Source organism: Leptodactylus fuscus, chromosome 6 (assembly GCF_031893055.1).
Source record: "Leptodactylus fuscus isolate aLepFus1 chromosome 6, aLepFus1.hap2, whole genome shotgun sequence".
Lineage (NCBI taxonomy): Eukaryota > Metazoa > Chordata > Amphibia > Anura > Leptodactylidae > Leptodactylus > Leptodactylus fuscus.
In genome coordinates, this window is record NC_134270.1 from 88,590,258 (window position 1) to 88,734,436 (window position 144,179).

A 144,179-nucleotide genomic window follows, 5' to 3' on the forward strand; every position below is an offset into this window, starting at 1 on the left:
GACAATACAAGTGCTTTTTCCTTTTGATGCTAATCTCCTTTTCCCCCCCTTTTCTTGCAGCTCATCAAACAACTCCGCAAAGAGCCACCGCACCGCACCCGTCGTGCACATGACCGCTCTTTTCAAAAAAGTAAGTATGGGGTAGAAAATGGTTGCATTTTCTTTGAATTGTATTGTCTTTTTCTTGCATTTTTTTTAACCCCTTCTTTACTGGCAGCTGACAATTCAAGTGCTTTTCCCTTTTGATGCTAATCTCCTCCCCCCCCCCCCCTTTTCTTGCAGCTCATCAAACAACTGGTCTGAATACCTCAACTCCCTCTCTATCAGCTTGGAAGTCTGGTCCATTCCTTCCAAATGTAAGTTTGGCATAATAATTGATTGTATTGTATGTGCTTCTCTGATGTTTAACCCCTTCTTCTAACCCCCTGTATTAGTACAGCGGATGTTAGGTGTTGGCGGCTGCCATATGCAACCAGTGTCAACTGTTTCATACAGTAGACACCAAAAGGTTAATGCCCCTATGCAGTGCTCACACCGATCAGGGGCATTAAACCCGTGCAAGCACTGCATTCCATCCACTGTTTTGTTTTGTTTTTACTGACTGAAATGTATACTAAAAAATGGTAGTAAATTTAATTTTTTTTTTCTTACATTTTCAGAAACCACATACAACAAAATGGCTCCACCCATGGAGTATTACAAGATGGACCTGGATGTCCACAAGCTGATAGAGAGTGTAAGTAGATTCTACTGATGTAGAACAAATGTGCACGGTGCACTGTTTCCACTACAATGTACTGTGCTAATTTGTTCAACAAAGCGGTTGACTTATGTATGATATCTCCTTTTAAACACCCCTATCTACCTTTTTTTTGTTTGTTTTTTGTCTTCCTTTATTTTATAAAAACAAGTGTTTTAAATTTGGTTTGTTTTTTTTAAATTTAACATTCTTTAGAGATTTTTCATTTTGCTCAATGTTATTTTTTGCGGGGGGGTGGGGGGGGGGTGGGTGACTTTGAATGGTTTTTCAGCATTTATTTTTATTTTTTTTATTTTCTTTTAATTTTTCTTTACAGTAATTCATGTTAAAAATCGCAATTTTAATTAGAACGATTTTCTTATGTTTTTCTTTTTTTTCTTTCCCTATGCAGGTTGAAGCGCATCCAAATCTTTATGAAAAGAAAGATCCGTTGTATTCAGACCGGCACGCCAGGGACGCCTCCTGGATTACGGTTTGCCAGGCGCTGTATCCGGACTGGGCTACCCTGTCCAGAGAGATGAAAGATCGGATTGGTGAGTAAATAAATGAAATTTGCTAGGAAATTTGTGTTCTGAAAGTTTTTAGTTGGAATTGCTTTTATTAAACGTGTTTTTCTTTTTCTTTTCTTTTTTTTTTCATACAGAAAGGGATGTTAGGAAGCGGTGGAAGAATGTGAGGGACCGATTCCAGAAGGACATCAAGAAGGTTGAGAAAAGTGGGGCCTCTCCCTCAAAAAAAAGAAAAATTGCCTTTGAGGATTTGTAATAAAAATGTTATTTTTTTTACGAAAAAAAATTGTCATGTTTTTTTTTTAAGGGGGGAATTAACTTTCAAGAGGACCTTTGACCCTCTGGGACACATGCAGCACACTTCTAGGAAGCAGACCGTGCGCTGAATTCAGATGTGCCCGGTCTGCTTCCTAGAGGTGTAACCGCTTGTGTCCCAGAGGGTCAAAGGAGGTGCACCCAGTGTTCAAAGGTCCTCTTCATATAAAGAGGACCTTTGACCCTCTGGGACACATGCAGCACACTTCTAGGAAGCAGACTGTGCACTGAATTCAGATGTGCCCGGTCTGCTTCCTAGAGGTGTAACCGCTTGTGTCCCAGAGGGTCAAAGGAGGTGCACCCAGTGAGGAAAGGTCCTCTTCATATAAAGAGGACCTTTGGCCCTCTGAGACACATGCGGTTTACACCAATACCTAATAAAAAAAATACACTGACACAGATATATAACAATTTTTTTTTATTTTTAAACAATTTTAAATGTTGAAAAATCAATATTAAATTTATATTTTTTCAAGTAACTTTTTTTTTTTTTTTTTTTGGGGGGGGGGAAACTTGATTTAAAAGATAAAAAAAAGGGGGTGGGGGTAAATACAATTGAGGAAAAAAAAAAAAAGGCCACCACGATGAGGAAGGTCTTCAGTCCCAGTCAGGCTGCTCATCACTGAGGCTGAGAAAACTGCCAAGGCACGGCACCTTCGGGACTCATGAAATAGTCAGCGAAGGAATCTTTCAGCCGTACAGCTGCGTCAGCTGCCCGACCGTGGCCAATTGGGTCGCTCAAAGCTGCCTGTGGCTCTACTACAATGTTCGGGCTTTCGTACTCCCGAACATAGTTGTGAAGCACAAAGACAGCTTTGACGACCACATCCACGGTGTCGGGAGCCAACTGCATTGCAGAGGTGAGGACCCTCCACTTACTAGTCATGATCCCGAAGGTGCACTCCACGAAGCGTCGTGCCCGGCTCAGCCTCATGTTGAAGACCCTCTTCCGGGCATCCAGTCTCCTCCGTGGGAAAGGACGCAGCAGGTTCTCTTTCAGTGGAAATGCCTCATCCCCTACCATGACGAAGGAGACTGAATGCGTGGCACCCGGAAGTGGTCTTGGTGGAGGTAGAGTCACCTGATCTACCAGAACTCTGCGACCCGAAACTGATGACAGTAGCGCCCGGGAGTCCCCAGTACTACCATAGGCACCGACTTCGATGGCAATAAAACGGTATGTGGCATCAGCAACCGCCATCAGGACCACTGAAAAGCACTTCTTGTATTTGAAGTAGTGATCCTGAGTGCGGTGGCTTCTGCACACGTATATGCTTCCCATCGACAGCACCTATGCAGTTGGGGAAATTGGCCACAGACTGAAAGCCTGCTGCTGCCTGCAACCAAATCTCCTGGGTCGGACTGGGCATCACTATGGGTTGCAAGTGCTGCCAGATCAGATGGCATGTGCACCTCACAATTCCAGATAGGGTTGTTTTTCCACCCAGAATTGGAGGTGCAGGGATGCAAAACTCTCCCCTGTTGCGAGAAACCTAGAAAAAAAAAGAGAAAAAAAAAAATTAGCGCACAATAAAATAAAATCATTACTCTACACTCTACTGCTATTTACTAGTACTTCCTATTGTGACATTCCATTATGCATGATAATGGGTTCGGACCCTATTTTATGTCTACACATCAGCATCCCTCTATACTACTCTATATGGATTCCCTCTAAATTACAACAAAAAAAATAGAGTGAACATAAAAACAGTAAAAACAGAAAGGTACACATTTGATAACTTACCGCAACGTGATGAGCAGCCTTTCCGTGGGACTGATGGCCTCCCTCATGGTGGTGTCCTGATGTAAAAGGTGGGGTGTGAGGAGCCGTAGCATCCTGTCAAAGGTGGCAGTGGTCATTCTTATGAAGTTTTGAAATTTTTCTGGGCATCTGTAAAAAAAATTACCATCGTGTACACAGTACATAATATACATACATATATAATGTACTAGCCTATACATACGGATTCTACTATCCTATACATTAGAGATGAGCGAACACTAAAATGTTCGAGGTTCGAAATTCGAATCGAACAGCCGCTCACTGTTCGTGTGTTCGAACGGGTTTCGAACCTCATTATAGTCTATGGGGAACATATACTCGTTAAGGGGGAAACCCAAATCCGTGTCTGGAGGGTCACCAAGTCCACTATGACACCCCAGGAAATGATGCCAACACCTCTGGAATGACACTGGGACAGCAGGGGAAGCATGTCTGGGGGCATCTAACACACCAAAGACCCTCTATTACCCCAACATCACAGCCTAACAACTACACACTTTACACATTCCAAAAAACCTCTATCAAAGTGGGAAAATACCTGGAAACCTTCTTTACTCCCCAAATGGATAGACACAAACCCCAATTTAAGCTCAACAAACAGTAACAACCACCCCTTTAAATCACGTTCCCCATGACAACCACGGATGGAATAGACAATGGGAAATCCAAAAGCCCTCACCCTTAACTGTCATTTTGAGTGTGTGTGTGTGTGTCTGTGTGTGTCTGTGTGTGTGATGTGGTAAGACCTTCCAAAATTCACTTTTCTAGCCCTTAACATGAGCCCTTCCAAACAAAGTTACAGGACCTTAAGCTGAGCTACCAGCAGAGATTGAGGCCCTTGGCATGAGTAGAGCCTTGCACCAGCAGTGTTTTTGGCACTTAGGGTGAGTTGAGCCTTGTACCAGCGTGTGTCCCTTAACATCAGGCGGGCCCTAAGTTCTGCGCTTTGCACAAAAGTTCCACATTAACTAGGCTGAATGGTACAAAGATTAGTAGGCCCGAGAACCAGGAACAGGTCTTGCAATGGCTGTCGGATAACGTTTAAAGCACATTGTCCACCAGCCAGTCAGCCTCTACCTCCTCTTACCCAACAGTCTTGTCCTCCTTCCACCCAAAATTCCCAATCTTCCCAGAACAATAACCCCAACTGTCCCTGCTCCCCAGAGCTGTTCTCCCTTCCTTTGACTGTACCGCAACCTGCCCCTCCATTTCGCGATTCCACGGACCTAACAGTCGAGTATCTGTGTCCAGATGCTCAAACACTAGAGTCTCCTCCATCTCTGGTCGATTTGGTGGCGGATGACCAGCAACCCACCCTCATCGACGACGATGAGATGCAGTTGACATGCGCATTGTGCAGGAAGAGGAGGCGAGACAGGAGTTGGAAGAGGAGGTGGTGGACGACGAGGACACCGACCCCACCTGGACAAGGCGGATGTCAAGCTGGGAAAGTAGTGTGGATGTTGAGGCAGGTGCAGCACCAAAAAGGGTAGCTAGAGGCAGAGGTCAACAGCTTCACCGAAGCCAGGCCAGACCCGGAATGTCCGAAGATGTTCCCTTTTGTACCCAGCCCAGAAAAACTCCCCCATCGAGGGCACGTTTCTCGAAGGTGTAGAGTTTTTTCAAGGAATGCGCCGAGGACAGATATAGTGTCGTCTACACAATTTGCCTCTCGAAATCGAGTAGGGGCCCTGAGAAGAGCAACCTGTCCACCACTTCAATGCACCGTCATTTGGAATCCAAGCACTGGAATCAGTGGCAGGCAGCAACGGCAGGACAAACGTCGCCCGCCATTCATGCCACTGCCTCTGCTCACAGTGCTGGCGATGCACTCCAGAGGACGAGCCAGGACATCACTTCATCTGCCTCCGCCACTTTGTTGACTTCTCCCTCATCCTCCCTTGTTTCTGTCTTATCTCCTTCTCCTGCACCATCAAAGGCACCATCAGGCGCTTCTTTACAACAACCCACCATCTCTCAGACATTGGAGCGCCGGCAGAAATACACCGCTAACCACCCACCCACGCAAGCCTAGAACACCAACATCGCTAAACTGCTGGCCCAGGAGATGTTGGCGTTCCGGCTTGTTGAAACTCCCGCCTTCCCGAACCTGATGGCAACCGTGGCACCTCACTATGCCGTCCCTAGCCGTCACAACTTCTCCTGGTGTGGCGTCCCCGCCTTGCACCAGCACGTGTCACTCAACATCAGGTGGGCCCTTAGTTCCGCGCTTTGCTGCAAGGTCCACTTGACCACCGACACTTGGACAAGCGCATGTGGTCAGGGATGCTGCTTATCTTTAAGGACAGGCAGGGTGAATGTGGTGGAGTCTGGTCCCGGGGTGCAAACTGAGGTACCCTATCTCCTCTCCCAGGCCAAAATTCATGGCAGGAGTAGACTGAAACCCTACGACGCTGCAACCTCCACCCCAGCTACTAGCGGCAAACGCTAAAACACTGGTGTGGGGAGACGTCAGCAGGCCGTGCTGAAGCTCATCAGCTTGGGGGACAGACAGCACAGTGCCTCCGAGGTCAGGGATGCCATCCTGGCTGAGATGGCTTTTTTTTCCCTGCTACACCTGGGGGCTGGCATTTTTACGCCTGTGATAATGGCTGGAACCTGGTAGCGGCTCTGGAGCTTGCCAGCCTCCAACACGTTCCATGTTTGGCCCACGTCTAACCTAGTGGTGCAACGTTTTTTTGAAAACATACCCAAATGTACCGAAGCTACTGTTGAAAATGCGGCGCTTGTGCGCCCACTTTTGCAAGTGTACAGGAGTCGCTGCTAGCCTAAAAACACTCTAGCAAGGCCTACATCTGTCCAAACACAGGCTGTTGTCCGTCATTCACACACGCTGAAACCCTACAATACCATATCTTGAGCAGGGTGTGTGAGCTGCACAGACCTTTGATGGAGTTCCATCTACAAAACCCAAGGGTTCCTCAAAGTCAGCTCCCAAAGTTTCTGCACCATGAGTTTCCAGGGGTGGCAGAGTTATGGCTAGGGGCAGAGGCATGGATAGGGATGATGTCTAGGGGCAAAAGCAGTGTGGATGTGGAGGCAAGCTAAGCAGCAAAAACTGGGGGTACAAGCTAAGGCATGGACTGGGGTGATGTCTAGGGGCAAAAGCAGTGTGGATGTGGAGGCAAGCTAAGCAGCAAAAACTGGGGGTACAAGCTAAGGCATGGACTGGGGTGATGTCTAGGGGCAAAAGCAGTGTGGATGTGGAGGCAAGCTAAGCAGGGAAAAAGGTGGCTAGAGGCAAAGGGATGTCTAGAGGCAGAAGACAGCTGCATGACAGAAGCTAGACCTGAGCCAGCAAGGCCCAAGATGCCCTCTTTTCTAGATTCCTTAGAAAAATTCCCCCATCGAGGCCACGTTCCTCGCTGGGGGAGATAATTTCTAAATGTATAGGTCGAGGACAAACTGAGTGTGGTTTACACACTTTGCAATACGACTCCCCATCTCCCAGGCCTTTCATTCCAGGCTAAAGTACAGCACAACCCACCCACATGCCCAAGGCTTCAACGGCCTCATCTCAAAAATTCTGGCCCAGGAGATGTTGGAGTCCCGGCTTGTGGACACTCTGCCCTTTTTGGGCTTGCTGGCTACTGCGCCACCTCACTGTGCTGTCCACACCAGCACTTTTCCCCAAACATGAGGCGGTCCCTAAGTTCAGCGCTTTGCCCAAAAGTTCCACGTGACCAGCTATGAATGGACAAGTGCATGTGGACAGGGACGCTAACTTTTAATCTTGGCACAGTGGTTGAATGTACTTGAGGCATGGACCGGGTTGCAAAATGTGGTAGACTGACTTGTCTCCCCACACAACATTCCTGGGAGGAGGGCTGAAACACCACCCTCCTCCTCCGCTGTTAGATTGACCCCAGCTACGAGCTGGAAACGCTGCAACACTGGTGTGGGGAGACGTCAGCAGGCCGGGCTGAAGCTCATCAGCTTGGGGGACGGACAGCACACTGCCTCTGAGGTCAGGGATGCCATCCTGGATGAGATGGCAATTTGTTTATCCCCGCTGCCCCTGGGGGCAGGCTTTTTTGTCTTGTTGGAGGGCTCTGGAGCTTGCCAGCCTCCAACACGTTCCATGCCTGGCCCACGTGTTCAATCTAGTGGTGCAACGATTTTTTAAAAACATACCCCAAATTAGCAGAGATAAGGGTGAAAGTGGGGCACTTGGACACCCACTTTCCCAAGTCTACAGTACCTGGAGCTAGCCGCAATACACTCCAGCAAGGCCTACATCTGCCTGAAGCACCTACTGTTGTGCGAGGTCACCACACGCTCAAACCCTAGATACCGTATGTTGAGCAGGGTGTGTGAGCAGCAGAGACCTTTGATGGAGTACCAGCTACAAAACCCAAGGGTTCCTCAGAGTCAGCTCCCTCACTTTCTGCACCATGAGTTTCCATGGGTGGCAGAGTTATGGCTAGAGGCACAGGCATGGATAGGGGTAATGTGTAGGGGCAAAAGCAGTGTGGATGTGGAGGCAAGCTAAGCATAAAAAACTGGGGGTAAAAGCAGAGGCATAAACTGGGGTGATGTTTAGGGGCTAAAGCAGTGTAGATGTGGAGGGAAGCTAATTCAACAAAAAAAACAGGGTAGAAGCAAAGGCATAAACTGGGGTGATGTTTAGGGGCTAAAGCAGTGTAGATGTGGAGGGAAGCTAATTCAACAAAAAAAACAGGGTAGAAGCAAAGGCATAAACTGGGGTGATGTTTAGGGGCTAAAGCAGTGTAGATGTGGAGGGAAGCTAATTCAACAAAAACAGTGGGTAGAAGCAAAGGCATGCAAAACTCTACCCTGTTGGAAGACTTATTCCTAGGTCTGGAACACGTTAATGGCCCCCCCCCTGGACAAATTACTGCCACTCAGGGGCCTAGTGTCACCAGGAGGGACAAGTATAGGCGCATGTTGTGGGACTACCTGGATGACACCAGCTCTGTCCTCTCCAATCCCTCTGTGCTCTACTGCCTACACTTATTTTCTCATCTTTTTTTCTGCACTGCACATCTCTTGCCTACTTCCTTTGGGATCTTAGAAGTGGTGGTCCACTTCCAAAGGTGGTAATTTCAGTGCTGGAGTTGTCAATAGACAGTGTAACGGGAGTAGCTGAGGTATCACTGTCTTAACCACTTTTTGGCACAAAATTAACTTCCAAAGCCAAGTATGGTGCAAGTAAATGATGCAAGGACACCTACACACCTATCTCTGACACATTGGGGAGTTCACCCTCATGCGCCCTTTTGGCCTGCACCATCATGCACCTCTTCCCAGCCACTCCACATCTCCCAAGCTTTTCATTGTAGGCAGAAATACAACACAACCAACCCCCATGCCCAAGCCTTTAACAGCCTCATCGATAAACTGCTGGCCCTGGAGATGTTGGTGTTTGTTTATGCTTCTGGATACCCAGGCCTTCCGTCAGCAGATGGCAGCTGGGGCACCTCCCTATGCTGGGCCTAGCCGTTACTACTTCTCTTGGTGTGCTGTCCCTGCCTTGCGCCTGCATGTGTCCCATAACATCAGTCGGGCCCAGAGCTCTGCGCTTTGCTGCAAGGTCCACTTGACCACCGACACATGGACAAGCGCCTGTGGTCAGGGATGCTGCAGTGCTTATCTTTAATGACAGGCAAGGTGAATGTGGTGGAGTCTGGTCCCCGGGTGCAAACTGGGGTGGCCTATCTCCTCTCCCAGGCCAAAATTCATGGCAGGAGTAGACTGAAACCCTACGATGCTGCAACCTCCACCCCAGCTACTAGCGGCAAACGCTGTAACACTGGTGTGGGGAGATGTCAGCAGGCCGTGCTGAAACTGATCAGCTTGGGGGACAGACAGCACAGTGCCTCCGAGGTCAGGGATGCCATCCTGGCTGAGATGGCATTTTTTTTTCCCCGCTACACCTGGGGCCTGGCATTTTTGCGCCTGTGATAATGGCTGGAACCTGGTAGCAGATCTGGAGCTTGCCAGACTTAAACACGGTCCACGCATGGCCCACGTTTTTCAACTTGTTGGTGCCATGTTTCTTTGAAACCTACACCATTGTGCATGATATACAGGTCAAAGTGGGGCCATTTTCGTAAGTGAGAACTAGCCTCTGCTAGGCAGAAAACATTCAGAGCACACTCCTCTCATCTTCGCACCGTTGGCTGGCGGAGGAAGACGAGGGGGTTGGAGTGGCATCTGATGTCCCTGTCCCACACGAGGCTAGAGGGTGCACTTCAGTGCATCCCATTGCTTCACCACAAATGGTGTGAAGGGGAGTGGAAAATGGAGGAAATGGAGAGTGACCCTTACAGTTGGGGCCAGCAAAGGCATGCCAAGTAACACACTGGCACACATGGCTGACTTCATCTTGGGTTGCTTTTCAACACATATTTCACATCATGAAGAACAAATAATACTGGATTTTTACAAGCCTCGAACCCCGGTCTAGGTGTAATGTCTGTTCCTTTCTTATATTAGGGGAGAGGGAAACAAAATTACTTCAGTGATACGTTTAGCGTACATAGACTGACTATTAATGTGTATCCCACTTAGTGTTGTTAGGGTTACACACCGTCACAACCTGGCTAAAGCTTCTATAGCTGTTAATAAAGTCAACATAACTTTACGGTATCCAAAAAGGGCAGCTGGTACCGACAGAGAGCAAGACAAATGTCAACCAAAGCTGTGAGCTCTGAACACCCACAGTGACTTTGGCATCATCAGCATTATAAGTGAGCGGGTGGTAATAAATAACTTGGCAGTGCCTAAAACCCAAAAAGCTTATACAACTATATTTACATTAAGATACACAAATGACACTTTTTAGTAGCATGTCATGAGACAAGCTAATAAGATCTTCCTTTGTGAAGTGCTATTTGAAAGTTAAACGCTGCCTTTATTTTAATTCTGGAGAAGGTGCAGACATTAGATTTAGAACATGTTGTCTTCATTGTCCAAATCCTCTATATAGGTAATGTGTTTTTCGGGCCGAGCTGTCTGGGAACGAGCTGGTGCAGCACTGACAACCTGGGTGAATATGGCAAGAGCTTGAGATGTAGGGTGAATGAATCTCCAAATTATTTGGGGAATTTCCACTCAGAAACTGGCACTATATACCAGTAGCAAAAATTGTGGGTGCACGTAACCCCAATATATTCTTTGAATTCCCAGTCAGACAATGGCACTATATGGCAGTAGCAAGAAATGAGGGTATTTGTAACCCCAATATATTCTTTGAATTCCCAGTCAGACAATGGCACTATATGGCAGTAGCAAGAAATGAGGGTATTTGTAACCCCAATATATTCTTTGAATTCCCAGTCAGACAATGGCACTATATGGCAGTAGCAAGAAATGAGGGTATTTGTAACCCCAATATATTCTTTGAATTCCCAGTCAGACAATGGAACTATATGGCAGTAGCAAGAAATGAGGGTATTTGTAACCCCAATATATTCTTTGAATTCCCAGTCAGACAATGGCACTATATGGAAGTAGCAAGAAATGAGGGTATTTGTAAACCCAATACATTCTTTGAATTCCCAGTCAGAAACTGGCACTATATGGCAGTAGCAAGAAATGAGGGTATTTGTAACCCCAATATATTCTTTGAATTCCCAGTCAGACAATGGCACTATATGGCAGTAGCAAGAAATGAGGGTATTTGTAAACCCAATATATTCTTTGAATTCCCAGTCAGAAACTGGCACTATATGGCAGTAGCAAGAAATGAGGGTATTTGTAACCCCAATATATTCTTGGAATTCCCAGTCAGACAATGGCACTATATGGCAGTAGCAAGAAATGAGGGTATTTGTAACCCCAATATATTCTTTGAATTCCCAGTCAGACAATGGCACTATATGGCAGTAGCAAAAATAGTGGGTGTATATAGCCCCAATTCTATTGCTAGGGGACTTGCAGGGTATTTCTGAGGTGAAGGTGGGGGGACACACCGTTGGAACGGGGATTTGGGGTGTATATATGGGGTATACGGGAATACACTGTCAGGGTATTCCATTCAGGATCCTGGGAAAGCTGGGTTGCGGCGATTGAGCCCGTCAGTGCCACGTTACACTGACAAGCTTCTCCCTGGAATTGAAGTTATATGTAAGCCCAATATATTCTTTGAATTCCCAGTCAGACAATGGCACTATATGGCAGTAGCAAAAATAGTGGGTGTATATAGCCCCAATTCTATTGCTAGGGGACTTGCAGGGTATTTCTGAGGTGAAGGTGGGGGGGGGCACACCGTTGGAACGGGGATTTGGGGTGTATATATGGGGTATACGGGAATACACTGTCAGTGTATTCCATTCAGGATCCTGGGAAAGCTGGGTTGCGGCGATTGAGCCCGTCAGTGCCACGTTACACTGACAAGCTTCTCCCTGGAATTTAGCTCTTATAAGAGCTGTTGGTTGTCTTCTCCTTCCTATCCTAGCCTGTCCCTGCCTACCCAGAATCTAAGCCCTAGCTAACTGGACGGAAACCTCCGTCCCCGTTGAATTGCAAGCTCAGAATGACGCGAACCTGGGCGGCGCTGTTCTTTTAAATTAGAGGTCACATGTTTTCGGCAGCCAATGAGTTTTGCCTACTTTTTTCAACGTCACCGGTGTCGTAGTTCCTGTCCCACCTACCCTGCGCTGTTATTGGAGCAAAAAAGGCGCCAGGGAAGGTGGGAGGGGAATCGAGTAATGGCGCACTTTACCACGCGGTGTTCGATTCGATTCGAACATGCCGAACAGCCTAATATCCGATCGAACATGAGTTCGATAGAACACTGTTCGCTCATCTCTACTATACATACATAATATGCTAGCCTATACATACGGATTTAAGTTACTATCCTATACATACATATATATGATACAAGACTATACATACATATATAATATACTAGGCTATACATACGGATTAATATACTACCCTATACATATATATTATACTAGACTATACATACATATATAATATACTAGACTATATACACATACATACATATATAATATACTACTCTATATTTCATTACATTAAAAAACACTAAAAACATAAAAAAAAAGTAACTTACTGTCTGAGCTCGTGATAAAAATGTCCCAAATGTCCCCTCTCTGGCCGTAATGTATTTATGGGGTGGACCCACATTCTTTTCCGCCTTGGTCTTTGGCGTTCCTCGTCATCCTGTCAAAATTGAAAAGAACATTTTAGTACAGTACTGCTTTTTTTTTTATTTAAAAATAAAATGTATTTGTGAACTTACCTCACGTTGTTCTCGCCTTCGCCTGGCCATGCCCACCGCCACTGCGAATAGCCGTAGCCTGCGCTGGCTATTGTCTTCTTCCGTTCTTTTTTTTTTGTTTTGTTTTTTTGGCTTTTGCCTGGAGTTTCCCTCGGTGTTCTCCACAGGGAAAATGGCGCCTAGAGCAAAAAGGGGAGGGATTTCACCATGCCCAGTGTGCTGGCTATTAAAAAATGGGCTGGAGAAAAAAAACGCTAGCGAAAACAGCGGCAAAAACCGCGACGCGTTTTTGTGAAAAACCGCGTCAAAAACTGCGCGGAATGCAAAAAACCGCGTCGAAAAAACCCGCCGCGTTTTGTTTTTTGTTTTTTTAAATGTAGATTGTGAGCACCACATAGAGCTCACAATGCACATTTTTCCTTATCAGTATGTCTTTTTTGGAATATGGGATGGAAATCCATGCAAACATGCGGAGAACATACAAACTCCTTGCAGATGGTTTTTTGTCCTTGGTGGGATTTGAGCACCAGGACTCCAGCGCTGCAAGGCTGCAGTGCTAACCACTGAGCCACCGTGTGGCCCCCTTCTTGCTGCAGTTTTTAACCTCACACAAATAAGCTAGGAGGTTTTCACGTGTGAACTGACGCTTACAGCGGATGCCGGGTCTGTAAAAATAATGGCGGCCACTCTACTTCAGCGTGGTCGCCATAGCAACCAGATCTCCGCATCTCGGCTGTAACGGCGGATGTCGGGGAGGGTTTTTAGATACCTCATGGAGTGCTTGGTGGGTTTGGGGTGCTGGGGAAGGGAAAGGAGGGCTTTTTGATGTCTGTCTGGCCCTTCCTTGTGCCAATATCAGTACCAAAGAACTCTGTGTGCACCAAACCTAAGAGTTTTCTCCACTAGAAGTACCAGAAGCAATGACAGCAAAAATTTTACTTTTTATTATGAAAACGATTTGTCTCTCAATATTGGTCTGAAAGTGGCAAACTCCTTGGAATAAGGAAGCTAAGAAGAGGAAGAAAGTTTCTCTGTTACATGCACATGACCATAAAAGCCCATTAAAAACAGATTAAACTGGCAGTTTTTAACATCCATCAACATGTCACTTATTTTGCATCAGTTTCCTGTGTTTTTATCGTCCATTTTGTATAATTTTTTCATCTGTTTTTAACTGTCAGTTAAAAAAATGAATGAACTTCATTGGTCTGTTTTTTTGTTGTTTTTTTGGCCCAACCCACTCATCTGTTTTTACTTGTCATCACATGGATGCAATTTCGTTTTGATGGACATTAAAAAGAGACACAATGAAACAGATGTATGATGGACGGCATTACAATATATGATCTGATATGCTGTATGCCTGGAGAAAATATTTGCAGATCATAGCTGGTATACATTTCCCTCGTCATTTCTGGCATAAATGATGATAGATATGTTGGATGGCGATGGCCCTGCCCATGCTCGTCCTTGTCAATCTTCCCTTTTGGGAAAGTGGCGAAGGCAGCACAAAAAAGTGATAATTTGCTTATCCAAAATTCATATTTAAACAAAAAATTGCAACTTTTTATGTCTTTTTTTGTCAGAAAACTAGTGTGCAAGTCAGGACAAAACTGCCCCATTGACTTGTACTGGTCAGTCTGTGAAAATGGGCAAAAAATAGGACATGTCCTTTTTTTCTAAACGGTCTGTTAAAATGGTTCTTTAAAAAAAAAAAAATTATGTCTCCACTGGCGTCCATTGTTCTAGAAACATATTTGTTTTTCACTGTTGTGTGTATGAAACCTAATATTTCTTTCTAAAATGCTTACTCTCTACCTTGTAATGTATTCTGATCGTTTTTTGTTTTTTTTTTTAAATCCAGAAGGACATACAGTACCAGAAAGCAGACCTCCTCGGGTCTATTGTACAAGGAGTTATATGGTGAAACTGAATAAACACAACAAAATAAAATTGATTGGTCTTTGAAAATAAGCTGCAATATTTCATTATATGTGATTTTTAGAGATGAGCGAACAGTGTTCTATCGAACACATGTTCGATCGGATATCACGCTGTTCGCCATGTTCGAATCGAATCAAACACCGCGTGGTAAAGTGCGTGAAAACTCGATTCCCCTCCCACCTTCCCTGGCGCCTTTTTTGCACCAATAACAGCGCAGGGGAGGTGGGACAGGAAGTACGACAACAGGGATATTGAAAAAAATATTAAAATCCCATTGGCTGCCGAAAACATGTGACCTCTGATTCAGAAGAACAGCGGCGGCCATCTTTGAGTCCGAGAGAGCTTGCACTTCGACAGGGATCGAGGTCTCCGTCCATTTAGATATGGATTAGATTCTGGTAGGCAGGGATAGGATAGGAGAGGAGAAGAAAACCAACAGCTCTTTTAAGCGCTAAATTCCAGGGAGAAGCTTGTCAGTGTAACGTGGCATTGACGGGCTCAATCTGCGCAACCCAGCTTTCCACAGTGTTGAGGATCCTGAATGGAATACACTGAAAGTGTATTCCCATATACCCTATATACCCCCGATCCACGTTCCAACAGTGTGCACCCCCACTCCACCCCAGAATCTAACTTGAATACACTGTAATTCCCCTAACAATAGAATTGGGGCTACATACACCCTCAATTCTTGCTATTGCCATATAGTGCCAGTTTCTGACTGGTAATTCAAAAAAGATATAGGGGCCTGCATACCACCCTCAATTCTTGCTATTGCCATATAGTGCCAGGGTCTGACTGGGAATTCAAAGAATATATTGGGGCTACATACATCCTCAATTCTTGCTATTGGCATATAGTGCCAGGGTATGACTGGGAATTCAAAGAATATATTGGGGCTACATACACCCTCAATTCTTGCTATTGGCATATAGTGCCAGGGTCTGACTGGGAATTGAAAAAATATGTTTGGGCTACATACACCCTCAATTCTTGCTACTGCCATATAGTTCCAGGGTCTGACTGGGAATTGAAAAAATATATTGGGGCTTTCATGCCACCCTCAATTCTTGCTATTGGCATATAGTGCCAGGGTCTGACTGGGAATTCAAAGAATATATTGGGGCTACATACACCCTCAATTCTTGCTACTGCCATATAGTGCCAGGGTCTGACTGGGAATTGAAAAAATATATTGGGGCTTTCATGCCACCCTCAAGTCTTGCTATTGCCATATAGTGCCAGGGTCTCACTGGGAATTCAAAGAATATATTGGGGCTACATACACCCTCAATTCTTGCTACTGCCATATAGTGCCATGGTCTGACTGGGAATTCAAAGAATATATTGGGGCTACATACACCCTCAATTCTTGCTACTGCCATATAGTGCCAGGGTCTGACTGGGAATTGAAAAAATATATTGGGGCTACATATACCCTCAATTCTTGCTACTGCCATATAGTGCCAGGGTCTGACTGGGAATTGAAAAAATATATTGGGGCTTTCATGCCACCCTCAAGTCTTGCTATTGCCATATACTGCCAGGGTCTGACTGGGAATTCAAAGAATATATTGGGGCTACATACAACCTCAATTCTTGCTATTGGTATATAGTGCCAGGGTCTGACTGGAAATTGAAAAAATATATTGGGGCTTTCATGCCACCCTCAAGTCTTGCTATTGCCATATAGTGCCAGGGTCTGACTGGGAATTCAAATAATATATTGGGGCTACATACACCCTCAATTCTTGCTACTGCCATATAGTGCCAGGGTCTGACTGGGAATTGTAAAAAATATATTGGGGCTTTCATGTCACCCTCATGTCTTGCTATTGCCATATACTGCCAGGGTCTGACTGGGAATTCAAAGAATATATTGGGGCTACATACACCCTCAATTCTTACTACTGCCGTATAGTTCCAGGGTCTGACTGGGAATTTAAAGAATATATTGGGGCTACATACACCCTCAATTCTTGCTACTGCCATATAGTTCCAGGGTCTGACTGGGAATTCAAATAATATATTGGGGCTACATACACCCTCAATTCTTGCTACTGCCATATAGTTCCAGGGTCTGACTGGGAATTCAAATAATATATTGGGGCTACATACACCCTCAATTCTTGCTACTGCCATATAGTGCCAGGGTCTGACTGGGAATTGAAAAAATATATTGGGGCTACATATACCCTCAATTCTTGCTACTGCCATATAGTGCCAGGGTCTGACTGGGAATTGAAAAAATATATTGGGGCTTTCATGCCACCCTCAAGTCTTGCTATTGCCATATACTGCCAGGGTCTGACTGGGAATTCAAAGAATATATTGGGGCTACATACACCCTCAATTCTTGCTATTGGTACATAGTGCCAGGGTCTGACTGGAAATTGAAAAAATATATTGGGGCTTTCATGCCACCCTCAAGTCTTGCTATTGCCATATAGTGCCAGGGTCTGACTGGGAATTCAAATAATATATTGGGGCTACATACACCCTCAATTCTTGCTACTGCCATATAGTGCCAGGGTCTGACTGGGAATTGTAAAAAATATATTGGGGCTTTCATGTCACCCTCAAGTCTTGCTATTGCCATATACTGCCAGGGTCTGACTGGGAATTCAAAGAATATATTGGGGCTACATACACCCTCAATTCTTGCTACTGCCATATAGTTCCAGGGTCTGACTGGGAATTCAAATAATATATTGGGGCTACATACACCCTCAATTCTTGCTACTGCCATATAGTGCCAGGGTCTGACTGGGAATTGTAAAAAATATACTGGGGCTTTCATGTCACCCTCAAGTCTTGCTATTGCCATATACTGCCAGGGTCTGACTGGGAATTCAAAGAATATATTGGGGCTACATACACCCTCAATTCTTGCTACTGCCCTATAGTGCCAGGGTCTGACTGGGAATTCAAAGAATATACTGGGGCTACATACACCCTAAATTCTTGCTATTGGCATATAGTGCCAGTTTCTGACTGGTAATTCCCCAAATAATTTGGGGATACATTCACCCTACATCTCAGGCTCTTGCCATATTCACCCAGGTTGTCAGTGCTGCACCAGCTCGTTCCCAGACAGCTCGGCCCAAAAAACCCATTACCTACTACTGTAGGATTCTGAGGATTGTAGGATACTAGGATACTGTAGGATACTGTAGGATACTAGAGGATTCTGACAATGAAGACAACATGTTCTAAATCTAATCTGTCTGCACCTTCTCCTTAATTAAAATGAAGGCAGCTATTAACTTTCAAATAGCACTGCACAAAGGAAGATCTTATTAGCTTGTCTCATGACATGCTCCTAAAAAGTGTCATTTGTGTATCTTAATGTAAATATAGTTGTAAGCTTGTTGGGTTTTAGGCACTGCCAAGTTATTCATTACCACCCGCTCCCTTATAATGATGACGCCAAAGTCACTCTGGGTGTTCAGAGCTCACAGCTTTTATTGACATTTGTCTTGCTCTCTGTCAGTACCAGATGTCTTTTTGGATACTGTAAAGTTATGTTGACTTTATTAACAGCTATAGAAGCTTTAGCCAGGTTGTGACGGTGTGTAACCCCAACAACGCTAAGTGGGATACACATTAATAGTCAGTCTATGTACGCTAAATGCATCACTTTAGCATTTTTTTTTCCTCTCCCCTAATATAACAAAGGAACAAACATTAGACCTATACTGGGGTTCGAGGCTTGCAAAAATCCAGTATTATTTGCTTTCTATGATGTAAAGTATGCGTTTGACTCTTGAAAAGCAACCAGACATCAAGTCAGCCATGTGTGCCAGTGTGTTACTTGGCATGCCTTTGCTGGCCCCAACTGTAAGGGTCACTCTCCATTTCCCACTCCCCTTCACACCATCTGTGGTGAAGCAATGGGATGCACTGAAGTGCACCCTCTAGCCTCGTGTGGGACAGGGACATCAGATGCCACTCCATCCCCCTCGTCTTCCTCCGCCAGCCAACGGTGCGAAGATGAGAGGAGTGTGCTCTGAATGTTTTCTGCCTAGCAGAGGCTAGTTCTCACTTACGAAAATGGCCCCACTTTGACCTGTATATCAGGCACAATGGTGTAGGTTTCAAAGAAACATAGCACCAACAAGTTGAAAACGTGGGCCATGTGTGGACCATGTTTGAGTCTGGCAAGCTCCAGATGTGCTACCAGGTTCCGGCCATTATCACAGGCGCCAAAATGCCAGGCCCCAGGTGTAGCAGGGGAAAAAACATTGCCATCTCAGCCAGGATGGCATCCCTGACCTCGGAGGCACTGTGCTGTCTGTCCCCCAAGCTGATGAGCTTCAGCACGTCCTGCTGACATCTCCCCACGCCAGTGTTTTAGCGTTTGCCGCTAGTAGCTGGGGTGGAGGTTGCAGCGTAGTAGGGTTTCAGTCTACTCCTGCCATGAATTTTGGCCTGGGAGAGGAGATAGGCCACCCCAGTTTGCACCCCGGGCCCAGACTCCACTACATTCACCCTGCCTGTCATTAAAGATAAGCAGCATCCCTGACCACAGGCACTTGTCCATGTGTCGATGGTCAAGTGGACCTTGCAGCAAAGCGCGGAGCTCTGTGCCCGACTGATGTTATGGGACACATGCAGGTGCAAGGCAGGGACAGCACACCAAGAGAAGTAGTAACTGTTAGGCCCAGCATAGAGAGGTGCCACAGCTTCCATCTGCTGACGGAAGGCCTAGGTATCCAGAAGCCTAAACGCCAACATCTAAAGGGCCAGCAGTTTTTCGATGAGGCTGTTAAAGGCTTGGGCATGTGGGTGGGTTGTGCTGTACTTCTGCCTACAATGAAAAGCCTGGGAGATGTGGAGTGGCTGGGAAGAGGCGCATGATGGTGCAGGCCAAAAGGGCGCATGAGCGTGAACTCCCCAATGTATCAGAGACAGATGTGTAGGTGTCCTTGCATCATATCCTTGCACCGTACTTGGCTTTGGACTTTAATTTTGTGCCAAAAAGTGGTTAAGACAGCGATCCCTCAGCTAATCCTGTTACACTGTCCATTGACAACTCCAGCACTGAAGTTACCATGCATGTAAGTGGTACACATTTTTGCCATGCTGGATGCTATGGTCACTTAATGCAGCTCCAGGGTTCTCTTACAGCACATTGCCAAGGGAACTCATATGTGTTTTTCAGCACTGAGGCCACATCCTCTGAGATCCCAAGGGAACTTGACAGGAGTTGTGTATTGCCGAAAAAGTTATGAGAAAATAAGTGTAGGGCACAGAGGGATCGGAGAGGACAGAGCTGGGGTCGGCCAGGTAGTCCCACAACATGCGCCTATACTTGTCCCTCCTGGTGACAGTAGGCCCCTGAGTGGCGGTAATTTGTCCAGGGGGGCCATTAACGTGTCCCACACCTAGGAATAAGTCTTCCAACAGGCTAGAGTTTTGCAAGCCTTCGCCTCTGCCCATTGTTTTTGCTGCTTAGCTTCCCTCCACATCTACACTGCTTTCGCCCCTACCCTACACATCACCCCAGTTTATGCCTCTGCTTTTACCCAGCTTTTTTGTAGATTTAGCTTCCCTCAACATCTACACTGCTTTCGCCCCTAAACATCACCCCAGTTTATGCCTCAGCTTCTACCCAGGTTTTTTGTTGATTTAGCTTCCCTCCACATCTACACTGCTTTAGCCCCTAGACATCACCCCTGTCCATGTGGGGTCGGTGGCCTCGTCATCCACCAACTCCTCTTCCAATTGTGCACTGTCCCCTTACTGCAAACCGCACATAGCCACACCTTGCCCTGATGGCAACTGTGTCTCATCCTCACTGAGGTCCAGAAACATCGGTGGCGGGTCCACAACCCCAAAATTGGAAGGAAATGGCGGATGCTGCACTATTTCTAACACCTGTTCCTGGTGCTCGGGCCTGGTCTGTGTTGTACCCTGCACCCTGCTTAACGCAGCTGCCATATCCGGAGTTGTGAGCGCATGCTAATGTTTTGTGTCCAGTGCAATGGATGGGATAGGATTTCACATAAGTCTGCCACCCATGGCCACTCATGGTTGAGCAACTGAGGGAGCTGACTTTGACGAACCCAAGGGTTTTGGAGTTGGAACTCCATCAAAGGTCTGTGCTGCTCACACACTCTGCTCAACAGATGATATGTTTAGTTCCAGCAGTGTGGAGACGTCGCACAACAGCCGTTGTTCGGGCAGATACAGGCGTTGTAGGAGTGCATAGAGGCTAGCAGTGGCTACTATAGACTTTCAAAACTATCCGCACAAGCGCCGCACTTTCACCAGTAGCTCAGGAACATTGGGGTACTTTTTTAAAAAGCAGCACTGAGTTAAAAACGTGTCCAAGGCATGGAACATGTTGCAGGCTGCCAAGCTACAGAACCAATCCCAGGTTACGGCCATTATCACACCTGACAACATGCCTGGGCCCAGGTGCAGTGGCAAAAACCACACTCAGTTTGTCCTCGACCTATACATTAACAAATTATCTCCCCCATCGAGGAACATGGCCTCGATGGGGGAATTTTTCTAAGGAGGCTAGAAAAGACAGCATCTTGGGCCTTGCTGGCTCAGGCCTGGCTGGCTCAGGCCTAGCTTCTGTCATGCAGCTGTCTAGTGACTCTGGACATGCCTCTGCCTCTAGCCACCTTTTTCCCTGCTTAGCTTGCCTCCACATCCACACTGCTTTTGTCCCTAGACATCACCCCAGCCCATGCCTCAGCTTGTATCCCCAGTTTTTGCTGCTTAGCTTCTCTCCACATCAACAATGCTTTCGCCCCTAAACATCACCCCAGTTTATGCCTCAGCTTCTACCCAGGTTTTTTGCTGCTTAGCTTGCCTCCACATCCACACTGCTTTCGCCCCTAGACATCACCCCTATCCATGCCTCTGCCTCTAGCCATAACTCTGCCACCCATGGAAACTCATGATGCAGAAACTGAGGGAGCTGACTTTGAGGAACCCTTGGGTTTTGTAGATGGAACTCCATCAAAGGTCTCTGCTGCTCACACACCCTGCTCAACATATGGTATCTAGGGTTTGAGTGTGTGGTGACCTCGCACAACAGTAGGTGCTTCAGGCAGATGTAGGCCTTGCTGGATTGTATTGTGGCTATCTCCAGGTACTGTAGACTTGGGAAAGTGGGTGTCCAAGTGCCGCACTTTCAACCTTAGCTCCGCTAATTTTGGGTATGATTTTAAAAATCGTTGCACCACTACATTGAACACGTGGGCCAGGCATGGAACGTGTTGGAGGCTGGCAAGCTCCAGAGCCCTCCAACAAGACAAAAAAGCCTGGCCCCTGGGGCAGCAGGGAAAAACAAATTGCCATCTCATCCAGGATGGCATCCCTGACCTCAGAGGCAGTGTGCTGTCTGTCCCCCAAACTGATGAGCTTCAGCACGGCCTGCTGACGTCTCCCCACACCAGTGTTGCAGCGTTTCCAGCTCATAGCTGGGGTCCACTTGATGGTGGAGGAGGAGGAGGGTGGTGTTTCAGCCCTCCTCCCAGGAATGTTGTGTGGGGAGTCAAGTCAGTCCACATTTTGCGACCCGGTCCCCACCTCAAGTACATTCAACCACTGTGCCAAGATTGAAAGGTAGCATCCCTGTCCGCATGCACTTGTCCATGCGTAGCTGGTCACGTGGAACTTTTGGGCTAAGCGCTGAACTTAGGGACCGCCTCATGTTTGGGGAAAAGTGCTGGCGTGGACAGCACAGTGAGGTGGCGCAGTAGCCAGCAGGCCCAAAAAAGGCCATCTTGGGCCTTGCTGGCTCAGGCCTAGCTTCTGTTATGCAGCTGTCCTGTGACTATGGACATGCCTCTGACTCTAGCCACCTTTTTTCCTGCTTAGCTTGCCTCCACATCCACACTGCTTTTACCCCTAGACATCACCCCAGTCCATGCCTCTGCTTGTACCCCCAATTTTTGCTGCTTAGCTTGCCTCCACATCCACACTGCTTTTGCCCCTAGATATCACCCCAGTCCATGCCTATGCTTGTATCCCCAGTTTTTGCTGCTTAGCTTGCCTCCACATCCACACTGCTTTTGCCCCTAGACATCACCCCTATCCATGCCTCTGCCTCTAGCCATAACTCTGCCACCCCTGGAAACTTATGGTGCAGAAACTGAGGGAGCTGACTTTGAGGAACCCTTGGGTTTTGTAGATGGAACTCCATCAAAGGTCTGTGCAGCTCACACACTCTGGTCAAGATATGGTATTGTAGGGTTTCAGCGTGTGTGGACGACGGACAACAGCCGGTGTTCAGGCAGATGTAGGCATTGCTGGAGTGTTTTGAGGCTAGCAGCGGCTCCTTTACACTTGCAAAAGTGGGTGCACAAGCGCCGCATTTTCACCAGTAGCTCCTGTACATTTGGGTATGTTTTCAAAAAACGTTGCACCACTAAGTTAGACATGGGCCAAGCATGGAATGTGTTGGAGGCTGGCAAGCTCCAGAGCCGCTACCAGGTTCCTGCCGTTATCACACATGACAAAAATGCCTGGCCCCAGGTGCAGCAGGGAAAAGCCATCTCAGCCAGGATGGCATCCCTGACCTCGGAGGCAGTGTGCTGTCTGTCCCCCAAGCTGATGAGCTTTATTGCGGCCTGCTGATGTCTCCCCACACCAGTAGTTGGGGTCGATTCAAGGGCGGAGGAGGAGGAGGAGGGTGGTGTTTCAGCACTCCTGCCAGGAATATTGGGCGGAGAGACAAGGCAGGCTGCCACAGTTTGCGACCTGGTCCCAGCCTCAACTACATTCAGCCAGTGTGCCATGATTGAGATGTAGCGTCCCTGGCCGCATGCACTTGTCCACGCGTCGGTGGTCAAGTGGAACTTTTGTGCAAAGTGCAGAACTTAGGGCCCACCTGATGTTACGGGACACACGCTGGTGCAAGGCTCAACTCACCCTAAGGGCCAAAAACACTGCTGGTGAATTTTGTTCAGTTCAAAAGGACTCTGTGTTTACATTTGGCTCAGTCGCAGCTCCAGGACATGCCTTTGAGGGCAAGGTTTCCTTTAGTGGCTCCATCTCAGCAGGATGATGATGGTGAAGCTTGGTTAAATCTGGTGTCAGAAGGGAAAGTGGTTTCTGATCTACATCTAAAGTACTGGAGCATGTTGTTTGGACAATTAACACCTGATCAGAACCCTGTATAGGTAATGTAGAGTCCGAAATTAGAGGACCATTACCGGTAGTTGTGGTTGCAGCCAATTCTCCCCCTTTGCGGTCCTCTAAATCAAAGTTACCCCCAGGACTTGATGCCAAAATGTTATCAATTTGACAGTCAAAATGAAGGTCAATGTCTGGGTCCTCAGTCCAATCCACTGCATCAATCCAACACAATGAGAGTGATGGTTCCGGAACCACTGTTTTAGGGGCAAAGAGTTTTAAAGGGGCTAACACTCTGCTGGTGCAAGGCTTTACTCACTCCAAGGGCCAAAAACACTGCTGGTGCAGGGCTCTACTCACTCCAAGGGCCAAAAGCACTGTATTTTGAAGGCTTTACTCACTCCAAGGGCCAAAAACACTGCTGGTACAAGGCTCTACTCATGCCAAGGGCCTCAATCTCTGCTGGTAGCTCAGCTTAAGGTCCTGTAACTTTGTTGGAAGGGCTCATGTTAAGGGCTAGAAAAGTGAATTTTGGAAGGTCTTACCACATCACACACACACACACACACTCAAAATGACAGTTAAGGGTGAGGGCTTTTGGATTTCCCATTGTCTATTCCATCCGTGGTTGTCATGGGGAACGTGATTTAAAGGGGTGGTTGTTACTGTTTGTTGAGCTTAAATTGGGGTTTGTGTCCATCCATTTGGGGAGTAAAGAAGGTTTCCAGGTATTTTCCCACTTTGATAGAGGTTTTTTTGAATGTGGAAAGTGTGTAGTTGTTAGGCTGTGATGTTGGGGTAATAGAGGGTCTTTGGTGTGTTAGATGCCCCCAGGCATGCTTCCCCTGCTGTCCCAGTTGCATTCCAGAGGTGTTGGCATCATTTCCTGTGGTGTCATAGTGGACTTGGTGACCCTCCAGAGACGGATTTGGGTTTCCCCCTTAACGAGTATATGTTCCCCATAGACTATAATGGGGTTCGAAACCCGTTCGAACACTCGAACAGTGAGTGGCTGTTCGAATCGGATTTCAAACCTCGAACATTTTAGTGTTCGCTCATCTCTAGTGATTTTCCCTTGGATTCTTTTCTATGGTTTTTAGCATAAACAAAATTGTGAAAAGCAAAAAGGAAGACAAGACAATAAATTTTGCTCCCAGTAGATCACCATTTTTAATTGTTGATCATTGAGAGTAAAACAATGCTGTCATTTTTTCTGAGGCTATTCATAAAATGTAAACAACATGGTAATCAGTTCTTTTTTTAAAAAAAAAAATAAATAAATATTTAAATATAAAAAGTGACATAAATAGAAAAATTATTCTAGTTCATATTGACTTAAAACAATTAAATAATATTAAGTAAAATAAATAAATAAATATCATTATTAATAGATCAGAGACATCAGTGTACCATGCACAAAAAAGTATACAGAGTCCTTATGTACTTGTTTCATAAACCAGGCACAATAGGTGAAGATCAGGAAATGTCACTTTCGGTTTAAGGCTAAGGCCCCGTGTTGCAGAATAGCTGCTTTATGTTGCAGATTTTACTGCGGTTTATTGAGCCATAGTAAGGAGTGGATTGAACAGAATGGAGAAGCATCAATGGTTTCTAGGCATTTCCTATTTCTTCTGTAACCAGTACTAGGTTTGGCTAAAAGAAAAACCCATAGCAAAATATGCAACATTGGGCCTTTCTTGAAATTGCAATTATACTGTTACTGGAGAAAACCTTTAACCTGGGATTGTTGTCTACAATTTGCTTTTCATCAGAACTACAACACGTGTAGTGTAATCCAAAAAGAGGTGGAAGTGGTGAAAGATAGCATGACCAGTTTGCACTACACCCCACTGGGTGGTTGTGTTAGGAAGCTGTGGCAAAGGTGGATCACTAACTCGTGCTATATTCATCTTTGTCATCTGAAACAAATAATAATAGAAAAAGTTCATATAAATGAGTGTATGTACAGTGAATGTACAGTATGTATTGATGTATTACAGCGTACAAGTTAGGGCTAGTTCACATGGAGTTAACACGCGCATTCTGGCACGTATACACGTGTCAGAGTGTGAGCGTTCAAAACAGATCACATTCATTTCAATGTGTCGTTACAGGCGTATAACACGCATAATTTTGCGGCCGTAAAATTACGCGCATTATACACCCGTAACAACACATTGAAATTAATGTGATCTGTTTTTAACGCTAACACTCTGACACGTGTATACGTGCCAGAATGCGCACGCCTTAACTCCGTGTGAACTAGCCCTTAAAATACAGGTCACAGAAAATGAGATCAAATTTAATTGCAAAGAAGGTCTTGAGGGACCTTTCAGACAATGTTTGAAGTGATTGATTGCAGACAACTCACTATGCTTCATAGCAGAAATACAAATATACAAAATACTGAGGACTATCCACTGAAGTCTACCATTCATGGAGAGGGTGGACACTCAGTACCAGTCACATAACTGCAGTTAGTGCACCAAACTAGCGTACATCCTATGAGTCATATCCATATTATTTTTATTATTGTTTATTTATATAGCACCATTAATTCCATGGTGCTTTACATTTGAGGGTGACATACAATACACAGAATATACAGTCCAATCATATTAATGTGACCACTGCCTACTTTTGACGTCGATGTTAAATAACCAATCGCAGAAGGCACATGTCATCAGCTATCTGGTTGCACTCATCATTGTGGAAGGCACGATGGATCAATACAAGTATGCATCTATCCTTGCAGACCATGTTCACCCCTACATGCAAATTGTTTTTCCTCAGGATGATGGCATCTACCAGCAGGACAATGTGATGTGTCATAAAGCTTGCAGTGTACGTGCATGGTTCAAGGAGCACCAGGATGAGTTTACCATAATTCCTTGGCCAGCAATTTCCCCAGACTTTAACCCAATCAAAAATCTGTGGGACCACCTCAATTGGGTTGTTCGCGCCGTGGATCCTCAATCGCAGAGCCCACGGCACTGGAATCGGAATGGCTCAACATCCCAGTGAACATCATCACGATATCCCCTCTCTTCCTACACGTCTCGCAGTGGTCCACTCTGCAAAAGGTGGTTATTCTGGATTTTTACAGGTTGTCACATTAATGTGACTGGACTGTGTATTAAGTCAGAGAGGTCAGAACCTCTAAATGGTGACCCTCCATTATCCCCAAACTCAGAGCCCACATCCATTGTCCTCATTGTCTTGCAAGGCTGTGTTTGCACAATCCTTTTGTAAATTAGTGCCTTCTGCATACTGTGAGGCTTGATTTGCACTGTGCTGTTTTGCTGAAGAACTGCCTGCAGTTTTTTATTTCAGTAATGAGAAATATATGCAGCTGACCATACATCTCATGCTGCGGTCACACTACTATTAGCTTACCGTTTGGGGACTTTGTCCCATATTCCGCTTAAAGATGACCTCTCATGACCTCATAAAAGTACGGTTTTATTTACTGCTAAAAATCTGACAATATGCTGATTTCTGCGAACTGTCGACTTTCTTGGTATGTGCTCCAGTGGTGGAGATAACAGGTTTGGCACCAAAATCTCTCTACTGTCAGAAGTGTGTTCCTCATAGCACAGTGTGATTGCCGACCTGTAAGAAACGCCCCCCTGACAGTTCTCGTCCATAGACTTGTATTGGAGGGGGAGTGTTCCTCATAACTCAGCATCATTGCTGGGTGGTAAGGAATGCCCCCTCTGACAGTACAATACTATGTTATAGTATAGTCAGAGGGAGCATTTCACCTACTGGGACAGCCGACAGTCAGATTTCTAGCGGTATATTAAACCGCACTTTCATGAGGACATGAAAGGTCCTCTTTAAAATATGCAAAGAGAAAAGTTCTGCAAGCAGGAATTTGCTCTCCTCCGATTTTGTGTGGAAACCCAGTGGACCCCATTATAGTCTATGGGACCCATGGATTTTCTGCAGGGTAGCTTATTAAATCAGAACGCTAGTGTAAATCTAGCATCAGCTGTATTTTGACGACTGTAAACCTGAGGTTTTCAATTTAATATCCCTTAGCATACAGATGAAATGCATAAGTAACATGTTCTACGCTTTACTGCAATTAAAAACTGAATACAGTTCTTCAGCAAAAAGAGCACCTTATAGACATAGACTAAAGAGTAGAACATTTTAATCTAAAAATTAATGACATTAAATTGAAAACCTGTGGTTTACTGGCATAGTAAAAATATGCTACTCAGTTTAAATAGATAGCAAAATTCTTACGCCTGGTTCACATCTGCATTTGGCAAATCCATTTGAAATCAGTATTTAACATCTTCAAAAACTGATTTCAAATTGTCCAGATGAAAACCCATTGACTTTGTCTCCGTACTGAAAACAAGGATTCCAGATGGACAGCAAGCAATCCGTTATGTTTTAACATTGAGGTCTATGGAAAACGGATTACATACTGATTACATACTTTGGGCAGGTTCACACCTGCGCCCGGTCTTTGCTTTGTGGGTATTCATGTTCTGCCCAAGAAGCTGGACAGTAGACGGAAACCCGGCAGTCAGTGTCCGCCTGTGAGAGTCTTCTGGTCTCTATGGCAAAACCGTTTGTTTGTTTTTTAAACACTAATTCCTGCATGTCCGACTTTGTGTCTGGTTAAAAAAAAGGTTTTTGCCACAGAGAGGCACAAGACGTTCATGGGCGTTCACGGGCGGACACTTTGCAAATCCATTCAAGTGAATGGGGTTGAAAACTGACTGCCGGTTACCGTCTCCTGTCCAGTTTCTTGAGCAGAAAATCTACAAAGCGGAGACCGGGCACAGGTGTGAACCCGTCCTGACAGCAATCAATTTGTGTTCATTTTGCACGTGCTCAGAATGAAGAAGGGGGAATTAAAAGAAAAACTGATTGGTCAAAACTGATTACATACGGATTACATACTGACACAGTTTTCGTCCGGACAGTTTGGCAAATCCATTTGAAATCAGTATTTTACATCTTCAAAAACTGATTTCAAACGTAGATGTGAACCAGGCCTTAATTAGAATAAACTGACTTGCACAGACAATCGCTTTAAAGAGGTTGTGGTGCAACTCCTGTTGCAGTGGGCCTCTAGAATCAATTCCAGTGGTTGGCCCTAGACATTTCAGTATAAGGCTGCCTTCACACGGAGTAACGCCAGGCTTGTAAAAATCCTTATTCACAGCCGTACACGCGAGCGCTGCGGAAGGCTCTCGTAAAGCCGGCGTTACGAGTGCTCCCATTGAAGTGAATAGGAAGTGTTCGGGAGCCTTCCGCATTGCTCACATGTACGGCTGTGAATGAGGATTTTTACAAGTCCAGCGTTACTCCGTGTGAAGGCAGCCTAAGACTGCACAAATATGTCAAATATTACATACTAATGTAATATTTGATACATTTGTGCAGTGCCATATTGGGATGTCTAGGACCAACCAGTAGAATTGATTCTAGGGGCCCACTGCCACAGGGGTTGCACCACAACCTCTTGTCTGGTTGTGGGATGTCTAGGGCCAACTTCTTGTCTGAGACTAATTTTTTTTTCATGGTAATAAAAAAAATAATATTATGATTATCTATTACTAACATAATATTGATATAAAACGTGATTGCCTGGTGGCTTAAGAAGCCAGACTGACTTCAATCAGCTAATTGCATGGCTAGCTTCATGAGACAATCACCCAAAGATGGAACATATATAATATAATATGTAATGCACAGTGGTAGATTACAATTACTATTATAAAGAAATAAAAACTGCTAAAATGGATCTGCATATATTTTTTAAATTTGTTGCCATCTACATACCAATAAGTCAATTTTTTTAACCAGCTTGTCAATACGATTATGGATGCTAGTAAATTCGTGATCTAGGGGACGGACAATATGAGCAGATTTCTTCAGCCAGTCAAAATGCTTCTGATATATAAACAATTCTGAGCTGAGCTTTGTTAAACCAGCTGGAATCTATAATAAAACAAAGAAATTTTGCTTCAAACAAAATCATATAACAAGTCACTATCATAATCATATAAAAATGTTATCTGTGCAAATTTATAAACATATATTAATTTTAAAGGGAGATTTCAAAGTTGGGAAAAAAATTTTCAATTGCAGCCTACCTGACTGATCAGTGAATATTCAATCATTAAATTTTTAAACAATTATCAGTTCTTTTGTGAATATAACCAAGTGTGTAGCCCACGAGTTTTCCATTGCTTTGTTCTATTACAACATTTGTAAGGGCCTGCTCTATAAATAAAGGGAACATTGGAAGACAGAATGAGAATACCCTTAGGTTCCATTCCATTCCAATGGGTTAAAAAGCCTCCCATTGATTTCAATGTGAAGCGCGCATGAGCCGGCACACATTGATGTGAAAGTGATCTGTTTTGAGCGCTCACACTCTGACACGTGTATACATGTTTGAATGCGTGGCACGTAACTCCATGGAAACGGAGCCTTAGGTTGCATTGGAACACCCTTAAAGCTGCACACCCAGTGGATAAAGCCATAGGGATGCCTGGAAATGTCTATAGCTGGATATTAATATGGGCTGTTGCTGCATATGCTATAATTATATGTAGCTTAAAGAGGACCTTTCATCAGATTGGGCACAGGCAGTTCTATATACTGCTGGAAAACCAACAGTGCGCTGAATTCAGTGCACTATCGGCTTTCCCGATCTGTGACCCAGGTAAAGCACTATCGGTCCCGGTACCATAGCGCTTTACAGTCAGAAGGGCGTTCCTGACAGTCTGTCAGGTACGTTCTTCTCTACAGCAGCGCCTATCGCACTGTACTGTGAGACTGCGGAGGAACGCCCCTTCCCCTCCTGATTGTACTTGTCTATGGACGAGCACTGTGAGCAGAGGGAGGGAGGCGTTCCTCCCCGCTCACACAGCACAGCGCGATAGGCGCTGCTGTGGAGAAGGACGTACCTGACAGACTCAGGAACGCCCTTCTGACTGTAAAGCGCTACGGTACCGGGACTGAAATCAGCGCTCTGTCGGCTTTTCAGCAGTATATAGAACTGTCTGTGCCCAATCTGATGAAAGGTCCTGTTTAAAATAATCAGTGGTTCACTTATTTAGAAGCAAAATGACTGCAAAATGACTGCTAGGAGCTGGATATTTCACAAAACGAATTCTAACAAGATATCCAATCATCACAATTAGAGGGATTAAGGAGTTATTCCACTTTTTACACATATTACCTACCATAGGATAGGGAACAAGTAATCCTAACAATTGGACCCCCAGCAATCATGATAATGGGGTCCACAAGTCTGCCTGAGTGCCCTATATAAATAATAATAATGCATTTTATTTATATAGCGCCAACATATTCCGTATTCTGTAGGGTTAAAGTACAGACAAAATTGAACAGTAGTGTCATCTCAAAAACTGACAAGGCTTCTTCACTGTAAGGATTGTGAATCTGTGAATTAGCCTACCCCAGGAGCTGGTTACAGCAGTCACATTTAAAAAAGAATTATATTTAGGGTTGAGCCGATCTTGACTTTTCAGGATCGATTTTAAAATCCGATTTCCGATCATTTTTCATTCGAACCCCATCTCGATCCCAATGCAAGTCAATGGGATTTTTTTATTAATCGGAGATTGGATTTTAAAAGCAATCCTATTCACTATACAGCATGGAATATAACAATTGTTAGAATCCACACTGTGTAGTGAATTGATAAAGTAGCCAGAGGATTTTTTTTAATCCTCTGCCTACTTAGTCCCCCCTGATGTCCACTTACCTCCAGAGATGGCTGGTCCGGTGCCCGGTGCCTTCTTCTTTGCCTCGCTGCCGCTCCACGCTTCTCTTCTCCCTTCACTGCCCCCTCCCTGCCAGGTTAGGAGAGTGTGGGCGGGTTAGGAGAGTGTGGGCGGGTACTGGGAGGGGAGACGTCACGTCTCCCCACCCTGTACACGCCCACACTCTAAGCCACAAGCCCCGCCTACCTAGCGCTTTAAACATTAACCTGGGACCCGGGGCAGCGAGGCAAGAAGAAGGAGGGCACCAGAGCAGCCATGTCTAGAGGTAAGTAGCTGCTAGAGATGTTTAGTTTAGCCTCCCATTCAAATGAATGGAGGCAGCCGGCGCACAGGGGGTTAAGACTCTGTGTCGGCTGCTTCCATTCATTCCTATGGAACTGCAGCGGAGCCTTCACACTGAGTATACAGCGTATACTCAGTGTGAAGGCTAAGCAAAGCATTGTGGGAAAAAAACACCGATCTCGATCCCACATAAAAAGATCAAACCTAATTATATTCCTTTTTAGAGCAAAATAACATTAATGGACATATGACTTTTTTCAACTATACTATGTAACTATATACATGCACAATGCTCCATTCAACAAAATTGCATACAACTTATTTGTACTTTTCCTCACTGCCCACCACTATTGATTCATTTGAGAGTTGCTGCAGGCAACAGAACCTTGAGTGATTGAATGAGGAAAGAATGGTCCCTTGTAGGGTACATCTGATATAACGTTCCAATTTTAATGAATTTCAGCCTGTATACAAAATAGTTTAAAGTCCACTATGTCAGGACTCTGGGTACCCACTTTTTTTGTGTGTGTGTGGTTTTTTTTATATTAAATTACAATTTTTGGTCTGATTGGGTCTGAGTGTGATTGGGCGAAAAATCTGTTAATTCTGTGTAGCCTCACTCTGACTTCTACTAAATAGTATGGAAAAAAAAAAACCTCACACTTGGGTTGCTGTGACATGAAGTATCCTTGCTACAATGCTGTCTGGGCCAGCTGCTTTCCCTGGCTGGATTTTTTACAGCTCTTCTCTAATGTCCAAAGTGGTTAACTCCATTGCCTGTAACAGACTGCTTTGGTGGTGATCTGGGCCAAAATCTGTTGACGTGGTTCAGCCATACCTCCCAACAGTCCCGGATTCTGCAAGACATTCCCAGATTAGGAGTCCTGTCCCACAGTCCCGTTTGGCAGGAGATATGTCCCAGTTTCAACTCATCTGCGTCCTATGGATGCAGATGAGTTGATGTTAGGACACTGTGGCAGATGCGGCCAGGGGTCGGGACGCAGCCTGTTCCTCTGTTGTGGCACCGTAACACACTGTCATTCCCTCCTTGTCACTGGTATACGGTCATACTTCTGTTTGTCTTGCAGTGGAGTAACTGCAGCCAGGTGGGCGTGGTTGGCTGCCTGACTGACAGGGGTGTCGACCAGTGAGCACCCGGCTTGGGCAGCTGCTTGGGACCACCCTTTTCCTATTTAATGAGGCAGGTGACTCAGCCTGTTGCCCTAGCCTCAACTCAGAATCATTACTTGTTACACTGTGTGTGGTGCTGTGGCTCTGTGTGTGAACCAGCACTGTTCGATGATTTGTCTATGTCTTATATGTTTGTGGAAGTGGGTCTCCCTTCCAAAATATAGGTTGCTCTTAGCCCTATCATTTGTAGGGATAGGCCATGGGTAGGTTCCTGGTTGTGCTGCAACAATAGGTAGCTGTAGTGGGTGTGCCCCAGTAAAGTAACTGGGAGCACACGGTCTTGCTTCTGTTTGTCTTGCAGTGGAGTAATTGCAAGACTTTTGTATTCATTTGCGGTTGCTCTGTCCTGCAGAGATCTTATCTGTTAAGTTCTCTGTTTACCCAGATGGTGTTGTAGCCCAGCAGTGACATTAACTGCCTTGTTGACACCAGAGTAGCTCTGCGGCTCAGAGCCCAGTTGGGCTCCACAGGATATTATTGTTTAGTTTTATTTAAAAGTATCCTGCTATTCATAATAGTTGAATACACAGGCGAGTAAAGCAGGAGCTGTCACAGCTCAGCTCCTGCTTTATCGCTGTGATCTGGCTCCTGGATGTGCAGGCGCAATGTGATTACATCACTCACATCACGCCTACAATTCTATGAGTGAGAGTGCAGAGATAGCTGCGGGGGAGCGAGGGAAAGGTGAGTATCAGTGTTTTGTTGTAAACATTAAGGGGAACATAATGAAGGGGCCCATGAAACTAGGGGCAGATGAGGGGGGAGGGGAACAATATGAAATTTGGGCAGAGATGGAGGGGGCGAAATTAAACTGGGGGCAGAGATGGAGGGGGGGCATGAAACTGGAGCAATGGAGGGGGACATGAAACTGAGGGCAGGTGAAGGGGGTATATGAAACTAGGGGAGAGATGGAGGGGGGGACATGAATTGTACGGGTGACTGTAGGAGGATTATACTGGGTGGGGGCACGTGAAAAATAAAAGAGAATGGGCAAGGTCAACACAAAAGTGGCCAGAGCTAAATTTGCCACGGCACGCTGTGCGCACTGCTCATTTTGTCTCTCTTTCTGTTATTCTAAAGTTGGGAGGTATGGTTCAGCTTATTAGTGTATACTACTACTGCTCTCCTCATGCTTGCATTAAACTCCAAGATCTGTTTCAGTCCTAACTAGATAGCCTGCATAATGTTGTTTTGAGGGCCGAATGATATTGCACGCCCCACTTTTCAGTTTTTTATTTCTTAAATAAGTTTAAAATATCCAATAAATTGTGTGCCACTTGTTGATTCTTCCCCACAAACTTAAAATTTTATATCCTTATGTTTGAAGCCTGAAATGTGGCAAAAGGTTGAAAAGTTCAAGGGGGCCAAATACTTTCACAAGGCACTGTATATATTAGAACACCCCCCCCCCCCCCCCCCCAAGTTACATAGTTTTCAAAACTACACCTCTCAAATAATTCCAAACAGCATGTGGGAAGTCTGTTAACCCTTTAAGCATTTCACAGGGATTAAAACAGTATGGACATTTGAGTTAGATATTTAATTTTTTTTCACTAATACAGTACATTCATTTAGCCCTAAAATTAACCCATTCTTAAAGGATTAAAGGAGAAAATGCATCACACAGTTTGTTATGCAATTTCTCCAGAGCATAGAAATACCCCACATGTGGGTGTAAATTGATGTTTGGGCACACAGCAGCGAACGGAAGGGAAGCAGTAACAATGGGCGTATTTGCAGATTTTGCTGGATTAGTTTTCAGGTGCCATACCTCATTTGCAGAGCCCCTAGAGTACCAATACAATGGAAATCCGTGAAAAGTTACTACATTTTGGAAACTACACCCCTGACAGAAGTTATCAAAGGGTATAGTGAGCATTTTGACCCATAGATGTTTCACAGATTTTACTACATTGGGATGTGAAAGTTAAAAATTACTAAAACATCACTTTATTCTCAAAGTTTGCATTTTCCCAAGGGCTTAAAGGAGAAAAAGCACCACACTTTTTGTTAAAAAATTGCCACTGACCAAGACAATACCACATATTTGGTTTTAATCTATTGTATGGGAAAATGGACTTCAAATGGAAAGAGAGCTATTTGGCTTTTAAAGGGCAGATTTTGTTGGAATAGTTTTCAGGTACCATGTCGCATTTGTAGAGCACCTAAACTATCAATACAATAGAAGCCCCCAAAAGTTACCCCATTTTGGAAACTAAACCCTCATAGAACATAGGGATAGTGAACATTTCGACCCTACAGTCATTTCACAAATTTTATTAATGTTGGGACCGTCAGTTTAGCCCCAAATTTTCCATATTAACAATAGGATAAAAAAGAAAAATCTCCACAAATTTTGTTACACAATTTCTCCTGAACACGGGAATAGCCCTCATGTGGTTGCAAATTCTGTTGAGTACATGGTGGGGCTCAGAATAGAGAACTAATATCTGGTTTTTGAAGGGCAGATTTTGCTGAAATAGTTTTCAGGTGCCATGTCACATTTGCAGAGACCCTAAAGTACCAATACAATGGAAACCCCCCAAAATTGACCTCATTTCGGAAACAACACCCCTTAAGGAATTAATTAAGGGGTAATATGAGCATGTTCACCCTACAGCTTTTTCACAGATTCTATTCGCATTTGGATGTAAAAATTAAAAATTACTTTTTTTCCCAATAAACTGTCCTTAAAGTACCATATTTTTAATTTTTACAAGGGGTTAAAGAAGAAAAAACAACAGTTTGTTACACAATTTCTTCTGAACACAGAAATGACCCAAATGTGATCGTAAACTGCTGTATGGTTACATGGTGAGGCTCAGAATGGAAAGAGCTGAAAATTTTGCTAGAATAGTTTTCAGGTGCCATGTTGCATTTGTAGAGCCCCTAAAGTACCAGTACAATGGAAGCCCCCCAAATGTGACCCCATTTTATAAATTACACCCCTGAAGGAATTCTTCAATGGGTATAATCACTTTGAGCCTAAGGGTGTTTCCCAAAAATGAACATACAAATTGAAAATGTGTCCCTTTGTCCCTGCTGTCCCTCTCCCTGCTCCTCCTTACTTCTGGTGATATACAGTATCTCCTAATCCTGGACCTTCCCAGCAACTCCCCACTGTCAACCTTTTTCCCACACCTGGCGTTAACGCACAGAACTCCCGATATCACAAACCAATCTCACGCTCTCCTCCCCCTCCCCCTGTCCTCTCCGCTGCACTATGGAATGCCCGCTCCGTATGTAATAAACTTGCCTACATACACGACCTTTTCATTAAAAATGAATTTACATTTCTCGGTCTCACAGAAACATGGCTGACCCCCTCAGACACAGTCTCCCCCACCGCCCTCTCCTATGGAGGTCTGCAATTCTCACATACTCCCCGGCCCAACAATAAACCTGGTGGAGGTGTAGGCATCCTCCTGTCAGACAAGTGCTTATTCACCCCTATCCAAGCAATACCTGCCCTCACCCTCCCCTCCTTTGAAGTGCACGCTGTTCATATCTACTCGCCCTCCAACCTCCAACTGGCTGTCATATATCGACTGCCAGGACCTACCGCTGCTTTCATCGACCACTTCACCACCTGGCTCACACACTTCCTAGCCACAGACACCCCCACCATCATCATGGGTGACTTCAACATCCCCATTAACACAGACCACCCTCCTGCCTCCAGCCTCCTGTCCCTCACTGCCTCCTTTGGTCTCTCCCAATGGTCTTCCTCAACCACCCATATAAAGGGGCACACGCTAGACCTCATATTCACCCGCCTCTGCTCCATATTCAGCCTCTCTAACTCTCCATCCATGCTCTCTGACCACAACCTGCTGACATTCTCTGCCCTCTCCTCTCCAATAGACACCCCAACCTCTAAACCAACACGCCCCCGCAGGAACCTCAACCGCCTTGACACCTGCATGCTCTCAGACTCTCTCCTACCACTCGCTGACATCTCCTCACTCCAGGACACAGATGCCGCTGCTGCCTTCTACAATACCACCATCACCCCATCCCTTGATTCTGTGGCCCCCTACACAAACATGAAAGCCTGACTGATCAGTAGACAACCCTGGCACACCGACCTGACTAAAAAACTGAGATGTGCCTCGCGGGTTGCAGAACACATCTGGAAGAAAAGCCACTCCCAGGAAGACTTCCTCAGTTACAAAAAGGCAGTTCTCACATTTAAGGACGCACTCACCTCCGCAAAGCAGGTCTACTTCACCACACTCATATCTGCACTCTCTCACAACCCCAAACAGGTACTCACCACCTTCAACTCCCTCCTCCTGCCCCCCCTCCGACATCACTTATCTCAGCTGACGACTTTGCCTCCTACTTCAAAACTAGAATTGAAACCATCAGAGATAGTCTTTCCCTACACCCCTGACAACCCCTCTATCCAACTACCTGCTGCTCCTCATCCCTGACCTGTTTCCCCACTATCACTGATGAAAAACTCTCCTCCCTAATCTCCAAATCCCACCTCACCTCCTGCGGGCTTGACCTGATCCAGTCACATCTCATCCCCAAACTCAGTGAAGTCAGTACTCCGGCCCTAACTCTTCAACCTATCCCTAGCCATTGGATCCTTCCCCTCTGCCTTCAAACATGCCACTGTCACTCCTATACTTAAGAAACCGTCCCTCGACCCGTCCTCTCCAGCCAACTATTGTCCTATCTCACTGCTCCCGTTCGCCTCAATACTTGAGCCACACGTCCACTCAGAACTCTCCTCCTATCTCTCGTCTAACCTGCTCTTTGACAGACTTCAGTCAGGCTTCAGACCCCGGTACTCCACTGAAACTGCCCTAACAAAAGTCACCAATGACCCTCTAACTGCCAAAACCAAGCGTTATTACTCTGTCCTCCTCCTCCTTGACCTCTCCTCTGCCTTTGACACAGTTGACCACTCCCTCTTGTTAGAAATTCTCTCATCCCTTGGTATCTCAGACCTGGCCCTTTCCTGGATTTCCTCATACCTCACTGACCGCACATTCAGTGTCTCCCATTCGCACACCACCTCCTCACCTCGTCCGCTCTCTGTAGGTGTCCCCCAAGGCTCCGTCCTAGGACCCCTCCAGTTCTCCATCTACACCCTTGGCCTAGGCCAACTCATAGAATCTCATGGTTTTCAATACCATTGCAATGCCAATGACACCCAAATATACATCTCTTGACCAGACATTACCTCCCTGCTGGCCAGAGTTCCAGATTGCTTAGTGGCCGTAGCCTCCTCCCGCTTTCTCAAACTCAACATGGAGAAAACGGAGTTCATCATTTTCACTCCACCCAATGTGGCCCCTCCACCTGACCCATCTATCAAAGTTAACAGAACCAAAATTACCCCTGTCTCACAGGCCCGATATCTTAGGGTAACCCTGGACTCGGAGCTATCCTTCAAGTCACACGTTCAAACCCTCAACACCTCCTGCCGCCTCCAGCTCAAAAACATCCATCAAATCCGCTCCTTCCTCACCCCTGAAACTACCAAGATGCTTGTCCAAGCCCTCATAATCTCCCGCTTAGACTACTGCAACACCCCTCTCCATGCAAACACCCTCATCCCCCTCCAGTCCACCTTAAACTGTGCTGCTCGTTTAATTCACCTCTCCCCCCGATCTTCATCGGCTGCTCCCCTCTGCCAGTCCCTCCACCCGTTACCTATAGCCCAGTGAATTGAGTTCAAGCTACTAACGCTAACATACAAAGCCATCCACAACCTGTCCCCTCCATATATCTCTGACCTAATCTCCCGCTACCTGCCCACACGCAACCTCAGATCCTCCAATGACCTCCTACTCCGCTCTTCTCTCATCCGCTCCTCACACAACCGCCTCCAAGATTTCTCCCATGCATCTCCCATACACTGGAACTCCCTACTAAGACACATAAGACTGATCCCCACAATCACAGGATTCAAGAAGGCCCTGAAGACTCACCTATTCAGGAAGACCTACAACCTCCAATAACACTACCACCACACCACCATCTATACAGTCTCCCCCTCTCCTTCTGTCTCTCCCCCTTCCCCCATAGATTGTAAGCCCTCGCGCGCAGGGCCCTCTACCCCACCGTGCCAGTCGGTCACTGTTAGTATTATATCTACCTGTATATTCTGTGTATTATATGTAAAACCCCAAATGTAAAGCACCATGGAATTAATGGTGCTATATAAATAAATAATAATAATAATAATAATAATAATAATAATAATAATAATAATAAATTGACTCTTCTTTTTCAAGAAATATGACATTTCAGTGCCCAATATGTTCTACCCACTTTGTGTCATGCAATCTTAAAATATTAAGTGGGCTATCCTGGGTTCAAAAAAAGTTATACATGTGTGTGTAAAAAGTGCTGATTTTGGTTTTTTGAGCACAGTTTGGTTTTTGGACGTCATGCCACTTTTGCAGAGTCCCTGAATTAGCAGTAAAGAAGAATCCTCAGATATGTGACACCATTTTGGAAAGTTAGACCCCCTCAAAGAATTCATCAAGTGGGGTAATAGGCATTTTTAACCCTTCAGAAAGGAAAAATGAAAATAGCAAATTTTTTCAGAGACACATAATTTCAGTGCTCGATATGTTGTACCTGTCATATACCAGAGGCACAAAAACTGCTAAGTGGGTATTCCAGGCACAATAGCATTTGGAGCATTCCTCTCTGATACAAGCCAGGAACAACATATAATGCACTAAAATGACGTATTCCTGGAAAAATTGTCATTTACTCCCATCACCATCATCTGCATTTTAATTTCTGGATAATACATTAATGCAACACTTGGGGGTTAAAAATGCTCATTGTTCCCGGATTAATACCTTCAGGGGTGTAGTTTCCAAAATGGTCATGTATCATTTGTCAGGGCATTCCATTTTACTGGCATTTCAGGGCACTGCAAAAGTATCATGACATCCAAAAAACAAAGCATCTAAATCTGTGCTCCAAAAACCAAAGAGTGCTACTTCCCTTCTGTGCCTGGCTGTGCTCAAACAGCAGTATATACCCACATATGGCAAGTATGTTATTCTGGGTACACCAGTGTCATACATGTGGGCATAAACTGCAGTTTGCTGATATGAAGGAGCGCTATGTAACTTTTGGAGTGCAAATTTAGATGTTTGGTATCTGGACACCATGTCATGTTTGCAGAGCCTCTAAGATACCAGTAAAGTGGAATCCCCTAAAGAGTGACCCCACTTTGAAATTTGCACTATTCAAAGAATGTATCAAGGGGTGTAGTAAGCATTAGTACCCCAGACGTGAATGCACAGTGGATGGTGAAAGGTGATTATGTAAGCTGCGCAGAGTACATTGGTAACACCAAATTCCCTACTATATCTCCAGTATCTCCTATGATTGGGGGGGGGGTGTCACCCTGGGGGTTTCTTTTCCCTTGTAAGCTCTAAATCAGGGGTGTACCCTGATATATGCGCGCACAGCTAATAGATTCCTTTCCTGCTGCAGCCAGCTGTGTTCATTAATCCAAATCATTAGATTTGGCGATGTTTAGGGTTTTTGTCTTCACATTATGGCAATGTAGGCAAATGAAGGCTTGTTGTGTGTGGGATGAGATGTGTTTTGTAATGACACCATTTTTTGGTGCCAATAACTTATTGACTACATTTTTTTATTAACTGTTTCTTAGTGGATTGAAAAAAAAAAAAAAAAAACGCAATTCTGCCATAGCTTTTTACCTTATTTTTTTGCCATGGAGTGTACCGCATAACTAATGTGCTACCTTTATTCTGTGGGTTGGTATGATTACAGCGATACCTCATTTATATTATTTTTTTAATGTATTGCTAATTCTGCAGAACAAAAACCTATTTCAGGAAAGAAATCTATTTTTGAATCGCAATTTTCTGAGATGTGTAACATTGTTATTTTTTGGTTGACAGGGTTGCTTGAGGGTATATTTTTGTAAGGACACCCTTGCTTTTCATTAGTACTGTTTTGGGGTACATATGACTTTTTGATCACTTTTTAAAGCATTTTTTGTAAGATAAAATGGGAAAAAAAAACATTCATTTCCAGTGGGTTTTTTTACGTTTTTTTTTTCTAAAGTTCACCATGCAGATTTAAAGGGGCTCTATCATTGGGAAAAAATCATTTTTAGCTAAGCACATTCTTTCATAGCCTTTAGAAAGGATCTTCCACACATACCTTTTGTATGTAAATTGCCTCAGTAGTCTTTGAATAAGTCAGTTTTCATTCATCTGCTAATTAGCCTTCTCTATGCACCGGAAGTGTCTGTGTCTGCTAGCAGGGAGAGGAGTAGGGTTGAGCGATCGGGATCGGAAAAGATGGGATCCCGATCAGCGATCGAGTAAATTTCACGATCTGGTTCCGATCCCGCCTAAAAAAAAGATTGGAAACGGAATTCCAATCCCAATTACTCAACCTTACCTGCACAGAACTACTGCCGCTCCCAGGAGCTCCTGGCCGTTGTTCTCTGTCTTCTCCTCTGTTTCCCCACCCTGTACCCGCCCACACTCTCCTAAGCCAAAACAAGCCCCACCTTCTCCCAGCATTTGTAACACTAGCCTAGGGAGGCGGGGGCGCGTATGGCGCTCTGCCAGCATGTGAATGACAGAGGAGAAGACAGAGAACAATGGCCGGGAGCTCCAGGAGTGGCAGCGGCTCTGTGCAGGTAACTGGACAGAAGGAGGGACTAAGTAGCCAACAGATTTTTTTATTCACTACACAGCATGGAGTCCAAAACTGAAGCCTTCAATTTTTGGACTCCACTCTTTGTAGTGAATAGGATCGTTTTTAAAATCCGATTTTTCGATCAAAAAATCCCATTGACTTGCATTAGGATCAGGTTCGGATGGTAAATGATCGGAAATCGGATTTTTAAAACGATCCTGAAATCTCAAGAACAGCTCAACCCTAGAGATGAGTCATCAGCACAGCAGCCTCTGCTGTGCATACATATAGAGAATAGTAGCGAGGAGTGCACAGTGAGATTCCTGTGCACACTGGAGGCTAATTAGCATGTGAATAAAAACGGATGTATTCAAAGATTACTGAGGCAGCATCCGAGTTAAAACCGAGTTAAAACCCGGGATAGGAGCGCAACTCTGACTAGGGGTTAAATGAGTGGTTGTGCTCAGATAGTCCAGGCAGCATTGGCTGGTGATGTACAATTATGTCCATTTCTGCAAAGCACCAGGCGCCCATGACATAATAGTATGTCACATGTCACTAAGGCGTAAAAGGGCAAGTGTTGTTTTAAGTTATCTGAAAGAATATATCTTCGTACTGTATTAGCCAGTGGATATGAAATGTAAAGATTGAGAGTCCTCAGTAGGTAATACCTTTTTTAATGGCTAACAAAAAATGATAACAGATTGCAAGCTTTCGGGACTGCTAGGTCCCTTCATCAGGCATGGTATAAAACAATATCTGAAGGCAAGCCAATTAAAAAAAGGTATCAAGTACTGAGGACTCTCAATTTTTACATTTAACTTATCTGATCATAGTTGAGATTTACAGTCTCAGATAGACCAAGTACATGACGATCTTTATCATATTACACAAGAGGATGGTAAATAATGGAATTGGTTATTCTCTTGGTTGCCATATTTTGGATATTTACGTTATATTTTAGGAATAATTTTTGCTATAATTTTGTGTATGTATTGTGTTGCTGTATACTATGTATTCCTTCATTATTATCTTTGTGCTTTTCATCTACTTCAGTGGTTCTCAACCTTGTTTGAGGTACCGAACCCACCAGTTTCATATTCACATACACCGAACCCTTTTTTAACCCCTTCCCGCCAATGGCATTTTTTGATTTTCGTTTTTCGTTTTTGACTCCCCTCCTTCTAAACCCCATAACTTTTTTATTTCTCCGCTCCCAGAGCCATATGAGGCCTTAATTTTTGCGGGACAATTTTTTCTTCATGATGCCACCATTAATTATTCTATATAATGTACTGGGAAGCAGGAAAAAAATTCAGAATGGGGTGGATTTGAAGAAAAAATGCATTTCTGCGACTTTCTTACGGGCTTTGGTTTTACGGCGTTCACTGTGCAGCCAAAATGACATGTCCCCTGTATTCTGTGTTTCGGTATGGTTCCAGGGATACCAAATTTATATGGTTTTATTTACATTTTGACCCCTAAAAAAAATTCCAAAACGGTGTTAGAAATTTTTTTTACTAAAAGTCGCCATATTCCGACGGCCGTAACTTTTTTATACATAGGTGTACGGGGATGCATAGGGCGTCTTTTTTTGCGGAGCCGGGTGTACTTTTTAGTTCTACCATTTTCGGGAAATGTTATTGCTTTGATCACTTTTTATTCAAATTTTTATCAGAATTAAAACAGTGAAAAAACGGCGGTTTGGCACTTTTGACTATTTTTCCTGCTACGGCGTTTACCGAACAGGAAAAATATTTTTATAGATTTGTAGAGCGGGCGATTTCGGACGCGGGGATACCTAACATGTATATGTTTCACAGTTTTTAACTACTTTTATATTTGTTCTAGGGAAAGGGGGGTGATTTGAACTTTTAATACTTTTTTATATTTTTTTTTACTTTTTTTTTTATTTTATTTTTTTGCATTTATTAGACCCCCTAGGGGTGTTGAACCCCAGGGGGTCTGATCACTAATGCAATGCATTACAATGCTAATGCATTGCAATGCATTGCAAAAAATCATCATCTCTTTTGCAGGCTGTATACACCAGCCTGCAAAAGAGAGAATTTGCAGACTGGCTGGGAGCCCTTAACAAGGCTCCCGGCTGTCATGGCAACGGGGGGTCGGCCCTGGAGCATGCTCCAGGAGCCGGCGATCCCTGCCAAAATGGCGGCGCCCATGCGCCGCCGGGAAGATGGCGCCTCCGGCGCCTTTGACAGCAGCGCCGGAGGGGTTAATGCCTCCGATCGGTTCGGGGACCGATCGGAGGCATTAGAGCCGGTTGTCTACTGCTTAAAGCAGTAGACACCCGGCGGCTATGACGGCCGCCCGGCTCCCGGGCGGTCGCCATAGTTACAGACCCGACACGCGCCGTACTATTACGGCGCATGTCGGGAAGGGGTTAATGACAAATCAAATATGATTTAGTTCAAATTCAAGACATAGGTATATGTTTTTTTTACTGGTACTCAAAATGAACCGTGCATAGGGCCTAAGGTTCGATCGAACCCTGGTTAAGAACCACTCCTCTACTTAGATTATTTCCCCATATCTATAGTGTATGGCTTCAAATAGCCAAGAGTGGATTATAGTGCTAGTAAGACTGACTGGCTATTTGAAGTACATAATAGTCTACATTTTGTATCTTAAGCTGAATTTTTCATTCAGTATGAACTCTGTTATTCAACAAAATTACAAAGGCTTGCATACCTTTGATATCTTAGTTATTTTGTTTATTTCACAAATTTACATGAATGATAGGGGCCACACGGTGGCTCAGTGGTTAGCACTGCAGCCTTGCAGCACTGGAGTCCTGGTGTTCAAGGGCAAAAAAACCATCTGCAAGGAGTTTGTATGTTATCCCCGTGTTTACATGGATTTCCATCCCATATTCCAAAAAAGACATACTGATAGGGAAAAATGTACATTGTGAGATCTGTATGGGGACCACAATCTACATAAAAAAATAAATAAATAAATTTATATGAATGAATGTCTAGTTTGTGTGACGTTATGGAGGATTATGTAGATAATCTGTTTTCCCTTAGTCCTAACAGCAGCACAAGCTTTCCCTCCCTAAAAATTGTGTATTACATTACTTGTTAAAAAAAAAAAAACACAGAAGGGGGAGGGCTCTAGGCCTTCTTATAGGGTGCTAGGCTGCATTTTATTATGCTAATTAAAAATTCCGCCTGTTCTATTAGCACACAGGGGCAGAAAATACGCTGTATCCTCCATTCCCTTACGTCCCCAACAGCAGCACAACATACGGGGATTTGACAAGTAATACCCCTAGGGAGGGTCACTCATCTCACAGCCTCAAGAACCACCCACCCGAAGGCGGAGGCTTCAGTAGTACGGGATGACAATCTATAATGGCGTACAAAAGTTAGATGAGATGACCAGGTGGCTGCCGCACATATCTGCCCTAGCGGAAGTGCTCTACTCTCCGCCCAGGAGGTGGAAACTGCTCTTGTGGAGTGAGCCTTTAGAAAGGACGGAGGAGGTTTCCCTTGAAGCTCAAACGCTAGTTTGATAGTCTCTTTGATCCAGCGGGCAATAGATGCTTTGGAGGCATTCAGCCCTTTCTGTTTGCCGGCTGTACTAACTAGAAGATGCTCGGATCTTCTAAAAGCTCTGGAACGTCTATGTAGATCTGTAGACAACACACCATATCTAGCTTGTGCAATCTCTCTTCCTCAAGAGAGGAGGGATCCAGAAAAAAAAACTTGGTAGAACCCCCAATTGAGATAAATTATCCAAGAAGGCCTTTGGCCTGAAGGTTGGAAGAAAGCAAGCTGCACCCTATCTTCGAAAAAAGAAGTATAGGGGTACTCAGATGAAAAGGCCAGCAGCTCGCCAACCCTCTTTGCCGATGTAATAGCAAGGAGAAAAACAGTTTTATACGTTAGATGTTTGAGATCTACATCTTCCAAAGGCTCGAATGGAGGTCCACAGAGAGAAAATAGGACTGTTCCCAAGTTCCATTGTTGTGCTGGGGTGGCCACTGCAGGCCTAATTCTTGTAGCACCTTTTAGAAATGCACTTATTACTAAGTGCTGAGATAACCGCCTCCCCAGATAGGCGGAAAAGGACAGCCACATGTACCTTTAGAGTGGCCGTAGGTAGTCCTTTATCTAGGCTGTTCTGCAGGAAGTCCAAGATCACCGGCACTGGGGGATCAATGGAACTCAAGTCGTGGTCCTGACACCACCTCTTGAAGATTTTTACAATTCTTCCATAAGATCTGTTGGTGGAATCAGCCCTGGCACATGCAAGCGGCTCAGAATGGCTGTAGACAGTCCTCTATTCCCTAATATGAAAAGAAGAACATGGCACCGAGCCGTTCCTGCTGTAGTACTTTCAGTGGTACAAAGAAACAAAAGGACAACAGGTGACTGCTCACCTCATCAGGTTGTGTGAGACACAATAACCAATGGATGTGTCAATCAATACGGTAAACATGGGTTGCTGCTAGTCTCCGTCACAGGGACGTCTGAACAGAAAGAAGAAATGGACCAGCCTCCAAGGGGATAGGCAAAAACCAGCGCTCACCCAAATGTACAGATGTAAAAGGCAACTTTATTATTATTATTATTTATTTATATAGCACCATTAATTCCATGGTGCTTTACATTTGGGGGTTACATACAATTTGGGGGTTACATACAATACACAGAATATACAGGTGGATACAATACTGACAATGACCGACTGGTACAGTGGGGTAGAGGGCCCTGCATAAAAAATATTTATGTATATGACCAATACATGTCTACAAATATAGTGCATATTTAGAATGTATACAGAACATATTCATAAGATAGTAAATCAATAACCTGATAGATTAGTAAAACAATTAGTGAGCTAATTAATAAATATCAAAACTATTAATATTTTTTAGTTGATGTCCAAGGGTAATGTTATATCATGTAGTGATAACCATAGATATTCATGAACAGGCTCTGTATATATTTTCAATGTGAATGTTCATAAATGAATGGACGAAGAACCACATAAATTTATACATTGATGACTAAACAAATTAATAGTTTAGTAAACATCAATACATAAAATATAAATATTCATGAACTGATGGCCAAGGGTCAGGGTACAACCAACTTATTGAGTCCTCTATGTGACAATAAGGTAATGTGCTATTATCAAGACCTCTATCTAGTTACTATAAACATCTCCAAAAAAAAGTCACATTCTCATATGAACATATGACTTAATAATCCTGGGAGTAAACACTGTCCCTCATAATGGTATGACATCATACATCCATATACAATATATTTAAGATAGTATCAGATTATTTACCCTGCCACGGTGGGCCAGATACATGGCTCACAACGGGCAGGCCAGGTTTAAATAGAAGCCAGGTATGCTGTGGGCAGCAGGAAACCTCCAATAATTGCCTCTGCTCATTTCCATGAGCTGCGCAAACCAGGATCTCTTTGGCCAGAATGGGATTATTAGAATTGCAGAGACCTGGTCCTGTCTGAGTTTCATCAATACTCTTGGTATCATGGAAACTGGAGAGAAAATGTAAACCAGCCTGAACATCCATGGGATGGACAGTGCATCCACTGCCAAGGGATTGTCCTGCCTGTAAAGGGAGCAGAATGTCTCTACCTATTCCGCGATGGAGTCTTCTAGGATGGATTGATGATCTGGAGGGAGAGAATAGGTAACCACGAACAAGTTGCGGGGAGGCCACATGAATTCTATGGCGTAGCCCAGCTCTAATACCTGCAAAACCCAAGGATCCTGGATAGAATCCTTCCAGGCCACGAAAAAATGGAGAAGGCGGCCTCCCACAGGTACCTTCGTCACTGGGATCAGCGTCCCATCAGAAATTGGGCTTCTTACTACTATCGCCCTAGAAGAGCCATGACCAGAGACACGAGCCTGGTAACGGGAATGACTTAATCCTTGGGGGAAAAAATAGAAAAGAACACCGAGCCGACCCTAGTGTAGTAATTACAACTCTTTTGGCAATCACAGGTGAGCAGATGAAAAGTCTCTCACCTGATGTGGTTGTGTGTGACACAACAACCTCGAAGTCAAGATCAAATAATGCTGGAGAAGCTGCTGGCTGAGAGAGACGTCCTAAAGACGTGGATACAAGAAGAATAGGACCAGCCCGCTAGGAGTACCGGGCAGACAGATCACCAGCGCTCACTCGATATGGTGTAGGACAAGCTTTATTGCACAACGCGTTTCAAGCCTTGAATGGCTCTTTCTCAAGTGCACAACATTAACCTGGTGATGCTCCCGGCGTCTTCTGGAAGTGAGCTGTGCCGTCCACACAGCTCACTTCCTGTTTCTAGAGTGAGACACATGCAGGCTTAATCCTTGGGGTCTGCTTTGAGAACCCCTTCCTCTGCCAAGACCTGTGGGTCTACATCTACCTCTGGATCCCTGGGGAAGGGACTTACCTTTGGTGTCTGCCAATCCCTCCATAAGCTCATTAAGGCCCTTACCGAAAAGCCTACCCGGCTCAAAGGGTAAGGAACAGAGGGAGGCCTTGGAAGGGAGATCCGCCCACCATGGCTTAAGCAATAAGGGCCTTCTGGCAGCTGTGGAGAGCTCCATGGACTTTGAGGCTAGACGAAGCTGCGAGCAATAGGATTCACCCAGAAAATCCACTGCCAAGAACAAAGAACGCATAGGGGCAATGATGTCATCTCTGCCAATTCCATTATCGATGTCCTGTTCCAGACAAGAAAGTTGGTCCCTTAGGCTATTGTCCACCTCATAGGATGCAATTGAGACAGAAGCTTGAGCGACTGCAGCAGAGTAGTTCTTCCTGAGTGTGGCGTCCACTCTCCAGTCTAATGGGTCTTGGAGGTTCGAGCTGTCCTCGACCGAAACCACCATGCGGCGCGATAGCATGTCCACTGCAAGGTCCACCTTGGGGACCGCTCCCCACCTGTCAAAATGTGCAGGAGAAACAGGGTACAGTGTCTTGATTTGACGGTGGTGGTGTTATGACCCGGTCTCAGCAGTCTCGGCCTGGTAGGTTCAGGCGCAGAGTGTCCGGACGGCATTCAGCGCGTGAACCACCTGATGCACGGCAGGGGAATGTTCACACCAGACATGCAGTTTCTGCTCTGGTACTCGGGCGTGGATCACGTGGTGAGTGGCTGATGGATCAGTGCCTGGTGTGTCTTGGCCTCTGAAGGGGTTAAGTTCTCTGCAGTGCTGAATACTTTACAGGCCATGGGCGAGGCCTTCTCCTTACTATATAAGGTTGTTGCACATGCTATCTGATGCCGGTCTTAAACGTCTGTTCCTGTTCTCAGTGAATGTCTGTTGTCTGAAGCTGCTACCATCTGCATCCTGGCCCATCCAGTTTCTTGCTCCTGTTCACACAGGACTGGTTCGCTAAGTATTGAGCTTGTATCCAGACATAGTGTTCCGGGCGCAGCGAGCCCTAGGTATTTTTCTGTTTGGAAGTTTGGAATTTTGGTAGGGGTTTTTTGTGTGTGATCCTAAGTTCTGTTTTTCCCTATCCCTTGCTTAGTTCAGTTATTCTGTGTTTCACGTTTATTCTCTTCCTATGCTTTTGTGTTTTCATGTTCACCGTTAGTCCGCGTCTGGACATCCATGGGGGGCTTGTTCTGTATCTGCCTCTCCTTCGTAAACGTGAAGCTAGACAGGGGCTCTATTTCCCTTGGTAGGTTAGCTACTTCTCCGGCTGTGCTCGTGCCCATTCAGGCAAGTTAGTCGGGCCCACGGCTACTTCTAGTTGTGCGAGGCAGGGTGTAGGAAGATCCACACTAGAAGTCCAAACTGCTCATACTTCCGATTTTGTTTTCTTTTGGTGTGTTTTTCCTGTACTGTACTGAGAAGTTATCAGTTCGGGGCCAGTCCGTGGTCAGGGATCCCCAGATCATAACAGGTGGTGGGACTTCTCAGGGCACTTCCATTCAAGCTCCATCTGCTTGGCCAGAGCAGCGTCCACATGGAAAACCCTCTGTCTCCCAGAGGTGGATATGGAGGCTTCCCCATCTACATCCTGGCCCCTCGGCCGGATGGACTTCAGCAGCCTAGGGAGCTTATCCACCGGGAATATAGGTCTGCTGGAACTTTCAGATTCACCCTCTTCTGAGGAGAGACTTATCAGCAACCTGCAGGTTTTCAATAGACGGCAGAGAAACTGACTGCCTATCAAGCCGCTGTCTTTTAGAGGGCTGTGATATGGAGCTCCTAATGTCCTTGAGCGAGTCTTCCTAGAAAAAACATAAGAGGAACGCTAGCTAGAGGCCTGAAGCCTAAGGCCTCAGCAGAAACAGGACTCACCATGAACACCTTCACCCATACGACTACGTCATGGGTAAAGGGCTCCTCTTCCGGAGGTCCACGGCAGGAGCGGCATCTGGTATAATCATAGCCTGAAACAAAAGACAGACTTCGGCTGGAAGGTCTCCCGGATTTAATAGACGGTAAAGTCTACCATCAGGAAGCGGGATTTCACACCCCAAACATGCCAAGTGTTTCCTTTTGGTTGGATCTTTCCTAGCCCTGTGAGCCCCAGGAGGGGTTGAGCATGAGGACATCTGAAGAAATACAATCAGTATTCAGTAGACTGACAAAAAAATTCAATTAGCAAGTAACCATCATATATACCACTAACAACGTCAGCTGACAGTGCTGAAGGATACACTCTTTTTCCAAAGATAATCAATGTGGTTATAAACCAGAACAAAGATTTAGAAAAAAAATTATCAGATGCCAACTTACCCAACAGAAAAGGGCTCACAGATAATAACTCACCAAAACCTTGAATAGAGACAACTTCTTCAATGAAGGTAAGCAGTAAATGCATGCAATGACCAGCAAAGGAGAAAGGAGCTAGCAACTAGCTACTGACACGCCAGAACCTGCCTGTGTAACACAAGAAGGCAGGGAATAGAAGTCACTGAGAGCTCTATAAGAGCCTAGTACCGCCCATGGGCGGGGTTTAACAGCAACCCTGTAGCTGATCTAAAAGCAGCACCAAACCAGGGATAAAACTTGTCTCATAAGCTTCCTCCTCCTCCTCCCAAAACAGTCTTGGACCCCTCCAGGAAAAGTGCTCACCTTGACTCAATTGCTCTGGCTGAAAACAGCATAGAATACACCACTCCTGTCACAGCAGTGTATAGGTAGTGCACTAAGAAAGTGCTCCCACTGGAACATAGCAGCATAATAAAGGTTCCGGACAGTTAACCTGGCCTCCTACATGACGGCCTGGAACGGCCGGCGCTTCCCCAGAGAGCCTCCCACGGCAAAAAGGTGAGCTCCATGAAGTCTAACGCTAGACCCAGCTGGCAACAAGGAAAACCTCTCCTTTGCAGGAAAACACACAGGACCGCCATAGCTGAGGTAGGAAGGAGCTGAGGAGGGAGGAAGGGGGGGGGGGTCGGGGTGGTTGGAGGTCTGTGGTGAGGAATGCAAGTAGCAGGGAAAAACAAAGGAGCAGAGGGTGAGGGGGGACAAACAATCCCTGAAGATAGAGGACCTAGAGGTCTGCTCCACCTGTCCTAACACAGAGGACAGAAAAAAAAAACACGGGGAGGTCTCTAGGCCTTCTTATAGGGAGCTAGGCTGCATTTTATTATGCTAATTAAAAATTCTGCCTGTCCTATTAGCACACAGGGGCAGAAAATACCCCATATGTTGTGCTGCTGTTGGGGACATAAGGGAATGATGTTATTATTTTAATTGAAGGTTGTTCTCTTATCAGAGGCTTTGGAAGTGGCCATTCCATGGTTAAAGATGAGGTAGACGAAGAACCCCTAGGCATTTCAAGCTTATGCAACAGTTGGCTGTACCAGCCATTTTGTTTAATGTGTATAAGAAGTTGAGTGGAGCCCTGAAAAAGACAAAAGCTCTGTAACCGTGTGTAGAGGATGAAGGTATTGTTTTCCAAGAGGTTCTCTGCCATTGTCAGTTGCTTCCACGGCTGATTTTTTTTTTTTTTTTATTCAAACAATTTTTTTCTGGTAGATTTTGATGCTGATAAGATCCTGGGGATGCTGTAAGTACTTAATGTTTGCATCTAGCATTTTAAAAAGTGTATGCAATATCATACTATTTATTGCAATCAAGTATAATAAATTTATTATATCACTTATATACCATCATTTTACTATAACTGATTTGTGATTATACTATTTTAAATAAAATTGCCTTATATCCTAATTGACTGGCCTTCTTTAGAGCCATATCAAGAACCTTTATTGATAAAACTTGATGTTCTTGAGGGTGGTGACAACAGGGCCCACATCCCCCACACCAGGTCCTTGGAGGCTAATCTTCAACTGTGCTTTTCTCCTGCTGATTGGTCTAATCAGCTCACACATAAGTGGCCATTGCCCCACAGTGCCCAAGAAAAGAACTTCAAGATTCTAGCTCAATGGTATCTCCTTCATAGAATATACAGTATATGACTGTGTCTGATTTCTACTGGTACTGTGGCTCCAAGAGAAGTACTATTCTTCACATTTTGTGGGAATGTTAGTTGATTCAGTCCTTCTGGTCCTCCGTTTTTGCTCTGTGTTCTAAAGTTAGTGATTGCCCCCTTGTGCCCTCTCCCCAGATCGCTCTCCTCTCCGTTACACCAGGAAAAATCTCTATGGTGAAGGGAGTGTAGGTTTCCCAAGGTGTTCCTGCCCCTATAAATCTTGTGTGTTTTCCTTGTCATATTTTCACCTTTTTTGCCTGGCCTTCAAATTCCTCCTATATCTATCCCTGTCTAGTTCACAGTCTCAAATTAACCGAATGTTAAATCCACCATTCGTATAAATTGGAGGTCACCTGATTTAGCCAGCCAATTACTTTTTCCAATTTTTTTTTCGATGCCTCCGTTGTCGTAGTTCCTGTCCCACATCCCCTGCACAGTTATTGGTGCAAAAAAAAAAAAGAGCCAGGGAAGGTGGGAGGGGATACAAATTTTTAGTGCGTTTGCCTCGTGGTATTCTATTGGAATCGAATACCTCGAACCGCCTGATATTCGATCGAATATTTATTCGATCGAACAGTGTTCGCTCATCTCTACTCCTGAGTCTTTTCCCACAAGACCAATATATATGTTTGCGAATCTAACTCTTAATTGAGTCTCCATAACATGCGGCAAGAGTATTTGTTGTTATATACATTCTGGACAGGACATTAAAAAAAAAAACAAAAAAAAACACTGAATGGAGGGGGCTTGAGAGCTCCCTCCGCAATCTTGGCTGGATAGGCACCTTGGCTGCATCTCCATAAGACGACAGTTTTCATTCAGGTCCACTGCTTCTAAGAGCCAGACCTGAGGAGGAAGCTGCTAGGAAATGAGAGCAGCTTTGGGGCATGCGCAGTTACATCCTCTCACCACAGCCCTTGTTCCCCCCTTCAGGTCCACTGCTTCATGTCCATGTTTGACTGTAGAGACCGTGTTCTTTTCTTTGAAGGCCTCTTTTTTTTTTTCCCTGTAAACCCTATGTTGATGCCTTTTCCCAAAAAGCTCTACTTTTGTCTCATCTGACCAGAGAACATTCTTCCAAAACTTTTTGGGCTTTCTCAGGTAAGTTTTGGCAAACTCCAGCCTGGCTTTTTTAGGTCTCTGGGTAAGAAGTGGGGTCTTCCTGGGTATCCTACCATACAGTCCCTTTTCATTCAGACGCCGACGGATAGTACGGGTTGACACTGTTGTACCCTCGGACTGCAGGACAGCTTGAACTTGTTTGGATGTTAGTCGAGGTTCTTTATCCACCATCCGCACGATCTTGCATTGAAATCTCTTGTCAATTTTTCTTTTCCATCCACATCTAGGGAGGTTAGCCACAGTGCCATGGGCATTAAACTTCTTGATGACACTGCACATGGTAGACGACACGGGACCATTCAGGTCTTTGGAGATGGACTTGTAGCCTTGAGATTGCTCATGCTTCCTCACAATTTTGCTTCTCAAGTCCTCAGACAGTTCTTTGGTCTTCTTTCTTTTCTCCATGCTCAATGTGGTACACACAAGGACACAGGACAGAGGTTGAGTCAACTTTAATCCATTTCAACTGGCTGCAAGTGTGATTTAGTTATTGCCACCACCTGTTAGGTGCCTCAGGTAAGTAACAGGTGCTGTTAATTACACAAATTAGAGAAGCATCACATGATTTTTCAAACAGTGCCAATACTTTTGTCCACCCCCTTTTTATGTTTGCTGTGGAATTATATCCAATTTATCTTTTTGACAATTCTTTTTGTGATTTTCCATTGAAGACAAATTAAATGAAGATAATAATACCAAAGAATTTGTGATTGCAATCATTTTCTGGAAGAAAATGAGTATTATCTGACAGAATTGAAGGGATGCCAATACTTTTGGCCAACACTATATAAATATATATGAAATTTGCATTTACCTTAGTGTGGTGCCACCCTTATCAGCAATGGCCATGCGTAACCACCAATGTATATTATGTTCACGGTGTCCTGTACATCATCAACAGCTAACATATTTAACCCTTGAAGAGCAATCTGAGTATGGAGAAACACGTAGGGTTGTTCTAGTTATGTGGGGTTTTGGCACCACTTGACTTGGCTAGTGACCGATCCTCTATTCAGCCTTTGGTGTGGCGTTAGGTCAGTAAACTCGTCTCTGGAGGGCTAATTCGTTTGAGCCGGCTGTGCCAATTTTTAATCATGCCAACCCTTTACTATATATATTGTATATACATTTAAAAGGGAGTCGGTATATTTAGGGACTTGTGCATTCTAGCATACATTGTTCATGTGTAGAGATGAGCGAACACCGTTCGATCGAATAGGTATTCGATCAAATAGGCCGTTCGAGGAATTTGTTCCTAATCGAATACCACGTGGCATACGCAGTAAAAAATTATATCCCCTCCCACCTTCCCTGGCGTGTTTTTGCACCAATAACTGTGCAGGGGAGGTGGGACAGGAACTATGACAACGGAGGCAGTGAAAAAAATTGAAAAAAACCAATTGGCTACCGAAAACACATGACCATTCATAAGAAGGTCCGCCTCCATATTCGTGTCATTTTGCGGTATCTGCTGAGGACTAGAAAGGCATTAGCTTCTAGCAGGTAGGGAAAAAACGAAGAAAAACAACAGCTCTTTTCAGAGCTATATACTGCAGGTAGAGGAGTAGAGCTTTCCACGGACAGTGGAAAACAGGGATACAGAATAGTTACTTGTTGCTATATACATGCACACCAGCTTTTGTTAGGGGTGTCCCCCCACAATATAGCAGGAATCCACAGAAATTACTTCTTGCTATATACGTGCAAACCAGCTTTTCTTTGGGGTGTCCCCCCCACACACACACAAATTTGCAGGAATACAGAGCAGTTACCTCCTGCTATATACATGCAAACCAGCTTTTATTAGGAGTGCACCCCACAAAATAGCAGGAATCCACAGCAGTTACTTCTTGCTATATACGTGCAAACCAGCTTTTATTAGGGGTGTTATAGACCATAAAAAGGGCATTACTATACATCAAAAAATGCGTAAGGCTATTACAAGGGGATGGGGACGAGGACAGGGGCGTAGAAACGCAGATGGGGAGCAAGGTTGCGCTCAACCAACAGAGTCTACTGTGCCTACTGCTCTACGGCAGCAAGCATTGCGCTTCTCCACAGTCTCCGGCTTGATGGCCACATTAAGTAGGGTGCAGGGTACAACCCTAACCAGGCCGAGCACCTGGAAGAGGTGTTACAATGGATATCGGACAATGCACATTCTCCACCAGCTAGTCGGCCTCTACCTTAACTCTTCCTCCTACCCAACAGTCTGGTCCTCCTTCCTCGCAACATGCCCAATCTTCCCAGCAAACTTATCCCACCTTTCCCACCTCCCAGGAGCTGTTTTCAGGTCCATTCACTGTCCCTCTCTCTGTCCCACTATGTCCTGAATCACCAGAGGTAACAGATGAGTTACTGTGTCCTGATGCACAAACACTGGAGCATCCGATATCTCCTGTTGTTGACCAGCAATCGGCCCTCAGGACGATGATCACGAGACACAGTTGCCATTAGGGCAGCCTGTTGCCATCATCTGTGTGCAATAGGAGGAGGAATTGGAAGAGGAGGTGGTGGACAACGAGGACATTGACCCGACCTGGACAGGTTGGATGTCAAGCGGGGAGAGCAGTGTAGATATGGAGGGAAGTGCAGCACCAAAGAGGGTGGCTAGAGGCAAAGGCATGTCCAGAGGCAGAGGACAGCTGCTTCACCGAAGCCAAGCCACAGCCAGCAGGGCCCAAAATGTTCCCTCTTGTAGCCAGCCTAGAAAAACTCCCACATCGAGGCCAAGGTCTACGGTGGTGTGGAATTTTTTTAATGTATGTACGGCGGAGAAATATAATGCGGTTTGCACACTCTGTAACTCCAAACTGAGTAGGGGCTCTGAAAAGAGCAACCTTACGATCACTGGCATGCGCCGTCAATTGGAAGACAAGCACTGGGCTCAGTGGCAGAGAGCAAACGCAGGACAATCGTCATCCGGCGTTGCCGCCACTGCCTCCCCCACTGTTGCCAGTGCTGGCGCTGCAGTCCAGACCAGCAGCCAGGAAACCTCCACATCTGCATCCACCACTTTGGAGACTTCTCCCTCATCCTCCCCATTTCCTGCCTCAGCTCCTTCTCCTGTACCGTCATGCGCCTCTTCACAGCAACCCACCATCTCCCAGACTTTTGAGCGCAGGCAAAAATACAGCGCTACCCACCCCCATGCACAAGCTGCAAACGCGCACATCTCCAAAATCCTGGCCCAGGAGATGTTGCTGTTCTGGCTTGTGGAAACTCAGGCCTTCCATGACCTGATTGCAAGTGCGGCACCTCGCTAAGTCTTCCCTAGCTGTCCCTACATCTCCCGGTGTGCCGTCCCCGCCTTGCACCAGCACGTGTCACGCAACATCAGGCGGGCCCTAAGTTCTCCGATTTGCACAAAGGTCCACTTGACCACCGACGCGTGGACAAATGCATGCAGACAGGGACGCTACATTTCACTGACGGAACATTGGGTGAATGTAGTTGAGGCTGGGACCGGGTCACAATCTGGGGTGGTCTACCTCATTTCCCCACCCAACATCCAATGCAGGGGCTCTGAACCACCACCTGGAAATGCTGCAGCACTGGTGTGGGGAGACGTCAGCAGGCCGTGCTGAAGCTCATCAACTTGGGGGACAGACAGCACACTGCCTCCGAGGTGAGGGATGCCCTCCTCGATGAGACAGCAACATGGTTTTCGCCGCTGCACCCACCTGGGCCCAGGCATGGTCGTGTATGATAACGACCAGAACCTGGTAGCGGCTCTGGAACTTGTCAACCTCCAACACATTCCATGCCTGGCCCACATGTTCAATTTAGTGGTGCAATGTTTTTTTTAAAAACGTACCCAAATGTACCCGAGCTACTGGTGAAAGTGCGGCGCTTGTGCGCTCACTTTTGCAAGTCTCCAGTAGCCACTGCTATCCTCCGAAGCCTCCAGCAACACCACCATCTGCCAGAACACCGGCTGATGTGCGACGTCCCCACAGGCTGAAACTTGACATACCACATGTTGAGTAGAGTGTGTGAGCAGTAGAGACCCTTGATGGAGTACCATCTCCAAAACCCAAGGGTTCCTCAGTGTCAGCTCCCGCAGTTTCTGCACCATGAGTGGCCATGGAAGGCAGACTTATGCGAGATCTTGCGTGTCTTTGAGGAGTCCACCATGAGGGTCAGCTGTGACGATGCACTCGTGAGTGTCACAATCCCGCTCCTGTGTGTGATGCGAGAATCCCTCATCGCCATCAGGGATAATGCATTGGACGCTGAGGAGTCGGGCATAGGAGCAGAACCATCCCAGCAGGATAGTCAGGGCACACTCCTGTCCGCTTCACAGAGTATATTGAGGGAGGAGGAGGATGACGAAGTGGCAGATCTCATTGTCACACAGGAGGCTAGCGGGGAAGTTCAGTGCGTCCCATTGCTGCAGCGTGAATGGGGCAAAATGGAGGAGGAGGAGGAAATGGAGAGTGACCACTCCGCTGGGGGCAGTTAAGTCATGCCAAGTAACACTCTGGCACACATGGCTGAATACATGTTGGAGTGCTTTTCAACTGACAAACGCATTGTCAAAATCCTTGAGAGCAACGACTACTGGATTTTTGCAATCCTCGACCCCCGGTATAAAAATAATGTTTCTAATTTTATTCCGGTAGAGGCGAGGGCCAGTCAAATGAGTCATTGCCACAAGGAACTGGTGCAGAATATGATGGAGATATTTCCATCAACTCTCATTGGCAGCACACAGGAGAGTTCCTCCAACAGGCGAACAACTGCCATCCTGTCCATACCCGGCAGGGGCACACTCTCCAAGGTCTGGGACACGTTAATGGTACCCACTCGCCAAAGTACCGCCAGTGAAGGACCGAGTGTCACCAGGAGGGACAAGTATAGACGCATGTTGTGGGAGTACCTGGCCGACCCCAGCCCTGTCCTCTCCGATCCCTCTGTGCCCTATATTTATTGGGTCTCCAAGTTGGATTTGTGGCTGGAACTTGCACTGTACGCATTGGAGGTCCTTTCCTGACCTGCCGCCAGTGTGCTTTCGGAAAGGGTCTTTAGCGCAGTCGATGGCATTATTACGGATAAGTGCAGCCAGCTGACAGTGCTGACCGGCTGATCAAAATGAACAACCACTGGATAGACCCATCATTTTCATGTCCACCTGTGTCAAGCACCCCGACATGAAGTTTCATGTGTGTGCTCACCCTCTACAATTCCTCCTCCTGCACCATCAGCGTTGCACAATTATGCTCCTACTAGGCTCGATCCACCCTGATTCCCCCCAACTCTGCTGGTTAGAGTCTGAATCCACCCTCATTCCCCCCAACTCTGCTGGTTAGAATCTCAATCCACCCTGATTCCCCCCAACTCTGCTGGTAAGAGTCTCAATCCACTCTCATTCTCCCCCAACTCTGCTGGTTAGAGTCTCAATCCATCCTGATTCCCCCAAACTCTGCTGGCTAGAGGCTCAACTCACTGCAAGGGCCAAAAACACTGCCAATGCAAGGCTCTACTCACTCTAAAGGTGAGTTCACACCGAGTAACGTGCCACGTGATGTGGCATGTAGACGCCGCGTGAGCTTTTGCGGGCTGTTCACGCTCCCATTGAAATCAATGGGAGCATGAACGGCCCGCAGAAGCTCACACGGTGTCTACGTGCCACATCACGCGGCACGTTACTCCATGTGAACTCACCCTAAGGGCCTAAAACTCTGCTGGTAAGAGGCTGAAGTCATCTAAAGGGCCTCAATCTCTGCTGGTAGCTCAGCTTAAAGAGGACCTTTCATCAGATTGGGCACAGGCAGTTCTATATACTGCTGGAAAGATGACAGTGTGCTGAATTCAGTGCGCTGTACTGTGTGAGCGGGGAGGAACGTCCCCTCCCTTTGCTCACAGTGCTCGAACATAGACGAGTATTATCAGGAGGGGAGGGGGCGTTCCTCCCCACTCACATAGTACAGCGCGATAGGCGCTGCTGGGCAGAAGGGCGTCCCTGGCTAACTGTCAGAAACACCCTTCTGACTGCAAAGCGCTACGGTACCGGGACCGATAGCGCTTTACCATACCTCCCAACTTTTGAAGAACCGAAAGAGGGACAAAATGTGCGGCCCCGCCCACTTTTGTGTTGACCCCGCCCACTGGTTAATTTTTCATGTGCCCGCACACAGTATAATCCTCCTATAGTCACCCGTAAATTATATGTCCCCCCTCTATCTCTCCCCCAGTTTCATATACACCCTTCATCTGCCCCCAGTTTCATGTCCCTCTTCCAGCTCTGCCCCCAGATTCATGTCCCACATCTCTGCCCCCAGATTCATGTCCCTCCATCTCTGCCCCCAGATTCATGTCCCTCCATCTCTGCCCCCAGATTCATGTCCTCTCCAGCTCTGCCCCCAGATTCATGTCCTCTCCATCTCTGCCCCAAGATTCATGTCCCTCCATCTCTGCCCCCAGATTCATGTCCCTCCATCTCTGCCCCCAGATTCATGTCCTCTCCATCTCTGCCCCCAGATTCATGTCTCCCATCTCTGCCCCCAGATTCATGTCCCCCATCTCTGCCCTCAGATTCATGTCCCCTCCATCTCTGCCCCCAGATTCATGTCCCCCATCTCTGCCCCCAGTTTCATGTCCCCACATCTCTGCCCCCAGATTCATGTCCCCTCCATCTCTGCCCCCAGATTCATGTCCTCTCCATCTCTGCCCCCAGATTCATGTCCTCTCCATCTCTGCCCCCAGATTCATGTCCCCCCATCTCTGCCCCCAGATTCATGTCCCCTCCATCTCTGCCCCCAGTTTCATATCCACTCCATCTCTGCCCCCAGATTCATGTCCCTCCATATCTGCCCCCAGATTCATGTCCCTCCATCTCTGCCCCCAGATTCATGTCTCCTCCATCTCTGCTCCCAGATTCATGTCCTCTCCATCTCTGCCCCCAGATTCATGTCCTCTCCATCTCTGCCCCCAGATTCATGTCTCTCCATCTCTGCCCCCAGATTCATGTCCCCCCATCTCTGCCCCCAGATTCATGTCCCCTCCATCTCTGCCCCCAGTTTCATGTCCACTCCATCTCTGCCCCCAGGTTCATGTCCCTCCATATCTGCCCCCAGATTCATGTCCCTCCATCTCTGCCCCCAGATTCATGTCCCCACATCTCTGCCCCCAGATTCATGTCCCCACATCTCTGCCCCCAGATTCATGTCCCCACATCTCTGTCCCCAGATTCATGTCCCCTCCATCTCTGCCCCCAGATTCATGTCCTCTCCATCTCTGCCCCCAGATTCATGTCCTCTCCATCTCTGCCCCCAGATTCATGTCCCCCCATCTCTTCCCCCAGATTTATGTCCCCTCCATCTCTGCCCCCAGATTCATGTCCTCTCCATCTCTGCCCCCAGATTCATGTCCTCTCCATCTCTGCCCCCAGATTCATGTCCCACATCTCTGCCCCCAGATTCATGTCCCACATCTCTGCCCCCAGATTCCTGTCCCTCCATCTCTGCCCCCAGATTCATGTCCCCCATCTCTGCCCCCAGATTCATGTCCTCTCCATCTCTGCCCCCAGATTCATGCCGTCCTCTCCTTCATCTGCCCCCAGATTCACGTTCCACCTCCACATTAAACTTACCTTCTCCTCCGCTCCCTCGCCGCTCTCTGCCCGCCTCTCTCCCTGACACACGCAGCTGTGGTTGTCATGGGAAGCGTAATTTAAAGGGGTGCTTGTTAAGGTTTCATTAGAGTAAAATTTGGGTTTCTGTTCATACAAATGGGGAGTAAAGAAGGTTTACAGGTATTTTCCCACTTTGATAGAGGTTTTTTTGAGTGTGGAAAGTGTGTAGTTGATAGGCTGTGATGGTACGGTAAAACTGTGACTTGGGCTTGTTAGATGCCCCCAGGCATGCTTCCCCTGCTGTTCCAGTTGCATTGCAGAGGTGTTGTCATCATTTGCTGAGGTGTCATATTGGACTTGGTGACCCTCCTGAGTCGAATGGTGGGTTCCCCTGAAACGAAGCATTTTTCCCCATAGACTATAATGGGGTTCGATATTCGATCGAATAGTCGAATATTGAGCGGCTATTCAAAACAAATAACGAATATTTTACTGTTCGCTCATCCCTAGTCATGTGCATTATCCTTATTGATCCTCGTCCGCACAGATATATACATTTCAGTATTAGTGTTCTAAGCTGTTGATTGAGTTACAGTGCAAGATGTGACCTACATGGAAAAAAAATATTTTATTATTTTTTTGGTTTAGTAAAGGTTAGGTAGTATCTTTTTCTAATATATCTTTTTGGGGAATTGCAAAGTCCAGGAACACTACCTACACAGTCTCCACTTTGTCCAGACTTCTACTCACCTCTTCAAACAAATCAGATTAGTCTGACAACTTCAGTCTTCAGTAAAACCATACTGTCTGTCATTTATAATATCATGTACAGTTACATTCTCCTGTATATAGTCACCTAAGCCCCTGAAACAATTTCCAACAATGGATTTAAAACTCACTGGTCTGTAATTACCTGTTGGAAGACCTAGAACCATTTTTGAAAATAGCCACCACATTACCCTTGCACCACTCTCTTAGTTACTTTACCAATCACTAAAAAATCCCTAAAAATTCCCCATTATAGCCATGTAATCAGGAGACCAGTAAATTCACATTGTAGCTGGAAGTTAATTTTTCTATGTAAATCTATGAAAGCATGAAAGAAAGACTCTCATAGACTTGCAAAGAAAAGAGGGACTTCCAGCTGCTCTGTGAAATAGCAGATCAATCTGCTTATCACATGACCATACAGGGCATCTTCTTTTGGGTGCTTGAATAAGAGGATTGTGCTAGGGGAGAGAATTTATTCTCATTTTTCACTTGGGTGGTACTAATGGGCTGAAGAGTAAAACTTTATCTCAGACTCTAGTATTGAAGAATACGTAACCTAATATTATAAATTATTTGTACAAAATGTTCCAATACACTGTATCTTTCGGACTATAAGAAGCACCTAGTTTGTAGAGGAGAGAAATGAGTAAAAAATAAAATTATGGGGGAATCTGTCACTGGAGGGTCACAGGTTGTGCAACACTCTTGTATGGGGACCGGAGTTTTGCACAACCTGTATGGCTCTACAGCTATTCTCAAACTAAAGCTCCCATAATCTCAATCCATCCAAGTCTGACCAGAGTGTGTTTTGCAACAAGTGCAGGGTCACATTGACAAGTGGTCCTGCTGTGGAATTTGCTTGAGGAACACACCAATCAATTGATGGAGACACATATGGATGGCTCGAGCTTTCTTCTTCTAATGTACCTGCACCATCCCATACAGTACAATATGTTCCCCACAGTGGCCCCCACACAGTACAACATGTTCTCCACAGTGGCCCCCACACATTATAACATGTTCACCACCGTGGCCCCCTACACAGTACAAGATGTTTCCCACTGTTGCTCCCACACAGTACAAGATATTTCCCACCGTGGTTTCCACACAGTAAAAGATGTTCCCCACCGTGACCCCCACACACAGTACAAGATGTTCGCCACAGCGGCCCCCACACAGTACAATATGCTCCCCATGACGTTTTTACGCTGGCGCCCCACATTAGTGCTGGGGCCCAATCACAGGCCTCACAGTGATCACTAAGACACGTGACCTCAATCACAGGCCAGAAGAGCCCCAAGAGCTGGGAATCGTCAGAAGCCTAGGAGAAGGGAGTATAAATGTTTGTTATTTTTTACTCACCTCCCTTGGACAGACTGTGTATAGTGGTCAGGGAACCAGGCTTTCCTCGATCGCTATTATGTCGGTGTGGGGCACCAACAATCTCCAGCTGGCCTCAACCAGGCGACCCTGCTTCTACCTCCTGTGACCCCGCTCTACCATCAACGCCAATTCCCCCACTTACTACATTTGTACAATAAGAAGCACCTCCACTTTTCTCCCAAATCTGGGGGGGAAAAGTGCATTTTAGAGTTAAAAAAAAAAACGGTACTCCATTAAAGAAAAATTAATTTTTGCTCCATCTATGTCCTCTTCCCTCCTGCCTCTGCACTGATCATAAACTTTGGATTTACTGAGTAAGGAATACAAATAAGACCTCAGCAGTGAAAAAGAAGAATTTGCTTCTAGCGCACATATTGTAAACTAACTCCCTACAGATTAAGAAACCTAAGGGCTTAATCTGGGAATAATAGCAAAACCAGTATGATTCCTCCAGAAGTGAAGGAGGAATAAAAAGCAGTGGAGAAATAATTTAAAAAAAAATTAAAATACATAACTACACTGTTTTCTGTTTTCAACTATAGTACTGATTTATAAAATTTCTAATCAAAGTTTACTCTTTAAATTATGCAGAGAACAACTGTGAAATGCCATAGGAAATAATGTATGTATATTCATTTAATTTGGTAAATTAAGCTGACACAGTAATACAGTCATTTTCTGAGAGTGAGAAAAATGCTGGCAGATGAAGGGTTACCTTGTTTCAAGGATGAAGGAGAGACTGACTCAATCATTTGGAAAATCTTAAAGCACAGTGCCGTATTTGAAAAAAAGCTTTTCATTTCTCCATTGCTGAATCTAATGTGGGAAAAATGGCACAGAATAAAGTACTAGCAGTGCAGTCATTAGAATCTGTTTTGAGACATCTTTGTTCGACTCACTGCTAGTAGGTTTAATTATTTTTACCCTAGGATTGGACAAGCAACCGAACTCTGACATTTTAGGAAGAATGAGACCTCTGTTCAAGGAAGGAAATTAACTAAAATGGATTTAATAAGACAAAGTTTAAACTTTGCTGGACAGTTAACGGCATGTACTCTCTAAGTCTGCATGCTTCTAAAGACGATCTGCATAAAGTTTTAATTAGTGAATTGTAACTGTGGATGGCTCATCCCTTTTCTTTTTTCTTATATTGATGTTCTTATAGCTTTATCTGAATTCCTGTGACATGGCACATAGGTGTCCAACAAATAGTTTTGTATATTGGAATGTGAATAGCAGTGGAAGATTTTAACTTTAAAAAAAACAAACAAAAAAAAAAAAAACATGAAACAACCATAGATAGCACTGTAATTTAAGGTCATTTTTAGATCACGTAAGGCTGCAAGAAGACTGGATGACGGGGTCATGTATTAATTGAGAGGAACAGCTTGAGAGTCCTATCCAGGTGGCACAGTATGAGGCATATTTTATTCTTGGTTATGGGAACTCTGGTCATTCTCTAAGTGTAAACTCTAAGAGTTCAGACCAGAATTAGGCCAGAATTGGACCAAGAGGGAATTGAAGGTAACAAAACCCACAAAACAAATCAACCTCTGAGGCTACAGAACACGTCTGGAAGAAAAGCCACTCCCAGGATGATTTCATCAGGTATAAAGAGGCAGTTCTCACCCTCAAGAACACATGCTGATCTACTTCACCAAACTCATGTCTGCCCTATCCCACAACCCCAAACAGCTATTCACCACCTTCAACAATCACACTACCCAACTGCTCAGTGCTCTTCATCTTTAACCTGTTTCTCCAGCATCACTCTTGAAAAGTTCTCCACCCTAATCTCTAAATCCCACCTCACATCCTATGTGCTTGACCCAATCCAGTTACATCTCATCCACAACCTCGCTGACATCTTTACTCCTGCCCTAACCCACCTCTTCAACCTATCCCTAACCAGAGCATACTTTCCTTCCACCTTCAAACATGCTACTGTCACACCTATATCATCCCTCGACCCATCCTCTCCAACCAACTATCCATCTCACTGCTCCTGTATGCCTCTAAATTGCTAAACAACACGTCCATTCTGAGCTATACTCCTACCTCTCATCCAACTTACCCTTTTTCCGACTACAGTCAGGCTTCAGACCCCACCACGCCACAGAAACTGCCCTAATTATCCAGTCCACCCTATAAACTGTGCTGCTCACTTAATACACCTCTATGGCTACCCATTGCCCAGAGAATAGATTTCAAAATGCTAACACTGACATATAAAGCCATGCACAACCTGTCCCCTTATACATATATCTCGGACCTAATTTCCCACTATCTGCACATACGGTACGCAACCTGCGATCCTCCAAAGACCTCCTACACTGTTCTTATCTGCTCATCACACAACAGTCTCCAAGATTTCTCCTGTGCATCCACCATACTCTGGAACTCATTACCGACACATAAGGCCGACATCGAAAATCACAAGTTTCAAGAAAGCCCTGAAGACCCACAACCTCCAATAACACCACTATAACCACACCACCATCTGAACAGTCTCTACCCTCACCTTCTGTCTTTATCTCTCTTGCCTCATATATTGCAAGACCTTGTGGGCAGGGCTCTCTATCCCACTGTGCCAGTTGGTCACTGTTAGCATTGTTTGTTTAGTATATTTTGTGTACAGTTGTAAACCCACAAATGTAAAGTACGATGGAATTAATAGTGCTATATAAATAAAAAGCAAATAATAATATAATATTTGTCTCTGAAGTTTTAAGATTTATCTTCACATTTTGCACAGTAAAGAGAATATTTTTAATACACAGTGTTGGATAGTTTTATTCAGGTGGCCACATTTTTTCAGGTGCGCAGGATATATATATATATATATTTTTTTTTTTTTTTGGGGGGGGGGCAAAATATTACACAGTTTTATTCAGGGGTGCAATGTGGGCATGTTTTCAGTAAAGATATACGACATGTGGCATAATTTTACAAAGATACACAGAATGGACCTTAGCCTTTGACAGACCCCATCACTCCACTGAAACTGCCCTAACAAAAGTCACTAATGACCTGCTAACCTCCAAAGCCAAGTGCCATTACTCTGTTCTCCTCCTCCTTGACCTCTCCTCTGCCTTTGACACAGTCGATCACTCCCTCCTGTTAGAAACTCTCTCATCCCTTGGTATCTCATCCGCTCCTTCCTCACCCCTGAAACGACTAAGATGCTCGCCAGGCCTTCATAATCTCCCGCCTAGATTCCTGCAACACCCTTCTCCATGGACTCCCAGCTAACACCCTCACCCCCCTCCAGTCCACCTTAAACTGCGCTGCTTGCTTAATTAACCTCTCCCCCCGATCTTCATCAGCTGCTCCCCTCTGCCAGTCCCTCCACTGGCTACCCATAGCCCAGGGAATTGAGTTCAAACTACTAACATTAACATACAAAGCTATCCACAACCCGTCCCCTCTATATATCTCCAACCTAATCTCCCGCTACCTGCCCACACGTAACCTCAGATCCTCCAAAGACCTCCTACTCCACTCTGCTCTCATCCGCTCCTCACACAACCGTCTCCAAGATTTCTCCCATGCATCCCCCATACTCTGGAACTTCTTACCAAGACACATAAGACTGACCCCCACAATCACAGGCTTCAAGAAGGCCCTAAAGACTCACCTATTCAGGAAGGCCTACAACCTTCAATAACACTAGCACCACACCACCATCTGTCTCCCCTTCTCCTTCTGTCTCTAACCCCCTTCCCTCATAGATTTTAAGCCCTTGTGGGCAGGGCCCTCTACGCCACTGTGCCAGTCGGTCACTGTTAGTTTTATATCTGCCTGCATAATTTATGTACTGTATGTAACTCCCAAATGTAAAGCACCATGGAATTAATGGTGCTATATAAATAAATAAATATTAATAATAATAGTAATAATGGAAGATTGTGTTAAATTTTTTTCATGAGACACAATTCTATGCAGAAGTACAGTGAGGGGCATTATTTTATTTAGTGGCACAGTGAGGGATGCATATATTTATTTAGAATGTGAGAATGTGACTGGTAAAGTTCTCAAAGGTCCCTATATCTCACCCTCCTCACATATGTGTGGTAATACAGATAGCTAACAAAACCTTAAGCTGTCAGAAGGCTTGTTCTGTTAATCTCTTTTGTCTGGGGAGGAGCCTTCTAGCACAGATGGGAGCTTGATCTGATTAAAGGGGCTCTATCAGCAAAATTATGCTGACAGAGCCACACATATGCGTGAATAGCCTGTAAAAAGGCCGTTCAGGCATTGCTAATGTTATATTAAACTACCCCCCCCCCCCCCCCACACACACACACACGTTTTAAAATAATACCCTAAAAAAAGACTAACAATCATCATACCTTATCGTGCACGCTGGGCGGGCATGCACAGTCCGACGTCACCTTTAGCCATGCCTACATCTTCTTTCTTCTTGCAGCGATGTCCTCGGGTCCTGTCTTCTTCTTCCAGCATCATTGCTTGTAATCCCACGCCGGCGCAGTAGCGGGTAAACTGCGGCGGTGCAGGATTACAAGCAATGACGCCGGAAGAAGACGAGGAAGATGGGACCCAAGGACATCGCTGCAAGAAGATGTAGGCGTGGCTAAAGATGACGTCGGACTGTGCATGCCCGCCCAGCGTGCAGGAAAAGGTATGATTATCATATTCTTTTTTAGGGTATTATTTTAAAACGGGGGGGGGGGAGGGTAGTTTAATGTAACATTAGCAATGCCTGAATGGCCTTTTTAAAGGCTATTCACGCAAATGTGTGGCTCTATCAGCATCATTTTGCTGATAGAGCCCCTTTAAACGATATGTACCAGTATGAACTCCTGCATCTGTTTTTGCCTTTTATGTTGACCATATGGCCGAAGTAAGGGTTTCTTTGTTTAGCTAGCAGCTCAGACGAGCAGGATTTGTGTTATTGTTTTTTTTCTCAGGGTCAGGGGACAATCGTACACATCAGGGAGAGTGTTTGCCTACATAGGCAGTACGGAGACTTACAAGTCATTCCTGCTCCACTAGGGATTCTGGGTAAAAAATATGCAAATCTATTCTCCAGGATGTAATTAGGAGAACAGTGCACTCTGTACGCCACCCTATAGAGGGCAGCATTCTTAACATCATGAACGACTCAGTTATAAAGCCTTTTTAATCATAATGTGGATTTAATTGCGAAATCAGTATTTCTATCCCAAAAGGAACAGATTCCCAGCTATAGACAGCACTGTTTCGGCCTATTGGGCCATCCTCAGCATAGCGTAGGGATACTGATTTGGCAGAGTGAGAGACTATAGACCAGGGTCAGGGGACAATCGTACACATCAGGAAGAGTGTTTGCCTACATAGGCAGTACGGAGACTTACAAGTCATTCCTGCTCCACTAGGGATTCTGGGTAAAAAATATGCAAATCTATTCTCCAGGATGTAATTAGGAGAACAGTGCACTCTGTACGCCACCCTATAGAGGGCAGCATTCTTAACATCATGAACGACTCAGTTATAAAGCCTTTTTAATCATAATGTGGATTTAATTGCCAAATCAGTATTTCTATCCCAAAAGGAACAGATTCCCAGCTATGGACAGCGCTGTTTCGGCCTATTGGGCCATCCTCAGCATAGCGTAGGGATACTGATTTGGCAGAGTGAGAGACTATAGACCAGGGTCAGGGGACAATCGTACACATCAGGAAGAGTGTTTGCCTACATAGGCAGTACGGAGACTTACAAGTCATTCCTGCTCCGCTAGGGATTCTGGGTAAAAAATCCCCTGCTTGTCCCCTGACCCTGGTCTATAGTCGTTCATGATGTTAAGGATGCTGCCCTCTATAGGGTGGCGTACAGAGTGCACTGTTCTCCTAATTACATCCTAGAGAATAGATTTGCATATTTTTTATCCTGTTTTTTTTTTTTATCTTAGTTAAATCTTTATCTTTATCTTTAGTTAAAACTTCATTTTCTGCCAGTTTTTGCAAAATAAATTTACAGGATAAAACCTGTTTAGATCTGATTTTTTTGTGCCTGTCTCTGACTCTCAGGGTCCGCTGCTGTTACGCTGAGTCTATTTCCCCACAAGAAGCACAGAGGTGGGCACAGTTATATTCAGGGCACAGTACAAGTCATAATTTTATTTAGGGCACAGTATGGAACATTTTTCATTTTTTGAGCACCGTAAAAGCTCCCATTGATATCAATGGGAGCATGGATCGTATACGGCGCGTTATTTTGCGGCCGTGATTTTGCGCGTTACTCCGTGTGAATGGACCCTAAAACAGTTTTATTAATTGGGCCCAACATGGGACATATTTTTATTCAGAGACACAGTATGCTCCAAACAGCATGGTTTTTCTAGGGCACAGTAAAGAACATAGATTAATTCAGAAGCAGGGTTGGAACAGTACAGTGTACAATTTGGGACATAGCTGTTTTCAGAATGCACAATGTCACTTACTTTATGGTGCACAGCCTGGGGCAAAGTTTATTCAGAATGCACTGTGTGGGGTATATATTATTCATGAGACACAGCATGGTGCAAAGTTCTATTTATTCGGTACAGTAGGGGCATATTTATATTCAGAGATACATTATGAGGCATAGTCTTATTCAGGGGAACAGCATGGGGCATATTTTTATATAAAAGCACAATATCAGGCATTGTTTTATTCAAGGGACTCGGCTTGTGCCATTCAGGAGCATCACACGGTGAGTAGTTTTATTCAGAAGCACAGCAAAGGGCATATTTAGGGGCACAGTGATGGGTATTTTTATCTACAAGAATAAGTTTTATTCAGGATTCTCTATATGTGATTCTACTACATAGTAGATTGGTGCATGTCTCAAATCTGAAGCTCAGACCCGAACTCCCAAACGCAAATGATCTAACAGCATACGCCTCCCAGAGAAGCTAGGATTACAGGTGCACACCACAGCACCCAGTTGTTATTTACAAATGTATAGTGTGGAGTTGTACTGTAAGGGTCCATTCACACGGAGTAACGTGCCGCGTGATGTGGCACGTATACGGCATGTGATACTTTGCGCGCCGTAAAAGCTCCCATTGATTTCAACGGCCGCAAAATAATGCCGCGTATACGATCCAGGCTCCCATTGAAATCAATGGGAGCTTTTACAGTGCGCAAAGTATCACAAGCCGTATACGTGCCACATCACACGGCACGTTACTCCGTGTGAATGGACCCTAAAAGTGAGAAGTCAAATTGAAGATAAAAAAAAAAACAACAGAACAACTCCAATCAGTTACCTGTAAGTCTCTAAATGTAAATACTTTTTTTTTTTTTTTTTACTTTGTCTGATCCGTAAATACAGCAGGGCCTGCACATCATAATGGAAACAATTAATGTTTGGAAAACAAGATCTCGGCATGATTTTGCCATTGTTAAGATCTTACTGAGATGTTATATACTTTCATAAGGGCTAGTTCACACGTGGGCAAAGGGGAGGTTTTTGACAGCGGAATTCACTTCAAAAACCTCTCCTTTAACATGGTGGTCTATGTAGACCACTAGCTTTTTTTTTCCTCCTAGCGTTTTCCGCCTGAAGAAGCGACATGACCTTTCTTCAGGCGGAAAACGCCTGAAGAATTGCATAGAAGTGAATGGGAGGCGAAAACCGCGCGGTAAAAAAACGCGCGGTTTTTTGCACACAAAACCGCGCGGTTTTTTGCAAAAAACCGCGCGGTTTTCGCCTGCAGTTTCTATAGCACATATAGGAAAAAAAAACCCTAGCGAAAACCGCTAGCGAAAACCGCGTCAAAAACCTCGTCAAAAACCGCGTGGAATGCAAAAAACAGCGTCAAAAAAACTCCTCGAGGTTTTTTACCTCGCACAAATAAGCTAGGCGGTTTTCACGTGTGAACTGACCCTAATTTGTACAGCTAAATAAAGATCTTGCAATTGATCTCTGTATTGAGCCTTGTAAGGTGGTGTATTTATGTACTGAGCTTGTTTTTTGTAGTTATATTCATGATTATTTATCATGATCTTGGTACTGGTATTTTATTTATTATGAGCTTGATTTTGTATTTATGTACTGAGGTTATGTATGGTATTGCATGTTTTAAGCTACATTCTGGTGCTTTATTTATGTTATAAGCTTAGCTTTGGTATTGCATATGTGTAGCAGATTTAATTCTCATACTATACTGTATTTATGTTGGGTGAATGAGGGAGGAAAAAAAAAAAAAAAAAATCACACCACAACGTAAGGTTTTAGCACCACAGACTCCCTGATCCGGGGAGGATACAAACATAAAAAAACACTGTTATTTACCTCTCCCCGGGCTCTAGCACACTCCCCGCTGCTTTCAGATCTCTTCAATGTTGCTACAGACATGAAGTGAGCTAGGCCGGCGTCGCAACACATAATGACACTGGCTTGGCCCAAGTGACGTCTGGAAGGTCCAAAGACTGCCAGAGTTCAGGAGAGGTAAGTAACAGTGTTTTCTATGTTCCATCACCTTCCCTGGGCCTTTTATCATTATACTCAGGGGTCTGAAAAGACCCTAATGCCCCAGACCTTGTGGTACCCACTACAGCTGCCACTCCAGTATTTCAGTTACCGATTTCCGCAATGAATACAGCAGTTAAAATAATTGAGACTGTGAGCTCTGTAAGTATATCAAGAGAAAACATTCAGTTTTCTTTTACAGGAGTTTTGTGGAATGTGGTAAATATTGCTAAAAGAGCACATATATTATATACTGTATTAAAAGATCAAATTCAAAAAGCTGTCTCATGGACTTCAGCCAGGGAAAAAAGAGGTAGTGGAATTGCTTGACTGCATCCTTTTTTTGGTAGGAGGGAGTTACATGGATAGAATACTACCATACTCTGTATAGATATGTTCCATGAATATCACTTTGATGAAATTGGACTGAAGGCCCATGTATATCTTAAACAGCATCACTTAATATATTTTACTAAACTATGGATAAAGAGTATTCATCCACATTAGGCCTCATCTCTGATTAGACTTGCAGTACACTCACTGGCCACTTTATTAGGTACACCTGTCCAACTGCTCGTTAACACTTAATTTCTAATCAGCCAATCACATGGCGGCAACTCAGTGCATTTAGGCATGTAGACATGGTCAAGACAATCTCCTGCAGTTCAAACCGAGCATCAGTATGGGGAAGAAAGGTGATTTGAGTGCCTTTGAACGTGGCATGGTTGTTGGTGCCAGAAGGGCTGGCCTGAGTATTTCAGAAACTGCTGATCTACTGGGATTTTCACGCACAACCATCTCTAGGGTTTACAGAGAATGGTCCGAAAAAGAAAAAACATCCAGTGAGCGGCAGTTCTGTGGGCGGAAATGCGTTGTTGATGCCAGAGGTCAGAGGAGAATGGCCAGACTGGTTCGAGCTGATAGAAAGGCAACAGTGACTCAAACAGCCACCCGTTACAACCAAGGTAGCCAGAAGAGCATCTCTGAACGCACAGTACGTCGAACTTTGAGGCAGATGGGCTACAGCAGCAGAAGACCACACCGGGTGCCACTCCTTTCAGCTAAGAACAGGAAACTGAGGCTACAATTTGCACAAGCTTATCGAAATTGGACAATTGAAGATTGGAAAAACGTTGCCTGGTCTGATGAGTCTCGATTTCTGCTGCGACATTCGGATGGTAGGGTCAGAATTTGGCGTCAACAACATGAAAGCATGGATCCATCCTGCCTTGTATCAACGGTTCAGGCTGGTGGTGGTGGTGTCATGGTGTGGGGAATATTTTCTTGGCACTCTTTGGGCCCCTTGGTACCAATTGAGCATCGTTGCAATGCCAAAGCCAACCTGAATATTGTTGCTGACCATGTCCATCCCTTTATGACCACAATGTACCCAACATCTGATGGCTACTTTCAGCAGGATAATGCGCCATGTCATAAAGCTGGAATCATCTCAGACTGTTTTCTTGAACATGACAAGGAGTTCACTTTACTCCAATGGCCTCCACAGTCACCAGATCTCAATCCAATAGAGCATCTTTGGGATGTGGTGGAACGGGAGATTCGCATCATGGATGTGCAGCCGACAAATCTGCGGCAACTGTGTGATGCCATCATGTCAATATGGACCAAAATCTCTGAGGAATGCTTCCAGCACCTTGTTGAATCTATGCCACGAAGAATTGAGGCAGTTCTGAAGGCAAAAGGGGGTCCAACCCGTTACTAGCATGGTGTACCTAATAAAGTGGCCGGTGAGTGTATATGTTCAGGTAATGCAAACCAGAGTCCAGTACCATCATGAGGGAAACCACACAAAATTTTCAATTACATTTTAAATTGCTTTTCATGTCTCCTTTGATATTCTTTATTTTGGCCAATGGGTGTCAGTACAGTTCACTGTGTGGGAAAAGCTGTATAACTGTGCGTGTGTAGACAAAGTTCACTTTTTTTTTCATTGCACTCTCATTTTTAGTTTGAGCTATATTGTTTTGACTATTTTCCTGTTGTGACTTACATCTAGTTACGACAGTGAACAGACACAGGAAATGATTTCTACTTCACTGCTTGCTTGGATGAACATTGCTTATGATTGTGGGGGCTTTGCTAAGCATTGATTTCCTGGGGTCAGGAATTGCGCAGGAAACACCATGTTTGCTAGTGGTTTCCAAAAGATTCCAGCTGTCAGTGACATCAAGCTCTCCAAATATTGCATTTTATGTAACATAAAACTGTGATTATATCACATGTCCATGTGACATCATATATTAATACAAATTGCCCGCAATGATAAGTTATTGTTATTCTTCAATGACACAACTTAATCTGTGAGCTTTATACTCTTCAAACATGATATCATTTTACATGCGTAATGTATTGATAAAATTAGAACTGCCATATAAAGTTCATGATTACACAGTAACTTCTTTTTTTGTATTCAAACTGTGTCTCTTTTCAAATTGTAGATTTTTCCCAGCATTATGTCTATGTGTTATGAGATCATAATATTAATGATACTTGTGTCATTTACAGAATGTACATTTTAATCAACAATTTCCAGTCATTCCTTATTAAATCAGATTACACATAGAACAAATAGTCACACATAGGAAATTAGGTCTAACTAAAAATAAAATTTGACTGAAGGCATGTCTAACACGTAAAAGAACACCACAACACAAGATGACACATTTAAAATATGACTAGACCTAATAATAAAAAGTATTCCTGTTTTCTAAGAATTAAGCTACTATGAATCTCATGAATCACTAACAGTGTAAACTGGCAATCCAATCTAATATTCAATAACAAGAAAGTTACAAGAAAGTTTTTCACTATTCCATTAACATTAGTAATTGTGTTTAATCAAAGGCTGATTTGGTCTCTAGTTTTTATTGCCACATACCTGTTTAAGGTTCATTCATAACTTTATACTATAAGCAAATAAGTTAATACTTCTAAATAGTTGTTTTACACATGTCAAAAACTACACTGGCTCCAACATCTGTTTTCATTCAGCACCAGTTGAACGATTTATTGTCCTCTAGCCAAGAAATCAGGCAGTATTAAGAAAAAAGCTAGGCAAAAAGCTTTTCAAACAGCAGTTTAAAAAAAGTAACAATTAGCAAATTATTCATTTTTTGAATGCATTCACATTTATAGTTTGGCTTAAAGTGGTAGGCATTCAAATAACATAACTAGAAAACACTGCTTATAAATGTGCATTGCTTAGAAACACATCAAGGGCTAATGTTGGGGGATGGAAAACAGCAATTTCCCAGGGCCCCATGAGGCATATGGAAAAGACAAAAAAAAAAAAAAAAAAAAATGAAAACAATCTGGGAAAATACCTATGAATCACTGTATATAAATAACTAGCAGGAGGACCCGGCTTCGCACAGGTATATTTCATTTTTTTGTTTGTGTAGTGGCCCTATAAGAATTGCCAAGTTTTGCATTCATATATTTTGTATGTCGTTTGTGTGTGCCTCTGCCCGTGACTTCATCTGTGTGTTATTGGCGTTGATGATCCGTCTATATTCAGCAAATTTCTGCCGTCGATGGTTTGCCTGCTCCGGTTTTTTGGCAGCTCTTAATCTGTCCTGTTGCTGAACTTGTTCCTCATGCCATACCTGTGAATGTTCTGGCATCTCAGCAGGTCGCTGGGATGCCATATAATGAGCATGTTGTTGGCGTTGATCCGCATGCTCCGGCGTTTCGGCAGCTTTCAAGCTGGCCTGTCGCTAAACTTATTCCTTGCGCTGTGCTTGTGATTGTTCCAGCATCTCAGCAGCTCGCTGGGAAGCCATATAATGAGTGTGTTGTTGGCCCAATGATCCGCTTGCTCCGGCGTTTTGGCAGCCTAGCCTTCAAGCAAGGCTGCCACTAAACTCGTTCCTTGCACTGTGACTGTGATTGTTCCGGCATCTAAGAAGCTCGTTGGGACACCAAATAATGAGCATGTTTTTGGCGCCAATGATCTCCGCTTGAGGGGAACTTTGTTGACTTCTGGCTACATTCATAGCTGTCATTGTTTTGGAATTTTGCAACAAATTAGACTTTCTTTTTACTGGCATGTTTAAAAGTAGCAAACTTCCAATTTGGATTAAAGGTTTTTTCCCATATCAGTGTGTCAGCATGTTGTCTGGAGCAGATCAGATAATATGAAGATGTGTTTACAGAATCCACTGAGGGTTAGCTGAGTGTTTACATACGGTAGCTTCTGATAAAGCCAGGTCTGTTATCTCTCTGAGATAAGCTGCTGGTAAGAGCAGTGTAATATAGTACTTGAACAGTTGTGAAGACATATTATTTACAGGGATAAAAAGTGTGTAAGAGCTACATGTAGCTACATGTAGGTTTTTACTGTCCGCTTGAAAAATCGGACATCTTTGTGAACGGACACTTAAGGACAGACACAGACTGTAAAGAACGCACCTGATGTCCCATTTAAATCAAAGCAAAATGTACGGACACAGCTAGTGTCTGATGCTAATGTCCGCGCAACATTTTGCGCAGACATTAGCATTTGACACTAGCTGCCGAACAAAGTTTCTTGACAAATATTTGTATAAATAAAATGTATCCTTTATTCACATGTTAAAAAAGGACAATCCTGGCATAACAACCATCCCGTACAGACATGACGAGTCTATGGCTTGCGACTAACATCACGTGTCTTAAACGTCACTGCTGAGGCCTGTGATTGGACCTCAGTGGTGATGTCCAGGACCTATGACATCAGCCACAGAACTGAAGAGGAAGCTGGCAGAGACACCCAAATTATGTAGGAATGCCCAGGAGATGTAAGGCATGGTGAGTATAACTATTTGCTATTTTCCCTTATCTCACTGGAGCATTCAGAGTATAATAATAACATTGAAACAAACCAGAGGAACAAACCTCATGAATATTACTCCAAACTAATTTCGAGGGATTCACCTGAAGTGACCCAAGATTTTGATAGTGTGGGACCACTGTGGAGAATATATTAATGACTTATTCCTTAGTAAATCCCTCAGCCTGCTCGCCCTACTGAAACTTGGATCCAGCAGTCAGATATGGCCTCCCTTGCTGCTTTGTCTCATGGTGGCCTACAATTCTCACACACCCTCTAGGCCTGACAACAGGAAGGGTGGTGGGGTAGGCTTACTTCTGTCACCACAGTGCATTTTTCAGTCCATTCCACCGGTACCCTCACTCACATTCTCCTCATTTGAAGTCCATGCTATCAGACTTTTCCATCCACTCTCCTTACGTGTAGCCATGATCTACCATCCACCTGGCTCACCCTACCAATTTTTGGACCACTTTGTTTCTTGGCTTCCCCACTTTTTATCTAGTGACATTCCTACCCTCATCATGGGTGATTTTAACATCCCTATTGACACCCCTCACTCCCCAGCTGCCTCACAGTTTCTCTCATTAACCACTTCTCTTGTTCTTTCACAATGTTCTTCTTCTGCCACACATGTAGATGGCAACACGATTGATCTCTTCTCTGCCGCTCTCTGATCATAACCTTCTATCTCTCACCATCAGTGCTATCTCCCCTTCGCAAGATACCCCTACCCATCACACATATAGAAATTTGCATGCCATCGACACCCAGCACCTCTCAGACACTCTACAGTCCTCTCTGTCCCCCATCTCTTCAATCTCCTGTCCCAATCTGACCACCAATCACTATAATGAAACCCTTAAAAATGCATTGGATGAGGTGGCTCCCCCCTCCACTCGTAAAGTCCCACATAGGAGGCAGCAACCCTGGCACACACCACAGACACAATTTCTTCAGCGGTGCTCTAGGTGTGCTGAATGTCTATGGAGAAAATCACGTTCACCTGCAGATTTCCTCCACTTCAAATTTATGCTTAAAACATATAGTTCTGCCCTTCACCTTGCCAAACGAGACTACTTCACCGCCCTCATCTCTTCTCTCTCCAGCAACCCTAAAAGGCTTTTTGAAACTTTTCACTCCTTACTCACACCCAAGGTGCAGACGCCATTCACAGACCTTAGTGCTGATGACCTGGCCACATATTTCCATGATAAAATTGATAAGATCCGTCAGGAAATAACTTCCCAAGCCCCAGGTGGCATTGATTCCCACACCTACCATAGTACTGATCCCCTCACCAACCACACTTCAGACTATTCTCATCTTTTGAACCTGTTACAGAAGAGGAAGTCTCTCAGCTACTTTCTTCATCTCGCTCTACAACCTGCAGTAGTGACCCCTTCCCCTTGCACCTTCTCCAATCTCTGTCGCCTGCTGTCACGACTTACCTTACTAAAATATTTAACCTCTCTCTCTTCTGGAATCTTCCCATCCTCCTTCAAGCATGCTGTTATAACTCTGCTATTGAAAAAACCCTCCCTGGACCCGTCCTGTGCTGCTAACTATCGACCCATCTCTAACCTCCCCTTCATCTCTAAACTTTTGGAATGCCTGGCCTATTCTTGTTTAATCTGCTATCTCTCTGCTAACTCTCTTCTTGATCCCTTACAATCTGGTTTCCGCGCTCTGCACTCTACTGAAACAGCTCTAACAAAAGTCTCCAATGATCTCCTAATAGCTAAATCCAATGGTGACCTCTCTTCTTATTCTTCTGGACCTCTCTGCAGTTTTTGACCATCAACTTCTCCTCACTATGCTCTGCTCAGTCAGCCTCAACGACACTGCGCTCTCCTGGTTCTCCTCTTATCTCTCAGACTGCACTTTCAGTGTATCATTTGCGGGCTCTGTTTCTTCCCCTCTTTCCCTTGCTGTTGGGGTTCCTCAGGGCTCGGTCCTAGGCCCCCTGCTCTTTTCTCTCTACACAGCCCCCATTGGACAAACCATCACCAGATTTGGCTTCAGGTACCATCTTTATGCTGATGACACCCAATTATACACATCTTCCCATGACATCACCCCTGCACTCATACAGAACACCAGTGACTGTCTTTCTGCTGTCTCTAATATCATGTCCTCGTTCTATCTGAAACTAAATCTCTCTAAGACTGAACTACTACTGTTTCCACCATCTAATATATCTGTCCCTGATATATCCATTGCAGTCTCAGGCCTTACTATAACTCCTAGGCAGTATGCCCGCTGCCTTGGGGTCATGTTTGACGCAGCCCTTTCCTTCACCCCTCATATTGAATCACTCACACGTTCATGTCACCTCCACCTCAAAAACATCTCCAGAATACGCCCTTTCCTCACCAGAAATACATTAAAGACACTTATTGTCTCTCTGATTCATTCTCGTCTTGACTACTGTAACTCCTTACTAATCGGTCTTCCCCTCACTAAACTCTCCGTTCTACAATCTATTCTGAATGCAGCGGCCAGGCTCATCTATCAGGCTAGACGCTACAGCGATGCCTCGGGTCTGTGCCAGTCGCTACATTGGCTGCCTATTCATTATAGAATAAAATCTAAATTTACCACGCTCATCCACAAGGCTCTCCATAATGCTGCACCTCCCTACATTTCCTCCCTCATCTCTGTCTACTGCCCAACCCGTGCACTCCGTTCACTCAATGACCTAACACTTACATCCTCTATTATCAGAACCTACCACGCTCGTATACAAGACTTCTCCCGAGTTGCACCACTTCTCTGGAATGCTCTACCCCAGACAATCAGATTAACTCCCAATTTCTACAGTTTCAAACGCAAACTAAAGACACATATTTTCAGACAGGCCTATCACTATTTCTAACGTAAACCCTTCCGTACTATAATTAGAATCCCAAAATTTAACCTTCCTCTGTCCCCGCTCCCACATTACCCCACATGATAGGATGTCTTTTCAGGCTAACTTTATTTGTCCAAGCTCCATCCACATGTTACAGGACACCACTAGTGACGGCTCATAAAGTTTTGTTTGTATAATGACTAGAGATGAGCGAACAGTAAAATGTTCGAGGTTCGATATTTGTTTCGAGTAGCCCCTCAATATTCGACTACTCGAATCGAATATCGAACCCTATTATAGTCTATGGGAGGAAAATGCTCGTTTCAGGGGTAGGCAACATTCGATCAAATTATACTTACCAAGTCCACGAGTGAGGGTCGGGCTGGATCCCCCGAGAAATCTTCTCCGTGCAGCGTCCCCGCGGCATCTTCCGGCTCTTCATTTCCTCTGCCAGGCATCGGGCCTGGGCAGAGCCAACTGCGCATGCCCGCACTACAAGCGGACATGCGCAGTCGGCTCTGCCCAGGCCCGATGCCTGGCAGAGTGAATGAAGAGCCGGAAAGCTGCACGGAGAAGACTTCTAAAGGTAGGAGAAGAACCAGCGTTGTTTGGCCGACTGTATAGCATTTGGCCAATCAATGCAGGTTCTGCATCGAACTTTTAAATTCGAACAGCGAGTGGTACTCGATCGAGTACGAGTATTTCAAATACTGTAGTATTCGATCGAATACCTACTCGATCGAGTACTACTCGCTCATCTCTAATAATGACAGTAACCTCTATTACAAAATTGCCTGAATACTGTATAAGCAATGCCGCCCCTGCTACCTCTTGTGTCACCCCCTCTAACTCATAGATTGTAAGCTCTTGCAAGCAGGGCCCTCAGTCCCATTGTGTGAAATGACGTTCTTTGTTATGTAGCTGTATTTGAACTCTACAATTTGTACAGTGCTGCGGAATATGTTGACGCTATATAAATAAAATTTATTATTAATTATTATTATTATTATTATGGACACTGTGGAACATTATACTGGCAGGTCCACTGTGGGGAGCCCATTATACTATGTGGGGCTCTGGCAAGCAAATTATACTGTGTGTTGGGGCTCTGGGGAGCATATTATATGGTGTAGGGCTGTTGGGGTGACTATTATACTGTGTGGGGCCTCTGTGGAGCATTATTTAATAAAGGCATGTTGGGGAACCATTTATACTGTGTTGGGCTACTGGAGAATATATTACAATATGTTGGGACACTGTGGAGTGTTATGTTGTGGTGGGGCAGGCTCTATGAAGCATATTATGAGTGGGGCCACTGTGAGTAGCCTATTATACTTAGTGGGCCACTGTGGAGCATTACATTAGAGGGGCACTGTGGGGAGCCTATTATACTATGCACGGCTGCTGTGACATATATTATACTGTGTGAGGCCACTGTGGAGAATTATATTGGGGGAAACAGTGGGGAGCTTATTATACTGTATGGGGTTGCTGGGACATATATTATACTATGTGGGGACCATGTTGAGCATTATACTGTTGTTGCAGGAAGGCTCTGAGGAACATATATGTGGGGCATTATAATGTGGTGGGGGAAGCCTATGGAGTGCATATTATACTTTGGCATCACTGTGGAGCATTATATACCATATGGGGCAGAGGGGACCCCATATAGGCAAACTGGAGGGGATCCATAGCAGAACACACTAGAGGGCATAAATATGTCAGGACAAGTCTCTCTAGGACCTTCATCAGTTGGGTTGTCAGTGCTACAGGTCTATAGCAGTTGAAGTCAATTGGGTAGGGTTTCTTTGGGAATGGTACCACACAAGAAGTTTTCCACAGTTGTGGTACCACTCCCAAGTTTAGACTCAAGTTATACATGTACATAATAACACCACACACCTGGTCTCCACACATTTTAAGAACTCTTGTGCTTATCCCATCGGGTCCTCTGGCCTTGTCTACTTTAATCCTCTTGATTTCCCTACACACTTGAGACTCAGTGAGGATCAGCTAGCCAGATGGCAATTGAGGGCAAATCACAATATACAATTGTTCCATATTCATTTGTAATACACATTTTTACCCTGAGCATTTTGTATGCTGGATTCATGTATTATCTATGTTGCTCTAAGGGTTCGTACCCACGATGTAATGCGGCGCTGATTCTGACACGTAAACTCGTGTCAGAGCCAGCACTGTAAAACAGAGTCCCATCAACTTCAATGGGTTCAGTTTAGTGCGCGTAACACATTGAAATAAATGGGAGGCTTTTTAACCCATTTATTTCAATGTGTTATGCTCGCTAAACGGAAACCATTGAAGTGAATGGGATTCTGTTTTACAGCCCTGACTCTGACACAAGTTTATGTGTCAGAATCAGCGCCGCGTTACATCGTGGGAACGGACCCTAACACACTGAATTTCCCCATGGTGGGACTATTAAAGGATTATCTTGTCTTATGTGCCATAATTTTGCAATGCATTACAATACATTGCATTAGTGATCATACCACCTGGGGTTCAATGCCCCAAGGAAGTCTAACAATTACAGTAAAAAAAAATAAAAATTAAAAGAATTAAAATTTTGAATTACTGACCTCCTCCCCCTTTCCCTATAACACTTATAAAAGGTAACACACATTAGATATCCATGTGGCCAAAGACACCCGGCCTATAAACTTATAAAAATATAAGTAACACTGGAGCAAGAAATGCTTAAATGCGTTTTTTTAACTGTTTCATCTCCAATAAAAAATTATCAAAAGTAATAGACCGCCCATGAATTGATATAAATATAAAGTACATATGGCTTCGCAAAAAAAAGACACCTTATGCATTCCCGTATATAAAAAAGTTTCAGGTGAAGGCAAAAGGGCCATCATGTGCTAAGCATCTCTGGGAACTCCTTCAAGACTGTTGGAAGACCACTGAAGTTCATCAAAAGAATGCCAAGAGGGGTGCCGCAAGGGTCAGTATTAGGTCCTCTCTTGTTTAAGATCTTTATTAATGACCTGGTAGAGGGTTTACAAAGCAGGGTGAGAGTTTGCAGATGATACTAAACTTTGTAGGTTAATTAATAATGAGGAGGATAGTAGAATATTACAAGGGGATCAAAGGAAACTGGAAGCATAGGCGGAGACTTGGCAAATTAAGTTTAATATTGACAAATGTAAGGTAATGCACTTTGGTCGACGTAATAAAATGTATAACTATGTACTTAATAGTAAATTACTGGGTAAGACTGCCAATGAAAAAGACTTAGGGATTTTGGTGGACAGCAAGCTTACCTTTAGTGACCAGTGCCAGGCAGCTGCTGCCAAGGCAATTAAAATTATGGGATGCATCAAAAGAGGTCTAGATTCTCATGACAAGGACATAGTTTTGCGTCTTGTAAGAAAGTGACAGGAAAAATCCTGGAAGGACGCTATATCTCCCCCAGAGTCCTCTCGTATGTGTGGTGAGTAAGGGCTTCTTATAGCAGTAGCAATACCTCATCGGTCAGTTTAACCCAGGGGTAGGGAACGTACAGCTCTCCAGCTGTTGCAAAACTACAACTCCCAGCATGCATACTGGCTCTGCTGTTCTGGGAACTCCCATGGAAGTGAATGGAGCATGCTGGGAGTTGTAGTTTCACAGCAGCTGGAGAGCCAAAGGTTCCCTACCCCTGGTTTAACCTCTTCTCATCGTACTGCAGGAAGGAGCTTTCGTGCTGGAGTGGTGGAGCCAGGTCCTGTCCTTCCAAACTGAAATCTGGTGAGACCAGTGGGTGCTTCACAGCTTCTATTTTATTGACTTTATTGAAGCAAGCCACACGTATAGACAGAGTGCATTTGTGTAGTTAGTCGCCCAGCCGGGCAGGTATTTGTGTTTCTATTTTGCCTGAAGTAAAGGCCTGTTTATTTTGTTTGCCAACACCTTTAAACTTTTTGTTGCAAAATAAACGCACAGGTAAACCCTGTTGAACCTGGTTTTGGTGTCTGTCTCTGACTGTCTGGGTCCGCTGCTGCTACTGCTGAGCCTACCTCCCCCACACTCTATACAAATCACTGTTACGGCCACACTTAGAATATTGTGCGCAATTTTGGGCCCCGATATACAAGAAAGACATAAGTGAACTTGAAAAAGTGCAAAGATGGACAACCAAAATGATTAGGGGAATGGGTGGACTGGAGTACAACAATAGATTAACAAACTTGGGGTTATTCAGTTTAGAGAAAAGACGTCTACAGGGAGATCTAATAACAATGTACAAATACATGAAGGGACAATACAAAGGACTTTCTAAGGATATTTTTACTCCTAGGCCAGTGACAGTGACAAGAGGACAACCTCTACGTCTGGAGGAGAGAAGGTTTCACCAGAAACATAGAAGGGGATTCTTCACAGTAAGAACAGCGAGGCTATGGAACTCTCTGCCCCAGGAAGTGGTGATGGTGGATTCATTAAACAAGTTCAAAGAGGGCCTGGATGCCTTTCTTGAAGAGAAAAATATAACAGGTTATGGACTCTAGATTTTAAGGACATGTTGATCCAAGGATTTAATACTGACTGCCAGATTTGGAGTCGGGAAGGAATTTTTTTTCCCCCTGAAATAGGGGAATTGGCATGAGCCTCATGGGGTTTTTTGCCTTCCCCTGGATCAACACTGTAGGGATTGTAGGGTTATAGGTTGGACTTGATGGACTAATGTCTTTATCCAACCTTATCAACTATGTAAGAGTGTGCAAAGCAGTAATCAAAACAGAAGGTGGCTACTTTGAAGAACCTAGAATATAAGACATATTTTCACACTTTCTTGTTAAGTATATAACTCCACATATGTTAATTCATAGTTTTGATGCCTTCAGTGTGAATCTACAACTTGAATAAGAAGGTGTGTCCAAACTTTTGGTCTGTATTGTAATATATAGATATATATATATACACACACACACAATTATTACAAAAGGGGCCATTGATTTCCTCAGGTGCACCCTATCCCTCAGATTAAACTTACCTTTTTAAAATAACCAAATAAGTCCATAATATGCATCAATTATATTTACAAAGTAGAAATCATCAATGGCCATCTGCAAATGTACCCTCAGGCTGAGGCCCTATGTTGCTGAAGAGCAGCTTATTCTGTTGCTGATTTTGCTACATTTTTTTGAGCCAAGAGTGGCTACAATAGGCATGAGAAATATATGGGAAGTACTTTTCATCTCCTTTCTGCTCAACCTACTCATGAATTTGGCTCAAAAAAACGCAGCAAAATCTGAAGTTAGTAAAATACACTAATTTATTACTGATATGACCAATCATTAGAGATGAGCGAATAGTAAAATATTCGATATTTGTTTTGAATAGCCCCTCAATATTCGACTATTCAAACGAATATTGAATCCCATTATAGTCTATGGGAAAAAAACGTTCGTTTAAGGGGAAACCACTATTCGACTCAGGAGGGTCACCAAGTCTACTATGACACCTCAGCAAATGATGACAACACCTCTGGAATGCATCTGGGACAGCAGGGGAAGCATGCCTGAGTGCATCTAACGTGCCCAAGTCCCAGTATTACCCCAATATCACAGTCTATCAACTAGACACTTTCCAAACTCAATAGAATCACTATGAAAGTGGAAAAATACTTGGAAACCTTCTTTCCTCCACAATTGTATGGACAGAAACCCAAATTTTACACTAATGAAACCTTAACAAGCACCCCTTTAAATCACGTTGCCCATGACAACCACAGATGGAATAGGCAATGTACCCACAGTACCCACCCTTAACTGTCATTGTGTGTGTGATGTGGTAAGACCTTCAAAAATTCACTTTTCTGGCCCTTAACGTGAGCCCTTCCAAATTAAGTTAGAGTCCCTTAAGTTGAGCTACCAGCAGAGATTGAGGCCCTTGAGGTGACTTCAGCCTTCCACCAGCAGAGTTTTTTGCCCTTTGGGTGAGTTAAGCCTTGCACCAGCAGTGTTTTTGGCCTTTGGAGTGAGTTGAGCCTTGCACCAGAAGATTGTGGAAATTGGGGTGATTGAGCCTCTAACCAGCAGAGTCTGGGGGAATCAGGGTGGATTGAGCCTCCAACCAGCAGAGTGGATTGAGCCTAGTAGGTGCAGAATTGTGAAACGCTGATGGTGGAGGAGTATGAGGAGGAGGAGGAATTGTAGAGCTTGAGCACACACATGAAACTTTGGGGTGCTCGACACCGGTGGACATGAAAATGATGAGTCTATCCAGTGGCTGTTCATTTTCATGAAAGTCAGCCGGTCAGTTGACAGCCGGCTGCACTCATCTGTGATTATGCCACCGGCTGCGCAGAAGACCCTTTCCGATAGCACGCTGGCGGCAGGACAGGAAAGGACCTCCAATGCGTACAGCACAAGTTCCAGCCACAAATCCAACTTGGAGACCCAATAAGTGTAGGGCGCAGAGGGATCAGAGAGGACAGGGCTGTGGTCGGCCAGGTACTCCCACAACATGCACCTATACTTGTCCCTTCTGGTGACACTAGGCCCCTCAGTGGCAGTCGTTTGGCGAGTGGGTGCCATTAACGTGTCCCAGACCTTGGATAGTGTGCCCCTGTTTGGTGTGGACCAGATGGCAGTTGTTAGCCTCTTGGAGGAACTCTCCTCTCTGCCGCCAACGAGAGTTGATGGAATCCAGTTGCTTGTGGCAATCATTAATGTGACTGGCCCTCCCCTCTACAGGAATAAAAGTCGAGATATTATTGGTGTGGTTGCTCTCCAGGATTTTGACAATGCGTTTGTCACTTGAAAAGCACCCCAACATGAATTCAGCCATGTGTGCCAGAGTGTTACTTGGCATGACTTTGCTGCCCCCACCACAATTGTCACTCTCAATTTCCTCCTCTTCCTCCTCCTCCATTTTGCCCCATCTGCGCTGCAGCAATGGGACGCACTGAGCTCCCCCGTGTCTCCTGTGTGACAATGAGATCATCTGCCACTTTGTCATCCTCCTCCTCCTCTGCCTCCGTCAATATACGCTGTGAAGCGGACAGGAGTGTGCACTGACTATCCTGCTGGGATGGTTCTGCTCCTATGTCCGACTCCTCAGCCTCCAAGGCCACGCCCTGATGGCGATGAGGGATTCTTGCATCACACACAGGAGCGGGATTGTTACACTCACAAGTGCGTCATCACAGCTGACCCTCTTGGTGGACTCCTCAAAGACACGCAAGACCTCGCATAAGTCTGCCATCCATGGCCACTCATGGTGCAGAAACTGCAGGAGCTGACTCTGAGGAACCCTTGGATTTTGGAGATGGTACTCCATCAAGTGTCTCTGCTGCTCACACACTCTGATCAACATGTGGTATGTCGAGTTCCAGTGTGTGGGGACGTTGCACAACAGCCTGTGTTCTGGCAGATGGAGGCGTTGGTGGAGTGATTTGAGGCTAGCATCGGCTACTGTAGACTTGCGAAAGTGGGAGCAAAAGTGCCGCACTTTCACCAGTAGCTCATGAACGTTGGGGTACGTTTTTAAAAACAGTTGTACCACTAAATTGAAAACGTGGGCCAGGCATGGAACATGTTGGAGGTTGGCAAGCTCTAGAGCCACTACCAGGTTCCGGCCGTTATCACACACAACCATGCCTGGGCCCAGGTGCAGCGACGCAAACCATGTTGACGTCTCATCGAAGAGGACATCCCTCACCTCGGAGGTAGTGTGCAGTCTGTCCCCCAAGCTGAGGAGCTTCAGCATGCTGACGTCTCCCGACGCCAGTGCTGCAGCGTTTCCAGCAGGTAGCTGGAAGGTAGCTGGTAGGTGTCAATGTGGTGGTGGAGGAGGAGGGTGATGGTTCAGAGCCCCTGCCAGGAATGTTGGGCGGGGAGACGAGATAGACCACCCCAATTTGTGACCTGGTCCCAGGCTCAACTACATTCACCCAGCGTGCCGACAGTGAAATGTAACGTCTCTGTCTGCATGCACTTGTCCACGCGTGAGTGGTCAAGTGGACCTTTGTGCAAAGTGCGGAACTGATGTTGCATAACACATGCTGGTGCAAGGCGGAGACGGCACAGCAGGAGAAGTAGTGACGGCTAGGGACAGCATAGCGAGGTGCCGCACTTGCCATCAGGTCACGGAAGGCCTGAGTTTCCAGAAGCCGGAACAGCAACATCTCCTGGGCCAGGAGTTTGGAGATGTGCGTGTTTATGGCTTGTGTATGTGGGTGGGTAGCGCTGTATTTTTGCTCAAATATCTGGGAAATGGTGGGTTGCTGGGAAGAGGCGCATGATGGTGTAGGAGAAGTAGCTGAGGCAGGAAAAGCGCCAGCACTGGCAACAGTGGGAGAGGCAGTGGCAGCAACGCCGGATGATGATTGTCCTGCATTTGCTCTCTCCCACTGAGTCCAATGCTTACATTCCAAATGACGGCGCATGGCAGTGGTCGTAAGGTTGCTCTTTTCAGAGCCCCTACTCAATTTCGACTTGCAAAGTGTGCAAACTGCACTAAATTTGTCCTCCGCACATACATTGAAAAATCTCCACACCACCCAACACCGTGGCCTCGATGGGGGAGTTTTTGTAGGCTGGCTAGAATAGGGAACACCTTGGGCCTTGCTTGCTGAAACGCGTTAGTGGTTTCTTTTAACGCATGTATTTTGGTGTTTTTCCTTGACACTTTTTTCTATTGTGTGTACTTTACCTTTTAATGGAGTGAATTAAAAATGGACTTTTAGCATTCAAAGGAGTGTTGCTAACCGATTTTTCTTCTATTGCACCGTACCTATGGTTGGTTCTCCCTTAGTCCGGAGGCTAGGTTTGGCACCTCGAAGAATCCTATTGCTTCATGTGGTAAGGTAACGGTCTATTTTTTCCATATTTTCTTGCTGGCTGTGGCCTGACTTTGGTGAAGCAGCTGTCCTCTGCCTCTGGACATGCCTCTGCCTCTAGCCACCCTCTTTTGTGCTCCACTTCCCTCCACATCTACACTGAAAGATGTCCTATGCATCCCTGTACATGGAAATTTTTGTAAAGGAGTTAAAATGTAAATAAAACCATATAAATTTGGTAACCTTGGAATTGTACTGAAACATAGAATACAGATGACATGTCATTTTGGCTGCAAAGTGAACACTGTGAAAATGAAGCCCATAAAAAAAAATCACAAATGCACTTTTTTTTTTCAAATCCACCCCAGTAAAATAATAAGGTTATGGGGTTTGGAAGGGGGAGGAGTCAAAAACAAAAATCGAATACATGCATATCACATTGAAAGCAATAGGTATAAAAGCCTCCCATTGACTTCAATGGGTAGCGCTCGTAAGACAGAACCCATTGAAATCAATGGGATTCTATTTCACTCCGCTCACTCTGAACATGCTTACGTGTCAGAATGAGCGGAGTGTTAACACCATGTGAAAGCAGCCTAATATACTCATCCTGCAATGGCTGTAAAAGGTTCATTACATAGAGGTCTTCATAGAGGACAGCTTAGCATTTATAAGGTAATTGTGCTGCTGTAGATATCCCCATCAGGCATAATAAACTCCATTGTTGCCAATGTGCAAATATTCTGTAATGAATGCTTTCCTGGAACAGTCGTTTGAGAAGAAACTTAAAACTGAGACTTCTTTCTTTCTTTCTTTCTTTCTTTCTTTCTTTCTTTCTTTCTTTCTTTCTTTCTTTCTTTCGTGTAATGGTGGAACAGAATGAGGGAAGAACTAAACTAAATGCCTTCTTATCTAACAAACTTGGAGATATTCAGTTTAGATAAAAGACATCTACGGGGAGATCCAATGAAAATGTACAATTAGAAGATGAGATAACTTTCTAGCGAGCCTTTTTCTCCTAGATTGGTGACAGTGAAAAGTGGGCATCATCTATGTCTACGGGAAAGAAAATTTTACTAGCAACATAGGTGAGAATTTTTTACTGTATGAACAGCAAGGTTATGGAACTCACTGCCACAGAAAGTGGTGATGGTGGCTTTAGTGTTCAAGTTCACACATATAGCTACAAAAGCTACCCCCTCAAGAAGCAATAAAACTATAGAGTGAGATATCCATAAAGATATTTCATGAGCTCTCTCACTATAACTGATACCTAAGGTCCCATGTCTAATAACATATCTCTCTGTCTCTACGCATTTCACTCCAGCTAGAGGGAGATTCTCAGGAGCCTATATTCAGCATATATGTTCCACAGCAATGATAAACTACCTAGCACAGCTGCTACAGTACAATGCAGCAAATAAGTCAAGTCCGCAATGTCTAATCTTCTGCATGTACATTTTGTCTAGACTTACTCTAAAAGGGGCTTTCCTATAATTATAGATTTTCATCTGTCCACAGAATGAATGATGTGTGTCTGATCAGTGGGGTCCTAGGAATGAGACTGCCATCAATCACACACACAAGGTCCCATGTTCTCCTGGTTCAATGGATTGGTGTTCATACACATTGCCGATCCATTTAAAGTCTATGGGACAGATAACATCTGATCTATGACCTCCGCTACCTCCATCAGTTCCATACACTTTGTACAAAGAGGCAGTGCGCTCACCCACCAAACTATTGATATGGGAGAACACAGGACACCTGACCTCGTGACATAGCAGTCACCTTTTACCTATTTTAGGTAAGAAATTTTGATTATCAAAAAACCCCTTTAGGTTAAAGCTCCACGTAGCATTGCAGTGGCAATGCATCAGTTTTTTTTGCAAAAAACTTTCTGCCTCAATTATATTTAGGACAACTACTAGTGTTTCTGTAGGTATAATTGACATGCTGCAGTTTCCATGTGCACATTTTTCTTATAGGTACTTATATGTGAGTATGGGCTATATTTTTATTATTTCTCACCTTCCCCCGACCTCCTTGCAGAAAACTAATTCCTGGACAATCAATTTAACATCTCAATATACTGAGCATCACTCTCAGGGGCGTAACTTGAGGGGGTGCAGAGGGTGCAGTCACACTGGGGCCCAGGTTTAGAGGACCCTTAAGTACTGGCATCAGTATTAAGATTGCAGTTTCCATCTATCCGATAAGCCAAGGAGACCCACAGATTACCCTAATCACACTAAGGTTGATTAAACTCCTTAGCATCTCTAAACATCACTATCAAGAATTTGCTGTAGGGATGAGGTATGGGGCCCCGGACAAAAGACTGCACCAGGGCCTACAAGACTTTAGTTACATCACTAATCACACTATACAATATAATTCAAGTATGCATAATGGTAGACATATGCAGAAGAAAGATAGATAGATAGATAGATAGATAGATAGATAGATAGATAGGCATATGCTGTATATAATTACACATATGCCATATTCATACATTCATTTACAATATATACATACAAACCTGTCTACAAACTTACAGTACTCACACAGTATATAAGACATACTGTAAACAAATATATAGATATTAAATATCTTGCCCAAAAAATACACTAACATTTGGCTGAATTGATCCGATGGAAATGGAGAAAATGGGTGCAGTGGAAATGGAGGAAACTCATGTACAGCTCTGTCTGGCGGTAGTGAAAGCACTTAGCAGACTTCCTCCTTCACACTACAATCTGCTGGATGAATCACTGCTTGTAAGGAGGAGGGGGAAACAGGCTGCTGTGAACTGCCCGCGCACACACGTGAACTGCCCGCGCGGGTTTTGACACCGAGAGAGACGCGGCAAGCTGCGTCTCTCTCTTGTCAAAACCCGCCTGCCGCGACCATCGCGGTCGCGGCTTTCCCCTCCGCTGTCGGCTCAAATGAATGAGCCGACATAGGAGGGAGCTGCCGGGGGCGGAAGCCGCGCGGCTAAGACCGCGCAGCTTCCACCTGAAGATAGGGCAGGTCGCTTCTTTTCTCCGCTAGCGGCTGCCTGCCGCTAGCGGGAAAAAAAAGCCCGGCGGTCTACATAGACCACCATTGTAAAGGGGTGGATTTTGAAGCGAAATCCGCTGTCAAAATCCGCCCCTTTGCCCACGTGTGAACTAGCCCTAAGTGCTGGAAAGGTATGTAAGCAGCGATCAGAAGTCCCTGCATGTGCCGATGCTTTTAGCTACTCCCGAATAGTACTCTTAATAGTAGGAAAAGTAAGTGGCCCTTATGGGTGTGAGGGCCCTGGGCAATTGTCCAGTTTGCCAACCCACCCCCACCCCCCTCAACGCTGGCCCTGACTGATTGCCAGATTTGGAGTTAGGAATGAGCTTTTTTTGTGCAAATTCAAAGAGGGCCTGGATGCCTTTCTTGAACAGAAACATATTATGGGTTATGAGGGTTTAGATTTTGGTAAGGACAAGCTAATTCAGAGTTTGATACTGATTGAAATTGGAGTTGGGAAGGAACTTCTTTACCCTAACAGGGGAGCAATTATCATAAGCCTAATGTTTTGTGTTTTTATACCATTCTTTTAATCAACATTGTAGGGGTATAGGTTGGACTTGATTGACCTGAGTCTTCATCCAAACTCATCTACCATGTAACTATACTGTATTTACACAGGAAAATGCTAAATTAGGTGATATGACTATAGATGTAAATTCTTCATTAAATTTTACCTGTTTAGCCCAGGGGCACCATAAAAATAAATAAACAAATCACAAAGGAATTAAAAACAGATGATAGACACATTGTATTTCATGTTTAGTGATAGACTTTAGCTGTTTTGTTGTGCATTTGTTTATGGAAAAATAGGAATTATGATGAAAATTAGGAAAAAATGAGCAATTTTCAAAATCCGAAATGCTCATCTTTAATATATATATATATATATATATATATATATATATATATATATATATATATATATATATATATATACACACACACACACACACACACACACACACACACACACGTTAATTTAGCCTCATTTAAGGCTCAGAACACAAAGAGAACTATTTGCCTTTTGGAGGGAAGATTTTGCTGCAACACTCTTTGGATGCCATGTTTCCTGACTTTGGAAACACCTAACATGTAGCTCAGAAATGAAAAAGCAATCTTTTGAAAATAATTTGATAATTTGATTTACACTGTATTTGCCAGCAATTGCAGAGGCTCTGAGATAAAATAAAAACAACTGCCACCTAAAATGTAGCCCTATTTTAGAAATTACATCCATCAAGGAATTCAACAAGTGGCATAATGAGAATTTTGAGCTTAAGAGTGCTCCCAATAATGTACAAAGTGAAGATTTTGCCCATTCAGTGTCCAATATGTAGTGCCCTCATTGTGTCAACAAGGAAACACCATAACAAAATTGTATATCACTGGAAAAAAATTGCACTTTTTACTTTTCACCATCAGCCGCCGATTAATTTCTGGAAAATAAGCTAATTGAACATGATGGGAGGGTTGAGAGTAAGGCTGCATGCACACAGAGTTTCAAAATAGGGGTCACATGTCAGGGGATTTCACTTTACTAGCATTTCAGGGCTCTGCTCAAAAACCAAACCATCTAAACCTGTGCTCCAAAAATCAAATTGCATTCCCTTCTATGTCTGGCGTTTTTTAAATGTATTCTTCACTTTCTTTTTTTCTTCACCACTTATTTGGCTGTATTTTTAACTTTATGGATTAAAAGTTAATTTTTATGGAAGTTCTTTGGAGAGATGCCGTTCTTCTTTACCTACCTGATAGATTGTGGTGATGGTGGGTTTTAAGCTTTTGGGTTTTAAGATTTTGATGAAGACAAGTTGATCCTGGGTTTTATACTGATTGCCAGGTTTAGACTTCGGAAAGAACTTTTTTTCCCCCTCACATGGGTACGTCAGCAGATCAATGAGTTGTTCTCCTTCCTCTTGATCAACATTGTAGGGTTATAACCCTACAACCCTATAGGTTAGACTTGATGGACCTGTGCCTTTATCCAACCTGTCCTCAGGGCCGCTGATAGGCCAGTACTACTGCTACTGGCGTCAGGGGCCCGGCCAAATTTAAAAATGGGGGGGCCCGGTTTTGGCCCGCCATCGTGTGCCGGCCCCCTGGCGCCAGCAGCAGTCATTGTATGTCCTGTTTCAACTCAGATCTGCATCCAGAGGACGCAGATCTGAGTTGAACACATACGCGGCTGAAGCGAGGAGCTGACACAGGTCAGCTCCTCGCTTCGCCACTGCACGCCTCTCTCGCTGACACATATGCAGCTGAAGACATGAATCTGGGGGCAGAGATGTGAGGACATGAATCTGGGGGCAGAGATGTGAGGACATGAATCTGGGGGCAGAGATGTGAGGACATGAATCTGTGGACAGAAATGGAGGGGACATGGATCTGGGGGCAGAGATGGAGAGGACATGAATCTGGGGGCAGAGATGGAGGGACATGAATCTGGGGGCAGAGATGGGGGGACATGAATCTGGGGGCAGAGATGGAGGGGACATTAATCTGGGGGCAGAGATGGGGGACATGAATCTGGGGGCAGAGATGGAGGGACATGAATCTGGGGGCAGAGATGGAGGGACATGAATCTGTGGGCAGAAATGGAGGGACATGAATCTGGGGGCAGAGATGTGAGGACATGAATCTGGGGGCAGAGATGGAGGGGACATGAATCTGGGGGCAGAGATGGGGGGACATGAATCTGGGGGCAGAGATGGTGGGACATGAATCTGGGGCAGAGATGGAGGGACATGAATCTGGGGGCAGAGATGTGGGGACATGAATCTGGGCAGAAATGGAGGGGACATGAATCTGGGGGCAGAGATGGAGGGGACATGAATCTGGGGGCAGATGAAGGGTGTATATGACGCTGGGGGAGAGACGGAGGGGGACATATAATTTACGGGTGACTGTAGGAGGATTATACAGTGTGCGGGCAAATGGAAAATTGAGTGGTCGAAGTCAACATAACAGTGGTTGGGGCTAAATTTCACATTTTGTCCCTCTTTTGGTTCTTCAAAAGTTGAGAGGTATGGGTACAGGGGGCAATGGAAAGATGTTAGAAGGTGGACGGGGGGTATTGTTGGGACATCGGGTGTGCGGCACTGCGGAGAGGGAACTGGGGCAAAAATATATAATATATAAGTTTTTAGCTGGAGAATAATAATGATGTAGGCTGCTATGTTACTAGCATAGCAGCCTGTTTGGGGGTGGGACTTTCACTTTAAAGGAGTGTTCACATTGCGTTTTTGGCCTCCCTTGCCGGGATACGTTGGTAACCAGTCACAATCAGCTCCCCACTTATCCCTGCATGGAGAACTGCAGGCCCCCCTTTTTTTTTTAATGGCCAGTTCTTCGTGCAGGGCTAAGTTGACAGCTGATTCTGACTGGTTACCAACGGATTCTGGCAAGGGAGGCCAAAAACGCAATGTGAATAAGCCCTGAGGATTTATTAGGAGGGCTCTTATAAATGGTGTTGGCTCTCTATAGGCGCTGTCACATGTAGCAGATTTTACCTGCAAATAGAATCTGATTAAGCCTTGAAATGCTGCTAAATAAAGGGAAATGTAATACATAATTGGTATGACGCAAAATAAGGTAGTTTTAAAATGGCGGGGGAGGGGGGGCCAGACACTTAGGCTGTATGGGGCCCCAAAATTCCTGATAGCGGCCCTGCCTGTCCTACTACTCCCAGCAGGTCCTAGCTATCTTAGTTTCTTCCCATGCATCCTATGATTCTCCAACTAGATTTCCTCATACAACCAAAGCAGATGGGTCCATCTGAAGGTCGGGCGTAAACTTGCTCTCAGCAACTTCAGAGTTAAACGAGTACATATGTAAGCCCTTCCCAGCCACTCACAAGCTCCTCACATCTATTTCAACCTATTCAGCCCTCTGCACTGCACTTCAGTAACATAGGTTCTTAGCTTGACAGTTCTTTTCTGACCTGCTAATCTTCCATATATGACTTTTTGGCTTCATATTTTCATACCAGACTTGACCTTAATTTTTTCCCTGACAGAGGTGCTTCGCATCTGTGTGTCTCTGGCCTTTGGGTAGCTTTTACCTACACCATGAATATTTCTAAAAGGTAGCACTGTAGCAGTCCCCTGCAGCAAAGACCAGTTCCCTGTATAGTGGTTATATGTGAAAACCAGGGGACCACGTAAACAGCGAGCTAGGACCCTAAAGTTACATTAGGTGGAACTATTTGTCCATAAAGTGTAGTGAAGAGATGTAGGGGTTAACTCATCCAACATTTCTTGTTCTTACCTAAACTTTTTGCTATTTATCATAGGTACATAAGTAGTATGGAACCTCAGGGACTCTGTTTCCATTTGTACATCCTCCTAAATTCCTTGGGTCCCTTTGCCTTTGTTACATGTTATCAAGGATGTTTTCCTTAATTTTCCATCTGCTCATTTCCTTGGATCTGTGTTCTTATTAGACTTAATTCCTTTAAGTCTTTATCTTCTTATCTCTAACCCCTTTTCTCTCTATATTATAAAAATGAATTCTTGTCTGTCTGTCTGTCTGTTCTCTATGCGCGACCAAACAACGGGACCGATCTTCACCAAATTTGGCACACAGATCCTTCAGGTGTCCGGCAAGGTTTAAAATTAGAATGCAACTCACTTGGACGTACTGTTCCGGAGATACAGCTTTCCCAACAGCCCCCCCATTAGCCAAAACAAACCTGCAAGTCTTTCACTCATATTCCAACTGCCATACACACTGTCACTCCACATGTACGACCCAACGCTGATATACAAACTGAGATACACACATCAGAGGATTAGATACACAGATCAACACACAGTATCAGATGTCAGAGGATCATATACACGTGTCTGCACACAGTTTCACACGCCAGAGGATTATATATGCACGTCTGCACACAGTTCCACAACATAAAGGATTAGATACGCACGTCTGCACACAGTACCACACGCTGAAGGATTAGATACAAAGGTCAGTACACAGTATCACACGCCAAATGATTAGATACGTGCGTCTGCACAAAGTACCACATGGCTAAAGATTAGATATGTCTGCACACAGTTCCACATGCCAAGTTACGAGATACGCGCATCTGCACACAGTTCCACATGCCAGAGGATTAGATACGTGTGTCTGCACAAACTACCACACGCCAGAGGATTAGGTACACAGGTTAGCACACAATATCACACGCCAAAGGATTAAGTATGTGCGTCTTCACACAGTATCACAAGCCGGAAGGATTAGATACGCACGTCTTAACACAATACCACACACCAGAGGATTAGATATGCACGTCTGCACACAGTTCCACATGCCGCAGGATTAGATACATGCCACTGCACACAATACCACATGCCGGAGGATTGGATGCATGCCAATGCACACAGTTACACATGCCACAGGATTAGATACACATGTCTGCACAAAGTACCACACGCTGGAGGATTAGACACACAGGTCAGCACACAGTATCACATGCCATAGGATAAGATACATGCATCTGCACACAGTTCCATATGCCAAAGTATTAGATATGCACGTCTGCACACAGTTGCACATTCCAGAGGATTAGATACGCACGTCTGCACAAAGTACCACACGCCAGAGGATTGGATACACATGTTAGCACACAGTATCAGACGCCAGAGGATTAGATATGCACCAATGCACACAATACCATACAAGGGAGGATTAGATACGCACCACTGCACACAGTACCACACGCTAGAGGATTAGATACGCACCACTCCAGACAGTACCACATGCCAGTGGAAGAGATACATGTGTCAGCACACAGTACCACACGCCGGAGGATTAGATACATGGCTCTTAACAGAGTACCACATATTAGAGTTTTACTCCAGGTTTCCATAGCAACCCAGCCATTTTTCTTCACTACTTTATGTCAGTCTTAAAGGGCAGGGCGCTGTGAATGACACTGTTACACAAGGTCACATACACACAGCTTTACTCCAGATCTCCATAACAACAGATCGCAGGTTTTTCACTGATATTCGAAATTAAATACACATGATCACATGACGCTTATGGACACACAAACGATATACAAAATACACCAGTGCAAAATTGGACAATTCTTATGGGGCCACTACACAAACAAAAAATGAAATATACCCGTGCGAAGCCGGGTTCTCCTGCTAGTTACTTAAATAATTAACTGCTGGCTAGCCTCTACGTTCTGCTGTTACACAGTCATACTGTCGCAATCTGGGAATCCCCTGCACCAAAGTCCACATCCTTATATAGGGACTAAATGGTAAATCCCTTATACTCTGCATCCTGGTTTAACCAGTACCAAATAGATTATGGTATAAACAATCTGTTACAACATAATCGCCTATAGTTATTGCCTCATTATATTCACAAGCAGAGTTACAATGAACGATAACATCTAAATATAAATATATATATATATATATATATATATATATATATATATATTAGATAATACAACATCTACCATTGAAAGGTGATGAACTCATGTCCACTTCTTGGACATTCTATTCTTACTTTTCGATGTCTTCTCCGCTGTTCGCTTGAAATCCCGTTTTTTGTCGGTATGCAAATGAGTTCTCTCGCAACACTGGGGGCGTACCCCACTGCTCAAACAGCACTCGGCCGCGGGCATTTTTTGTGGCCACTTACGCGAGCATGCGCAGTACGCTCCTGTAGTTCTATGGATTACAGAGCTCCTGTAGTTCTATGGAGTACAGAGCCGACTTGCGCATGCGTTGAATTTTGACCCACTGCACGCCGGAAGAAGACGCGTGAAGAGGCCGTTGCTGAAGAAGATGGAGGCGGTGCCGGAGAGAGTTCTCTCACAGCATTGGGGACGGCCCCAGTGCTGTTTGAGTGCTGGGGCCCGCCCCCAGTGCTTTGAGAGAACTCATTTGCATACCGATAAAAACCGGGACCTCAAGAGACGCGGAGAAGACATCGAAAGGTAAGCGAAGAATAGCCATTCTTAAGGCTATTCCGATGTGTTAGTGAGAAAAAAAATGAGTTTGAATGATAGGATCCCCTTAAAAGAGAGACTGAGTAGAGAGATTTTTAAAAAGGTTATTTAAAAACAAACGAGTCCCGATTACCTGAATAGTAGACAATTCTGCAGCATTTATAGAGAGTATTGGTAAACTTTCTAACTTGTGCTCTCCTTCATATGGATACTTAGTCTTCTGTAAAAATACACATTATTTACAATATAAAAATGTAAATAAAAACACATTATTTAACACATAACAATTAGATAACCTACTAAACACATATATACTTAAATGTAATGATTACGTAGCGTATTCTAGAAATAGGGTTCATGGCAGTAAAGTCGTTAGCAAATTTTACAAAATTTGAACAGTTCATCCCCTGCCAGATGCACAACTACTAGTAATTCTAGCTCAAGTAAGGACTGGTATAGATTTCTATTATATCTCATGCCAGTTTTCTACCATGAATTATAGTAAATCCCCACCCTGCCCTATCTAGATTCCCACCTCACTCTGTCCAATCTCTAAAAAATTGGCGAGCAGGGCAGAGAGGCTAAAAGCACCACAGTGCACCAAAAATGGGCCAAGTTGAGGTGCATTTTTGGCTACTTTAATGGTGCATCTGCCTAAATAAATATGGGCCAATGCACTCATAGTTCATTCAGCAAAGAAGAGTAGTTTATCTATATCTAGTAATTGATAAGAATAATTTTTAGAGGATGGACTTACAAAGTTGTTGTAGAGATGCTTGGTATCACTTAAAAGATGCTTTGCCATGTTTGATACAATGTCAAAATCTGCTTTAGGGTCTGAAGGTCTAGGCTTCATTAGGGGAATTGACCATATTCCTTCATATATACTCATAATAGTTAGAAATGTCTGGTAGAAGCTGCCTGAAAAGAGAAGAAAAAAGTTAACTGCAAACAATACATATATATTTAAATCAGAAACTGTTCTAACTGTTCTAAAAACCATAAGCCACATTTATTGAGTTCCACAATTATAAACATGAAAAAAATAAAAGGCAAAAATATATAACAGATATCAGGTAAAAGTACTCAAGCATTAATTTAAAAAAAAACAACAACAGAGACTAGATACAAATTTACTTCTATTAGATATTGACTAGTACCAATATTCTTAAGAAGAATTGTTGATAGTATGTTTTACTTTGCAAAGTACATTGCAAGTACATTGCAAAGTAGAACACAACAGATATGTAGTAGGAACAAAATAAACTAAAAAACACAATATACAAAATAAACTTCAAAGGAAATAATTTCCTGGTTTTGACATGACACATACACGGTCCAGTCATATTAATGTGACCACTGATGTCATCGTTAAATAACCAATCGCAGAAGGCATCGACCATCTGGGTGCACTCATCATTGTGGAAGGCACGATAGAGCAACACACGTATGCATCTATCCATGCATACCATGTTCACCCCTACATGCGAATTGTTTTTCCTCAGGATGACGGCATCTACCAACAGGACAATGCGACGTGTCATAAAGCTCGCATTGTACGTGCGTGGTTCGAGGAGCACTAGGATGAGTTTACCGTACTCCCTTGGCCAGAAGATTCCCCGGACTTAAACCCAATGAAGAATCTGTGGGACCACCTCAATCGTTTTGTTCGCGCCATGGATCCTCAACCGCGTAACCTAGCGCAGCTCGCTACGGCACTGGAATCAGCATGGCTCAACATCCCAGTGAACATCATCACAACATTGTATTGGTATGCAGTCAGGATAATCACTGAACCATTTGTTTGCTGTAGTACAGTTTTTTTTTGTTTGTTTGTTTGTTTGTTTTTTTGGGGGGGTTCATACACACTGTTTGACCTACTTGTCTGGTGTTGCAAATCACATTGTTGTTATTTTCCTTTTTTGCAGCATTGAATAATTTTTACATACACATTGCCAAAGTCACATAACAGTAACCGTTTAAGTGCCAAATTCTTCTTTAACTCACAATATGTGTTTTATCTGCACTTAGGACAGTCACCTTTTGAGTGCCAAATGACAAATTAATACAGTTTTTTTGTTAATTAAACACAAGTCCTGACATGTACTTTTATATACAGAATGAATGACCTTCAATTAGCACTTTGTTTAGGTGGCATACACCAGACCACACATTTCTTGCAATGCCAGATATGGCACATTTACAAGGAAATGTATCATACTAGCACCCATAGTTATGTATCTTGTAGTTGCATCAGCCAACTTCATTTCAAAAGCTGTAGTTAAGCTGTTGCCAAGCCTCAGTGGGCGCAGTTGGCCATTTTCCTGTGGCCAAACAGGAGAGAAGAGGCGGAGAACAAGAAGGCGGCGCTGGAGAGTTTTCTCATAGCATAGGGAAAGCCCCCAATGCTGTTTGAGCGCTGGAGACCGTGCCCCAGTGCTGTGAAAACTCATTACCATAATGAAGAAACTGGGAATATCTACCGAACGGCAGCGTGGAGAAGAATTCTAAAGGTAGGTAGGTAGGAAGAATAGCCTTTCTTAATGCTATGCTAATATAGGTTTAGCTAAAAACGGTATTCTAATGACAGACTCCCTTTAACACAACTTATATGCAACCTTGACATAACTATCCACCCTGCAGATAAAAGAAGGGGTAAAATTGTTCAAAATAGCTCTCATTATATTAAAGAAGCACTGCGCCTACTGGATGATTTTGGTTTTTACAAGTGAAAACAAAAAGGCAAGACAGCGCCAAGCAGTATATAGTGTAGTATTGACTGGTCTAGGTGAGGGTATACTGACAATTGTTTAGTATGCTCTCAACTGGTGGAGTTGTGAAAAATTCACAACTACCATATGGGCTTGGGAACCAATCACAGGGGGTTCCTCCCCAAGTGTGGCAAAGCAGCTGGATCCTTATTCACCAGTGGTGTGGAAGATATATGCAAGGACCAAGATAAAGGACAGCGCTTCACTTGAATCAGTTGATATCCACTTTATTAGAGTTCAGCACAACGCATTTCTGACACAAATAGCCCTTTTTCAAGTGCAAAAGGAACTGTAAAAACAGTATAAAATACAACAAATACACATCTTTTTTTTACACAAACCGTAAACATCACATAAAAAAAACTATTCAAGTCATATGAAGGACCAACAGTTTACCAAATTCAGTGATCCTTATAAAGAATGGTAACATCAAATGTAGGTTTAATATTAGATATCTTAAAAAAGCTTTAAAACTAGATGACCATTGCTAATGGCAAACATCTCTCTATACAGCATTCCCATCTGTTTCTATTGTGGGACACATGAATGATCTTCAAAGGTTAAGGGCCCCTTGGAGCTCAAAGGTCATTAGATATTTCTGATTAAAAAGACCATATTTGGTGTAATAGTGAATCTACAGAATTCTATGTAAAACCCCTTAGGATATATGTGTAAAATTTTAATAAATACATCAGTTACAGGTAAGGTGAAGTGGAAACTCTTACCTATCAGGAGCGTTTGAATAAGTATGTGGTCAAACTGACCTGCTCACCTGCTCTGGACGGCCAGATGTGTGTCGTCCCTTCGGCGGTAAGCAGTCTTATTACATTGGTGGGCGTGGGGAGCTTTGCCCACGCGGCCGGGGGGAGCGCACGCGCAGTGCAATGCACGCATGCGTGGGTTAGTCTGCCCGCGCATGCACACTGGCGATCATTCCGTACGGGCGCCGTGGCTGTATGTGCCCGCGTCAACAACTTAGAAGTAGCGCTCCTGAGTTTCAACAATACTGGGGGCTCAAGATTTTCCCGGCATGGATCTCTATGCAGTGAATTATATGAGGATAAGATAAGTTATTTGGTTGTGGGCTTATCCCTTAAAGGTAAACAACCTCAATTATCTCGAATAGATGTAGATATATGAGAAATGAATTTAGAGTAATCAATAAATTATCTAAAAGACCGAAAAGTAAAACCAACAAGTAATGCATCAATATAAATTACGTGATAGACGTGCAAACTCAATTTAAAACTAGGATTTAAGCGGAAAATAAAAAATAAGCAATGTATAAAGAATAAAAAATAATTTATGAACTAAAGGATTTAAAAATGTCAAAGTTCATAATCCTTATAATTGTATTAAATCGGTTTTCACGGTTTGCCATATGATGGCGCATAAGTGCCTTTCGTAGGTTGATTAAGTGAACACCCATTACTCAAGCCACTACATTTAAAGGTGTATGGATATGGAAAATTACATATGAATATGAAAGATTACATATGGGTATAACAGTTGTACATAATAAAATAATGGATCTAGCCAGTTTATGGTGTGGAAAATGCACAGAACGTTCCTTTAAGTAAATCCCACGTCTTCCAATGCCTCGTTGAGGCCAGTCAGAGGTAATATGTTCAACTTATATATCCAGTACATTTCTTTCTTTAATAATGTATTGAATCTATTGTAACAAGAATGGGGGTACGTGATCGATCGGAGTGATGGTAAAATTCGTAAATGATCCACCATGTACTGCAGCTGCATGGTGGGACACACAGTGTTTGAGAAATTTGTTTACAACATTGGAGCGATGTTTGTTTATTCTTTCTCTAAGCATTCTAATGGTGTGACCTACATATTGCAGGCTACAAGGGCATTTCAAGACATAGATGATGAAGTTCGAAGAGCAAGAAAGGTGATGGGAAATGGGGAAGACTTCCCCTGTAGATGAGCTCCTTATTTCCTTCACATTGTGTGTGAAATTTTGACAACATTTGCTTTTCGGATGGAAGCACTTGAAGCAACCTGATATAGACCCCTCTCCTCACCAAGTTAAAGCCATTACAAGGAGAGGGGTCTATATCAGGTTGCTTCAAGCACTGAGCGGTGGTTTGGGGAGGCCACTGGAGCAGTGCCGCTCCAGCAGCCTCCCCTCACGCTCAGGCAGAGAGCAGGCAGTCTCCGGGCCTGTTCTCTGCCGGCGAACGGCACTCCCTCCGCTCGGCCACGCCCCTCCTCCCGGGGGGGGGGGGCTTTCTGTAGTTCGCCTCGGGAGGCGAAAGGGAAGGGTTCACCCCTGCTCTGGGGTATAAAATAGCCTAGGCCAAACTGTAACAGGCCAGAGTATACCATCAGGCCAGACTATGACCAGGGTTAAATTGGCCTAGGCAGGAATAAACCTGGGTTTATTTTGGCCTAGGCCAATTTATATCCCGGAGCATAAATGAGCTTAGGTCAATTCATACCTCTCAGGTCATATTATACCCACCTGTGATCAACTTGGCCTAGGCTAATTTATACCCCGGAGTATAAATTAGCCTAGGCCAATTTAAATTCACAGTTTGCACAGTGTACAAAAATGTGAAACCTTGTTATAGTCTGGCCCAGGCCATAGTATACCCCTGGTGATACACTCTACACCGGCGGTGTAAAATAGCTTAGGCCAGACTATATCCTCCTGCCTTATTGGGTGCAAATTTTAAAAAGTCAAAATGCTTTAAGATTGCACCAAATTATCATCTAAATAGTAACTGCGCAATTTTACCCCACGCGCAGAAAATAAAGGCAATGATACATTCCCCTCACAGACTTTTTTTTTACTTCAACCAGAAAAAAACTTGAAGTGTCATATACTAATCAGATGCCAAGCGGAGAAAGGAAATTCAAAAACTGACCCAGGCCACAGTATACCCCGGGGATAAACTTTATACCTGGGGGTATAAAATAGTCTAGGTCAGACTATATTTCTCCAGGGCATAATGATAGCACTTCACTGCTTTTTCTCACCCTCTCTAATTTGTTGAAAAGTGTGCAGATCTGAACCAACAGTAGATGGCGCTGTCCTATCAGTGCATAGTTAATTTTATGTACTATTACTTGCTATGTATGTTTCTCTCTGCTCTCTATGACACCAAACTTTTTCCAATTTTCATGGAAGACCAGCTGTATGACCAGCTTTTGAGATTCTACACTGCAAAACAACAAAGGTACCCTCAGTGGACCTATGATCTACCTCCAAAGAAACGTGTAAATGCCAAGTCCCAGTTCAAACAGCAAAGCCATATCATGCACAAGGAGAAATTGTTTATCATGGGGAAAAGGAGGTTCTCACTAAAAGCAGACGGCCAAATATCCTGAAGGCCTGTCATGACAACCCAATATCTGGGGGCCATTTTGGCAGAGATAAAACTTTAGCCAAAATCTCTGACCGTTATTACTGGAAGGGAATGAAGAATGACGTGCACCAATATGTCAAAGCCTGTCAAAAATGTTTTGTAATAAATCCCAAAATCACCAAGGAAGCTCCACCACTCAACATTATACCAGTGCCTGGAAAAGTATGGAGCTTAGTCGGGATTGATATGATTGGCCCTCTTCAGGAAACATCAAATGGAAACAAATATATAGTTGCTGCCACTGATCATTTCTCCAAATGGACTGAAGCAACAGCTGTTCCAGATAAGAGTGCCAAATCAGTAGCAAATGTTTTATACTCAGTTATTTGTTGTCTTGGCTGTATGGATACTGATTAGCGACCAGGGACAAGAGTTTGTAAACTCCATCATTGACAACCTGATGGAGCATTTTCAAACAGATCACTGAATTTCATCTGCATACCACCCACAAACAAATGGCCAGCGGGAACGTGATAATTGAACACTCAAAGAAGCTCTTAGTAAACTTGTGAATGACCAAGGAAACAACTGGGATCAGTTCATCCCTGGTGTTCTGTTTGCTTCAACCAAGTTCATTCCATTTGAGATCATGTATGGACGGAAGGCCAAGCTTCCTATGGACATTAATCCCTCAAAAAATGACACTGCGGATCCCATGCCCATTTCAGATGACGCCACTCCTGATGTGCTAAATGCACTAACAACCATTCTTAAAAAGCTCCACTCAGATGTCAGTACCAACATCCACTCTGCCCAGGAACACCAGAAGTGTGCCTTTGATCGTCGACACAACAGCAACAAAGAAATCACTTCTGGTACCATAGTTTATATCAAGAATCAGTGCCGTATTCATCGCATGGGTTCAAAGATGGAACCACGCTGGATTGGACCCTATTTAGTTGTGGAATCCTTGACCAAGGGACGAGTAAAACTTAAGAACGATAAGACAGGCAAGATACTAAGCAACACCTATCACACCAGCAACCTTAAGATTTACCAGGATGAAGAGACTTCTCCACCACCCCACTCCCATGATGATTTTCCTAGTGACTCTGCCACACAGAAACACAAGCAAAGTAAGACTTTCAACCTACTACCAAGTTCAAGAAGGAAGTATCTTAGCACCACTCTTGGCCTTATGTTTAGTAGGGTTTTATACTATGGATGCAGAAGGGACCTTGGACAACCACGACATACATATAAAACCAAAGGTGATGGGAAATGCTTCTTCCGGGCCATCAGCTACATCTTGACAGGAACAGAGGACAACCATTCCCTTCTCAGAGATAAAGTTATCGACCACATGAAAACTGACTTGACTAAAAAACTGCAGGACTGCTTGAACCAAAATGTGAATGAATATGTGGACATCTCTGGAATCTCTCGTAACGGAGTCTGGGCAACTGATGCAGAGATCATGGCCACAGCGAATCTGTTGAGCTGTGACATAATCATCTACACAAACATCGGTGACTCCATGGATTGGTTGACATATCCTGCAAACTTCAATCTGCAGTCAACAACGGAACATGCACTGTATCTTGAAAATAAGCATTTCAATGTTGTTATCAGTGTTATGCTTTAAACGTTAATATTGTTGCAAGGACTTGCTACTAGACTAAAGGTCCTAATACACAGAAGCATTATTGGGTTATTTGTTGTCCCAGATATTTGGACCTTGCATAGCACAATAAGTGACATCGCACACATGAAATCATTGAGAAAAAAAAATGTCCATACTCAATGCCCAACATGTCCTGGTCCTCCTCCATCCCTCGTCCATGTCTCTGCCAGCCACAAGTTTATCTGGTTAAGGTATTATAATATCAGCATTCAAGTTTTTCTGTTTAAGGTAACAAGTCTATTGGGGGGGTGGGGGAATCAATATCCTCCCTTATTTTCTACACCTGGTGTAGAAATTTTTGCATAATTTTTCCAGTATACACTAGGTGTAGAAATGATACCCGAAATCCCTCAATGCTAATGATTTCATTGGGGGTATAATATGACCTGAAAGGTATAAATTGGCCTAGGCCACTTTAACCCCAGATTCCATGTTAGATAGGTATAATCTGGCCTGGAGGGGTATAGTTTGGCCTAGGCTATTTTACACCCCGGGGTAGTATAGTTTAGCCTAGGCCAGTTTATACCCCGAGGTATATTCTGCTCTAGGCCAAATAATCCCCAGGGTTAATCTGGGACAGGGTCACTCTGGCCTGTTACACCGGGACCAATAGCGCTTTACCCGGGCACAGATCGGGAAAGCCGACAGTGCGCTGAATTCAGCGCACTGTCAGCTTTCCAGCAGTATATGGAACTGCCTGTGCCCAATCTGATGAAAGGTCCTCTTTAAGCATTTCATAAGAATAAAAATAATATGGAGGTGAAATTTAGACATTTCATTTTTTTTCACTAATACATTCATTTAGACCTAAAATTAACACATTCACAAAGGGTTAAAGTAGAAAATGCATCTGACAGTTTGTTATGCAATTTCTCCGGAGAACAGAAATACCCCACATGTGGGTGTAAACTTATTTTTGGGCACACGGCAGTGCATGGAAGGGAAGGAGTGACACTTGACATTTGAAAAGCAGATTGTGCTGGAATAGTTTTAGGCGCCATGTCTCATTTGCAGAGCCCCTAGAGTATCAAAACAATGGAAACCCCCCAAAAGCGACCCCATTTTGGAAACTACACCACTTACAATATTCATCAAGGGATAGAGTGAGCATTTTGACCCTATACCGTTTCACAGATTTTACTAACCTTGGGATGTGTAAGTGAAAAATTACTGAAATGTCCCTTCATCCCCAAAGTTTTTATTTTCACAAGGGGTTACAAGAGAAAAAGCTCCCCAGAGTTTGTTAAACAATTGCTCATGAACGCATAAATACCCCATATGTGGCCGTAATCTGTTGTGTGGGTACATGGTGGGGCTTGGAATGGAAAGAGCGCTATTTGGCTTATGGAGATTTAGATGTTTGGAATCTGGACGCCATGTCATGTTTGTCATAAGCCTGTAAGGTACCAGAAAATTGGATTCCCCAAATAGTGACCCATTTTGAAAACTGCACCCCTGAAAGAATTTACCAGTGGGTGTAGTGAGTATTAGTATTGCAATTAGTATTGCAGGCGGGAATGCACAGCGGATGGTGAAAAGTGAATATGTAAGCTGTGCGGAGGACATTGCAAACACCAAATTCCCTACTATATCCCAGTAGCTCCTATGATTGGGGGGTCACTCTGGGGGTCACTTCTGGTGTGTTTTCCCTTGTAAACTCTAAATCTGCGGTGTCCACTAATATTTGCTTCCACAGCTGTCCCAGCCAGTTATGTTCTAATGATTTGGGGGGGGTTTGTCTTCACAATGCTAGATGCTATATTTTTCTTTCTGGTGACGTGTTGTTTGTGGGATGGGATGTATTTTGTAATGCAACCATTATTGGGTGCCTACAACTTATAGAATACATTTTATTAACTCTTTCTTGGTTGGTTAAAAAATCCCAGCAATTCTGGTATAGGTTTTTACCTTTTAATTTTTTTTCGCCGTGCAGCATACAGCATAAGTAATATGTGGCCTTTATTCTGTGGGTCAGTACGGTTATGGCGGTACCTCATTTACATTATATTTTTATGCGTTAGTAATTCTGCAGAATAAAAAAAACGTTTGGAGACATAAATCAATGATTTTTGCATCGCCATCTTCTGAAATGTGTAATGTTTTTATTTTTCAGTTTACAGAATTGATTGAGGAATTATTTTTTGCAGGACAACCTGTGCTTTCCAATGGTACTGTTTTGAGGGATGTGTGACTTTTTGATCACTTTGTTAGCATTTTTTGGAAGGCAAAATGTGCAAAAGACTTTATTTCCGGCGTTTTTTTTTTCCTGGTTTTTTTTTTTCCCCCAACATACACCGAGCTGGTTAAATATTGTTTCACTTTTATTGTACAGGTTGTTACGGACGCAGCAATACCAAACATGTATTGTTTTCATTAATATTTTGGGGTTTTTATGTAATTCATTTTGTATTTTTTTTTCTTTTTTTTTCTTACTTTTTTTTATTTGTGCTGTAAGCACACTAGAACCAGTGATTAGAGAAGATTGCAATCTGTAGAGGAAGTTAGTATATACAGACGCATAGGCTAACTTCCTCTTGTCCCGGCAGGATCAACCACGTAACAGGTGATCTTAGCAGCCTGGGTGTCACTGGCCAGACCCCAGGCTTCAATTTATAAATGCCGACACCCCCTGATCTCGCCGCGGGGGGTGCCACCAGCAACATAAGGAACCCTTTGGATGCATAACCAAAGGGGTTAACCCCGCCCTTCACCCCCAGCGGAGCAGGGGGATTAAGGAGTAGCGTGTTAGCATTCTGTATAGCCAGTAAACCCTTAGGATGCCATGATCGCTATTGATCATGGCACCTTAAGGGTTAAACAGCGGGGATTGGTGCAATCACTGTTCCTGCTGTTACAGCCGGGCTCCCATGGTGATCGCATGGGCTCTGCTTCTGAGCCCGTGCGATCACCATCACGTACAGACACGTGGGAATGCGGGAACTATCCACATTCCCTGACATGCCTGTACGTGATTTTGCGTAAAGGGGTTAAATTACAGTCCCTCATCCTTGCCAGTTTATGTATACTGCAGTTATCAGTATGCAAACTCATTCCATCACTAACATTAGCATTATATCATCTTCATCACAACATATTCATACTCTGAACCTTGTACCCCATATGCGTATTTCCACTATTTTCCATTCCTACCTACAGTACGTCCTTTTTGTTTTGTTTATGTTACATTTTGATGAGGCAATACTATTTAGTACTTTTTAATTAACTAATGTGCATTAGCACCTATGCTTATATTTACTTACTTATGTGTATTTATTTACTTATCCAGTAGAAGGTCAGGGCACTCACCGGACAACGGGTGTTTAAAATCAAAATATTTTTATTTCATCCCTTTAAAAACCATCATCATCCTGATGAAATGCAACGATCATCGCTTCATTTATATGTCTGTCCATCAAACTCTATTCCTGTGCACTGATGATGTTTTTAAAGGGAAGAAATAAAAATCTTTTGATTTTAAACACCCGTTGCCCGGTGAGTGCCCTGACCTTCTACTCTTTGCATATTTTTCTACTACAAAAGTTTTTCATGTAGTGAGCACCACCTAAGAAGTATTTTCATCAACCGTTATTTGCTCCCTATGTTGTTACGGCTGGTTTTTCATATTTTTCCTAATTAATTCCCTTTCAGGAGTGGCGCTTGTTCTCCCCTATTTTTCTACGGGTACATTCCTGTATACATATATTTTATAAGATGTAGATATTTATTTGTATATACATACTTGATATCTATTTATTTATCTATTCCTCTATGTACATAGTCCCTCTAAAGTTTATTCTCTAAATACTATTTTATTTGTTTTGCAAGTGTTTGAGCGGTTTTACTGACTGTATATTGTGTGTCATGTTTCCATTTGCTATGTACAGTGGCCTGATGAAGACGCCAGATTGGCGTCGAAAAGCGTTGCCTTGTCTCTGTCCCTTTGGAACCAATAAAGTCTTGTTATTAATTATTCACTAGTCTGGAGTCTTGTTCTCCTCTGCACCAGCAGCGCTCATCAACTATTCCCAGATTTTTGCCTATTTCCATACCTCCCAATCGTCCCAGATTGTGGGTCCTGTTGCGCCGTCCCGGTTGGCATAGCCCAGTTTCAACTCATCTACGTGCGGAGTATGCAGAGGAGTTAAATAAAATGGTGAATGAAGCAGGAGCTTTCTGCAGACAGCTCCCACTTCACCACTGTGCTCCGCGTGTGCTCTGACCCCAGGAGCTGTAGGCACTAGAGATGAGCGAGTAGTATTCGATCAAGTAGGTATTCGATCGAATACTACGGTATTCGAAATATTCGTACTCGATCGAGTACCACTCGCTATTCGAATGGAAAAATTCAATGCAGAACCAGTGTTGATTGGCCGATTGCTATACAGTTGGCCAATCAACGCTGGTTCTTCTCCTACCTTTAGAAGTCTTCTCTGCGCAGCGTTCCCGCGGCGTCTTCTGGCTCTGAATTCACTCTGCCAGGCATCAGGCCTGGGCAAAGCCGACTGCGCTACAAAAAATGGCCGCTTTGACTGTAAGCGGCCATTTTCTTGTAGTACGGGCATGCGCAGTCGGCTCTGCCCAGGCCCGATGCCTGGCAGAGTGAATTCAGAGCTGGAAGACGCCGCGGGGACGCTGCATGGAGAAGACTTCTCGGAGAATCCAGCCTGACCCTCACTCGTGGACTTGGTAAGTTCAATTTGATCGAATGTTGCCTACCCCTGAAATGAGCTTTTTTCCCCCATAGAGTATAACAGGATTCGATATTTGATTCGAGTAGTCGAATATTGAGGGGCTACTCGAAACGAATATTGAGTATTTAACTACTCGCTCATCTCTAGTAGGCACGATGTGATGATGTCACTCGCATCACGCCTGCAGCTCCTGAGACAAGACACTGAAGACAGAGTGGCAAGGGAGCGAGGAGAGGTGAGTATCAGTGTTTTTTATGTTAAACTTTGAGGGCAAATTAAGGGGAACATAATGAAGGGGGCGCATGAAACTAGGGGCAGATGGAGGAGGATATTAAACTGGTGGCAGATGAAAGAGGGGAAACATTAAACAATGGGGGTCACTGGATGAAGACATTAAGCTGAGGGCAACTGGAAAGAGACAGACAACTGTGGAAAACTGGAGGAGAACATTAAATTGTGGGAGTAGCTTGAGGGGAACCTGTATGCCTCCAGCTGCCCCCAATTTAATCTACTGCTACCCATATGGCCCCTGTACACAGTATTATGTCCCTTAGTGGCCCCTGCACACAGTATTATCCCCAATAGTGGCCCCTGCCCACAGTATTATCCCCAATAGTGGCCCATGCCCACAGTAGTATCCCCAATAGTGGCCCCTGCACACAGTATTATCCCCCATAGTGGCCCCTGCCCACAGTATTATCCCCATAGTGTCCCCTGCACACACTATTATGTCCCTCAGTGGCCCCTGCACACAGTATTATGTCTCTTAGTGGCCCCTGCACACACTATTATGTCCCACTGTGGACACCCATAAACAATTATTATATCAGACCCCAGAGTATAATAATCAGAGATCCGGGGGAATAAAAACATTTAAAAAAAAGTTGCTTACCTGTCCCCCGGCTCCTATGCTGTCGGCCGCCGCTCTCGTCCTTCTTTAATGACGTCGGACGTCACATGACCCGGGAAGCAGGCCGGGTTCATGTGACGTCAGAGGCGTTAGACAAGTATGAAGGAGGCCTGGTAGAATCGTGGAGAGGTAAGTAACAGTATTTTTTACATTCCCTTACCTCTCCCGGTCCATCGATCATTATACTCAGGGGTCTGCAAAGACCCCCTTGTATAATGATAGTATTTGTGTGGCCCCCGGTGTCATTTGCCGATCCCAGCCCTGCCAGGATCGGCAAGTAAATAGGGCCTATTAAAAAAACGCAGCGGTAGCAGCTGTCACCGGGCCCCCTAATGGCCCGGGCCCTGTGGCAGCCGCCTCCGCTGCCTCTACGGTAGTTACGCCCCTATGTAGGAGTATTATATTGCGTGAGGGCACATGCAAAAATGGATGAGAATCAAGGGCGAAATCAATGTCGGTAGATCTTTGTCCCTCTTTCTGTTCTTTGAAAGTTGGGAGGTATGAACTACCACTGAACACAGCAGCCTTCAGCTCAGGGGGTGACAGAAAACCAGTACACCTTCGCCAAGTCCATATGCTGCACTCTTCCCATCCCATCAGGCAAAGTCAGTGAGCTGCAGTGTGTCAACAATATAGCCACAGTCACATCGTAAACTTATTCAAGGAAACATACAGGACAACCAGCAATTAAGTGAGTAAAATCCTCATCCTCTATAGCCCTTGTCCACCTCTCAGAGTTACATCTGGCTTTCTGTCTGGTTTGCTTCCATCTACACATTTCAGTTTTGGCACATGCACAGTGCAAAATTTAACAAAGCAAACAAAAATCAAGGACAATGATTTTATTTTTTTCTGCTGAACACTACAGCACTCTCAGCTACTAGTCTCTTGCATAATGTTGTTTCATGGTATCCCTGGTGTTGAATGTGAATAAAGCACAGAAGGTAGGGTGTAAGTTGAAATAGGCACAGCTTGTAGTTCAATTTATTTTATTCACCATGTACACAAGTGACATCAGTGTCACTCAAGTACATTCCATGATATAACTACCTCTATGGGGGCTTGTGTTCTGATGACATGAACTTGCTCTATTTTCATCAGAAACCACTTACAGTACGGTACAGAAAGTTGTTGGGAGGCATGGACTCCCAGAAGCATAGATAATTATATTGGTAGGAGTCATCTCAGCATACCGTTCATAGCTACATAGTATGGTTGAAATAAGACATATGTTATTCAAGTTCAACCAGGGGATGGTTCAGGTAAATCCGGCTAACACATGGATAAAGTTGAAACTTGGTAGTGTGAATGAAGGTTGATAATCCCTGTGCACAGTGGTTTAGGTGCTAAATGGCCACAACCACTTTTTTTTTTTTTTAAATAATCCATTACCTGCTGGAGTAACGTTATTATACTGTGTGAAGGGGCTGCTATATGCAGGGGCGTAACTACCGTAGAGGCAGCGGAGACGGTTGCCACAGGGCCCGGGCCATTAGGGGGCCCGGTGACAGCCGCTACCGCTGCGGTTTTTTTAAATAGGCTGTTACGGGCCCTATTCACTTGCCGATCCTGGCTGGGCCGGGATCGGTAAGTGACACCGTAAGTGACACCGCGGGCCCCACAAGGGCTATCATTATACTCGGGGGTCTTTGCAGACCCCCGAGTATAATGACCGGCGGATCGGGAGAGGTAATAAACATAAAAAACTGTTACTTACCTCTCCACGATCCTGCCAGGCCTCCGTCCTACTGTTGTCTGACATCTCTGACGTCACATGAACCCCGGCATGCTTCCCAGGTCATGTGACGTCCGACGTCATTAACGAAGGACGCGAGCGGTGGTCAGCACAGGAGGACAGCACAGCACAGGAGACGGGGAACAGGTAAGAAGCAACAGTGTTTTTTATTTTTTTTAATGTTTTTATTCCCCGGGTCTCCGATTATTATACTCTGGGGTCTGTAAAGGGGTTATTGGGGTTACTACTGTGTGCAGGGGACACTATTGGGGTTAATACTGTGTGCAGGGGACACTATTGGGGATAATACTGTGTGCAGGGGACACTATTGGGGATAATACTGTGTGCAGGGGACACTATTGGGGTTAATTCTGTGTGCAGGGGACACTATTGGGGTTAATAGTGTGTGCAGGGGCCACTATGGGGGATAATACTGTGTACAGGGGCCACTATGGGGGATAATATTGTGTGCAGGGGACACTATTGGGGTTAATACTGTGTGCAGGGGACACTATTGGGGTTAATTCTGTGTGCAGGTGACACTATTGGGGTTAATACTGTGTGCAGGAGACACTTGGGGTTAATTCTGTGTGCAGGGGACATTATTGGGGTTAATTCTGTGTGCAGGGGACATTATTGGGGTTAATACTGTGTGCAGGGGACACTATTGGGGTTAATACTGTGTGCAGGGGTTACTATGGGGGATAATACTGTGTGCAGGGGTTAATACTGTGTGCAGGGGACACTATTGGGGTTAATACTGTGTGCAGGGGTCACTATGGGGGATAATACTGTGTGCAGGGGCCAGTAAGGGACATTATACTGTGTGCAGGGGCCAGTAAGGGATATAATACTGTGTGCAGGGCTTACTAAGGGACATAATAGAGTGCGGAGGAGGGGGTTGGTCGAGGTCTTCAGAGTCAGTTGGGATGGGGGAGGGGCCCCATGTCAAAAGTTCGCCACGGGGCCCCGCCATTCCTAGTTACGCCACTGGCTATATGGTATTATACTGCATGGAGGGGGCACTATGCGACATTATATTCTGTGCAGGGGCCTCTTAGGGACATTATACTGTGTGGAGGGGCCACTATGGGACATTATACTGTGTGCAGGGGCCGGTATGGGTATCATACTGTGCGGAGGCCACTTCTGGACATTATAGTGTGTGTAAATGACATGTTAGGCTGCCTTCACACAGAGTTTACACTCCGCTCATTCTGAATCGTAAACTCGTTCAGAGTGAGCGGCGTAAAACAGATCCCATTGTCTTCAATGGATGCCGGCATACGCGTGCGTATCACATTTAAAGCAATAGGTAAAAAAAAGCCTCCCATTGATTTCAATGGGTAGCGCGGGTAAGCCAGCACCCATTAAAATCAATGGGATTTTTTTACGTCACTCACTCTGAATGAGTTTACTTCAGAATGAGCGGAATGTAAAGTCCGTGTGAAGACAGCCTATACCATGTGGGGGAAAGGATAGAGGACATTATGCCGTGAGGGGGGCCCCCATATCAAAATTTGCTATGGGGCCCCGTCAGGGGTGAACCATAGGTTCCTGCTGCCTGAGGCGGACGTCAGAAAGTCGCCCCCGGGGCGGGGCCACGCGGAGGGGGCGGGGCCAACAGGAGCAATCATCTTTAGCAGGCAGAGAACAGGCAGGGAGAGGACATGCTCTCTGCCTGAGCGTGAGGGGCGGCCGTTGGCGGCCTCCCCAATCCACCGCTCAGTGACGGTGACCCTAAGCCAGTCCAGGACAGCTTGTCCTGGACTGGCTTAGGTCAGCAAAAATGCTCCTGCCTGTGCATGAAGCAAAAGAATGTGAGCTCCATGTGTAGCTAAGCTTCTGGCAATGCAGCTGTGAGTAAGAATTGTGTGCTGTGTTTACAGAATGTCTCTGTTATTTGCTAACTGAGCAATCAGATTTTACACACAGACATCTATAAAATCTGACTATTTTGTGAGCAAATAAGGCTGTGTTCACATCATGTTTATGGCCTCTTTTTAACATATACATCAGAAGATATATTTTTAATTGATGCCTGTGACTCATAAGTCGCAGCCCTCCCCCATATGGTACCATTGAACTACCCTTTATACTTTTTTTTCTTTACAATGTGAGGCTGCGTAATATATAGTGGCTTAAACAGAAGCTCATTGCAGCAAATTTCAGCCCTGTCTTCTGAAGTCACTACTTGTTATAAACTGTTGCTGGAGAATCTGGGTGGGTCATGAAAAAGGGCAAGAATGCTGATTGCAAATACCATGTTTAGGCTAAGGCCCCATGTATCAGACCACAGCTAAAAAGTGCTGCGGGGAAAACCGCTACAACCTCTGCGAACTTTCTGCTTCCATTATACTATAGGAAAACTGCCGGCATTGCCATAGGTTTAATTGAAATGCAACAGTTTTGGAAGTGTGTCCGCTTCGTGTATTTTTACGCAATGTGAGGATGGGATTCGCTAAACCGCTGCATTTATCTCATGTGGGGCCCTGGCCTTAAGTGGTATGATGAATGGTGGGTGTAACCGAACGTTAAAGGGGTTGTCCAGTTCATCAATTTATGATTAATAGTGCTATTATTGGTAATATAAACATAACAAACCAGTACACCAAGCTCTGTTAAGCAACATCAACTTAGTTTTGCTAGGAGAAATAGTGGGTAAGAAATCAATCAAGTACAAACTACAGCTGTACAAATCCTATGCAAGTGCATACCTGAGGTCAAGCAGTGTGGAAATCGTGTGGGTGGAGGAGGCCTAAGATAGTGGCTATTCAGACCTTCTTATATAACGCCGAGTATTTAGAGAAGGCGTTAATGACTGTGGAGCCTGTTATAGGAGATAGGGGATTTGATGTGAGCATCTGTAGCGCCCCACAGAGTGTGTCACTACAAATATCATCTTATGTGATCTATACTGTGTACTGTGAAGGTATAGTGAGATCCAGTCAACCTGTTAGCACACACAAAGTTCCACAGACACTGTCCCTTTAGGAAAAGGGGTGGAGCTACAGACTGAAAGAGGGTCTCTCTTTTTTTCAGTTCCAGTTCAGAGTGTGCAAGAGAGAGGAGCAGGTGTGTTGAGGTGCAGGGTATGCTGCAGCCTCATGGTGTGATAGCACAGGAGGCCGGAGACCTGCAGAGGTGAGATGAGACCTCACAGGCACGGAGCTGCAGTTATAGGACCATCAATTCCTAACTAGTGTGAGAAACACTTAGAAAATTGAGAGATTCACTGGACTGAGGCCTAGTGAATGCAGGATTCCTGGAGGCTCAGTAACAAACAGAGTTGGGGGTGAGTGTCTGCATCCAGCATCCCAAAGAACTTGCGTTACCTGCTGTCCAGAAGGGGGATCTACCCAGTTGCAATTAACCTTTGAGCTCCTGGAACCCAGGACCAGAGGAAATCTATTAGAGAGTTTGAGCAGCAATGGAAGGCTGAATCATACTAGTGGTAAAAGGGAGGCCTGGCATCTCACTATACTGAAGCAGGGTGAATCCTCCTGTAACATCTGTTATCTCCTGCTGACTACAGAAGTAAACTGTAAGTGTTTGGTTAACCCCTGTCTGGACTGTATTCTTCCATCGATCCTCTGTTACTCCTCCTGGAAATCATCCCTTCCTCACCTATATAATCTGGCCCTGGGACCTGCCCTGGTTGGGGAGGGTATAACATCTGGCACTGCATCACCACCTATTCCCAGAGGCCCTATCTACAGTGCCCGGCTTCACCTCAAGCCGAAACCCCAACTGGCGTCAAGACAAACTTTTATTTTTCTTTAATCCATTTTTGCTTAAAACTCCCCTTTTTTCAAGGCGCTGCCGCCCCTGGTGTCGGGCCTGCTCGCACCGTGAATCTACATAGGCCGAGCTGGGGCGACTCACCTTTTTGGCGTCACGAACAGGATAGCGAAAGTGCGCAAAACTTTTATTTTTGTTCAAAAGACTGTTGCATTTTTCAAAATTTTCCCTGCTTTCCACAATAGCAATGAACAGCAATTGCATGATTCAAGTTACACTGAACTGCAGGGTTGGTTTCTCTTCCTTGCAAGCCACACTGAGTGCAGAACATGTGACATGCCTGTGCAAGGAGCAGTGAAAGATACAGATTGCATCATCCTCAACTGCAGTGATAAATCCATCCATCCATCCGGATCAACGCCTTACAGTATCAAGTCCGGTGAGTGTGGCCTTGCTAGGGTTAACAAGGGGGGGTGATGTATCAAGCAAGTGGATCCTCATCCCCAGGCCCCTCTGAATCCCCCATAGACTCTAACCGTAGTCATAACCAAGTAACTATGGCACCTATATTACCGCTAACAATGCCGTACATTCCAGGTGCATCCTGGCTGCCCCAGTATACAGGCGAGTCCCATAGCCTCAGAGACTTTAAAGAAAAGCTGAGTAGCCTGTTTGACCTATACCCTATGACAGAGGAGCAAAAGGTTGGAATATTAATAAGTCAACTTGGTGGTGCAGCACAAAGGGAAGTTAAATCCTGGCCATTGAATGATAAAAGATCTGTAAAGGACATTTTTACCAAACTCAGGATCACCTTTGACACCCGCACCACATCAGAGATAAAGATGCGGTTTTTCAGCTGTAAGCAAAAACCGCAGGACACTGTGAGAGATTTTGCCCTTAATCTGCAAGAAGCCTTGTGGGTTATTAAACAAGTAGATCCAGATAGTATTCAGGATGAGGACAGGATGCTAAAAGAACAGTTTGTAGAAGGCCTATTGTCAGAATCCGGTAAGGCCCAACTGCGCATGATGGCGCTGCAGAATCCTGATATGAGCTTTATTGAATTCAAGGACAGATCCATCCGTATCCTGAGGGAACCTGTCTATCCATGCGGACAGACGGAGGAGCAACAAGTTGCTCTCCACAGGCAAACACCTGTGAGCCCTGCAAATGCTGCACCTTTTCCATCTACTGTACAGTGTGCACAGATCCAATCTGATGATGCTGCAGAGCTGCGGTTACAAATGACTGAGCTAACTAAACATGTAGCTGCATTAACCAAAACTGTTCAAGATCTCCAAGTTTCTTCTCCAGCAAAGATCCAGCTTGCTTCCAGCCCAGAGGATCTACGTTGGAGATGTTCAGGAAGAACATTGTTTCCTCAACAGCGACTGACGCGCAACGGCAGGAGGACCACTGACAAGTTTGACCCCTCTGGCCGACCCATCTGCAGACGGTGTGATAAGGTTGGTCATGTTGAGAGAGAGTGTCCTTTAAATGGGCAACTCCTGGAGTAGAGGACCAACCTTCAGGAGTAAGACGATTTGGTCCAACTAGCTGGAAAAGCAGGTATGTAGGTGGACGTCCTATAATTCCAGTTACAATTGATGGTGTCCCTTTCACAGCGCTACTGGACACTGGTTCACAGGTAACCACTATTCCTCAGACTTTGTTTCGCAGGTACTGGACTGATGCTGATATTACCCAGCATCCAAATGGGGACTTAGTACTAATTGCTAGTAATGGTCAGCCCCTGGCCCAGGTGGGATATAAAGAGGTCACCATGAGAGTGGGTGGCACGGATCTTAAATCCCAAGGTCTAATAATTGTTGATGTGGATGAAGGGGAATTTGCTAATATGTTAACATTGGGGACTAATGTGTTGGAGAATTGTCTAGATGAGGTAATTGCCATCTTAGAGGACGCATTGAGATCTACCCCCTACCAAGAAAGATATGCTCTGAATAAGGAGATTAAAGCCCTTGTCCAGCGTCAACAAGTGGAGTTAGCAGGTGGAGAGATTGGCAGTGTGAGGGTAAGTGACCCCAATTCCATCATGCTTCCCCCCAGGAGTGAAATCATTGTCTGGTGCAGAGCAGCAATAGGCATCAAAGGGCAAGACTACCAGGCCCTGATGGAACCTGTCTATTCTGACTGTAGACCCACTGTTATGATAGCTAGAGGGATAGTTAATGTGAAGAAGGGCAGAGTACCAGTGCGCATATTGAACTGTGGGGAGGAGGAGGCTTGCTTACCCAGGTATGCCACAGTAGCTAAACTGTTCACTGTCAGTAACAATGACATCCAGCCAACAGAGCCCTTGGCTTCCTCTGATCAGACAGATGTTAATGATTCCCCAAAACAGTTAGAGGACTGGTGTCAAGCAATACACATTGGCACTGACAGCACTCCTCAATACCAAAGGAATGGGGTTGTGCGGTTAGCACAAGAGTATGCAAGGGTATTCAGTAAGACTCCCTTGGACTTTGGGCAGGTGAAGGTAATACAACATACCATCCCCACAGGAGACCATCCACCAATTAAAGAAAGGTATAGGCCCATTCCACCCGCACATTATCAGTGTACTAAGGACATGATTAAGGACATGAAGAGTGCTGGGGTAATCAGGGAAAGCCATAGCCCCTGGGCAGCACCCTTAGTGTTAGTTCGCAAGAAAGATGGGACAATGCGCATGTGTGTGGATTATAGAAAAATTAATAATATCACGCACAAGGATGCTTACCCTTTGCCGCGCATAGAGGAGTCACTAGCAGCGCTCAGGACGGCTAAGTACTTTTCTACCCTGGACCTAACCAGCGGGTATTGGCAGGTTCCTGTAGCAGAGGCTGATAAGGAGAAGACTGCCTTTACGACTCCCATGGGTCTTTACGAATTTAATGTCATGCCCTTCGGCCTATGCAATGCGCCAGGAACCTTTCAAAGGCTGATGGAGTGCTGCCTAGGACACAAGAATTTTGAGACAGTCTTATTGTACCTAGACGATGTGATTGTTTATTCCGGAACATATGAGGATCACTTGCAACACCTGGCTGAAGTCTTTGAGGCCTTGTCCAACTTTGGCCTGAAGGTCAAGCCTTCCAAATGCCACCTCCTGAAACCAAAGGTACAGTACCTAGGACATGTGGTCAGTGCAGAAGGAGTTGCCCCAGACCCAGACAAGGTGACTGTGATCAAGGACTGGAAAGCCCCAACTACCATCAGAGAGATCCGCCAATTTCTAGGGTTAGTTGGCTACTACAGACGATTTATCAAGGACTTCACTACCCTAGCAGCCCCCTTGCAGGATCTCCTTGTCGGCCAATCCAACAAGTCTAAAGGCAAGAGCCCCCTAGTGGAGTGGAACCCCCAATTGGAAGACTCTTTCCAGAAGCTAAAGCAAGCCCTCACTGGAGAAGAGATCCTAGCCTATCCTGACTACAGTCAGCCCTTCATACTGTACACAGATGCAAGCAACAATGGACTTGGAGCTGTCCTCTCTCAAGAACAGCAAGGCAAAGAGAAAGTCATTGCTTATGCAAGTAGGAAGCTTCGTCCTTCTGAGAGGAATCCAGTCAACTATAGCTCCTTCAAGTTGGAACTTCTAGCAATAGTATGGGCAGTGACAGAGAGGTTCAAGCATTACCTGGCTTCTTCAAGATTCACAATCTACACCGATAACAATCCCTTGACACACCTGGACACTGCTAAGCTTGGAGCTCTGGAGCAGAGATGGCTTGCCCGCCTATCCAATTTTGAATTTGTCATCAAGTACCGAGCTGGCAAGAAGAACCTGAATGCAGATGCCTTGTCCCGCATGCCCAACCCTCCTGATCCAGAGGAATCTGATGACTTAGAGGAGGTAGAAATGCCAGCCTTCTACAACAATCGAATGGTCCATAACTCTGGCTGTATGACTGGAAGAAGTCTAGCAACTCAAGAGATCTCCCTGAATCCATTACCTCATCATGGCTGGGCCGAAACACAAGAGAGTGATCCAGCTGTGCACCTTGTCAAAGAACTTCTTGGAGTAGAAAACACCTCTTTACCTGTGGATGCACCACCAGAAGCTCAACAGCTCTGGAAAGAGAGGAAGAAGCTCTTTGTTTTTTAAGGGAAGTTGGTTCGAAGAGCTATCAACCCAAGGACCCATGAACTACTCTGGCAGATTGTAGTGCCCCAAAAGGACATACCTATGGTGCTAGGAGCTTATCACAACCAAGCAGGACACTTTGGGTGGAAGAAACTAGAAGTGGTGATCCGAGACCGTTTCTTCTGGACGGGTATGAGAAAATCCATTGAGCAGTGGTGCAGAGAATGTGGTACGTGCAATCTCAGGAGGAAAGACACTACTACTCAAAAGGCCCCCCTGCAACCTATCCAGACAAAGCAACCCTTGGAGATAGTGGCCTTAGACCACGTGCAGCTGACTCCCAGTAGATCAGGATACACCTATGCTCTTACCATTGTGGATCATTACTCCCGCTTCCTGGTTGTTGTTCCAGTTAAGGACCAGACTGCAAAAACAGCTGCAAAAGCATTCCAAGAGCATTTCTGTCGGCCCCATGGTTATCCTGACCAAGTCTTGACTGACAGAGGTCCAGCATTTGAAGCGGAGGTATTCAAAGAGTTCTGCTTCCTCTATGGATGTAAGAAGATCAGAACAACCCCATACCACCCTCAAGGGAACGGACTTTGTGAGAAAATGAATCACCTGGTCATCAGTTTGTTGCAGACCTTGCCTTTGGAAGAGAGAAACCAATGGCCTGAAAAATTGCCTGACTTAATTGAAATGTACAACCATGTCCCGACTAGCTCCACAGGGTATTCTCCAGCATACCTAATGCGTGCCAGACCAGGTAAACTTCCTATTGACTTGGAGATGGGAGTCCTAAATCCTGAGGAAGTGCCCAACTCACCTCATCTTGATTGGATTGCTGAAAGACAGTTGCAGTATACAAAGGTTCAGCAGTGTGTAGAGCAAAGCCTTGACCAAGCTAGGCAAAGACAAGAGAAAAGCTACAACCAACATGCCCCAGCTTCCCCTTTACCAGTTGGTGAGCAAGTATTGAAAAGAAAGAGAAGGCACCACAAACTAGATGATCAATGGGAATCTGAACCCTATACTGTCCAACCATCTAATAGCGATAACAGCAAAGTATGTAAGATTTCCAAAGAAAGGCGGGAGGACTTGTATAACTGTATCCAGAGACAATCTGAAACTATGTCCGTCTCAATTACGTGAGGAAGCAGGAAGCAAAGTGGAAGAAAATCCTCAACAATCAGGAAAATCTGAGACAGAAGTTCAGACCATACTTGGGCCGTTTCCTAGTTCTTGGCCGCAAATTGAAGGTGCTTTAGTAGTACCAGTAATGCTGTTCCCAAAAACATCCTCTCAGGAGATAACGGATTCTCAAGAACAGCCAATCCCAGTTCCTGATGATGTACCAGCGCAAATTCCAGTAAGCCCGATTCCTAGTGAAAGTATGTCTACCGTTTCCCTGGTGACTCCAGTAAGTAGGAGAAGACTGCCAGGAATCCCATTTTTGCGTAGATCTCAGCGCAATACACAGGGACAACTCCCCATACGTTACAGGGACAATAAGTAGAGGCATACTAACCCAATATGTTTACAGATAGTTGTGTTGTATTTGTATATGTTCAATTCAGTTTATGCAACGTTAAAGGTTTAATTTAAGTGCTGGCTCCCTAACAGATTGCACTAGTAGGTGAGTCAGAAATATGAACTGTGCATTAATACTTACTCTCCTGAGCATGGCATTACCAAGAGAGAATGGACTAAAGGAACTGTGCCAGTGTTTAACATGTTTAGTTTTTCAGGGTTCCTGCCACAATAACTTTCTTGTGGTACTGAAACTTTTAAAACTTCCATTTGCCTACCAACCTCTTCAAGTGCATGGAATGCAATTTATGCAGGTGCACCAACGCTCCCGGGGGTTGGGGGATGTTTCAAATATGGCGGCCTGTCGGATAGGAGCCATCAAAACAGCCTGTGCAGTGAAGAATTTTGAATGTTCCAAAATACTCTGCAGCTGCACTCGGAGTTAAGGAGGTGGACTAAGCGGTTTGGGGCTGTAATCCGCAAGGAAAGCAACCGTGAATGTTGCTGGGTTGTAAGGAATACACAACCAGAGACTGTTACAGAAATTGTGTTTCCTTGAACATTTTTGTGAAAGTTTAAATTGATCTTGAGTAAGTTGCACTTTTCTCCTTAGGGAATTTACTTACATATGAAGTTTACACTTGTATGTAATGTCCTTCAAACAGTATGATGTTCATGTTACTGTCTACTAACCCTCTTCTTAGTCCACCGGAAGGGTAGCCCGGGACGTGCTACTTTTAACAAGGGGGGAATGTAGCGCCCCACAGAGTGTGTCACTACAAATGTCATCTTATGTGATCTATACTGTGTACTGTGAAGGTATAGTGAGATCCAGTCAACCTGTTAGCACACACAAAGTTCCACAGACACTGTCCCTTTAGGAAAAGGGGTGGAGCTACAGACTGAAAGAGGGTCTCTCTTTTTTTCAGTTCCAGTTCAGAGTGTGCAAGAGAGAGGAGCAGGTGTGTTGAGGTGCAGGGTATGCTGCAGCCTCATGGTGTGATAGCACAGGAGGCCGGAGACCTGCAGAGGTGAGATGAGACCTCACAGGCACGGAGCTGCAGTTATAGGACCATCAATTCCTAACTAGTGTGAGAAACACTTAGAAAATTGAGAGATTCACTGGACTGAGGCCTAGTGAATGCAGGATTCCTGGAGGCTCAGTAACATACAGAGTTGGGGGTGAGTGTCTGCATCCAGCATCCCAAAGAACTTGCGTTACCTGCTGTCCAGAAGGGGGATCTACCCAGTTGCAATTAACCTTTGAGCTCCTGGATCCCAGGACCAGAGGAAATCTATTAGAGAGTTTGAGCAGCAATGGAAGGCTGAATCATACTAGTGGTAAAAGGGAGGCCTGGCATCTCACTATACTGAAGCAGGGTGAATCCTCCTGTAACATCTGTTATCTCCTGCTGACTACAGAAGTAAACTGTAAGTGTTTGGTTAACCCCTGTCTGGACTGTATTCTTCCATCGATCCTCTGTTACTCCTCCTGGAAATCATCCCTTCCTCACCTATATAATCTGGCCCTGGGACCTGCCCTGGTTGGGGAGGGTATAACATCTGGCACTGCATCACCACCTATTCCCAGAGGCCCTATCTACAGTGCCCGGCTTCACCTCAAGCCGAAACCCCAACTGGCGTCAAGACAAACTTTTATTTTTCTTTATTTTTCTTTAATCCATTTTTGCTTAAAACTCCCCTTTTTTCAAGGCGCTGCCGCCCCTGGTGTCGGGCCTGCTCGCACCGTGAATCTACATAGGCCGAGCTGGGGCGACTCACATCCATTCATGTTTTTTAGCCAGTTAGGTTCAAGTTAGAGGAACGTCCCTCTATCTGTTGCTGACACCTTGATTGGGATTAAAGTGTAACTCCACCCCGTTCCCCCTCTTGAATGGTAGCTATGGTACAACCCCTTTGACTTATAAGGGCTTACCTTCCTCCTCCTCTTCCTCTTACCAGCCCTTGCCAGAGCATTTTCCCACCCACCTTCCCTTCTTTTTCAACTTAATGGTTCTGTAGTTATGTGATGATGTATTTCAGTTTTTCTTTTCTCCGCAGGGAGTCCTGCGGCTGAAATAGCGCGTCACCCCTGGCCTTGTGACGTTGCCACGTAGTTCATGGTCAGTTCAATGTCTTGAGTTGGTTAAGTAAAGGTTAAATGACGTGTTAAGGTTAAAAATATGACCGAGTTACAATCATTGTTGTGTCTTTATTTAGAAAGGGGGAGATCACAACGCTAAAGTTGTGTTAGTCTACACAGTCTCTGGTGATGGTGGCTTTAGCACCAAATCATCTTACAGACCCTGAGGAGGCATAGTGCTGTGGTTTTTGTAACTGGGTGATGTTAAATTGCACTCAGATAATCCTTGCTGGGTGTCTCCTATGTGGTGGTGATGATTTGAGGAGCTCTTGATGGTGGGTGCCAATCAAGGACAGGAGACAAGGGTGTAATAAAACAGTTTCCCCCTACGTCCAACAGCAGCACAAGATGGGGGTATTCCTGCCACTGTGTGCTGTTAGGACAGGTGGAACTTTTAATTAGCTAACAGTTTTTCCCCCTATAAGAGGCCGGAGAGACAGCCTCCCCCCTGTGTTTTTTTCTGTCCTGTGTGACTGGACAGATGGAGTCTGTGGCCTCCTCTATGGTTTAGAATAAGATGTCTTAGATCTTTATTTCTCTTTCCCTTTCTTTATGAGAGAAATATCTATGTTTATACTGCAGTCTTTTGTCTTACCTGCCTTGTGCAGGTTGCTGACTTTTTCAGCTGCAGTTTATTTACTGCCCTTCGGTAAGGTAAGCCGTGTCCTCTTTCAGCTTTCCCTCTGTGTTCACTGCAGAGACTAAAAGCACTAATTTCTATTGCTATGGGCACTCTGTCAACTTCACAACATGGAAGTCGATTTACCACCATTATGGTAAGATCCAACCACATTTTGGTCTTGCGGCTTTTCAATGTTCATTTAATTCCTAAGCAGGGACTATATGCTGTGAACCTAAAGGAAGGGTTCATATACCTATGTACTATCATTACTTATTAGGTGCATATTTGCTTATTAGAGATGAGCGAACAGTGTTCTATCGAACACATGTTCGATCGGATATCAGGCTGTTCGATGTGTTCGATTCGAAACGAACATCACGTGGCAAACTCCAAAAAAATTTGATTCCCCTCCCACCTTCCCTGATGCTTTTTTTGCACCAATAACAGCGCAGGGGAGGTGGGACAGGAACTACGACCCCGGAGGCATTGAAAAAAATTGGAAAAAAGTCATTGGCTGCTGAAATCAGGTGACCCCCATTTTAGACGAATAGTGGATTTCAGATCCGGGTCATATGAGACTGTGAACTTTGTGACTATTTTTTTTTTTTTTTTTATGTAGATTGTGAGCCCCACATAGAGCTCACAATGTACATTTTTCCCTATCAGTATGTCTTTGGAATATGGGATGGAAATCCATGCAAACACGGGGAGAACATACAAACTCCATGCAGATGGCTTTTTGCCCATGGCGGGATTTGAACACCAGAACTCCAGTGCTGCAAGGCTGCAGTGCTAACCACTGAGCCACTGTGTGGCCCTGAACTTTGAGACTATGAGACAGGGATAGCTGTACAGGCAGGGATAGCTAGAGATAACCTTTATTTATGTGGGAATGTTATTAAAAAAAACTTTTTGGGGCTCTATCGGGTGTGTAATTGTGTTTTTTGTGAGATAAACTTTATCCTATAGGAATGCATTGGCCAGCGCTGATTGGCCAGAGTTCATAATTCGGCCAATCAGCGCTGGCTCTGCTGGAGGAGGCGGAGTCTAAGATCGCTCCACACCAGTCTTCATTCTGGTCCGACCTTAGACTCCGCCTCCTCCAGCAGAGCCAGCGCTGATTGGCCGAATTATGTACTCTGGCCAATCAGCGCTGGCCAATGCATTCTATTGGCGTGATGAAGCAGAGCTGAATGTGTGTGCTGAGCTCAACTACGCTGGTGGCGTAGCCGAGAGTTCAGTGCACAGCCAGCTCTGCTATGCCGGAGATTGAACTCTCAACTACGCCGGTGACGTAGCCGAGAGTTCAGTGCATGGCCAGCTCTGCTATGCCGGAGATTGAGCAGAGTTGGCCGTGCGCTCCGGTGGTGTAGCAGAGCCGAGCAGAGCAGTCTCCATTGTGTTCCGATATCAGATATAGCAATGTTGACAGCATCAGCACGGCTACATCTCTGGACGGAGTGTGCGCTCTAACCCTTGTGCACACTCAGCTCTGCTACATCAGAGCCGAGGGTGCACTTGAACCCTTCTGCACCCTCGGCTCTGCTACACCACCGGAGCGCACGGCCAACTCTGCTCAATCTCCGGCATAGCAGAGCTGGTCGTGCACTGAACTCTTGGCTACACCACCGATGTAGTTGAGAGTTCAATCTCTGGCATAGCAGAGCTGGCCGTGCACTGAACTCCCGGCTACACCACCGGCGTAGTTGAGCTCAGCACACACATTCAGCTCTGCTTCATCACGCTAATAGAATGCATTGGCCAGCGCTGATTGGCCAGTTTACAGAATTAGGTCAATCAACGCTGGCTCTGTCAGAGGAGGCGGAGTCTAAGGTCGGACCTGAATGGAGATTGGTGTGGAGCGATCTTAGACTCCGCCTCCTCCGGCAGAGCCAGCGCTAACTGGCCAAATTCTGTAAACTGGCCAGTCAGCGCTGGCCAATGAATTCCTATTGGAAAAAGTTAGCTTGCGAAAATCGCAAGCTGACAGGGATTTCCATGTAATAAAGTGATTTATATGCCCCCAGACATGCTTCCCCTGCTGTCCCAGTGTCATTCCAGGGTGTTGGCATCATTTCCTGGGGTGTCATAGTGGACTTGGTGACCCTCCAGAGACGGATTTGGGTTTCCCCCTTAACGAGTATATGTTCCCCATAGACTATAATGGGGTTCGAACAGTCGAACAGTGAGCGACTGTTCGAATCGGATTTCGAACTTGGAACATTTTGGTGTTCGCTCATCTCTATTGCTTATTGCTCACATGATGGTGTATGCTCTAAGGCATTTTTATGTATATCTGCACTGCTGTCAGTATGGGGTCCTCCAGCTAGGAGCCCTCCATTTATGTTATCTCCTGGGTAAAGGAGTGCATACAGATTTCTGGTAAGATTCCCTTTCCCAGTTATCATAGAGGTCTTACTTAGAAATAGAAGCACTAGTCGCTCAGTCTGTAGGGTTACAGACTTGTATGCCTGAATCCACAGTATCCTGGGTTCAATCCCAGTTGTACTTTTGCATTTGTGATACGATAAAAAAAAAAAAAAGTTAATAAGGTCTTGTGGTTCTCATGGTCCATCCACATGGAAAAAGTTTCTAAACTTCATCCTGGACTCTGTCTGCTTGAAAATCTCCCTCCTCTAGGTGGGAAAAGATCATATCAGCAGTGCATTATCTATAGGTGACACAGCGGGTTTCCATCCTAACTGCCAAAGGTTACTGGGTCTTGTGTCAGAATCTTCAGTTGCAGTCCCTTGGGCCATATAGCACATGCGGCCTGCAGAAGGTAAGTCTGAGGCCTGGAAAAGTCTGAGCTCTTTACACCGGACACAGATCGGGAAAGCCGACAGTGCGCTGAACTCAGTGCACTGTCGGCTTTCTGGCAGTATATAACACTGCATGTGCCCAAAAGTGGTGAAAGGTCCTCTTTAAGGGACGCATATCTCCACGTACCCATTTACCCTCCTCATAAGAGTTTTCTAAGAATTGCGGTGTATCTAAACGGAAGATTGCTTCATTTCCAGTTTACGGCTCTCCCATTCGGTATATCCTCGGCCCCCCACACCTTCACAAAGGTAGTGGCCCCGGTCGTAGCCACCCACCGCCTGCAAGGGATCTTATTGTCCCATACCTAGACGAATGGCTCCTAAAAGCTCGGTCAAAGGAGGTTCTTGCCACACAGTTGTAATCCACTGTGGCTTTCCTAAATGATCTGGGCTGGCTATTAAACTGGCAGAAGTCAGTAGTGGTTCCATCTACCCGGATTCAATTTCTGGGGTTTATCCTGTATTCTCTCAGCATGACTATCTCCCTGCCTCATCCTTGGAAGGAGAAGATTGGTCAAGCGGCTCATCACCTATCCACAACCCGGAAGGTTACTATCAGGACTGCCATGAAGGTCCTAGGTCTCATGTCCACAGCCATCAAGGCAGTTCCGTGGGCCCTATGGCACATGCGCCCCTTACAGTGCAAGATCCTGAGTCTGGAACCACAGTCCTTTGGGGCTACAGAAGCCTATCCAGTTATTCATCAGAACCTGTCGATCACTGGATTGGTGGTCCCAGCTCAGAGATGGGAAGTCCATGGTCCAGACATCCTGGACCCTGTTGACAATAGATGCCTCCCTCACAGGATGGGGAGAACTTCTGGGGGAGACCCCGGTACATGGGACCTGGAACCAGCTAGAGAAGGCTCATTCGTCTATCTGGCGAGAGCTCACTGCGGTGCACCATGCGCTTCTAATGTTTGCATCCCACCTGCAAGGGAAAGCTGTGAGAGTGAGAACAGACAACTTAACAGCAGTCCGATATACTGTATCAACAAACAAGGGGGAACCAGATTCTGCAGGTAACGAATCTAATATTCTCCTGGTGGAGAGGAATCTTTCACAACTATAGGCGGTTCATATTCAAGGTCGGCTGAATATCCTTGCGGATCAGCTAAGCAGAGGACTGGTGACGACAGGCGAATGGTCCCTAAATCCGGACATCTTTCATCATCTCACTGAGATGTGGGGTCTCCCCGAGGTGGATCTGATGGCCACCCAGTACAACGCCAAAGTGAGGAAGTTTTGCTCCCTCTATCGGGAAGATAGTACTTTGGCGGTAGATGCCCTGTCAATACCTTATGTTCAAACTGGCATACGTTTTTCCTCCGATTCTCATGATTCCGAAGGTATTGGCGAAACTCAGGCACGACCAGACTTCGGCAATAGTGATCATCCATTCTGGCCAAAGAGGGCATGGTTTACCCACCTCATTCTGATGAGTCGAGGGACCTACTGGAGGCTTCCACAAGTCCAAAACCTGGTAACTCTAAACAGACAGCTCTGCCAACTGGTTCAACCTCACTGCCTGGAGGTGGACCGCGCCATATGCGGAGATAGAGGATTATCCCAGGCCATTCTAAGAAGGTTGGCCCATTCAAGAGCGGATTCAACTAACAGGAGTTACCAAAGGATCTCACGGATATTTCATGATTGGTGTGCGGATAGGCAGCTTAACAACTCTGCTATAGAATTGGTCTTGGAGTTCCTACAGAGTGGCCTGGATAAGGGGCTAACTCCAACTACCCTGCAGGTTCAGGTTTCAGCACTTTCTGCTCTTCTAGGGACCCGGTTATCACAAGATCCTCTAATAAAGGAATTCCTTAAAGGGGCCTCTAGGCTCCGCCCTCAGGTACAGCCCCCTTTCCCGCAATGGGAATTGGCTGCGGTTCTTCAGGGGCTTTGTTCTCCCCCCTTTGAACCCTTAACCCCTTCCCGAAATACGCCGTAATAGTACGGCGCATGTCGGGTCTGTAACTATGGCTACCGCCCGGTAGCCGGGCGGCCGCCATAGCCGCCGGGTGTCTACTGCTTTAAGCTGTAGACAACCGGCTCTAATGCCTCCGATCAGTCCCCGGACCGATCGGAGGCATTAACCCCTCCACGGTCAGAGGCGCCATTTTCCCGGCGGCGCATGGGCGCCGCCATTTTGCCCAGGATTGCTGGCTCCTGGAGCTTGCTCCAGGGCCGACGTCACGTTGCCATTACAAGGCTCCCAGGCTTGTCTGCAAATTCTCTCTTTTGCAGGCTGGTCTATAAAAAAATATAAAAAGTATTAAAAGTTCAAATCACCCCCCTTTCCCTAGAACACATATAAAAGTAATTAAAAACTGTGAAACATATACATGTTAGGTATTCCCGCGTCCAAAATCGCCCGCTCTACAAATCTATAAAAATATTTTTCCTGTATGATAAACGCCGTAGCGGGAAACATAGTCAAAAGTGCCAAACCGCCGTTTTTTCACTGTTTTGATTCTGATAAAAATTTGAATAAAAAGTGATCAAAGCAAAAGCATTTCCCGAAAATGGTAGAACTAAAAAGTACACCTGGCCACGCAAAAAAAGACGCCCTATGCATCCCCGTACACTTCCGTATAAAAAAGTTACGGCCGTCAGAATATGGCGACTTTTAGAAAAAAAAATTTTAACACAGTTTTGGATTTTTTTTAAGGGGTCAAAATGTAAATATGAACCATATAAATTTGGTATCCCTGGAACCGTACCGAAACACAGAATACAGGGGACATGTCATTTTGGCTGCACAGTGAACGCCGTAAAACCAAAGCCCGTAGGAAAGTCGCAGAAATGCATTTTTTCTTCAAATCCACCCCATTCTGAATTTTTTTCCTGCTTCCCAGTACATTATATAGAATAATTAATGGTGGCATCATGAAGAAAAATTTTTCCCGCAAAAATTAAGACCTCATATGGCTCTGGGAGCGGAGAAATAAAAAAGTTATGGGGTTTAGAAGGAGGGGAGTCAAAAACGAAAAACGAAAATCATAAAATGCCATCGGCGGGAAGGGGTTAACAGAAGTGGACTAGAGATATCTCTCCTTCAAGGTAACTTTCTTGTTGGCAATTGCCTCTGCCAAAAGGGTTGGAGAATTACAAGCTTTGGCTGCCTTGGAGCCATTCATTACTTTTTTCCCTGATAGGGTTCAACTTAGGTTCGTCCAGGGATTATTTCCTAAGGTCCCTACCAGGAGAGGATGCACAAGTTGGATCAGGGAGGCCATCGCTTGCTCTCTTCGCACTCAAGACCTACCAGTACCGGAATTCGTGTGTGTCGACGCAACCAGAGCTGGGTCAACTTCCTGGTCAGAGAGACGCTCGCTCTCCTTAGAGCAGATATGTTCCACTGCTTCCTGGAGTTCTCATCTGACGTTCACCAGACACTACAGATTGGACTGGTGCAGTTCAGAGGCTGCAGCCTTCGGACATTCTGTCTTGGCATCTGCTTGCCAAGATCTCCCGCCCTAGTTGGGATTATATTTGTTAGCTCCTCATCTTGTGCTGCTGTTGGGCATAGGGGGAATGGAAGATTATAAGGATAATCTCTTTTCCCTTAGCCCAAACAGCAGCACAAGGCTCCCTACCGTTGTTTATGGTAATGTTTGTATTGTTATATTGCCTTTTATACTTTTTGACTAACTTAGGGGGGAGGAGGTCTCTTCGGCCTCTTATAGGGGGAATACCCCCATCTTGTGCTGTTGTTTGCGCTAAGGGAAAACAGATTATCCTTATAATCTTCCATTATTTGTCAGGATTTCTTCCTGTCAATAAGCAACATGAATGCACATTCACAGCATGTAGGTTCTGTGTGTTTTGTACTTTACAAACATAGGAATTGTGTCATGTCCATTTTCACCCTGATGATCTATTGCAACCCCCGGGATCTATTCCTCTCTTTCCAACCATTCTCAATGAAATGCAGCACATGTTTTAGCTGTAGACACAGTATCCTCATCAATACAGCATTGGAGCTGTTAAGCATAAAGCAGTTACAAGAAGGCTTAGTCTGCAAGCAGAGGATCCGATGATATTACTCTACCGCTAATGAATCTGAAGATTTGAATATGCTCTTCCTCAAGCTACTGACTTCAATTAACACTAACTGAACTTCTAGTATAGGGCCAAACTCACACACTAACAGATGTAGATTTGAAAAGTGTGGTCTACTACACTATTCCTTTTTTCCTTTCTCACAGTAGATCTACCAGCCAAACAGGGCTTAGTCCGGAGGAGGGTGTGTCTTCAGGCCGAATCGCGGTTTGAAGAATGAGCGTCTCGCTCATTGATTTAAATGGGAGCCATCTTTTTGGTCAGTATTTTGAGGCGAATACTCCATGTGAACTTACCCTAAGAGGATATTCTTCTCCTCAATGCTGAATGATAGCAGCATTCATCTCCATGCACTATTACTATATTGTGAGCTCAAGGGGAAAAAAAATGGAATTGGACACTGTAGTACACAGTACGTGAGTTGAGTAGGAGTGAGTTGAATGGATAAAAAGTAAGGTGAAAGTTGACAAGAACACTGATCACTTAGGTGCGCCCTCAAATTGAACAGTGGTGCCGGGATTGTGCACAATGTGCTTTGCGGAGAGGATCTTACCAACGGGCCCCTCTACAGGGCATTGTCACAGTCAGACCACTAGAGTTGGTAGCGCTTGACCACGTCAAGTTGACTCCAAGTCGGTCAGGTTACACTTATGCATTAACAATGATTGATCATTTTTCAAAATTCATGGTTGTAGTCCCAGTAAAAGATCTCACTGGTAAAACAGCAGCTCGGGAATTCCAAAGACATTTTGGGCGACCCTACGGTTATCCTGAAAAGATCCTTACTGATCAAGGTCCTGCATTTGAGTCAGAGCTTTTTCAAGAGTTCTGCAATCTCTATGGGTGTCAAAAGATCCGCACTACAGCCTACCATCCCCAGGGTAATGGTCTTTGTGAAAAAGCCAATCAAATCATTATCAACATGCTGAGAACAGTTTCCCGTGAAAAACGATCTGAGTGGCCAGAGCTATTGCCAGAGATCACTGAGATCTATAATAACACCAGACAGGATTCCACAGGGTACACTCCTGCATACCTCCTTAGAGGACAGATAGGGCAGCTCCCCGCTGATCACCAAATGGGAGTGATTACAGAGGTTAGGTCCCCACCTTTACCAAATGACACTTGGGTAGCAGAAAGACTAAGGGTTAGTAGAGAACTTCAGGAACTTGTGTGTAAATCTCTGGACCAGGCTAGACACAAACAGGCTCTCCAGTATGACAAAGGAGCAAATGCTCAACCCTTGCAACCTGGAGATAAGGTCCTAAAAAGGCGACATGTTAGGCATCATAAGTTAGAGGATCGTTGGGAAGACAACGCCTATGTTGTCCAAGAGGCACCACATGATAACCCTAAAGTGTGTAAAATTGTTCCAGAGGATGGAGAAGGTCCATCGCAGTTAGTGTCTCGAGATGATCTCAAAGTCTGTCCCTCCTCTTATACAAGTCCAAGAGTGACCCGTCGGTTACCAGCTACTCCACATGCTCTGTCACAACCAAGACGGAAATTACCCTGTATACCCATTCCTGGCCAACATGGTACAGAATTAGGACTTGCTCTGGCTTCCCCTAACTTATACTTCTTTGTGAGACCTACGGTTACACCATTGCAAAGAGAGACTCCTTCTGTGTCAAGGGAAACAAGTGACTCCATTTCCTTAGAGGACTTTGTATCAGAGACTCCGGATACTCAGGTACTCCCTGTTGACAGAGAGGAGGCCTCAGAGTCTGAAACAATTTCTCAAAGGAGATCCCAAAGGGTAAACAAGGGTAAACCCTCAGTTCGCTACAGCCCTTAAAGGAGCATGCCAAGATCAGCCATAGTAGACTGTGCATTTCAGCTGATCATCTGCCTTGGAAACTTTTGTTTATCTTCACTTCAACAAATAAGCCATATACCTGGTGCCATAGTGGCGACACCATGCTTGGACTGCCCAAAGTTCTACCTCTATGTTTATTATTTGTTCCTAACCCATTTAACGTTTATTCCATTTACTTTGTACTATGGGATATTTAAGCCATTGACTGTTTTCTGTGTTATTGGTAGCCCGAGGACGTGCTACATTCAAGAAGGGAGGGATGTAACCCCCTCACAGGAGTTACTAATGGTTATTTGGCCATAGAAGTGCCTTACATGTTATGATTGTTTGTATGTGTTGTTATGTTTATTCTGTATTCATTTGTGTAATGTTGTTAAGCTATTGTTCTCTGGTTTCACTTGTCCTAGTGAGCTGTGGTCTCCATAGCAACACACACTATGGTGAGTGGATCTGTAGCTGGAACAGGAAATAGTCATAGCAGAGAGAGGAAGTAGTATTCTGTAAGAGCCAGGGAAGGAGAAGCAAGGAGAAGTGTGGCAGTGGCCATCTTGTGTTTCAGACACTGTGCTGTGAGGATTGCCACAGCAGTAGCAGGACAGAGAAGCTGTGTGACAGCGCCCCCATCACTATCAGTAAGAGGACAGGCTTATATCAGGCTAAGCAGAGCTATAACCCTGGCAGCCTGCACCGACCTCTACTAGGTAACTGAGCCCCTGCAGTAGACCAGAAGCTGGATCTGCAGCCATCTTAGACTCTCTGCTAATACAGGGGAAGGTGTCAGCCAGCTACAAGCCACTGTGCCACAGCTCACTGCTACAGGACAAGTAACCAGCAGATGCCAGTTACAATAAAGCAGTGAGCACTTCTACTGATCCTGGCCTGGACATTGCCTTCCTTGCAGCTAAGCCCTGGGCAAATGCTCTTTGTTGGAGTAGAGCACTGGCACCCACATCACCATCTCAGCCCAGGGACCAGCGGGTGTCTCAATACTCCAACTGGCGTCACAACTAACTGACTCTGCCTATTTCCCTGTGCACCTCTCCTGGGAGTTCTGGTGCCTATAAGGTCACCGTGACAGTCCAGCCTCCTGCACGGTTCTCCCGGGGTGGTCGCATAGGCATTGTTTGTTGAGCGTGTTTTTTCTTCAGTGATGGGGATCACCAGTAGTACTGCACTTGACCACTGCTCCCATTTGCAGATGAATTAGGGTAAGTTCACGAAAGACCTGAGCTGCTCCCATTTTATTTGATTTCAATGGGAGCCGTGTTTTTGGTCAGGGTTTTGAGGCGGATATGGCCTCAAAACCCTGACCAAAAAAACTCTGTGTGAACTTACCCTTAATTCTTTCTTGAGATGGAAAACCTCTTTAGGCTAAGGCCCCATATAGTTAACCGCAGTCAAAAAGCGCTCCTGAAAAAAGCAATGCATTTTTTTCTGCAGTGCTTTTCACAAAAAGTCTGCAGTTTTCCTTTGCAGGCTTTTTTTTCCTTTTTTTTTAATGTAGATTGTGAGCTCCACATATAGCTCACAATGTACATTTTTTCCCTATCAGTATGTCTTTTTTTGGAATATGGGATGGAAATCCATGAAAATATGGGGAGAACATACAAACTCCTTGCAGATGGTTTTTTTTTTTTTTTGTAGATCTTTGGTGGGATTTGAACACCAGGACTCCAGTGCTGCAAGGCTGCAGTGCTAACCACTGAGCCACCGTGTGGCCCCTCCTTTGCAGGCTTTCTGTCCCTAATATACCTATACAGAAAACGCCAACATTTCCATAGGTATGATTTACATGCCACAATTTACAAAAACACAACGGTTTTAAATCGCAGCATTTCCTCTGTGGATATTTTTCTGCAATGTGTGGATCGGATTAGCCGGAATCCCATTCACTTTGCAGATACTGTAAAACACAGCGGTTTTGCTGCTGCATTTCTACTGCAGCCAAATCACTACGATTTTGCTACATGGGAGACCGGCCTAGGGTTGAGGTTTTTTGGTTACAGCTTTGTCTGGGTCATTAAAATTATACCAATACTTATATTTTACAGCTTTTACAAATAAAGATGATCAATTTTCCTAGGGTCACCATAATCTGATACATGTAACTGTTACTGTATTTACTTTTTTTTAAAGTGTATTGACTGATATGTCAGAGCTCTTTATTTATATTATAAGTGGTACTTATTACTGGTACCGATGTTTGGCATGTATGACTTTTTGATTTCTTTTATTGTTATTTTTGGGTAAAAGAAAGTGAACAAAATATGTTAGTGTGTGAATAATGCTATTTTTGGATAGTGGGAACTTATATACATGTGGGGATATCTAACATGTTTGTTTATATGTAGTATTGCAAAAAAATGCAATTTTTGGATAGTGGGAACTTATATACATGTGGGGATATCTAATATGTTTGTTTATATATAGTATTGCAAAAAAATTGCACATTAGTTCCTATTTGAACTGGAAATAGCTGACTCTCTACCCCTCCCTTTCTCACTCACACCTCCTCCCTGTTTCCCATATAGCCCGCCCACTACTAGCCCTTCCTAACTTATGTTTGGTTCACACATCAGTATGCCATCCGTCCGTTTGAATTCAGTTGGAGACTCAAAACGGACTGATGCACATACTGATTGCATACTGACACCTTTTTATGCTGATAGATGGCATACTGATGTGTGAACCAAGCCTAACTCGCCCCCACCCGGACAGCTGCTTAACCCTCCGGACACTATACAGCAGCAGTTACACCCACCAGTTTAGAAGATCCTGTTGGTGCAGCCTGGACTTCCCCTCCCCCTCAAAGCAGTGTCTCATCCCAAGATCGTAGCATGTGGGGACAGGAAGAAGTCTGCAGCGATGGATTTGCTTATAGTTTGTGTCTTGTATACTGTGTGAGTACTGTATGTTTATATACAGTTGTGTGAATATATATGCTATAATAATGTATATGTGCTAGGATAATGTATATGTGTGAGTATATATGGTTTATGTATGACTGTGTGAGTATATACAGTATACTAGTTTTGGAAATTGCTTCATGTCAATTATACCTTACATAAACGCCATTGGTTTCCCATAGGTATAATGGAAGCAGAAAGTCCGCAGAGGAAACCTCTACTGACTTTCTGTGAAAAGTGCTGCTTGAAAAACTGTGATGCGATGTCGCTGCGGTTTTTCCCGCAGCACTTTGTTTTTGCTGTGGTATGCTACTTGAGGCTTTATCCTTATATTTTGATGCACAGATGATAAAGATTAGGCTCAACAACGAGACGCAGCTAAAAAAAAAAAAAAAATGTGGAAAAAAATTAGCGGTGAATCAGTTTTTATTTTTTTCCACAGTATTTTCTTTTTGAGCTTTTGATGCATTTTCCCTGCACTTTCTCCCCCTATTAGTTATATGTGGAAATGCTCGTGATTGCACATCTAGAATTACTCTGCCATAGTTTAAGCGCATGCATCTTACAATTTGCAGCATCTTCCACGTTTTTTTTTTTTTGTCCTGCAATGTGAGGATGCTGTAAATTGATTAATTATCATTCAGTTTTGTTGTTTCTGTTTTTTTTTCCTGCAGTAGACAAAAACACTGTTTCTGCAATGTAGGGTTCTGCCTAAAAAAAAAGCAACTTTTATTTGTTGCAGATTTTGCTGATGTTTTCTGAGCCAAAGCCAGGAGTGGATTGAGCAGGAGATAGAAGTATAAGAGATTCCTATATATTTCCCATTTATATTGCAGCCACTCCTGGGTTTGTCTCAAAAAAAAAAAAAAAAAAAAAAAACGGAGCAAAGTCTGCAACAAAAAAAGCTGCGTTTCTGCAATATGGAGCCTCAGCCTAAAGCGAACCTTTCATGTCCTCAGAGATGGGTGGTATTATATGCCACTAGAAAGGTAACAGTGTCCTGAATTGCACTGCTCCTATTAACCACTTCCTGAGATCCGCCGTACTAGTAAAGCACTGCGGAAAGAATCACTGTGTGATCACATTGCAGTTTTTTACGCAGAGCTTTGAAGAGAAAGTTCAGAGTTTTCCTCTGCGGACTTTCTCTTCCCATTATATCTACGGGAAAGCCGCCGGCGTTTCCGTAGATATAATTGACATGCTGTGATTTGCAAAGCCGCAACGGCTTTGCAAATCGCAGCGTGTCCACACTGCCTTTTTTTCCGCAAAGTGGGCATGGGATTTGCATGAATCCCATCCTCTTTGCTTACACTGTAAAACGTCATGATTTTTCCAGCAGCGTCTCCGCTGCGGGCAAATCGCGGCGTTTATGTCCTGTGGGGCCCTGGCTTTAATAGGTTTAAATTCCAATTAGTTCTAAATTACATTCTAGTTGCTAACTAGAGATGAGCGAACAGTGAAATGTTCGAAGTTCGAAATTTGATTCGAGTAGCCACTCAATACTCGACTGTTCGATCGAATATCGAACCCCATTATAGTCTAAGGGGAAAAAATACTTGTTAAGGAGGAAACCACTATTCGACTCAGGAAAGTCACCAAGTCCACTATGACACCCCAGGAAATGATGCCAACACCCTGGAATGCAACTGGGACAGCAGGAAACATGCCTGGGGGCATCTAACATACCCAAGTCACTGTATTACGTCGGGATCCCTGTCAGCTTGCGATATTCCCATAGGAATGCATTGACCAGCGTTGATTGGCCAAATGCCATACAAAGTACAGCATTCGGCCAATCAACGCTTTTTAGACCGATTTTAGACTCCGCCTCCTCACAGACGAACCTCCGGCAGAACCAGCGTTGATTGGCCGAATGCTGTACTCTGTATGGCATTCGGCCAATCAACGCTGGTCAATGCATTTCTATGGGAAAAAGTTAACTCACGCAGGGGCCACACGGTGGCTCAGTGGTTAGCACTGCAGCCTTGCAGCGCTGGAGTCCTGGTGTTCAAATCCCACCAAGGACAAAAAACCATCTGCAAGGAGTTTGTATGTTCTCCCCGTGTTTGCATGGATTTCCATTCCATATTCCAAAAAAAAAAAAGACATACTGATTGGGAAAAATGTACATTGTGAGCTCTATGTGGGGCTCACAATCTACATTTAAAAAAAAAAAAAAAAAAAAAGTTAACTCACGCATATCGCAAGCTAACAGGGATCCCGACTAGATAGAGCCCCAAAGAGCTGGGTGAGTGACATTCCCACCTAAATAAAGGTAATCCCTAGCTAACCTTGCCTGTACATCTATCCATATCTCACAGTCACATAGTTCACAGTCTCATATGAACCGGGTATTAAATCCACTGTTTGTATAAATTGGAGGTCACCTGATTTAGCCAGCCAATTACTTTTTCCGATATTTTTTTTTTTTTTTTTTTTTAATGCCTCCATTGTCGTAGCTCCTGTCCCACCTACCCTGCGCAGTTATTGGTGCAAAAAAAGCGCCATGGAAGGTGGGAGGGGAATCGAATCTTTAGTGAGTTTGCATGGTGGTGTTCGACTGGAATCGAACATCTCGAACAGCCTGATATCTGATCGAACATGTACTCGATGGAACGCTGTTCGCTCATCTCTATTACTAACTAAAATAAATTTTTTGCATTTTAAATCTAAGTTTTTTTAGTACTGCTAAATCTGATTTTTGAAAGTGTTGCTTTCATGCAATTCCCATCTTGCTTTAACTGCTAGTTGCCTTTTTTTTTAAATTTATGCTACCTGAAATGGGTTGCTAACTTGTGGTACCACAGGGAAAGATACAAATCCAGATTCATATTTAAAGACTGTGTGTGGTCTCAGTAATGGGACCACTGGCAGTTATAGTTCTGTACTGTAGTGCTAGTAAGCATTTCTGGGGTTAAACCACTAGAATTCCTCATCAGCCTTATATAACTACCCTTAGTTCTCATCCTTTCATTCAATGGATTAATTATTTAACCCCTTCCCGCTGACGGCATTTTTTGTTTTTCGTTTTGGACTCCCCTCCTTCCAAACCCCATAACTTTTTTTATTTCTCTGCTCTCAGAGCCATATGAGATCTTAACATTTGCGGGACAAATTTTTCTTCATAATGCTACCATTATTTATTCTGTACAATGTACTGGGAAGCTGGAAAAAATTCAGATTTGAAGAAAAAGTGCATTTGTGCGATTTATTTATTTTTTTATTTTTTTTCTTATGGGCTTGTCAAATGACATGTCACCTGCATTCTATGTTTCGGTACAATTCTGGAGTTGCCAAATTTATATGATTTTATTTACACTTTAACCCCTTAACAAAAATCCAAAAGTGTTCCAAATTTATTTATTCTTTTTCTAAAAGTCGCCATATTCTGACACCAGTAACTTTTCTATACTTCTGTGTACGGGGATGTATAGGGCATCTTTTTTTGCGGGGCCAGGTGTACTTTTTAGTTATACCCTTTTTCGGAATTGGTATTGCTTTGATCATTTTTGATTGAAATTTTTTCAGAGGCAAAACAGTTTGACACTTTTGAGTTTATTTTCCCGCTATGGCATTTACTGTACAGGAAAAATATTTTTATAGGTTTGTAGAGCAGGCATTTTCGGACACAAGGATACCTAACATGTATGTCTTTCACAGTATTTTACTACTTTTATATGTGTTCTAGGGAAAGGGGGGGGTGATTTGAATTTTTAATACTAATATATATATATATATATATATATATATATATATATAATAATTTTTTTTTTTTTTTACTTTAATTTTTATTTTTGCATTTCATGAACCCCAAGGGTTCTAATCACTACTGCAATGCATTACAAAAAATTGTCATTTCTAAAATCACTGCAGACCAGACGGGGAGCCTTTACAAGGTTCCTGGCTGTCATGCCAACGTGACTTCGGCCCTGGAGCATGCTCTGGGTGCCGGTGACCACCGGCAAAATGGCGGCGCCCATGCGCCGCAGGGAAAATGGCACCTCGGTCAGCTTTGACCGAGGCGCCAGAGGGGTTAATGCCTCCGATCAGTGCGGGACTCCCAGGCGGATGCAATACTATTACAGCGGATGTCGGGAAGGGGTTAATCACTAAAAACTGTCTGTATTTCAGGAAATTAAACAGTGGGAGACATTTATCATCCCACTTGCACTTACTTTCTTCTAACTTTGCCTCTTTTTAAAGTTTAATTTTTTATGTGCATGATTTATCATATGTTTGTGCCTGTTTTGTCAGATTTTATACAAAGCTCATTACTTTTTTTTTTTTTTTTTTAAAGAAAATGGGCATGTTATAACTGTATATATCTCTGACTGGTATTTACTCAATAGTATTGAACATATCACTGCAGGAGTAAAGATAAATATTTATTTATAAAACATAACTTTTATTTTGCTTTCTTTAAAATACCCCTATGAAACTCAAATGTATTAAAAAACTGTGGGAAAACCTCACTGGTAAAGGGCTGGAATTGATGACCAAAAATGTCTCTTCTGTTGCAGTTACCCACAGTATTAGTTCCCAAAGTTTGTCTACCTATATTTTGGTTTGGACAACACTACTAGTCATCCATATAGTCTTGGATGTTAGTAGGTAATAGGGAGCGGGTGGGACAGTCAGCCTAGTAGGTGGTGGGGAGTAGGTGAGACAACCGGCCAGTAATCATATATATGTACCCAGTAGCTTGCTGAGGTGCCTCTTCAGCTATTTGAGCTATTTACGGGCTGGCTGGGACCCTAGGTTCGCCAGCCTGAAGAGATAGGGATCTTTATGAGCGCTTGTATATCACTAACATGCCCCAACAAGCTGCCGGGTAACATAAGAGGGGGGCATGACCAATGTGAGTACGCCACGTCACACAAAGGGCGGTCCCGAGGGCAGGGTTTCTGCTTTAAAGAATCCAGCTGACCGGTGTGCACGCCGGCAGCACATTCGTATCGTGTCCTACCACCAAGGGCACGGGAAATGTGGTTTTAACTGCAGACCACATCGTCTCCCAAACATCATCCTCCTGATGAGCTATCCATATACTAGCGAAACATGCTGAGGAGAATAGTGTAGGATCGAAGAAAGAAGATTTTACAAGAGTGAAGACTGCTGAGTATGTGAGGTGGGAATACCCCTTTAAGATTCAATGAATTGATTTAGAAAGTACAGCACAAGTACAACACTGTAATAACAACCAGCATTGCAAGGTTCAAACTGTGTGGGTATTCATTGCATGTGAGCAGCTGCATCAAACAATTAGAAAACCTCTGATCAATACACATCAAATTTGTGTGTGACTGTACTGCAATGTGTAGCAGTCACATACTCATACGTAATTTTTTAGAGTAAAATAAATTCAATCTGTACTGTGTGTGTTCAAAAGGACCAAGAATAGACAATTTAGTCTTGCCAAACACCCTTTCTGTATGTTTCATTGATTATTGCTTGTCATAAGCCAGAAAACCCTAAGTAAACTATATATACTAACACTACCTATGTTTGTTGTTTTTTGTTTTTTTTTCCTAAAAAGAGTTCTCATTCATTAACCCTTTCCAGCTGTTAGCTGATGTAATCAACACCGATCATGGCATGTTTGTGAAAGGAAACACCCATTTTTTCATCTCCTTGCTTTCCCCTTGTGAGATCTTGGGGTACCAAATGGTTCGCATGGCAGCGAGGAGGCAAATGAATGGCCATAGCCATAGTCATATACCCATGGGCAGTAATGTGCTACATACTACAATTCAGAAGTACTGCATTATATTGTACAAGGGATCAAGTGATCCCAGGTTCAAGTCTCTCGTCAGGATTCTCAATCCGGCTGCTGCACCTTTAATGTTACCATATTGAGGGAGCAGCTGAGGAGGCCTATATAAGACTCCACCCTCCTGGCACAGGCAGCAACTAATTTGGTTGTAGTTCTTAGTTTGGCTGTGTGTGTGTACGTAGCTGTTTGTTTATTGACTTTTGGCTTGCTCCTTAGATATCCTATTACCCTATCATATGCTTATACAAGTGCATTTCAATAGATTCGAATATCAAAAAGTATTTTTTTTTTTAGTAATTCAATTGAAAAAGTAAAACACATATCATATTGTCTCATTACAAACATAATGAAGTCTTTATTTCTGTTAATGTTGATTATAGCTTACAACCAAAGAAAACCCAAAAGTCATCTTAGAAAATTTAAATAAGACTATTATAAGACCAAATGTAAAAAAAAAAAATATCACAAACATGCTGACCCAATGAAAAGTATTTACAGCAAATGCACTTAATACTTGGTTGGGGCTCCTTTTACATGAATAACTGCATCAATGCGACATGGCATGAATGTGATCAGCCTGTGCCACTGCAGAGGCGTTATGGAATCCCAGGTTGCTTTGATAGCAGCCTTCAGCTCAGCTACATTGTTGGGTCTGGTGTCTCATTTTCCTCTTGGTAATACCTCCCAGATTCTCTATGAAGTTAAGGTCAGGCGAGTTTGCTGGCCAATCAAACACAGTGATACTGTTGGTTATTAAACCAGGTATTAGTACTTTTAGCAGTGTGAACAGGTGCCAAGTCCTGATGGAAAATTAAAATTTCATCTCCAACAAGCTTGTCCACAGAGGGAAGCATGAAGTGCACTAGAATCTCCTGGTAGCTGCATAAACCTTTGGTCTTGATAAAACACAGTGGCCCTACACCAGCAGGTGACATGGCTCCCAAAACCATCACTGATTGTAGAAGCTTTACACTAGACCTCAAGCAAATTGGACTGTGCGCCTCTCCACTCTTGACAGATGGATGCAACACTTGTAGCCCATGTTCTGGATTTGTCTGTGTGTGGTGGCTCTTGAAGCAATGACTTCAGCAGTAGTTCACTCCTTGTGAATCTCCCCCAAATTTTTGAATGGCCTTTTCTTAACAATCCTATCAAGGTTGCTTTTGCACCTTTTTCTACTGCACTTTTTCCTCTCAACTTTCTATTAATATGCTTTGATACAGAACTCTGTGAACGGCCAGTTTCTTTAGCAATGACCTTTTGTGGCTTACCCTCCCTGTGGAGTGTGTCAATGACTGCCTTCTGGACATATGTCAAGTCAGCAGTGTTGCGTTGCCTACCGAACCAGGCTTTTAAATGCTCAGGAAGCCTTTTCAGCTGTTTTCTGTTAATTATTCTAATCCTCAACATTAACATAAATAAACTCTTGAAAAAAGTTCACTCTGTTTGTAATGACTGAATATAATATACGTGTTTCACTTTTTCAATTGAATTACTTAAAAAAAAAACAACTTTTTAAGATAAGATAAGATAATCCTTTAATAGTCCCACATTGGGGAAATTTCAGCGTGTTACAGCAGCATAGTAATACAGATACAGGATAATACAGAGTAATATTTTACAGACTTAGACCCACATAAGCTGAGGAGAGAAGATATACTAGGAGGCCATAGCAGCTAAGGAAAAACAGAAGA

General features: G+C 44.4%; 1 protein-coding gene across 1 annotated transcript; it reads right to left on the bottom strand.

Annotated features, from left to right (window-relative positions):
- Positions 1 to 25,399: 25,399 nt before the first annotated feature.
- Positions 25,400 to 99,198, bottom strand: IL11 (interleukin 11). The gene is made up of 5 exons (XM_075279050.1): positions 99,186 to 99,198; positions 98,610 to 98,773; positions 97,986 to 98,072; positions 29,457 to 29,615; positions 25,400 to 25,567 (listed from the first exon to the last, which is right to left on the bottom strand). Exons 1-5 carry the CDS (start codon positions 99,196 to 99,198, stop codon positions 25,400 to 25,402), a joined length of 591 nt encoding a protein of 196 aa, XP_075135151.1.
- Between the last annotated feature and the right edge of the window lie 44,981 nt (positions 99,199 to 144,179).

Bases quoted from the DNA above. Each gene is read 5' to 3' on its own strand.
- IL11 (XM_075279050.1), bottom strand. The intron at 98,073-98,609 runs GTAAGTCCATCC...GTATTTTTACAG, and splicing joins AGCATCTCTACAACAACTTT to AAGACTAAGTATCCATATGA. The intron at 29,616-97,985 runs GTAATCGGGACT...GTTTTATTATAG, and splicing joins CAGAATTGTCTACTATTCAG to ATTCCAGCTGGTTTAACAAA.